At 42.9% G+C, this 129167-nt stretch overlaps 3 protein-coding genes and 1 long non-coding RNA gene across 4 annotated transcripts; 1 reads left to right on the top strand and 3 right to left on the bottom strand.

Moving 5' to 3' along the window:
* Positions 1-4496: 4496 nt before the first annotated feature.
* Positions 4497-8394, bottom strand: LOC115597130 (uncharacterized). The gene is made up of 3 exons (XR_003987027.1): positions 8096-8394; positions 6201-7700; positions 4497-5436 (listed from the first exon to the last, which is right to left on the bottom strand). It is a non-coding gene; the product is annotated as an uncharacterized LOC115597130 (long non-coding RNA).
* A 19330-nt stretch (positions 8395-27724) lies between these two features.
* Positions 27725-58612, top strand: LOC115573077 (rho guanine nucleotide exchange factor 26). The gene is made up of 15 exons (XM_030403702.1): positions 27725-27949; positions 28461-29995; positions 30715-30766; positions 30902-31044; positions 33108-33164; positions 33871-34031; positions 37400-37552; positions 37650-37779; positions 38346-38420; positions 38714-38803; positions 39583-39740; positions 46053-46262; positions 54035-54105; positions 55580-55684; positions 55989-58612. The coding sequence occupies exons 2-15, from the start codon at positions 28556-28558 to the stop codon at positions 56129-56131; spliced, it is 2988 nt and encodes a 995-aa protein (XP_030259562.1). The 5' UTR covers positions 27725-27949; positions 28461-28555; the 3' UTR covers positions 56132-58612.
* A 112-nt stretch (positions 58613-58724) lies between these two features.
* On the bottom strand, positions 58725-84711 carry dhx36 (DEAH (Asp-Glu-Ala-His) box polypeptide 36). The gene is made up of 26 exons (XM_030403580.1): positions 84113-84711; positions 83280-83437; positions 83055-83165; positions 82694-82925; positions 81995-82033; positions 81688-81858; positions 81474-81553; positions 77647-77721; positions 76241-76407; positions 76052-76133; positions 75811-75951; positions 73960-74065; positions 69550-69637; positions 68080-68135; positions 67898-67962; positions 67183-67326; positions 66639-66756; positions 65561-65659; positions 63606-63779; positions 63386-63472; positions 63212-63295; positions 62962-63061; positions 62200-62290; positions 60866-60986; positions 59361-59513; positions 58725-59281 (listed from the first exon to the last, which is right to left on the bottom strand). Exons 1-26 carry the CDS (start codon positions 84371-84373, stop codon positions 59054-59056), a joined length of 3231 nt encoding a protein of 1076 aa, XP_030259440.1. The 5' UTR covers positions 84374-84711; the 3' UTR covers positions 58725-59053.
* Positions 84712-93698: 8987 nt separating this feature from the next.
* LOC115594954 (probable G-protein coupled receptor 149) lies at positions 93699-112098 on the bottom strand. The gene is made up of 5 exons (XM_030439159.1): positions 110643-112098; positions 108131-108311; positions 107552-108042; positions 103008-103151; positions 93699-96231 (listed from the first exon to the last, which is right to left on the bottom strand). The coding sequence occupies exons 1-5, from the start codon at positions 111636-111638 to the stop codon at positions 95728-95730; spliced, it is 2316 nt and encodes a 771-aa protein (XP_030295019.1). The 5' UTR covers positions 111639-112098; the 3' UTR covers positions 93699-95727.
* Between the last annotated feature and the right edge of the window lie 17069 nt (positions 112099-129167).

The raw sequence follows: 129167 nt of genomic DNA, 5'->3' as shown, positions 1-129167 counted from the left end.
AAAAAGTCAGTCAATGAAAATCTTTTTCTTCTGACTAAAATTTCCTCCCCAAAACTACATAGTGCACCTTTAAAGACATCTTGGAGAAAGTTTGAAAGAAGTTATTAGTGGTGTAAAAATGTGATTTGTAGACTTTTTTATTACAATGTTATGAATGCATGGTGTCCTAACATGTTTATTTACCTTTGCGGAAACATATCCCAAATATGGTCCTGACAGGAAGTGTGCCCGGACTGATCAGTGTGTGGCACAGCTGACTGTTCGCTTAGTTTACCCTGTAAAATTACACAGGAGCCCCACCCAGAATGCCTGAGTATCTGTCTCACACACTGCTGCAGGAAGTGAGCGTGACAGTGCGGTAGTCAGAATGAAACACTCATATCTCTACAACCAAATCACTGTAAACACATGACCAGGTTATGACAACATGAGTCACACATGAATCTCTTCCATTTTCACTGAAACTGACGTGGTATTTTTGTGCTGACGAGGTACAATGTTTTCAATCGTACCTGTGCGTGCGCTTCCTCTTTGTTCTCACATGCAAGAACATAAGGGTTGTACATGAAACTGTCATTATGTGTTATCTTTAAGATGCAGTCGATGCCCTAGATGTGACCCTGCGCATTGAAATAATTTCTGGGAATTTTGGAGAGGCTAGGCTCTGAGGAAATTGCTCATATCCTGTGTGGAGCTGTGGAAGAGGAAGTCTCCTGTGACACTGGGAATCTCCAGCCTACTGACCCACATCACTGGGCTCTGGATCCTGCTGCACTCCTGTTACCAGCACTTCTGCTCTGCAGTGTTCAAGTACATAGTTTAGACGTTTGGAAACTTAAATTTGGGAGTCATGATTTTAATGCCAGTTTTTTGAGAACATGCCGCATTGTTATGTAGGTGCAATTATAGTTAAAGGGGCCCTCTGGAGCTTTCTTGTAAACAAACAGCTGTTATGTTTATATTCAGTGATGCTCTGCAAATCAATTTATTTGGATGCCTGAGGCCTATCAAATACAGTAAATGTGTTTCCTGCCTCATAAAACATTAACAAAGGCGTTTTAAAAAAATAGTTTGAAGTCTGCTCTTTTCTTCACTACCTTTTCCACATGCATCTGTACATATCTTGGTATTGCCACAAAGTTTTTTGCCTACTGGAATACCATGAAATTTTAAAGTATACCCCCGTGTACAACCATGTTGGTCGTTGTGTGGATGCTAGTAGAGCACAAGATGCAAACAGCTTATCAAAACGTTGCTCCAAAGTGCCAATCCGGGCCAAAATCTCAGCCATGTGTCTTTAAAGGCACAATGTGTAGAAACTGGTCAAAGGTACCCCCATACCGCCACAGTGTCCCCTAGCTGCTGGGCATAATTGCCATTAGCTAACTAGTTAGCACAGACAGCCGTGCAGCTATTAGTCTGTACTGGGAGCTTGGAGTGGTATTACATGTCAGGATGGGTTTGGGCTTGCTGGTTAGCATGCTACCTTCAGTAGATTTCTCTGCAACATACCTCATATACACTTTTTTGACACGGTGTCAAAACTGTTATTTGTTAGAAAATGTTTGACATTGAATCATTTATCCTGCATTCATACAAATAATTCAGGAGAAATATCTCAAATTACCTTTCTTTTGTTGTGTAATATATTAACATTTAAAACCAGAAACCATTGATATGTTGCTAGATTTAAAGGAGCTACAGGAGCTTTCAGTTTTTGTTGATTCTGGCTCCCCCTGTGGACAAAAGTAGTATGAGCACCAGTGATGTAAAGATCTTGACCTTTACCTGGTAAGCATCTGCATTTGTTTTGAAAGCGAGTAAAAGAAATACAAAAGACACTTTTAATACTGTTTTACTTTTTAAAACACAACTCTTTTTAATAGATTGAATAGTGATGAAGAAATATATGTCTGGCTGTGTAAGATTTACAACTATGATATGATCTTGGCGAAACAAAGTAACCTGTGTTTTAGTGCCGTACCACCAGACTACAGAACAGCTTCTGTTCTCAGGCTGTAAAACTTGTCAGTTCGTCCTCAGCTGTCTGCTGTAAAACATAGATTTAATTTGATGACTTTCCAACTATGCTGGAATCCAACCGGAGGATGGTTGTTAAAAACAGCTATCGTAACTATATAGAAATAGCCAATCTTATTGCCAACAGTCGTGTTTGCTTATGTAGATGGGATACATGCACCAGTATTAAATTAGGACTTTTTTTATAACATTTGAATTGGCTGATGGTAGCTTTGCAGTCACGTCTCCAACGGTTTGCTGGAACGTTTGTAGTTCTTTGCACTGAGTGGGAGAAGTGGTAGCTGTCAGAAGAATTCCTGATATCTCTGACTCAGAATTACAAGTCGTAGGCGGGCATGATGTGATTTTCCCACTTGGCTGCATGTAATAATGGTCTGAATGATATGATGTGATTGTGGCATAACTCTACAAAGTCAATTCAAGTCCCTCAGTGTCAAAATCTCAAGTCGGATTGATCACAAGAGTGGAGCGACGGCAGCGACTTGTGTGTTGTATCCAATTATAGAGCACTGTATTGGCCATTTTTCTCCAGTACTACAGATCACACTGTTGGTGGTGTGATCTAACTAAGCCAGTGCTTGCCTGTGAAAATTACATCCAATCCTACCCACTCTTTCTTTTTTTTTTTCTAAAGGTGTCAAAATTATATTTGCAGTCTGTTTGTGCTCATATGCAAATATCTCGCTGGGCTTCAGGCACAATAAGATAACTGAAAAGCATGTTAACAGATGGGAGCCGTACATAAATCCAGAGCTCACTGCTCCTTTCTGCCTTTGGCACAGTGTGCCGGGTTACAAACTAATTTGCTGATCAATGGGTGTGCTCAGATTCACTGTCTGGCTGCTGAGATTTCTGTGTGTCCTAATCCCACTGCCTGTGGGGTTTTACCAAGAGAAAACTCCACAAGGATAGATAAAATACACACCCCCTGGAGATCAATTTTTTATTATCACAAGCACTGAAATCAAAAGCGGAAGGTGGGAAAAAATCCACTGTTCTCTGAGAGGATTGCACCCTCAGTGGCTTCATGTGGAGTCTTGGATCGATGCAGCAGTTTTACTAAAAACGTTACCATGGGCAACACGTAGCCTTGAGTACAACTCCATTTCAACTACACAAAGTACAACGCATGGTACTATCCACCGTAATACTTGTCACATGTGCGATGTGATGTGAGACTGAATGGTGTCCAGTGTTGGTGATCGGTGCGCTGACAGGAAGGAAGGGTGTCTCCATCTAAGACTTCCTGTCCTGCTGTGTGACTCAGTGTCGGTCCTTGTGCTGCTCTTTTCCTTTTCCCCTTCACTCTTCTGTTCCTCCCTCCCTCAGGGCACACTCAAACTATCATTACTTTTCTCTGTCACTCACATTTTTCTTAATTTACTTCAGTGGCTTTTGTTGGACCATCTGTCCATGTTTTTTTTTTAAAGTCAACGTGTCATCCACTAGCTGCGCATTTCTTACATCTTACATCAACATTTTTAAAACAGTCCAGAAACGTTTTGATCATCAAGAGTTTGATGAGATTCAACCATTCTTATGTCTAAATATGAAGCAACTTCCAGCAGTGGATTAGCTTAGTTTATCACAAAGACTGGAAACAGCTAACTTGGCTTTGTCTGAATTTGTCTGCAGGAGTGTTTCTTGGCTGTGCGCATGATGACAGGAAGTCACTGTGCCCCGCCAAGAAATAATCCATGCCCCAAAAACCACAAATTACCTTTTTTCTTACAATTTGGTCTCTGTACAGATCAAACAATTAAGATAAAACATGTTAATTGGTGAGCTTTAGTTGTGTTACCCTTAGACAGAGCCAGGCTTGATATTTCCCTCTCTTTTTGGCCTTCATGCTAGGATAAGCTACTTAGCTCCTGCCATTCTTCTTCTGACTTCATATTTAGAGAAAAAACATAAGAGTGGTATCATTTTTCTGTTATCTATAATTCGTACTCGTAGTCACATTTGTAATTTCTGCCACTAGAATTACATTTTAACTCGCATTACCTTTAGTCCTTTAGTTGGCAAACTTCCTTTACCACTCTCTGACGTATCATTTGACGTTTAGGTTTGCAACCCTGCAGCAGCAGCGCCAGCAATAATGTCACAGCACACAGTTGCTTCGTCTTTTCACCAGTTAAATAGTTTTGATGTACAGTAACGCTGCAGCTATATGTCCAGTTTTCATTAGCAGTAAATAAATGCAGCTTGCAGCAGATAGTGAGTGTGGTTTGTGTAAACGCCTGGGGTACCAGGTAACACCGCTGTCACGAGCCCATTAGTTGGTGGGAAAATTGTGTCTAGCTATTATTTACCCCTAAGATGTACCGACAGATGACCAAATGAAACGCACCACCACCTTGTATAAGAATTAGTAAAATTGTGGATTGCTCGTGGTTCGAACATTGCTTTAAAGTTTTGGGATAATGCAAATACTCAACAAAATATGTAACAACTCGTTGTTTTTAGACATTTTAATGCAGAAATGTTACATGCAATATCTTTAATGGGACCCCATAAAACACCAAGCAAATCCAAAATGCAGTTTGGTTCCAAATCTGTTGTTAAAGTGTTACTGTTAATATCCTAATCGCCTCCCTCGATCCACTTTCAATTTGGAACCGCGAGTGAACTCTGATCACGATAACACTGATTGATATCCGAGATGTTTGTCACTGAGTGTGTTGCTTGACGGCTGTAATGAGATGCCATCCAATTAAGAATGTGTGTGGGACTAATCATCGCTGCACGTCTGTCCAAAACAATCTGAAACAAATCAATAAATAAGACGGAACAAATGAACTGCGAGAGAGGGAAAAGTGTCGGAGACAGACTGGAGCTGATAAAGGAGAGGAAACAAGGAAGGGGGGGATGTGAGGGGCGAGAGGAGGCCAACGCTGCGGGTCGCTCATTCAGGCTAATGCCATTAGTGTCACCGTGCAGGCGGATCATATGACACAGAGTCATTATTGCCCTTTATTTATTTACCCTGACACACGCACACACATAATTCCATCATGTCACACATCCTGTAGGGCTCCTCACACATGCCCCCTCCCCGTAGCCTTGAAGATGGCTATCCAAACACACACATGCACGTGTGCTCCCGCAAATTGCGGCTTTCCTTGAGTGTGTCACACATGAGAGCACATCTCCCAGCGCTCACATGTCTCCAGTCCTCCCCTGTCCTTGTTCCTGTCCCTTCTTCCTGTCTATGGATGGATCCAGGCCTCTGGGCCTCGCCTTCTCATGTCATCTCAGGGTACGTAAGCCTCCAGACCATATGGGCTCTGAGGGGCTTAGCGGACCTCCAGCCAGCCAACCCCCCTCAGAGGGCCTGCTGTTTGAGGTGAATTCAGGGGCATCTTGTCATCTTTTCAGCTGCTTCGGACTTCCTGTCTGGAGAATGAAACAAGAAGTCTGAGGGGTTGTTGTCATTCTGTTATCTCATTTTCTCCCTTCCCTTCCTTTTAGCCTTCCCCGCACGTCTGGTTTTATTTAAGCCCAAACGTTTTGCATAATTGTAAGCAAATATTCCAGATTCATTCCTCGCCACAGCAAAGCGTTTGCTCGTTGTGTAATTATTATTTGGTTTCTGATCTCAGCAATCCAGGATGGGCAGATGGCTCTCTAGCTTTCTCACCAATGACTCGCTGTCTCTCTCTCTCTTCTTCCTCTTCCTCTCCATCACATTTTTTTTCGTGTACACGTCCGTGTTCATGTGTGAGATTACGTGTCTTTGTGTCTGTGTTTGTGTGTGTGTGTTGTTTTAGGAATATCTACTCTGTTGACCATATGGTACAACACTGCCTGCTGGGCAAAGATAAATCCCGCATGCAAAGGCAGCGGAGGCACCAGTACACACACACACACACACACGCGCGCGTGCGCGCGTGCTCTACTCAATTAGCACAACCTCAGTATCATGTACTTGTATTGTCCATTGTAATTAGTCTGCACCTCCACGTCTGTTGTTGTATTACAGCGACAACCAACAGTCCTGTCTTGTGTTCATCTGTCAGTCTCTTTGCTCCCCTCGCCGTCTTCCCTCCTCCCCCTCCTCCTCCTCTCTGGCTGATTTGCTTTCTACCTGCCTGCCTATACTTGTCTACATCTCATGCTTGCCATCTTTCCCTCCGAATGCAACTTGCCCCCCGGCCTACCTGAGTCATCAGGCCTTTTCCTGAGCCATAACGCAGAAGTCGATTCACGCCTTCTTCCCACACGACCAGCTACCTATATGGAGGAATGTCTGTCTGCTGTGTTGGTGTCTCTCCTTTAAAGGGCCATACCGCAGGTTTGCATGCTGTAGCTCATTTACTCAGTGGCCCTGAGAGCTCTTCATGTTAAGAAAAAAGACTCAGTACAGAATCACTACGAGTAGCACAGACGGCAACGGAAACTGTTTCCATGGGGACACTAAACAGTGATGAACAAGGCTGGGACACACTTGGGCTGTGTCCGAAATCACCCACTAATTCCCTACTCCCTAGTCACTACATAGTGAATCCAACATAGTGTACTATAAAATGAGCTCATCGGCAGAAAGAGAAACGGACTTTCGGACACTACTCCGGCGCCGTTAATGACGTCACTACTGTCGCGCAGTTGAAACGTGAATTGAAAGGTGTCTCTCAGCCAAATTACGTTAAAAGACATTAAACATGTTATTTAAAATACAGTTGAAACAAGTAGGAAGACATCAAGAAACAAAACTTTAAAACAAGTTAAGAAATAGGAAAATAAGATCAAATATACCAGGTTTAAAAGAGACAGGACTACAAAATAAAAGTCACGATGCAGTTCAAAGCCTTGGAATTGCTTCAGTGAAAGGCAAAGAAAAAAGTCTTCAGCCTAGATTTAAAAGAGATGAGAGTTGGAGCGGACCTGGAGTCTTCTGGGAGTTTGTTCCCGATACGTGGCGCACAATAACTGATTGAAGAAAGGAGACATTTTCATAATACCAAAATGAGACATACATCCAAATAACTTCCTCCAAAATAAAGTGTCGGGCCCCTAAAACATGCCTCCTTTTATACAAGACAAACATTTCACTTTTTCTGGTTATGCAGGTTAACCACGCATTCTTAATATGTAAGATTACAGCTAACCACTTTGAAAACGACATGATAGTTTGGAGGTGCTGTATTTCTGCTTCACCATTTCTGGGGCAGTCATTGGTTTCCACCCCTTCAGTATGGTATGACAATAAATTAGCACGGTGGTCTTGAGACTCGCCTGATTCATGTAATGGATCACAAATCAGGTCTGCATTGATTATTGTCAGTCAAGTTACAAAATCATTATGTGGTAATGTGCTCCAGTTTAAGCAGCGGTCCCCTAGGGGTCCTTGCGGATGTTCCAGGGTGTCCCAATCAAAAAGGGGGGATAACTAATTTTTGACTATAATCCTACCCGTCAGTAACACAATGTTTGGTCATTTGGGGTCGTGGGTTTCATACACTTTCAGTTACAAAACATCTAAAAGGAAAATTCAGACCAGAAGTGTGACACCTAGGACAAAATCTTAGGGGGTCTGTTTTTACAACATGGGCTAAGGTTGCTAACAGAGTGCAATGTGGCAGTGAACATGAGCAGCTGGACGATCCGGATGTGCGGGTTCAAGAATCTCGCAATTCCTGTCGCCCCTCGACTCAGCACATCTGGAAAGACAGTCAGACAGGTTGTAAACAAACACCCAGGTTAGCCACTCTTATTTGTTGTAGAGAAAGAAAACCAGAGGGTGATATATAAAATACATTAATATAACCAAAAGTGTTTGCAGACTAAATATTTACTCTCACAGATGACACGTCTAAGGCAAGTTTTCGGTCTGCTAATTGATTTTCATCCGGAAATTAACGGAAACGCGTAATCCAGAAATTGAAAACACATCATGCGTTTTGTTAAGCAGCGAGCAAATTTGTTGTGTAAGAAGCTCAAACTTGCAGAAACGCTGCGATAATCACTCAACCGCTTCAATGTTTGCAGGTTCCTGTCTGTGTGGCGGTTTGCCTGTGTGTGTGTGTGTGTGTGTGTTTGTGTGTGTGTTTTATACCTGCGTAGACTTGCAGCTGAGCCAGACTGCACAAAAAAAAAGGGAAGGTCACTGAAATCAAAGTACTCCAAAGCTCCCACGCTTCTCCTCTAGTCAGCCTTTCTCTCCTGGATTAGACACATCACATAAAAACTAGTTACCTCGCCGGCTCTGAACACCGGGGGTAAACAATGAAACATGGTGTTTTTCTTTGGAAATGTGGGGAGAGACAGATTGTAAAACCCCTGTGGCACAAATCCTCCACCCCCAACGCGTCTTGTGCCACAATGTCTGGTAACTGTCGAGCGCGGTAGCATGGATGAGGGCACAGCTGGAGGAGGGAATGGGAAGAGACGCACAAAGAGAGGGGTGGAGAGGGAGACGGGCTGGTTAACTGGGACTGTTCTCTGACGCTTTTTGAGCCGGTCGAAAAGGGGGATACAGGCGGAGATGAAGTGAGAGGCAGACACACGCAGAGGGGAGGTTAGGGATAAAGAGACGGGCTCTGGAACAAAAGCGACAGCGTTTTATATGAAACTAAAATTTCAGAGGTAGCCTACTAGCTTAGTCGCCATGACAACAACACACTTAAACCAGCATTTAATTGGTGCTGTCTGCACTTGTCTGTTGCATCTCCATCCACTCCCTCTGTGTACAGTGTGTAATTACACTGTGATTTGTGGGTATCATGAACCAGCACAAACCCGCCCACTATATGGTATATATTATTGAGTTTAGCTTGTAATCTAATACTGTAATATGCGTCTTCTTAGGCTTGATTTTTTTTCTTTTTTTTATTTATCACAGATGATGATAGAAAATAATTAAATATTTCTTCAGGAGCTGAAGGATTTAGGAGTGCGACAGAAGGCGAGAGATTTTTTATTCTCGGTGGATGAGTCAGTTGATGATAGGTGATATATTTCAGCCGCAGTCTTCTTCTAAGTAAAGACACTCAGGTTCTGTGTAAGACTAGGGAGGGTATGTTTACCCTGACTTGTACCTGCATGTATGAGAGAATGAGTGTCTTGTGTTTACCTCACTTCATATTTAACTGCTGCTATTACTGGACATGACGCACTATCTGCCCATCTTCCAGCACATTTAGAGGTATACTGCGTAGTTTCGAAGAAGAAGTGGAGTTTTGATATTTACAATATGATGAGGAATAAAAATGAATAATCCAAACTTAGAAATATTGATTTTGTCCATAACTGAATAAACAGGAGGAATGAAAATGAGGTCGCGGAACACTGTTTGAAGCTAGACAGATGGCAGGGTCCGCCACATAAAAACAAAGTAAAACAGTATAACATTTTGTTGTCCTTTAAGTTCAGTTTATTCATCAGTTTGTTCAGTCATGAAAACAAAGACAGTTTGTTTATTTAATCTGTTCAGGCATAGCAAAACCAGTAAATGAAGATTTACTTTTCTGAATAAAAGGTCTCTCCCCAAAATGACATAGTTCACCTTTAACTGTTCTGTTCGGATGTTTGGCCCTGCAGGCACCTCTTTCTCTCTCTGCTCTCACATACATAAAACTTGCATATACTAGTGTAAAAAGCTATTAAGATCCAAGCTATCAGCAAACGTTTCAATGTAGTTTTTCAGGTTGTTACTTGCTCGTCAATTCGGCTCCAGGCTTGTGCGCAAAATGCTAAAAAGAAGAGGGTGTTTTTGGTTCGTGAGTCTCATCTTCAGCCTCTGTCCTGTCAGTGTCAGTATTTGGTGTAATCAACAGCATGCACTATCCAAATCATTTGGGAGAAGCGAGGAGGCGAATTTAAAAGCAAGACGAGGCGATGGTTCTGTGGTCGCAAAACGACAATTTACTGTTTCTCAAGGTGCAGAGCTCTGAATGTGTCTCTCAGGCTCCCCACGGGTTATTTGTCTATTTTCAGAGAACTGTAGGCGGTAAAGAGCAAGTATTCAAGCCAGGACACGATGGAGATGTAAGAATGTAACAGCTGCAGTGACAGAGAAGTACACGCATGGGGAGAGCACAATACGCAGTTTGAGTGAATTTAGAGTGTAAAGGTAGTCTCTGTGTAAAAATATACAAACAGCAAGCAATGTTGAAGGCTGTTCTTCTATCTTACAGTTAAAAAGAAGACACATCTGTAAGCCTGTGTAAGTTTGGTTTTTTAATCACCTTGATGTGTCAGTGACCTTTTTTACTCTCAGGGGATCTGCTTATAAAAATGATTTAAATTTTCACTTTGTGTCATTTGCACAGAGTTTTCGACTGGACCATTTGTGTTAATTCGTCCCAAACAGCCAGTGTATTGATGGCGTGTTAGCTGTTAGCCAAACTTACCCTAACCCAGTGCTGGAGAAAGGTTTGGCTGCCCCAAGCCTGGAGAAAAACAGTGCCAGATTTTGAGCCCAATTTTTCGTAGTAGCCTAACCATGTAATTACAACGTCACGTGGTGCACTGAGGTCAAAAAAACACTTTTCCCCATAAGCTTAAATTGTGAAAGATGCATGGGTTGCACCAATTATCATTTTGCTATTGGGTGGAAAAACGCTCTGGCTTTGTATTTCTTTAAAACAATCACAATTGAGGATACAGCAACAAAATAGTGAAAAATAGTGTCAGGCTAACTTGTTTGGATTTGTACTGCTAGCAACCTGATCGGGTTAGGGTAACTTGCCATGGTTAAGGTAGCTTGCCAGGATTAGGGTAACTTGCCAGGGTTAAGGTAGCTTGCCAGGGTTACGGTAAATTGCCAGGGTTAGGGTAACTTTTCAGCATGTAGGTTGCAAGTTCGGAGGTTGTTGTTGATGTTGACGGGGATGTAGCACGGCTGATGGCAGACTCAAAACCACAACCTATATAAGAGGCTAGTAGTAGTTAGTTAGTAGTAGCTGTTAACTAGCTTGCAGACTTGCAATAAAATTCCTGTTATTTTACTGATCTCCTTTTGTCGGTATGCTTTTGAAGCAAAGACATAAATCTCCAGGATGGATGCAAACACCCTCCCCACAGGTTACAACACCTAACAGGCACTGAGCCCTCTTGGGGCTTTAACTGACGTCAAACAGAGGTAAAATCACATTTGTTCAGGCAAGGCTGTAGAATGTGAAATAAATCTTTATGGTTTATTATATTCATTTAATTATTTTGTCCAAATGCGTAGGCCCAGGGGCAACTTTAAAATATATTCTGCATATTGGGTTTTAATGAGGTCAGAGGAAAACAGCAAAAAGAAACAGGGTTGATTTTGCAGTTAGTATCACAGTTTTACACATGCAACTCTGGGGTCTGTGGAATCCCAAACAACAGGGAAGTAAAGTCAACAAAAGACAGGAGTTAATAGAAAAATTAGGAGAAAGTAGCAACCATTTATCACAAACATACAGTAGGTGTTTTGATGTAAAAACACCCAGACTCAGCTGTGCATTCCTGTGAAGTGAATTCATTCCCCATGCCTCCTGGGGCACACACACCAACACAATTACTCACACACACATTCTCTCTCTCTCTCTCTCTCCCTCTCTCTCCCACACACACTCGCTCATACACTGCAAAGTATTGTGGCTGTGTCTGAGCCTGCAGTTGATAAGATAGTGTTGGGTTGCACAGCTTGCAGGCAGATACTATTGTGACCGTTGACAGGAAACTGAAACAGGGTGGGATGGTGCGGCTCCAGATCTACATGCCTGTTTGTGTCCGTGTGTGTGTGCGCTGCTTGTTTGAACGTTTGCCCTCTCCCCTCCTGTCAAACGCCGGCCAAACGGTTTTCCTCCAAATTCACTGTTTTGCCTTCAATGAATGCTCCTTCTCACTTGTGGACTGAGTGGCCTCTTGTGCTCCGTGTGAATGAGTGTCTCTGCCCCCAAAAAAAAGAGTGTAAAGAGAGAGGAGCCATACTGTAGGTCAGTCTGCATTCTGCCATTTGGCCACCAGACGGGACAGTGGGGCGACTGTACTAGCTGGCACTATTGTACTCTGCTGAATGAAGGCCCTGTCGCAGACCCACAGACACACTGACCCAGCTCTGTTTTCTGTCCAAGTCACTGGGTTCAAGTGCTATGTTGTGTATTATTAATGGTAAAGGCACCCGGTTTTCACATGCTTGTAAAATGGAAGAACTCGCTTGTGAAAACAAAAACTTAACACCCTCTATTATGTGGGAAATATTTCAGAAAGTGTTTCACTGTTGTTCAGTTATTGTCGAAACGGTTTCAGAGGTGTTGATACAACTTAATGTTCATTTTGGAGGCTGTTTTTCGTGGTGCTGTTGAAATGCATTATGTTATACTATAATTAGTCTCAATAATATAAATGGGTCAGCTAGGAGTAGGCCAGATTGTGAAGGTAGCTCCAATAGGGGGCAGTATAACATGACAACTGCTGCTTTTCGCTTTTGTAGCGAGCTACTGTTAGCTAATTAGCTCAAAGAGGGAGTCACCATGTAGGATGGGGCCCAGCTAAGACATGAGAGTGAACACGCCTGGACACTGAACTGGGACTGGAACTGAACCGACTGTGGTCAGTTTAACAATAGGGAACTCAGTATGGAGGTGATTTACAGTGGTATTTTGTTATTTAGATATGAATCAGTAAAGCATGACATCAATACACTTCACTCACTGGTGGAGGGATTGATAAGAACATTTATACACCACCCTTAAAGGTATACGTCCATTTAACATGAAGCTTCAGCCTGTAGCCAGTTAGCTTAGCTTAGCTTAGCACAAAGACTAGAGATGGGGAAACAGCCAGCCTGGCTCTGTCCAAAGGTATAAAAATTCACATACCAGCACCTCGAAAGCTGTGCATACCCTGTTCGATTTTAGAAATGTTGTTTGTTAATTCCAACTCATACTGTATGGGTAAATCGTTTGTGATGTAAAGCCAAAGCTCACAATTACTGTACTCACACTGTACGGTCCGATCGTCAAGCTACGACCTGTGAGCTCACACTGTACATGTATAAACGCCCCGTCGCCCCTTGCGGACCATCCTGGCTATTGACAATTGACAATTACAAAAATGATTGTTTCCCATTTGTTCTAGTGCATTGGGATGCAGCAGTGTTGAATACTGCAGAGAAGGAACATCAGAATCTGTCATTATGTTGTCCTTCTTATAGGGGGCATGCAGTCAGAAAAAGCAAATGTTGTATGTTGCTCAAGAGGGGCTGGACAAATTGTTTTGCATCGCTACAGGAGGTTTCTCAGAAAACCGCTTGTATAGTAAGCCTACATGATGTCAGTGTGTTAGAAGGACTGAGGGAAAAGCTGTGGGAAATATCCGCACAGGATAAAAGATCAGGTGTTGCTCCAAATGTCCCATTGAATAGCCCCTGAATTTATTGCAAAACATCAGACCGCATTTATTACGACTCCCAGTTATACAGAGAAAATGAGTCTCACCTATGACTCACTAACCAAATTCAGACAAACCAAGTGGGAGACATCATATCTGGTGTGTGTGTCGAACAACTGTAAGCTTCCAAGGCTTTCTCTTCAAGTGCAAACCTGAAAACACTGAGCACTGACTATACTAAATCCATTCCTACCTGCATTCCAGGCAATATGCAGCCCTTCGACCTGTTTTACATGCGGCTTTCTAATTCAGTTTCAGGTGTGAAGGGGTGACGCGGTGAAGTGCTCCATTAGTCTGTGGGGGTCACTGTCAAACAGCTCGTCTGGGAGAGGAGGCTCTCTTCCACCGTGTGCCGTCCTCGCAGAGAGGCAGATAAAGGAGAGGTTAGCCGAGTGTGGAGAGATGAGTCACAGTGTGTAGGTGCAGGAAAAATAGATTGGAGTTCTCTGGACCCTCAGGCTTTTTATTGTATCTAGTATTACGAAAGAGTGAAAGACAGATACAAAAATAAAGATGAGAAAGACTGTTGCTCAGAGCAACGCTGCAGCTCAAAGCCACATCTATCTATCTATCTATCTATCTATCTATCTATCTATCTATCTATCTGTCTATCTATCTATCTATCTATCTATCTATCTAGACGACATAGTTGTTTATTGCTTCCCTCCGTCTGTCTCCCTCCTGCTGTGAGGGGGTGTAAAGTGTCAGTCAGCAGAGCTTTTACATTGCGCCGAGATGAAGAGCAGGCATCTGCATTATGGCAGCGCTCATGATATGACTGACGTGAAATACATCTTGATGTCAGTTATATAAATAAATCGAGGTTATGTTGCTGCCAGACAAATAATGGTTGTATCAAAGGGCCACTCAACCAAGTTTACACGTCAAAGTCCATCTGCAAGACGCGAGTACTACACAGGGGGTTCTGCTGAGGCTGGAAGACCGACTGTGCTGACATCACCGAGGAATACATATCTCTAGGCTTGGAGGTTTTTCTGTGTTTGTTTGGTCCAACCTTATTCCCAGAATTCCAACGTTTTTTCTCTGAATTCTGTCTTTTTTCAGAGAATTTGTACTTTAATATCAAAATTCTGAGAATAAAGTCCAATTTAGATTAAATCAAAGACTTGAATTAAAGACTTCAAACTCTCAAAATCTTAATTTTTTGCCTCAGAATTCGGATTCTGATTTAAACCAGAAAGTCGTAATTTTGAGAAAAAACTGTTACGCAATTGAGCTGTATTAGTGACTAAGAAATCAGGATGTTTTGGCTTTTGCTGCATCAATAATAAAAAAAAAAAATCATTTAAATGAGCTTTAACAATTTAGTGTTGCACTTCTGTAAATCTCAGTCTGGGATCTACTGAATTTTACTACACAATAACATCTTTCATTGCCTGTTAAATGCTGAAATCTTTCAAATGTCATGCCCCCAGTTAATAACACTGGTTTTCTGTCAAATATTCTAAGTCTCAAGTCTCATTGGAGATAACCCTGATGACATCTCTCTGATTACTTTCTCAGGCTTGACAAACTCCTCCAGAGCCACAGAGGACATCATGCAGCTGTTTTCACAAGCCCAGTACTGGTAGAAAAAAAACTGCTCTTTTGCTTTACAGCAACACATATCAGGGAGGGTTTTGTATTCCTACCTTTTGTTTGGAAACGAATAGTAGAAGAGTCAAGTTAGCATGTAAGGTGATAGTGACCTTGGCAGAACAAACCAAGAGGAAAACACTATTATAAGGAAATAATGCAAGGGAAATTGCAAGCATCTGTGCTCGTAGCGTGTCCTGTTTACAAAGAGATTACTTGATGCAGTGCAAAAAACCCTATAGCAAAATCACCTCTTGTTTGCTATAGTTTAGTCTTGCATAGCCTGAGGGTGAACCAGTTCTGGCTTGTTTGTATTTCCTAAACCAATTGCAGTTGTCTTGGGTGCCGCAAAGCCTAGGGTGCAGCGATGGTGCCCTTGCAAAAGAGTCTCAGGGAAAACTTATGAGAAACCCAGACAAAAAGGTAGCAACTGCTAGCTTGCCCACATTCATTCTGTTAGCGACCAGGTTAGGGTATCTAGCGACTGGGATTCTGAAAATGGTAACACGCAGATGAAAGAAGACGAGGAGAACGGCTAACAAAATAGTCGGCCAGTGTGGCGAGCTTACAGTCCACATCCGGTGAGTCAGAATATCTATAATTCATAATTTTTTCAATTCCACCATTTTCATTTTTATGCACAAATTTGCCATGTACATTTTATGGACTATACAATGGAACATACAATATATATGTACGGTGAAAAGGTCGATGACTTCAAACACATCTTTCTGGTCCACACAAAAACTGTCATTGTGATTTCTGCCTCTCATGGACTCAAAACACTGTTGATAGCGCCCTTTAAAATGTCTATTTTATAACATGTGTGAAAGTAAATTTAAAGCCATTTTCAGGGGCTCATATTCACATATAGAGCAAATTCCTCTTTCTCTGAGAGGCAAAAAGGGAGTGTTTGAGAGTCCTCCGAGGGCAGAAATATCTCACAGCTTTGCCAGTGTGACACTGAATCCACCAATGATGGTGCAAAAAATGGCCGGAAAAACCCAATTGTGTTTATTTTGTAGGAAATAGCGAATGAGCGAACAAGGGAGGGATTTCAGGCAAAGCTCCACTTTGACCGTGAAGCTGCAAAAACCAAAAATCGCTTCCTTTGGTCTACCGCTTTAATGGCTAAGACATGAGCTCACTTCTTTCACGGATGAGCTCATGCTGCAGTGTCTTTGCTCATTCATGGCCAAGATTGCTTCTTTACCTGAACCTCACTGTGCTGACTTCGAATTTCAACCAATCGCCCTCACTGATATCCCTCGATCGCGTTAGTCACGCTGCGGCACAGGGCGCAAGCTCGCCAGTGATGTCAGTCTGTATACCCCGATGATATCACTGTGTTTGTTGGGGGGGCAAGCCGTCTTCAATCATTTATTGTTCATGTGTTCAGCACCCTGCAGACTTTGATTATGTGACAATGACTTCATACCACTGCCTCGGTCTCAGAGCGTGCTGCTGGGTCAATACATCCCGCGGGGTATTTCCAGAAAATCACGTTTGGAGAAGGATAGAGCACATTTCTGCCACGCCGCTTTCATAATGTGTCACAAGTGCTGGGAAGCGTCGACGCAGTGGTGAGTGTCATGTCTCTCCTCCAGCTGTTGTACCGAGTGCTTTTTTCTTTCCTGTAACAAGGTCTATGTGACAAAACATGTGTGTGCTTTTGCAACTTTGACCCATGAAAACGTAGACCCCTCATAAAAATGATGGAGTTTTATAATGACATCAACTTCAGTGTAAAGAAAGAGAGAAAGCTTCCAGGTCTGAGGAATACAAGCCAGCCGAGTGGAGCACGACGTGAACAGATGAGGGAGAAAAAGGGATGCTGCCAGATTTGTCAGCGTCAGACGTGGCATGTTAGGCAGAACTGTCATTCAGCGGTATTCCGGGCCGCTCAGGAACACTGGATCCACGGCAAGCCGAGGGAGTGTGGGAGGGAAGGCTGACAAGGAACGGAGAGGAGGGATCTATTCAGAGAGCCTCAAAGTGTTGCGGCTGAGTGACAGGACAGTGAGGTATGTGAGATGGCTGTATATTTAAGTGATTTAGCAGGACAGTAGTGTTGAACGCGTTGTGTGCTCATGTCAGGCAGATGAGAGTTGTCAAACTGGATGATTTTCTTTTTTTTGCCTCTCGACGTGAATGCGTGTGGAAGGAATGAAAAGAACAGGTTTTGCCTGTCTCTCAAAATACACTCACAGCTCTTTCAACTGCACCCAGCGTGAATTCAGATTGGTGTAGCGGGATCAGACTTTGCAAGACATCGATAGACTGTCCAGTTTGTTTTCAAGTGCCCCCTTTCCTCTCAGAACAGATTTAAAAGGGGTAGCGGATGAAGTCTTCCCCTTTGAGATGGGACAACCCTTCAACATCCTCCTGCGCCATTGGTTGTCATCAATGGTGCGTGAACAGATACAACAGGATTTCCAACATGACATCTTCAGCTGTACTGTGACAGTCCTGATATTACCCTAATGCCATTTGCCATTTTATCTGATGGAGATAGAGAAGTATGAATGCTCATGATTCAATTGATTCAATGTCTGGAGTCATCAATTTTAAAAGAAGGACTCAAAGATGCTTCATGACCTGGCCATTAGCAATGCATTATAGACTAACATTGCCTTCTCTGTGCTCCTCCCCTGCCGGTCTGCACTGATATTAGCGGAGCGGGTACCAAGTGCAGCAACTTCGCTGCTGGACTTACGTTAAATCTTGGGCGCCATATGACATCAAAAGGGGGGAATGCAACTTTGAAATACGTCAAAATGTGGAACTGTTATGCACAAATCAGCGATAACAATATTGTGCCAGCGAGCTAGCTTGTTAGCTACCGATACAACAGCAAAGTAGTAGTGATTGTTTTATACTTTTAAGACAGAAAAGGATTAAATGAATACATCAAAACAAAGTTCTGCCTTCTGTTTTTATTTCAAACTTTGTTGTTCGAATCTGCACAGGGTGTTTGATCTAGAATCACCTGACCTGATGCTCTACGTGGTGCAAGTGCCTGACTTCCTTCCTGGCTCGATCTGCTCCGCAAAGCCTGACATGGCTTCTATCCACTTCCATCAAAAAAACAGACTCTGCGTGAATTCTCCACGGAGGCTTCTGAAACACACCGTGGCACGTCTGGCAAAACCACGAACAATGTCTAGAACCGCTACGTTGGAAAGCGACGCTGACGTGCCCTTTTGAATCTCGGTGTAACAATTCGCCTGACTCCTCTATCGCAACGAGAATTGGGATGGAGGGGTTTGGCTCCTTTGTAGGGGCAAGTAAGTGTATTGGGACAGGGCCTTTGACTAGCAAGCCTGTCACCAAGCAAAAGAGACAGACAGGAGGAAAAAAAAGAAATGTGGAAAAGGGAGAAAACATGCTATGGAGATGGCTGAGGAAACTGGGCTGGAAGAGGACTGAAATAGCCTTTGGCGCAGTATGACTAAGACTTTAATTGCAGAGGGACAGAGATGTGGCCCTCTATGGTGTGTTTGTGTGTGCGTGTGTGTGTGTGTGTTTGCTTGAGTGCAATATGTAGCTGTTTCCTTGTTTATCTTCAATACAATACTGCTCATCATGCAATTGAGAGAAAATCAGTTTTATAATTGTGTCTCCCCTGATTTACCTGTCAGCTGGTTTTGAGCTTGTGTGTTTGTGCGCGCGTGTGTGTGTGGCGTCTGTTTGCACTATGTGAGAAAACCAAACGATTTCTTTTTCCTCTTCAGGTAAATTGCTGTTTGTCGACCTCCCTTGTAAACACACTAACACAATCCCTATACACTACACCTACATTCCTGCTTCCTCCGTCTCTTTTCACACTTTGTCTTCCACAAATAATGAAAAAAAAAATGTCCGACATGATTAGCACCACAAAAGCGTCTCCTTCCTCACATGTCAACCGCTGTCCTTTTTTCCTTTGCCTCTGTTCCTGCATGAGACTCTCTCTCTGCCACCAGATGACTCAAACTGACGCTGCAGGGCAAATAGTGAGTATGTTGTTGCATTGTGTGTGTGTGTGTGTGTGTGTGTGTGTGTGTGTGTGTGTGTGTAAAGACAGGGAGGTGCTAGCGTTGGGACTTGTGTCTTGGCTGGAGCAAATCCCAAAGGTAAGCAATTATCCCTAATTGCAACCAACATCATGCTAATGGGTCTCAGTTGTTGCGGCTATTTGCCTAAGATGCAATAATGAATCATCATGGAAACTCCACTGACCGAACATCGCAGAGATGCCGGGATTCATCAGTTAATCCATTTTCATGCCGAAACCAATAAAAGAATATTCAGTTTGCACTTCGGGTGAAGCTCAATATTACGTTCAGTCCCTCCAGCGGTGTGAGGGGAAACTACAGTCGGAAAGTGAAGTCGGGTTGTCACACACACACACACATTCACGGTTTCTTTCCCATAGTCACACACTCACTCCACAATTATCAAGGAGGAAGTGATGCTATCGCCTCTTCCTGTTGCCGTTGGACTTTGTTGATCCCCCTGGTTTGTGAATGTGGAGTATGTATGTGTGTGTGCTAATGTGTTTATATGTGAATGTCTCTGAATGACTTTTGAATGAAGTTCTCTTTGTTGTCCTCATTGAGAAGAATATGAGGATATGAGGCGACTTTACACCTCTATTTGTTTTAGTTTCCTCTTTGAACCCACAAATAGATAAAACTTAGAATGTATAACTTTATCTAACCATGAAAGACAACAATACTGTAAAGGAATCTCCTGGTCATAAAAGCAATACCAAATTTAGTATAATTGTATAAAACTAAAACGAATATTTGATTCCTGAAGTCTTCATCTTGCGCTATCATCGAGTCAACATTTCAATTTGTACATTTTTGTTAATTTATGACCAAATACATGCGAATCTAACATCATTCCCATCAACCTCAGCTACATTCACTGCTAATTAGACAATGTTAGCATGCTAACAAGCTAAACTATGATGGTGAACATGGTAAACATTCCACTGCTTAGCATTACACAGTTAGCATTGTCATCCTAAGAATGTCTTTCTTTTTCTAAATGTATTTACTAAGAATGTTTATTTACGTAAGAATCCAAGTTAAAGGTCGAGTGTGAAGGATTCTGGGGAATTTAGGGGCATAATTTGAATATAATATTGCTAATTATGCTTTCATTAATGTCACCTGAATCTAAGAAAATGTGTTTTCATTAGCTTAAAATTAGCTTTTTGTATGTCTACAGAGGGAATGGATCTTTCTACAGTAGCCCAGAGTGGAAAAAAAACTAATTCAGGCTCTTTAGCATTTTTTGCAACCAGCATAAGGAGTAGTCATACACACTGGATCTTTAGGTAAGTCTGATAATAGCAACATCTGTGCTTTTATCAGAGTAGAACATTTAAAAAAAAAAAAATGTCATTGTTCAAAAATTTGAGTCAGCTGTTTTTGGGGTGTAGGTACTGATCTTCATGCGCGCCTCTTGAGTTATTGAGATACTGTTTTTGGAGTCCACAGAGTCCCATTATCACATTTACTGTCAAAACCCCGCTGTACTCCAGATTGCAACATAATAAGCTCCGCAGGGGCTTGTAGTGATACCACCCTCAGATTCATAATTCATCCATTCATAAAATACAGTAAATGGGCTGTGCTTGCTTTGTTTCTATGTCGTACAGCTGAGGAGCAAATGTGAGGTTTCTTCTGTTGCTCACGGGAGCAGAGCCGATCACTGGGTACAGTTTATTGACTTCAGAGGCGGTTAAATAAACCGTTAGACCCAGTGAAGCTGCAGCATTGATCCGTGTGTGAACTAAATGCATAACAACTTGTTTGTCTTCATGTGTTTAATTATTTATAGAGCAGATGGGCTAAAACATACAAAATATTGTAAGTATTAATAATTGATCAAACATGTATTTGGGATTGAAACAGACAGTGTGACTGTAATATACAGGCTTTATGGAGATGGCTCAATCTGAAGGGGAGAAATGACACCTGTGAAACATCACATAGTGTAAATTCAAGCGTTTGTGTCTCTCACCACAGTCTGTCTTTTTTTGCTCTCTGAATGTGCCCTCTACTGGTTATAATTGTCACTGTTATCAGTTAGTTGGGTAATACCATAATTTCTAAACAATCCTGCTAAACTATCAGGACATCTGAACCGGAAAAAAAGGCTTACCATGACAGGGGTTGCGAGAATAATGCACCTTGAACTTCTGCTGTCAGGAAGCTAAAACCCCTCCGGTGCTGTAACCAAGACACAAAACATCACACATCACCTCCAGCTCTGATCTGATGCCCATTAGTGCGTGCCTCAATGCCACATCTACCGCCACACGAAGTGACATCATCATCCTGGGGCAAACAGCCAATGAGAACCCACAGGGGGAGTCAATCACGGGTCATCACAATAACGTCGGCCAATCGGCACGAGCCGAAAGGCCCAGTAACCATGGTGATTAGCCTGGGTTCAAATATGTGGAAGTGTGGCAGATGCCCCCCTGCGTTGGCTCCATATGCACTTGTGTGCATAGATTGGGCCCCGCTGCATTAATCCTACACTGTCCGGGGGTACATGCATGAAGGGGCATGGAGCCGTCATCAACATGGGACACCGAGGTGAACTCACTCACACCGCCGCACATGCACTGCAGAGCTGTTGTCCCACTTTTTTCCCCCCAACATATGGCTCATGCATTCACAATGAGATCCATACATGTATATCCGACGTGGAGCTTCTCCTGCAGCCCCTGCGTTGTGTTTTTCCTGTTTGCTACGCACTCCTTTTTTTTTTTTCAGCCGTCGTAACTCAGAGCGATGGTAATTACAGTCGTTAGCTCTCCTCTGTATTGTTCTCCGAGAGGATGGATGAGGAGACGTGTGGGTGGCGAGAGAAGGGTGAGGGGAGGGGAGGGAGAGGGAGGTGAGGAGGGGTGCAAGGACAGCGAGCAAACAGCACAGCTGAGTAGGAGAAGTACAATGGGCTGTGAGTCAGAGGGAAAAAAAAAAGAGAGAGGAGAGAGGAGCGAGAGAAAGAGATAGGTATGCTGAGAAAAGGTCAGTGTATGGAGGTCTCTTTTCAAAAAAAATAAAAAAATAAAAAATGCCAGAGGATTGAGAGAGCCGAGGGATGCTGCACTCATGTTATCTCTCTGTTTTATGGATTTGATGTTCATATCTGGTGAGGCAGGACTGGAACAGGTGACTCATGATGCAAAGAGGAGGATAAGGCGAAGGGGCTGCTCACCCCCTTAAATGACATACAACTGTGAGCTTCTCTGCCTGAGTTTGACAGGCAGTTGAGGTTTTGATGCAACGTCTGCTCCAACTAAAACCGTTGACACCCCCTGGCTCTCCAGCCTCCCCTCGTCGTAGCCATCGCCGCGATGAGGAATCACTTCACCCCTTGCATTCCTGAATCCCGAGACTACACACACGGTTGTTATCCCCATTGTGTGAGTGGATTGACTGAATTATATGCTACGCCACTTTGCGCACCCACCAGCTAAACAGACGCCACAGTCATCCGGACTATTCATAAACGCAACTCGGGGTATGTAACTGTGCGAGATAGTCATGTTCTCATTCTCCCAAATGCTTGAGATGTCCAACTCGGAGATATCGGCCACCAGTCCAGTACAGTTGAGATGAATGGGATTTCATTTGTAGCGGTCACAGCACTGGAAAATAACTTTTAAAGGGTAACTCCACCAATTCTAAACAGTACAGAGTGTTTATGTGAAAAGATAAAAGTACTGTATGAAGTCTTTTGTGGCTCCAGAGGAAGCTGCATGCAATCTGATAAATGATCTCCAGTGATGTCACTCAGTGGCTAAGCTGCATTGTGGGTAACGTAGGCGACAGGTTTTGAGGAAGGAAGAATACTGCCCGGAGTAAAACAGCTGATTTCTCTGGTTCTGCTGTACGGCCGACACCTATCCATAGTACAATAAAATGGATGCAAAACTCAAATGAAATGAAATGTACTAGAACAATCCTGCAATTCTTTGTTTTGAAACAGGTCAAGTCAATTTTATTTACAGGTAAATCCCAAAATCACAGGTCCCATTGCCAAAGGTGTCTCTTCTTTCTGGCTTAAACTTTTAAAAGCCACCTGTTGTAAATTAGCACCTTGCTATAAACACTCAATGTAGTTCATCTAGGACTGCACTAAACTACACTAAACCATCGATTCCACTGAGGGAAATAAACCTGTTTACCAGGGCAAAAAAAATGTGCGGAAATAAAACAGAATATACAGGTAACAATGTATACAAGAAATAAATAAGAAATACTGTATAAGGTGAAGAACCGAGGAATAGGGTGTTGACTGAGAGCCACCCGACCTCCTCTCAGGCGACCTGGAGGAGGACAGGCCGCACACAAAACAACTATCTTAACAAACCCTGATATCTAAAATAAGCTTTGAGCACGTCACACCCGCAGCACAGTGCTGTAGAGATGTCTTTCAAGTGAGGTCTGACACAGTTTAATGCAAATGCACACAAAACACCCGTGAACACTTTGGGTTAAACCCTCCGCAGGTTAAGCTGCTTAAATACAAAAGAATGGAGACCAAGGCAGTATAATCCTTGGCACTTGATTTAACAAGATATTCTTTTTCTTCCTGAAATGTACCCTATATTTAAGCTATGATCCATGAAAAAAAGCATATTGCGTGTATTTTTCTATCAATTGTATCGTCTTTTTTGGATTGTTTACAGCGAGGATCTGGATGAGAATCTGCTGCTTTTTGACAAGAAACACATTTCCCAACTGCTCAGACCTTTTCTTAGCGTTCTCTTTAGGATGAACCTAATGAACTTAGCGACTGTTATCAGCCCAGCAGAGCCGGCTTAAAGAGGAAGCCAGTCTGCGGGGAACGCTTGACTGCATTTTCATTTAGGATCTATTCATGGAGGGTCAGCGGGGTAGCTGGTTCATACCTGCAGCAGACGGCTGGGATGACTCATTTAAAGAATAAGTGAGACAACTTAGATGTGTAGACTAGATACCTTTGTGTGACTCAAGTTTGTTTTTGAGCTAGCAGGAGGGATGCTTCACTACGGTGTCATTTTCCGCTTCTTTATCATTGTCTTTTTTTCTTCAGAAACATAACTCGACTGGAAAAACTGGTTCATCCTCCTTAAGCACTGTGGGTTTAACTCTGTTTGTGCAAATCTGCCTTCAGAGCAGTTTGTGTCTTTCAGCAAAAGGCTGCTACAACTCAAATCCAATCCATGACTGCGTAGAAGAAGATGCCACCTCTGCTACCTTTTTTTATGAGAAGTCTATTTTTTTATTTCACGATGATGGGCTGCGAACTCCAGCAAAACACAAAACCTGCATCATTTTCAGAGCAATCTGATATTTTCCAGTTGACATTAACGGCTTTCTCTAGCATCCTCTCTTTTGCGGTCGTATTAATCACGTCAGTTTTTGTGTTCCCTCCAAAGTTGTCCTGTTACTTTCTTACTTTTCGTCAACCTTACTTTGGTGCTTCAAATTGTTTTGAGGCCAGACTTCAGACAAACAAAAGCCTGCACAGACAGACAGACAGACAGACAAAGATAATGGCTTATCAGTCTTTGATGTGTGAAAGAAGAAAGGCAGACCGCTGGACAAACGAAATGTAGAAGAAGGATGCCCGCTCTGTGGCTGGGACTTTTATTTTTACTTTAATGATCTAGTTGAGAAGATACCAATTATTGCCCTTTAGAATTTATCACATTGTCCATTGTTTCTACTCCAATGATTCACAAAGACACAGGTACAATAAAGATCCAGGGTCAGGACGTGGTGGAGGCGGATGTTCGCTGGCTCAGGGGGCTCACATTTTTGGCCATCCAGTCGGAGGTAAGTGTCTTGTCTGATGGAGGAGGAAGTATCTTTTTTTTTATTTCAGCCAAACAACACAAGGAAACGTATAGCTCCTTTAAACAATACAACAGGATAGGCTGCTGCACTTCCTCTATAGAGCATAATGAGGATCGCCGCACAACACCAGGATTCACGTGAGGTCTGCATGACGAATACCAGAAGGAAAATTATGGTTGTGGTGATGGATGATTGTAATTATGTTATTTTGAATATTCCTGACAAATGCATTGGTAGCGTAATGTTTCTAGTGATTATGTTCATGTTGCTGTGGATTTATGGGAGTTATTTGGCAGTGTTGCAGATCATAAAGACCAAAGAGGAAGAAGGAGGTGTTTACAGTGAGTGTATATGTGTTTTTTTTTTCAGAATTCAAAGAATAAAGCAATGATGACACACATGATATAATGTGTTCCTGGCCTGTTTTTTTTTTCTTCTTTTATTTTAAGTTTCCCTCCACTATAATTCTAAAACAATTTCCACATTGATCAGCTGACTGCTATGTGACGATATACAGTGTCGGAATGTAAACCAAGTTCATTTACTCAAGTACTCTACTAAGCTAATAATTTGAGATACTTGTACTTTAGTTGAGTATTTACATTTTATACATACCTCCACCTATGTTGTTGTCTGTACGTCGCTTCACATCCTTTCTGTCCAGTAAAAAAAAGTGTTTCCAAATTTTGTGATTTTGAATTTGATTGTTTTATTATATATTCATGTGTATTGTGTCTGTGTGTCTAACTGTCTCACTTCTCAAGTCAAATAAACTATTCAACAAACCCTCCTGGATTAGCAGGAACATGTATTGTCACAAAGCAGGGCGAATACTGAGCTAATGAAAAGTTGACTTTGTAAAGATATGTGGCTCTCACAGGAGAGAGACGCAACAATCACATGATGATCTTATAGAATATGATGCGTTGAATTTTAAAAGTTGACTTTACTTCAAGTGATTTTACTGAGATGACTCAGATTTTAGATAATACAGGTTTTGATTGCAAGACTTTTACTTGTCATGGAGTCTTTTCACTTTGTTATTGGTTTAAGTACTTTTGCACCACCGTAAATAACAGTTATTTTGTCAGACCTCTACCCATCGTATCACTTCAAAACCATGTCTGCCTGATGTTTGCTTAGAAAACTTGCTATTGTACCGGATGATTCACAGATGGTTCTAGAAATAGTGAGGATGTTCCTTGGTCCGTCATCAAACTGCAGTCGTAGAGGGCAAAGCTTGTGATCAGTGATACATTTACATACAAGACTAAATGAGATGAGATAAATGATTGGTTATTCTGTGACACATCTGAATCTTTATTTTGCTTTTTGTGAATATTTCTTGTCCCCAAAAATGATGAGACACATTTCAATTGACTTTTTATTCCATACCCATGCACATGCATACAGTATGCACCCATATCCCTATAGCCCTAACTACTTTTGAGTAGTGCGTTACTTTGTAGAGTGATGTGAGTGGTGCTGATTGGTAAACATTACAATTGCGCCCCTTAGCGGTCAAATATGTGAAATACTGGCGCACAAGAGCCAGGAGGTGGGGCACAACAAACACAACAGTGGGACAGGTTATTATTCCCAGTGAGCAGTTCTACCAGTTCTACCCTTAATAAAACTTGGCATCTTCTCAGGAGCTCGCGTGTGAGTGATTATTCTGTGTTGTGATTCAGAGATTGCGTGGATTTAATGAGAAAATAATTTTGTGACACATTATTTCGCAATCTCCAATTTCCAGCGAAGCCACAGCCTCGTGTTGCACAATGACAGAGTTTACTGGAGCCGAAATGGAAACTATAAATCCTTCCAGATCATCTAATTGCTGCATAGTTTTTGGAAGCATATGCAAGTGACAAAGCAGAACAAACATGTGAAACAAAAGGGGGATATGGTATGGAAGCTATGTGTGAGGAGCTTAAGGGATCAGACAGCAAGGGGGGTTATTATAAAGACTGACTAGACACACCATAGCACCTTGTTGACAGATTCTCTTTTTGTTATTTAGGGTCCAAGAAAGAGCTCTGATTACCTGCTTCGGCGATCACTCCCACCAATACACATCTCACTTATAAGTGGGCTACTTGTGCTAAAGGTGCTGCAGGAGCACTCAAACAGAGGCTATAACATGTGCCGAATTTAAAAGAAGGCCAAAATAGTTGAGAATCTGTCAGAAACACAGCTTCATAAAGTCCTTAAAGTTCATCTTGACTAAACAACTCTGAAAATTAAACGATTTTCCAAGGGAGTCTGGGGAATCTTCCTAACCTCTTCATCTCCTTGCTGTTGTTGACTGTGGTTGATGCAGCTGCTTTGACCTGTAGTATGTTGGTGTTCCAAGTTATTGTTTATAAACGATTACGTGTTATCCTGGGGAATTTAAAGCGAATACAAAAACACGTGACATTCGCACATTTTACTCTGACATCTCTGCCCCTCCCGCCTCCCAGCTTTGGTGCATTTTTGTGTTTTTTTAATCACTATTTCTCAGTGGTGTGTAGACCTGTTGCAATTACACTACAAAACACAAGATGGCGCTCGAAAGTAATGGGTCAATCCAGCAACTCTATATCAATGTTGTGTTTGTGCACTAAAACTTACTCAACTTTAAAAAAAACGGACTTCCTGTGGGAGCGACATGACATGGAATGGTAATTTAGGATTTACGATTAAGTAATCACTGACATAAATTTTTTTTAAATCTAATTTTCCAACTTTATCAAACACAAATAGAAACCTAACATGCGTCCATCCACTCTGATAACATGGCAGTAAATACAGAAGTATCACAGGAGGTGAGTTTCTGTGAGCTTCCTCCTCCTCCTCCTCCTCCTCCTCCCCTCATAGAAACTCCTCAGCTCGCTCCGCCGCGCTTCAGACGCGCTCACCGCCGCACTTCCACATACTTCACAGTCAATTACTCTGCGGCTCAAACTTTGGTTTCTAAAAACTTCGTCTCGATCTCGATATCATGCTGGATTAATCCCATTACTCCCTCCTAAAAAAAAGGATTGTTTCACGACAAGCGCAGGTACAATGACCGCATTCTGCAGCAGAGCGACTGATTAGAGGTAAGTTGGACCCAAAAGTTTGATCACATTTTAGACTGAGAAACTTTTTTGTTTTTTCTTCCACAACTGAATCAGAAACTCTGTTTTATTTCATTCCTTTTGCTGGTTTTGCTGCCTGTTTGTGTTGTGTTGTGATGTGTAGAGTCGATGATAGAGTAACAACGGAGATAAAAACAAACTTTGGTCTCTGGGCTCTCTGTTGCTGAGCACCATTGTCTCCCCTGTTGGGATATTACAGTGGTTGCTCACAGCTAACAATATCTTGCCAGCTTTGTCTTTGTAATAAGGCCATCTCACCTCAGTGAACACACACAAAAGACGCACCACTTGTTCCCTGCTGGCTTGGCTCCTGTTTTGTGCGAATCATCAACTTTTTTCACTCGTGTGCTTCTCAGATTTAGCTGCCAGTATCTGCACTGAGTCCCTGTTAATGAGTAAACTGTGGGAATTTGGACACTGCTCTGAGCCCTTCAGCACTGATTGGTATTCCTCTCTTCTGTTTACCCTTCAGGGGTGAGATAAGTCTTCTGCAGGGCTCCAGTGTTTGCACTGTGACCTGTAGGCTCGGGACACAGATAGCGAAGAGGATACAGATACATCAGCGCCATGGATTTTGGTAACGACGTGGATCTCTCCAATAAAAACATCACACCGTTGTGGAGACGGCGCACAGACAAATGTAAAAAAACCCAGGACTTGCACACAGCCAAACAGCGACCCGTCAGTTATCACACGAATGGGGTCATGACGACGGACTTCCCTGCGGAGGACGACAAGTCTTCCTTCACCTTGAGCCAACCTGCTGAGAGGCTGGTGGTCACACCCCCGTCCTGGGGTAAGAACACTGTGGTGCTGAAGCATGTTTTGCACAAGCCCTCCAAGAAATCCAGAGTTGTTCGAAGCATCAGCATCGGGCAGTTCTCCAGCGGACTCTTCTCACTGTCCAGATTTAGATCTGAAGAGAGCAGATCCGCCTCTCTGGACAATAGAGTGTATAATGGAAACTGTGACAGGGAGAAAACCAGTAATGGAGAGACAGTGTGGACTGAGAAGAGTCTCCAGGACCAGCAGAAACGCATGTCCAGTCCGTTTGGTCTGAACTCGCAGAAAGACCAGATAGCGTTTGGGATGAGTTCACCGTCGTCCGAGGCTATTAACCGATCCTCTCCTGTCCTGCCTCCACGCACTCCCAACAACAACAACTATAACCACCATGAACTGTCCTTCCATTCATCCGCCTCCAGCCCCTCTCCTCCAGCCTGCCGTACCCCCACCCCATCACACAGCTCCACCTCCAGCATCCCCTCCCTCTCTTCCCTCACCTCCTCAGACCCCCCGACCCCACGCTCTCCGTCGCCAGGGGACAGAGCACAGGCGCTCCTCAGACAGTCCTCATCCTCGCCTGCCTCCTCACAGGACACCGGCCATGCCTCTTCTTCCTCTTCCCTCTCCTCCGCCTCCCCTTTACTTTCCCCAGCGGTCTCACCTCCTCCCTCCATCGTCCTCAGCACCAACAGCCCCGCCGCCCTGAAGATGGGCACCCAGCAGCTCATCCCTAAGGGTCTAGCCTGCGATGTTCGGCAGAACAAGGCGCCTGCCTCTGTGCCACAAGGCCAAGGAATGACAGGGCTGCTGGGGGTCGATCATTCCAAGAGAGCGTTGAAAGCGCTCAGCATGGTGGAAACTGGGACCTACTTTTCTACAGGAGGGGGCCTCAGTGAAGGGGCGGATGGGGATAATGAGGTCCCGGGGACACTAAGAAGAGGCCTGAGGAGTACGTCCTATAGGAGGGCTGTTGTGAGTGGAGATGAGGAGGGCCCAGCGATTGATCCAAAGGCCCTTCGGTTGCCCCAGCCTGTCCTCAAAGTGCTAGGTGGGGATACTCCAGACTCACCAGTCAGCCTAGCAAGTCAGGGCAGCACAAGCCCCCCGAGCCCTGGGACACCAAAACTTGCGAGCCCTGGGACACCCACATCAGGGAGCCCAAGGATTTCAAAGCCTACTAGCCCTGGCACAGAAAAGCTGATCAGCACTGGGAAAATCAAGGTGGGTAACTTGTTTGTCCTCAAAAGATAGAGGTGAGTTCAAAGGCAATCATCAGGCGACTAAAACCAGTGCTCCTTAAAACGAGGGTTGTAATCCGAATATGTTTTCTTTAGATTAAAAACCATCCAGTCTGGACTTTTAACTTCGATGTTTGAGGTCTGAATCTTGCTCTTTTGTACATTATGGGGTGAACTTCCTGTTGGACAAACACTATTCAGCAAGCTTTAGAGAAATGAATGCTAAAATAAATACACCTCAAAGCCTGCAAAGCCTGTTGCTCTGACTCTGCGTTCTAATTTTCTTCCTTTGCCGTGGCAGATTGAGATTTCTCGACTCAGTTAATCACAATCCCTCTGATGGGTTTATATTTGATTGTGCACAAAGATTTCTTTGACTTTTCCAGTATGGGGGGGGGGGGGGGGATTGTAAAATTACAACACAGGCTAGGTATTGTGGAACAAACTTAGCAGCACAGCAGATCGGACGGGGCCATACAAGGACACAATAAATGTGCTTGTTGGGAGTCATGACGTAATGCGACACCATGCTCTCACACACACACACTTATACACACAGTGGCTCTGTAATTAGACAGGGGTCAATGAAGGAGGTCACAGACGGGTCATGGACAGGTGACAAAGGTGCATTTAATTTAAAGTTGGTGTGTGCCACTCAGAGTTTGTCCAAGTCGTTACATTTGTGTTGTGTCTCTGTTTCAGAGTCCGGATAAGAGGAACGTTTTGACCCCTCAGCGGACGTTTGACAGTGAAGGTGAGAAACCAACCCCAAATCTGACCCATCTGTTCTGTTTTCACCACACTTCGCCCTTCATTTTACTCTACATCTGTTCTTTGTGGCTCTCTGTCTCTCTCAAATAAAACTTTTCTTTCTGCCCTCCTGTTCCAGAGGAGGAGCTGTACCAGAACTACCAGGAGAAGGCCTTGCATAATGACTCGGATGAGGACGCCGATTCCAGAGAACCCAAACCAGATAACGGCATCGTGGTGCAGTACAGACCCATTCGCACCTCCTGGAGCCAGCTCAGCGTGGTCAGACATAGATCTTACATCTCTCTCACCCTCTCTACATACTGTATACACTCAGTGCTGTGCCTGTGCAGTCTTGGAATGCGAGTGCTCCGAAGAATGCTGTCATATCCAGTTTGGCCCCGGTCCTTACCCATCCTCCCACTATTTCTACCCCTCGCTCTGTTTATCAGGGAGCATGGGAGCATTTCTGCTAAGAACCCGGGTGGGCAGGGAGGAAGACAGTCAGGCAGACCCACAGGAAGTCTTGGAAGCACTGCTGGGACGAGTGCCAGCGCGTTGGCAAACTCCACGCACTCGTCAGACTGCAAATATGCTTAAAATGTTGCCTCAACGGAGAAGTGCGGTGGCTGTGCATTGCATAATATAGTTAGGGATCGGAATGGAGGGATAGAGGAGTACATAGGGAAGAGAATGAGCTAATTTAGTTTCCTACTCAGGCATTCCCATCTGTTTGTTTACTAGTTGAGAGGGGAATGTGTGGGAGCGAAAAACAGGCGAGGGCACAGATAGAGACAATTAGCACTGAAATTGCTGTGCAGACAATGATACACACACAGACTCTAATAAAGTGAAATTGGATTCAAAGTAAGTAGAGAACATTGAGTATGTTTCCTCGGGTCGTTTCGTAACCGGGCTGATTTCGGACAATTACCATGCTGCCTCTCTCAAAAGTCGCCTCCTCTTCCATCGCAGCTGCCTTACAGCTGTGGATCTGCGAGCGTGAATGTGTTTGGCCAGATGTAACCCGGCAGGATCCTTCCTTAACTTTCAGATCTTATCAGAAGTGCCCGCATGAGACTGGTGTGATGGGGAAATTAGCAAGTTCAAATTAGAGTCAAGAACCGGATAGACAAGTCGTCTTGTCATTCCAAGAAGTCCTCTCACGTCAGCCGAGCTCCTCCCTTCCCTTACCGTCACTGTGGCACCTCTTCTCATGAAAGGTTCGATGACATGTCACGGCCCAAATTTCCGATTTCCAGGAATCCCCACCTGCACTTTGAGGAGGTGGGGATGTCCTGGAGCTACCTCCTCCAGTTTTTGTCACTTTCGTTTTATTTCAAGAGAGGAAACATGGATTCAAGTTTCAAACAAACCTCTCTACTGAATAATGATAGCTACCTGATTATGCGGTTACACCCAGCGAAACTGCAGAAAGGGATAAAGTTCAGTTGGCATGAGCACACTGAAACCTCACAGCTTTACATAGAGAGCTGGTTTTTTTAACATCTGGCAGCAGGGAAAGTAAGAGCGAGAGAAATAATAAAGCAGATGTCGTGTGAAAGTAATAGAAAGAACCACAAGAGATGTTTGGTCTGCTGCAGCTTTGTTTGCTCTCAGTGTTTGTTGAGGGCAGAGAGAAGGAAGGCTCCTCCAGGAGCAGTATCACTTCCTTGTGCCCTCACAACAAAACAGGATGAGAAGCTAGTGGAAGTAAGGAAAGCTTGGCCTCTCAGGGTGTCTGTGATCTAGTGGAGTATGATATGAATGTGCCCAGTGTCATATCGGTTTGGTGAAACACGAGATGGAGGCATGTTATTTTTATTCAACCTTACCCTCAAGCTTAACAAAGCCACAGGCTTATTAATTCAGTAGTACTCCACACCCAGTCCATTCCAGATTGCTTTGTTTCGATCGTATTCAAATAGCTTTGGACCGAATCTCACCAGCCACATACCAACACGCACTACACTTTACTCTTAACCGCTTACCTTTCGGCCAAATTACACTGAGCTGCCCCATTTTAACTTGAACGTTTTGTGGATGCAACAGATGTCCTGTTTCTACATTCCCTCTGTGCCCTTGAAGGTCTTTCTTTTTCCATTTTCTACAAACAGCCTCATTGGCTTTCTATTCAGTGTGGTATGCGAAGTGCTTCTTTCTTTGTCTGTGAGGACAACAGTCGCTCACAAACACATAAACATGCTTTAATGCAAAGGGCCCCGACATAAAAAAGAAAAACTCAAAGTAGACCAGCTAGACAAAGTGTGACTTTGTGTGTGTTTCTGAAATCTTTTCATGATTTTTTTTAAAATCTGTTTTTCTTTCTTCATGATGTGTTTTAGGTGAAGAAAAGTGGGCTGTCCGAGCAGATGAGTCAGGAGGAACGCAAAAGACAAGAGGTGGGAATCACTTCACACTTTGTTCGGTTCAGTGTTAGGGTGCAACTAACTGGTATCTTTGATTTCATTATGTATCATTTATTGATCATTTAGTCTAATGTCAAACAACTGTGAAAATATCCCTGAGCCAAAGTGATGGATTTAAACAGCTTCTTTCATCCAACCAGCAGTCTGAAACCTAAAATCTCTTGATTTACTATCAGAAGTCACAAATCAAAGCATAAAATCTCAAGCTTTTAAAAAAGATGCTTGAAAAGTGTCTGAAAGGATTAATCAGCTAATAAAATAGTTAACTAATGTTTTTTTTGTTTTTTTTATCAACTAATCGTCAAAGCTCTACTCCTGATGAAATGATCCCGTTTTAGGTTACATGCATGCTATGTTAAGAGTTACGAAGCACTGTGGGAGTATTTGCTGTCCATTACTGGTCTAGACCAATAAAAAAGCCATTAAAGGAGTACAGCTGGGAACATGCATCATGGATTGTTATATCTTTAATGCCTATACAATGTAAAGGGGAGGAGAAGGACAGATGTTCCAATAAATCTACCTGAATTTGTGTCACATAAGATTAAGATTGATACAGATAGGTGCACTGTATTGTTTTTAAACGCACAAATGTCTGTAATAAACTGAATAATGTGGAACAAGTGAGTTGTCCCCTCTTGTGAGTGTTTCTCTGTTCCTCTCTCTTGCCCTTCTTTAGGCCATTTTTGAGGTGATCTCGTCGGAGCACTCTTATCTACACAGTCTGGAGGTCCTGATCCGCATGTTCAAGGACTCCCCCGAGCTCAGCGAGGCCATGACCAAGACCGAACACCACCACCTCTTCTCCAACATCAGAGACGTCTGCGAGGCCAGCAAAAAGTAAGTGTGCGGCCGCGTTAGGAGATTATTATCAGATGTATATTGTTGCGTTTTCGACTAAGTGTCGTTTTTTTTTACACGGTGGTTGGTATATTTAGCCTGCTCGTACACGTTCCAGTAGTCTATCAGAGTTTGCGGTTTGTTGTTTTGGCTAATGAGTTGCATAATGTTCCCATTTAGGAGCACTTAACGGTCGCTAGACAGCACTCATTCCATATGAGGTGTGTCTGTAAACACTGTTTACTGTATGGTGAATCCGTTCTTTGATGTTCTAGAGATTGTGGTTCGCCGGCACTGAGCTGTTCTCTGTGTGAATGTGAGGTCACGTGCTGGCAGACAGAGAACGGAGCCTGGGGAGGGGGTGAGGGGGGCAAATTGGGTGAAAGAACAAAAGAACAATTTAGCATAATTACACTTGAATTACCAACATGTGCTTTCGGTTGTTGCTCGAGAGCGAGAGAGAGAGCCCAAACACAGACTGGATGTGTCGGTTATTTGCCTTGTTTTTATAGGTGAGCGTAAGAGAAAATACAATGGCTGAAATGTTCTGTTATGAGCCCTCTGAGATTAGCCGTCCATCGTGATTTAGAGCGCATGTTGTGCGGACTGTTAAGTCTCATTCATGGCCAGGTAACCGTGAATTTTCCCATAAACGGATGGAAGCACTCAAGCATGAGACGCCGTGAAAGTTGATACTGACGACAACTGCACCGCCTCAGCAATTACTGTGCTGCACCAGGCTCCATTATTCCTCTAAATGATTGACAGAAGAATTTTGGACGCCATGGGTATTTTATTAGGTTTATGTGTTGTGATGCTTTTGACTTCGGTATCATTTCTCATGTTTTCTTATGATTAGTATTCAGTGTGATCGTGGCATCAAGTGTAAATATCCTCGGGTCAATCTTCATTATGATAACGGCATCAGATGCCGGTCTGAGACTCTTCACCGTGGCTATCCTTCTGTAAAGTTATTTCTGCGGTGATGTCAGTTTACAAGCCTGCTATAGGCAATAAAGACTCCACAATTAGTCCAAAGTTTACAGTGTTTTTACACAAGTTTACTGAGGCTACTCTGCCAACGAGTTGTTACTGAGCTTTAAAGTTCCCATATTCTGCTCATTGTTAGGTTTGTGCTTTTATTTTGAGCGTCTACTGGAAAATGTTCACATGCTTCGATGTTTTTCTCTCCCTGTCCGTTTGCTGCAGAACCTCTATTCACAACGCTGTGTTTTAGTGCCCGTCTTTTTAAAGGGGGAATTCCGGAGAAAGCTTGGTCTGCTGTGATTGGTCAGCTCTCACAAGTCTGAGTTGGCACCTCCCATCTTGTTTTGGCATCATCTCTGCTGGTGTTTTTTGCAGCGATGGCCGTGCTGGGAGCATGGCCTGAGGGCGGCGACTGTATAGTTGTGACATCATAACGTTACGGAAGTCCTGACGGTTCATTTACAGGCACAATTTCTGAATATGGACTGTGTGCATTTCTCCATGGAACATGAGTTATTTTCACAGCATTTATACACCTAGACCTGATTTCCAAGGCAAACTCACTTGGGAGCTATTAGAAACTGTGTGTGTATCACACTGTAAACCTCCGCTAGAACCAATGCAGTGTAACATATTGATGTCCAATCAGATTACAGTGATGTTGAACAGCTAAGTCACATGCAACGAGCAGTCTGGAAAATATCTCTGGGCTCCAACTTTCAAGTGTCACCCTTCAACCACGGACTTGCTCGAAGCTGTGTAAATAAATCTAAGGGTGAATTGAGGTTAAGCTAGCCTTAATCTCTCTGTTGCCTCGGCTGTAAATTTACTCAGCTGAAAAATGTAAGTGGCCTACTGAGTTGTATTTTATTTTGGTGTGTGTGTGTGCATACGTGCAGAGCATTCACTGCCTCCCCTGTGCAACTGTTCGTGACATTTGCTCAAGGATTCCTAGTCGGGATCGCAACCGCCTCCTCGCACAGTGAACCGTTTCCTCTCAGCATACAGCACATGCTCATTGGACTTATCTCAGATATCAGAAAGGAAAAACAGGCTTCTACAAGTATCGCCTCTCACGGACAGTACTTGTACATTTATTTTCGGTTCATTCCCCTTTCGCGTGATATAGCGGTATCTGTAAGTTCCTCAAGAGTTCCTTCCTGCGTTGAGACGTGCTGCAGCCCATCTCACGCCTCTCTCTCATTCCAACACACAGGCCACACACAATAAGGCTATCCTCTAACCTCCCCCACCTAAACACTGCTCTGGGGTGGGGGGGACGCTGAGACGCTGGGACAAGCAAAGGATTGGCCTGTAGCATTGGTTACAAGATGTTTTACTCAGGACAGACAGTCTTTAGTCTCTCAAAGCGAATAGCAGAAACGTCCCTCTACCCGAGGGCTCCTGTGCAGTCTGCGTGTGAAAGTTTAAATACAGGTGTTACTGACTGTATTTCACTCGCAGCCTCGGGATATGACATGCTTCATTCTTTACCACAACACATTTTATAATGCAGCAACATACTGGAATACGGAGGCAAAATGTGGAAGCAAAGCCGTTAGAACTCTTTCAGTTTCATTTATCTGGTGGTTATCAGTCTTACTTTGGCCATTCCCCTTGTTTTTGTCACTCTGATTTAAACTCCACTGTCTTGACCTTTTCCCTCATGACTACATGCTGTTAGTGCGGTCAGCGAGTTTTGCCCCCGGGAGGGAGTGCAGCGTGAACTTGAGCAGCCTTGACCTGCTGCAGCCATGAATACACCTTCAGGACACGGGCCAGAGATCAGGACAGCATGTGTTTGTTTTCTGTCATCCTGTGTGCTCACGCCCTTATAAGAAAAAGGCTAAAGTTCAAAGAGTACGAGGTCAGGCATGGTCGCAAGAAGTCATTGTTTCCCATAGATAGTCACAACACAGTGTGTGTGGAGTAGGCAGGGATGGGCAGGGGGACCAGAGGTGCTTTTGCAGATGAGCTCAAACTCGGTCCAACCGGTCAAGGCCAGCGTCCTGTGTCTGTGCAACAGCTTCCTGTTTGTCACCTTGGATCGCCCATGCTGAAACACTTGTTCTCTTAAAGCAAGCCATGTGGCGTGCCATTAAAGCAGCCATCTGTTGATGCTCAGGAAGAGGAAAAGCCTTTTGTGTTATAGTTAATGGTAGGCTATGTCTATTTTAAGAGGCGGGGAGTTCCTCTTTTGTGATCTTCCAGCGGGTTTAGACGTAAGGTGTTCGGGCTGCTTCCTGCTTTCCTGACTTTAGATCTGTCACTGTCCCCCATATTTGCGGGATGAGTCATAATTTGACGTGTATGACTCGAGCTGTTGCCATGTTCGGTATGAATCCCTGACGTGCTAAACCCCTTCTTTATCCCGTATTTAGGTTCTTTAAGGAGCTGGAGGAAAGGCTCCAACAGAACATAGTGATCGATGACATCAGCGACATCGTTTGCAGGCACGCTCAGTCTAACTTCGATCCCTACGTCACTTACTGCTCCAACGAGGTCTACCAGCAGAGGACCCTGCAGAGGCTGGTGTGAGTGACCGAGAAGAAACACACACAAAGATATTGTATGTTTGTTTCAGGCTTTCCTCCCTGAACACCCTGAATCTCCCTCCACCCTCCCTTGCAGGTCCAAGAATCCAGCTTTCAAGGAGGTGCTGACCAGGATAGAGGGCCACCCAGACTGCAGGAACCTCCCCATGATCTCCTTCCTCATCCTGCCCATGCAGAGGATCACCCGCCTGCCCCTGCTCATGGATGTGAGTGCGTTATTGAGGCTGCACAGTAGCACGAGCTCTGGAATTACATTACTTTCCCTCTGTTACGCAACAGTTTGTTTGTCCGTGCTGCCCTGACTCATCCTACATGGGCTGTGCTCTAACCTCAGAGCTGTTTGTACGACCTTTCATCAATCCTCGATTATCTCAACTGATTTAGCTCCTCTGTCTCCCTTCAAGTGTTTTTTTTTTTTTTTTTTTTTTTCATATCCCTCTTCGGTTTCATGCTTCCCTCGGCTCCACATTACTCTCCCTCTCTTCCTCTCCCTTGCTCTACTTTCATCCTCCTCTCTCCCGTCTTCTGTCAGTGTCTCCCCGGGGACGCTGGGGTTTACGCTTGTACACTCAGAGGCTTCTGGATCCTGAGAAAGTTTGGTTTCAGATCACTTCTTCCCACAGCTTTCTAAAAGCATCAATATTTTATCTCGCTTCCGAGCGTACATGGGGCCCAGTAAATTGTTCTGGGGTTTCGCACGCGAATGTGTTTTCATGTGGGATATTTGCACTATATGTTACTGATTATCGCCATGACTCCCTTTTTGTTGCAGACAATCTGTCAGAAGACACCCAAAGACTCGGCACAATATGAAGACTGTAAGAGGGCTTTGCAAGGAGTCAGCAAGGTGTGTGCGTTGAGGGAGTCGACCAGGATTGACTCACACTCTGGATTAGATGTTTTCCTAAATTTCACTGTCATGCATATACTATACATGTTATGTCTTAGAAGTCTTGCCTCAGACACAGGAGGCTGGGAGTTAATCACTTCCTATTTAAAGCTGTATTCAGTCATCCGAGCATGCAGGTGTTAGAGAATGAATTGATGCACGGTGAAAACTAAAAAAGGCATCTGTACATTGTGATTAACAGACACCATGTGTGTGCTTGTGTGTGTGCTTGTGTGTTTGTGTGTGAGCAGGTGGTCAGAAAATGTAACGAAGGAGCTCGCACAATGGAGCGAACGGAGATGATGTACACCATCAACTCTCAGCTGGAGTTCAAGATCAAGGTAAGGACACGGTCAGATTGTTCCCCGCTAACATTATGCAATTTTGGGAAATGTGTTTCTTTGCTTCCTTGCTGAGAGCTGAATGAGAAGATTGATGACGCTCTCATGGTTAGCTTAGCTAGCTTATAAGACTGGAAACAGTGAAACACAGTTGGCCTGCCTCTGATGGCCAACACAGAGTCCTTCCTCACTAGTTAAAGGTGTCCTGTGGAGTTGTTGACCTCCAGTAGTTCTATGAAGCAGGTTTTATTTGTGAGTAAATCCCTTTCCAGCCAATCACCATTGCTGTCTAGTTAACCACATCACTCTGTTAGGTTGTCTACAAAACCCTTTAATCAATGAGATCATGTGATTCCAATTCATCAGATGATCCATTGTACGTCATCTAACTCTCTCTTTTTAAACATGTGTTTCTTATGTAAGACATTACATTACAGTCACGCACTGACATGTACACACATGCAGACACGGCAGTGCAAAGTACACCAATCCACTCACTTATCGAGCAGCTCTACACATAATGGACACAAGGCTTGGCAGGCTCAAGTGTGCCTAAGTACTGTGGGAAATAACTGTTGGCACATTTGGGATCCACAGATGTCCCGCGAACATATTCTCAGTCTACAGAGCCAGCTGTTCACACACACACACACACATACACACACGTTGTGATTTAGCATTTCCTGGCAGCACCCACATAACAGACTTTCTGAAATACTTTATTCGGTTAGATTTACTGTCTCACATCATCTTTCTGATCTTATCTTCCTTCCATCCAGCCTTTCCCGCTCGTCTCCTCCTCCAGGTGGATGGTGAAGAGGGGAGAGCTGACCGCCTTCGTAGAGGACAACGGCATCTTCCTCCGGAGGACGTCGCGGCAGCAGAAAGTGTACTTCTTCCTCTTCAACGACGTCTTCATCGTCACCAGGAAGAAGAGGTGAGAGTGGTGTTTTCGACGTTGTTGCCTGCTGCAGATTCTGTGTGTTTGGTTGAGCTGGTGTTTGGTGGTGGGTGGCCTTGGCGTGCAGGCTTTGCTCATAACTCACCTGTTCCAGCACGTCGAGGGTGAAAGTGTAACCAAGATCCCTCACAGTGACAACAGTGAATGTTTAAACCGAATATGACCATAAACCTGAGTGCAGGGTGTGTTAGATTATCTTCTCCAGCCTCGTGTTTTAACTTGCCCTGCGAAGTGATCCTGTTCTGTGAGATCCATGCTGGAATACATAGAACGATTTGAAATACTGGAAAAACAACAGCCTTACTGTGACGGTGTGAAGTCATTATTGGCACAGTGGAAATTATCAGGGACTGACTCCCCCCCCCCCCTCACTTCATGGGCGTGTTAACTAAGCTGAACAGGTGCAGTTACCTGAACCTGCTGCGACTTGGCATCATAAACCGGAGCCTGTTTTCCTGAAAGTTGCCGAGGTCTCAACATGTCCCGGCGGTGCCATGAATCATCTGGAGCTTGCAGACCTGCTTATTGTCAGACTGGTTGCGAGTCCGCCTGTTTCCCCTCCTCTGTTTCCTCTAGTTTTAGGCAGAAAAACTCGCGAAGCGAGCCATAAAGAGGACTTCCTTGAAATGATGTGGTTTTCATTTGTCTAGCGTGGGTGTCTGTCTGTTTATGCCAAAAAAATCCCTTCCCGTCCATCTCGCTCTGTGCGCCTGGAAGTGATTTTACCGTTACTCGCTCTGACTCCAGAATCCAAGGAATCATAAAAAAAAAAAAAAAGGAGAAACATACCATTTGATATTTTTCTGGGAATCTGATCCGGGACAGCAGACTCCAGCAGGGCCTGGTGTCGGGGCCCGTGTGTTGGAAGAGGGATTTGGGAAAGGGTGTGCGCCTTTGAATGGGGAGAAGCTGTTATAATATTGGTTTGTGCTGTGGCGAGCGCTGGAGCCCTGCTGTGGCACGTTACTCCACTGCACTCCATCTGCAGTAATCAAAACAAAAACACACCAGGAGTACGCAAGGCTAGCCGGGCAGCGCCAGGTCACCAACCCTCCCAGACGTAATGGTATAATAGCTCTTTCCCCAGTGTGGTGTGTCTGTGTGTGTGTGTGGGGGGGGGATAGCTTACAAGCAGCTAACTGCACTTAGTTGCCAAATGCAATAACACTGTGTGCTTGAATCATTCTTCTTCCCTCATTTTTCATGAGCTTAAATTTCTAGGAACACCAGTAGAAAGGGTGGAAGGGTCAGAGTCACAGCACTTACACGGTGGAAAGAAAACATACCTGTGACCTGAGGATGTTTTTTAGTTTTAAAAGGCCAATATTTCTTACTGTTCAGGAGAAGGGGAGTGCAAACTTGTCATCCCGCATTAGTTTGATTGGGGATCCCAAAAGGTTAGTCTGCAAGTCTGTGGCGGCAGTTCAAAAGCATGTGGCTGTAAATAAATCTAGTATTGTGTCTGTGTATCACATCTAATCTCTTTCAAATCTCTTATCAAGTTTGTCTGTAGCAGGGATTTTCCAAATCAATGTTTCGTTTTGACTTTCAATTTTAAAAATAACTGTCTGTGCTGACGGCTTTCTATTGTTAGACTTTTATGCCCTGACTGAGTTCAACCAAAATGCCAGCCATCAGTGTTTCAACAATAATAAAAAAAGTGCAGTTTGTTACAAGTTTCACTTTCTCAAACCTGTCCAGAGTGAACCCTCTTCTCAAGTAGGAGGATATTTGGCAATGCTATCAGTGTTCTAGGCTACCAGTAAGCTAGATGTGTCCTCTGAAGTGTTTTTTTTTTAAATTCTATTGTCAGAAATGATTTAACGTCGAAAGTGTGACACCCCTAAGGATCTTTGTCAATTCAAAGTTTTTTTTATTTGATGGGGGCTGATACACAAACATCTGATAAATGGGGTTCATTTTCCTTAAAACAGCCAGTGCCCCAGCAAACCTAGCTAACAGGCAACCGCTTTGATAACAGATTAATCATTGAAAGGTACAAGAGTTTTATTTAAAAACAAACAAACAAATATTATCAACAGAATGTCAAAAAGTAACAGTTTTGGCATCATATCAAATACATCGTTGTGCTATGTTGAAGAGATATCTACCGAAGTTAGCATGCTAACAGGCTAGCCCCAGGCCTGGAAAAACTATCCTCTCCCAGTGATCCAAAACTCCTGTGCTACAGTAATGGTGTCAACACCAACACGTCCATGGTATGCTGGCTAGCTGTACGGCTCACTGAGCTAACAAGCTAAGTGGATAAAACGAATACAGTTTGCAGCAGTTAGCGGTTGCTCTGCTCCTGTCTACTGGGATGAATTCGGGTTAGCTAATTCTTTCATATTGAGCTTTTTGGTACATTTTTAAGGACAAATGGCAAATATTGATCCAGTTTCTCCAATGTGAGGATTTACAGCTGTTCTGTTTTTCTGTTGCTTTAAATCAAATACTGTAGTTTTTTTTGGGGGGACTTTAGGAAACATTTTAAACAATTTTCTGATATCTAATGGACCAAATAATCAGTCGTTTACTTGAGAATATAATTATGACTCAAGAGAAAACAGAGAATCAAAGTTCTTCTTCAGTAGTGTTTTGTACAGTGGCCTCTAGAAAAGGAGAGAAGATTGAAGTGTCAATAAACAAATCTTTTCTTTTTTTTTTAATAACTGAACTGGATTTAATGGAACTGGTTATTAGAAACCAAGCCCATGTCAGACTGGGCTATTGTCACACAGCGGGGGAAAGTGTTGATCTTCTGCTCTCTGGCTCACAGGAACACTTACGTAAGGCTGAGTCCACACCAGCTGGCTCCGCTCTCATCTTCCCCCATTTTTTCCTGTGTGATGTTGGGCATCCTCTAAACATTTGGTATTGTTGAGCTTCAGATTTCCATCTCTCTCTCTCTCTCTCTCTCTCTCTCTCTCTCTCTCTCTCTCTCTCTCTCTCTCTCTCTCTCTTCACTTGTTTTTCTACTCTCTGTTCTTTTCCTTTCTTTCAGGTAGTCACGACCTCTCTCTATGTGTGCGTGCAACTCTATAATCCCAACACTTTCTGTTTTACTTTTTTTTCTTCCCCTCCCCCTGTTTGTTTGACTTTGCCATAGTCTCAATACTCCAGAACACCAGAACATCATGCTCTTACTTTGTAAGTGTGTGTGTGTGTGTGTGTGTGTGCGCGCATGTTTGTCTTCATGCTTGACTTACCAAGTCTTATCTCCAAAATCTCTCTGAGGATTTGCGGTAGATCAGATTGTGTGTTGAAGAACTGGTTGTACACGGGTTAGGTGGAAGCTGTCACAGTTGTGATGACGTGTGGTAGATGTGCTATCTCTACCGGCGGAGACATCCTCATTCCTGCGAGGTTGTGTGTGTGTTTGTGGAAGACGCTCATGAGACTGTATTTCTTTTTGTCATAGTGTTTCGTTTTTGAGCCTTTATCTTGCACAGTTCGACCGAGTGTATCTCAGCTATCACTCAGCTTCCTTCCACTATTTTGCAATAATCTCAACACTGTATACCTGCCCCCCTCCCTCCCCCGCTCACATGAGAAAACTAACCCAACAAACACGCAGATTCCCCGCCCGTCCCATTTCCCGCTGTCACGTAAATGGCATTCCAGGCATTTTACCTGTAGAGCTGTGAGGAGCCGAGATGAGGATGACTAAATTCCAGCCTCCTTAAAAAAGATTATATGCCTGGGTTAAGAGTTTATTCAGGTGTTAAAGACAAAATAACATTATATGCATCTCACCAAATTTGTAGATAAATTGATCAGTCATAATATTTTCAGGTGTTTCTAATAGATTAAGGGGATCTTAAGGTGTATAAACCCACTATAAATTGAACAGTAATTTTTTTTAACCATCTGTTAATTTCACCTTCGATGCTGCTGTTGGTCTTGTCGTCATTTAAACTAATTTCCTGTTCGTTTTTGCAGTTAGCAACCCCCTCCCCTCCTCTCTATCTCACAACATGAACGATCAGTGGTAATTGCCAAGAGACGCCTGCAAACACGAGGATCCTGTTCTCCTAGGACAGGCCAAGCTAACTGACTCCTTGCATCACAGCTAGTCACAGCTAGCACTCGTATTTTCCAAAATGTCACTCTTTTCTATTCCAGCTCGTCATCAGGCTGACGCACAGAGAACAGCTTTCGGTTGGCGTTAGCTCCAACTTTAGCGCAAATACTCTTCTATTTTGCATTTTCTATGTCTGTCCTCATTATTAACCCCCCCCCCCCCCCCCGCTTTTATCTGACTTTCTTCTCTCTGTACTCTCTTCTCTTCCAAGAGGTCTAAGTGGCTGTTGCCAACATGTTTCAGCTTGATTGATTGGTGGACAATAGAGGCTGATGGGTAACAGTTGAACCTTGTTGAGAGCCTCCCAGCCATGACCGGGGATTCTCCTGTGAGTCATGACCCGAGTCCACGTGTGTGGAAATGAAAGAGTGAGGCGGTCGGACATGGACAGATGCACTGTCACTACTGTTTGTTGAACTGCAACCTTTGTCCCGTGAACACTAATGGACATGCTGGCTTACAAGAAGCTGGTTCCTGTCCAGCAGCTTCTCAGCTTGGCTCGGCCTCAGGCTGATAAAACACATGTGGGCCGGGCTTAAGCTCCTGTTCTTCAGAGCACGATCTCCTGGTTCTGTGCTGCATTTGAGGTACCATGTTTCACAATCAGCTCCAGATGTTTCTAACTGGGGTCACACTCAGGTAAAGGGTACTCATGGGAAATGTAGGCACGCCGCACGCTAGAGAAACCAGTGAGCAGCTAATTCAGTGTAATGACATGCAGAGAGATGAATGTGTGGACCTCTGACGGGCATTCTGATGTGACAGCTGATTTATTAATCCAGGTGAATTTGATTAACTGCACCGTGTTCAGCCTCTCGGGGGCTGAACTGCTGAGCGGTAATGAAACCAGATCTCCACTGAAAACAATGAGCTTAGATTGAATGTGTCAGAGGAGGAGGGTCGATGGTGTTGTGGGAACACAATCATCAAATATGATGTAATTCAAATGTGACGTTGCATTTCTTCTGATTATTAACAAGATACGTGTTTATATTTGTTTAATTTATGAATCCAAATCAATTAGCCAAGGAGAAAATAATGATCTGTATGTAATCATTTAAACATTTTCATCTACTATAATACTGTAAACACAGGAATGCACATGGCTGAATTTGGGGCTGAAGGGCACATCACACAACACACACACACACACACATACACAAAACATGGTTCCTGTGGTCGTCTGTTGGAAACCCCATTGTTGAAAAACCCCAGTCCCCATGATCGGGGTTTTCAACAGGCGACCACAGGAAGAATTTGGGAACAGAGAAGCGCAAATAAGTCATTAAAAAAAAAAAAAATTCACAATGAGGAAAAACCGTACTCATGTTTGTCTAAATGTTTGTTAGAAAATGAGTCCACATTTATGTTTCGCCAAAAGTGAATCTAAATAGCGGGATATGTAAAGCAATTCAAGTCAACCCGGTCAGAGTATTATCTTGAAATAACATTTTTGTTTTTTGTCTTTTTGTGGCTGTGACAGTTCCAAGAAAAATGTTTTTAGGTGACTTCATTTGAATGTCAAACTCACTTTCTATCATTTTCCCACTGAAGCAATGTGTGTGTGTGTGTGTGTGTGTTTTTTTTACGCATACAGGGATTTTATCTTTTTATCTTAATTCATATCTGAATCCTCTTGCAGTTTATTAAATTAAAGGACACATTCTGCTCATTTTCGGGTTCATAATTTTATTTTGGGTTACTGATAGAACAGGTTTACATGCTTTAATGCTCAAAAAACACATGATCTGTCTGGAATGCTCCTGTCTCTTTAAGGCTCCTCCTCCCGAAAACCCAGTGTCCTCTGATTGGTCAGCTCACACACGCCTGACCCAGAGCAGCTAACATGAACAGAGCAGCTGTGCTAAATCAATCCTTCAAACTGTTGGGCAATAATTTGCAAATGTGTGACGTAGTGTGATGTCACAAAGTCACGGGATTTAAGGCGGCGGGAGTTCTGACGAGGGGTTTCAGGAGCAGTGTTTTCTGTGGGAGAGAGGAGCTTCTATTGACCTTTTTGACTTCCAAGGTCTTTTACCAGCAGAACATACAGTATATAAAACAGTGGAGGGAAGGGAAAAAACAAGAAGGATAACAACACTGATCCAGTGCAAATCTGATACTTAGCTTGGAAAACATTAGTTAAACATAAGATTGTGATTTCCTACATGTGAACTCACGTTGAATCTTTCTGCCTCTTCCAGCGAGGAGAGCTACACTGTGATCGACTACGCTCTCAGGGACCAGATCTGGGTGGGCCCCTGCCAGCCAGAGGATCTCAACCTGTCGCCGGTCAGAAGCACCGCCAGCATGCTGAGCTCACGGCAAGCTGGCGCCAACCATCTTTTCCGTCTGCGTTTCCGTAGCAACCACTCCGGCGAGAAGGTGCCCATGATCCTGGGGACGGAGTTGCTGTGAGTGCACTGTTTTTGTTGGTGTTGTAACCTTTGTCCCTCCTAATTATTGTGCTGTTTTTTTTGTTTCACTTGCGTTTCTGTTACAGATTTACAAGATCGTGATGGTGAATCATGCTTTTCCAGTGACGCAATGTAAACCCCTGACATTTACAGATGTGTCTTAGTAGGTCAGGGTGGACGTAAGGGTTTGATATTTTGGTTTAAAATCAAGAAAGCTGAGAGAGTCTCAATTCACTATCGTTTTTTTTTCCTCTATAAAAAAATGGCTCAGTTGATTTTCTTCTCTCTGAAACAACCTCCCTTATCTCCCCTTTTTGTGCTCTAAAATGCTTTTTTAACTCGGGGGTAAGAAAATCCCATCAGCCCTCTCTCTTGAGCTCTTATTTCTCAGCCTCGCTTTTCGACCATTACAGCTCACAGGGATATTCTGTTACATCTAGTCTCGAGACAAAGCCTGATCCTTCCTGCTTGTTGTTCGCGTGACCTAGGAACCAAAGTTTATTAGCCCGTCATACAGTCACACCGTCTGCAGTCGCACTCTAACGCAGACCGGCTGCACTACATAATTGTTTTGTTGACTGAGCGTCTATTCTGAGCAGAGCCGCTCTCTTTTGTTTAGAGTCTGCTGGTTGTAGCCGAAATGTTTTGCATGTGCAGCGCAAGTGATTACTCACACATCTGACTTGGAAATGGAAGTTTTCGAGGTTCCTTGGAAAATGTCCTGCCCATAGCCGTGCTGGTGATGTTCAGAGCAAAACCCCTCCTCTGATTGGCTGTCTCTGTACAGTAAAAGCGAGGTTGTTTAGGTAGATTATGTAACCCGCGCTAACAAAAGGGGAGCCGTCGTATATCGGGGCTTCATACAGCGTATATTTGTTCTAGTCAGCAGGGAGGATTCGCAGTCCGTGTACACAAACGCGCACACACTCGGTTTCACTGTAATTATTTGCTGTGGTTCCCGGCTTTGTTAAGGAGTGTTTTCATGTGCACAGGGCCCGTTCCTCCTCATTCCTGTGAGGTTAGAGAGCCTCCCTCTGTATTCTCATTATAGAAGGTGTGGTTTTTCAGCTCCACTGTACAAAAAAATGCCTTTTTTAAATGCTTATTTCAAAGACGTTTTTTTCTGCCAAATGTTCCACAAGTGCACGATGTTATTCTGCGGCTGCGGGTGTAAAGACTATCATCCAGGAGAGTTAAAATTTTACTATGGTTTTAAAATTGTAAATTGTTTTTAAGGCAGGCTGTAATAAAGGCCATAAAACAACAGCTCAGGAGACAGTGCAGGTGCATATGTGGTGGCAGCTGAACTGAAACATGTGGAGACAGTAGTCAGAAGCATTTCTATAAGGTAAGAAAAATATTGTGATGTTCGTATAATATTGTGATTATCTTGATTATCAAGATTTGTAGACCGGGGCATCTCTGCAGCACTTCACTGTAATGCCGTTACGTTAATTACCTTTATCAAAAAATGACAGCCTCCCTGATCTGGATATTAAGCTTGGCCATATTTGACAATTTTAGTAACATTTTGATACATTCTGAAGCCCTAAATAAAACGCTGATGCCGATTTCCTACTTCAGCCCTTCCACCACCTGCTGCTGCGTCTTCTTGTGACCCCTCGTGAAGTCATTGTTTCATCTGAATCACTTTTCAGAGGCTTAAATGCGTGAAATGATCTAGAATTGTATTATTTTATTTTAAGTAACTTCTCTCGTAAACCCTTTGACGCACGTCTCCCCCTTTCATTCCCCGCCAGCATGAGAACAGAGTTCCGCTCCTGTTCGCACACTTTAATTTTAAACTGCCCGATAAATCGATTCAAAACCTGAAAAGTTTGTTTGCAACTGGAACCAAAAAAAATAGCAACCGTGATGACATCAGCGTGCGTGGTATATTCTACAGAAGGAAAGGGGGTGGAGAAGGCCAGTCGTCTTCCGCATGCTACTCTTCTTTTCTGTTTGATCATTAGTAGTTGATTCATGTTTTTTTTATATATATGATAAAAAAGAAATATCTGTGAAAAATAGAACAAACATTTGCAGGTAATCAGTGCAGTTCCAGAGCTGCAGAGACTGATCGACTTAACAATTTCACGTCAACTATTAAATTAAGCGCCGACTTTCTGATAACCTAATAATCATCTCAAGTCATTTCTAAAGAAAATATGTCCAAACGCTCTGATTTCAGCTTTTCAGAAGTGAGTGTTTCATTGTTTCTGCACTCCTCTCTGACAGCTAACTGAATATATTGGGGTTGTGGAAAAAACAAGACATCTGAGGACGTCATCTTGGACTATTTTTTGACAATTGATGGACCAAACAACAAAATGATCAACAATTTAATTGATAATGAAAATAATCGTATCGCATCTGGAACACAACTGGTTTAAAAACAGGAGCCGCTCCGTGTGGTCCTCCGAGGGGAACCACTGAGCCTCAGTACATCTCCACTGCCTTCTGCTGCTGAAAGTTAAAGCCCGTTTTATTGCTGTGTGGCAGTGGGTAGCGCTGATATTAGCCCCTGTGCTGTTACTAAGAGAAACACTGACAAAAGCGACCGCAGTAATAATGTTAAGTGTGACTGTGTGGGAGGGAATCTTGGTGATGTGACTTAAATACGATGCCCGCTGAGCTTTATACACCGTCCATGTATACATGAGGCGGTCTCCTCGACTAAGTGCCGCTGTGTCTAGTGTGTGTTGCTGTGGAAAGCCCCCAGACTCCCTCTTTTGATAGCTGGCGTTTGGGGGCCTCGGCTTAGTTGTAATGGTGTGTGTGTGTGTGTGTGTGTGTGTGTGTGTGTCTGTGTGTGTCGCTCTCACTGTAGCCCTGAATGAGCCGAGGACAGGAGACCCTGGCACAGCTCTCCATTGTTTAACCTGTTGCCTAGCAGCGGCTCATTGTTGAGTGGGCTGTTTCCCACGACTGTCCCCCTCCTCCTCCCCCCCCGCCTGTTATTTTCACTCTGCCCGACTCGTCTTCGGTCCCGTGTCTCATCTTTTAGACAGCAGCCAGCGTCTGCTCTTTGTTGCTGATGACCAGAGAATAACTTCCTCTTCCTGCGGCCATTCATCCCAATTCGGTGATCTAAGCCAACATGACACATGGAAGTGGTGTTACATTAGTCAGCCTATTTTGGTCTTCTATCAGATTTTAAATGAAGTCGGGAGGACAGTAATGAGTATTCAGGCTTAGAGAACGCTGTCGGAGTGGAGAGTTAGGGCTGGAACTGATGGTTATCTCCTTTTATTGATTAAACAACTTTTCCGATTATTTGTTAAATCTATCAAATGTCAGAAAATAGACAAATAAATGCACAGTTCCTACAGCACAGGGTGATCCAAATTGCTTGTTTTGATAGTCTGGCAAGGCTGCAACTATCTCTTATTTTCATTGTTGAATACATGATGCCGATTCTTTTTACATTAAGGGATTGTGCCGTCAATACAATGGCCGACAATGATGAAAAATCATTTTTCTCCAGTTTTCAGAGCTGTAGGTGTTAAAAGCGTTTGTTGTTGTTCGGCCAACGCAAACCCAAATGGATTAGAAAATGGATTAGTAAGTAATGTAGTCTCTGTTGACAAGTTTTTTTCAACTGATCTACTAATCACTTAAAAATCATCACAGCGCCAGCGTTAAAAAATATTCAGTTTGATGATGGGAAGTGTGAAAGCAGCAAAAATTGATTTCTGCTTTGCTCAATTACTCACACGGGTTGCTTAAGAAATATATTAGTTGGTTATTTTGGTTATTTTAAACCTTTTAAACTGAGTGTGAAGAAATAACTGTTGTGACATTATAGATATTAGAATTATTTGATATATCTGTTCCCGTCCAACACTCCCATGCTGGCAGTGTGAACACCAACACCCTCCTGGTGCTCTGAGCCCTCAGTCTGAACCGCTAGCTGCATGGTCAATCGGGCTAACTAGCTAACAGCAGCTACCGTTGGCAGCAGTTAGCTGTTAGTCTGGTGATGTGCTGCCCCGTTTGTTTTGAATTCGACAGGTGGCCAGTTCTTACATATTGCACCTTTTTTAAAAATGTGCATTTGACTGACTTTATAAGTTAGTTAAGTAAAGCTAATCAACTGTGCTCTGTACCCACACTGTGTTTCACTCCTCACTGAGTGGTTAGCAAAGCGCAGGGAGGACACTGCTGATTGGGCGGAACAGGACGGTCAGCTGATTTCTCCTCGCTGTCACAGTTCAAAAGGGAAAAAGCATAAAAGCTGCTCCGTACCAGATAATATCTGTTAATGAGTGTGGGAGCAGGTACAGTGTGTCCGACAGGAAAGGATACCACGAAGCCGGCAGATGTTTTGCATACACTTGCCTTTACTGCTCACTCCACCACTGAATTTAAGTGCAGCTAAACTCAGACTCCGATGTGAAATTCCACACATTCTGGCTGAAGGCGGGTCTGTGTTGTTGTTTTGTGGAAATGAAAAACTGTAGAATTTGACTCTTTTTTTTTTTTTTTTTGTCACGTTGGTCAGCGTGGGCGTTTTTGTTTCTGCTTTCATTTTTCATTTGTTCTCCACCTGCTCAGCCTTTAAGCCGATGCTTTGCCCGTTTGTTTTTTTTGCGTCGCTGTGTGCGGTCTTAAGCAGAATACATACAACAGATCAATCTCTAACCACAGCGGTTACATAATACACCAGGAATTCAGACAAGGCAGCTGGATCGGAGATGGCACAAGGACGTCTCTGTGGCTCGTCTGTTGACGGTCTCTCTGGCAATCGTTTGTGATTCTCTTCTTTTTTTTTCTTCTTCTGTCTGTGTCTTGTCTCTTTTTGTTTGGTTGTGTTCATGCCAGCGAGCCTTCCCCATGACCCTGATGTCGTGTCCTGTCCAGAGTCGGTGAATAGTGCTTTCTCTATTAGTGGAACAGAGCAGCTACAGAAGTCTGCAGCAGATATGCAGCTATAACACAAAGCAGCGCCGGTTATGTAACAACCCCCGGCCCGGAGGAGGGAGTCTGTGCTTCTTGCTGCAGACTTTGGCATTGTTTCTGATTTCATTTCTGTGATTGTTTTTGACTTTCTTCGCTAAGTCTGCTTTCATTTACACGATAACGAGAAGCTGATGGCAACCGTTCCGTCTGCCGGGGGGGAAGTTTCCCTCGGCTGGGCAGCTCCGGGCGGTAGAGACTTCGTGTTTGTCGTCGGATGAGTAATAATTGTACCCGAATGCCGTTCTGACCCGCGGTTAAGTGGAAACAAGGGAGGGACTTGGTCGAGAGTAAACAAGTTGATAGGAGAGAACAGAAAGGGGGTGAGGAGATGAAAAACAGAAGTCTGCTGCTGATTTGAAGTTGGCAGAGGAGGGGAAGGTTGGAAAGGGGGCCTGTCGTCGTTCTTTATCTAGCTGTGTGAAAGAGGTTCCGCGGTGCAGCAGCCAGGCATCTCCGCTTTTTAGAGGTGGAACAAAAAAAAAACCTCTGACAATAGATTTTATGATTCCCTGGCATTTTCATGCACATTGGGGTGAATGGTTAAAAAGCTAGAGGGAGCTTTACCACCATGAATAGACGGATCCTGCATGGGCCTGTAGCCATCCGGAGGGGAAGAGGGCCAACACCTGCTGTTGCATATGCAGCATGCAAACAAACTCTCACAGGCTGTTTTTTTTTTTTTTTTACCTGAACCTCTCTCGGTATGTGCCACACATTCCACAGACGACCATTATAAGTGCCTCTCAAACACATGTTGGTCGCCTGTTTTGCTGGATATATATATTGACTACGTGTAGCTCTGATAAAGTATTTCAGCTGTTTTGAGCTCGATAAAGCGACCCGTCACGATGGCGTGGTCGCGTATGTGCACATGTACAGTATCTGACCGGCAGGCATGTGTGTCCAGCTGTCAGAAAGCGGCGACCAGCAGCTGCCCTTCCCACGGAGCGGCTCGGACGTCAGAAGAAGCTCACTTATCTCTTGTATGTGTGTGTGTTCCCGTGGGATGTCCAGTCTGTTGGTTACCAGCCTGTCGGCCTGTAAAGCAGGCAGGAGAGACTGGAGAGGTCCCTGTGGCAGATGGATCCCAAATGTATCAGTGGCTGTCACCGTTTGGTGCAAAAAAATTATATGGTGTGTGTTTCAGGAATGTAATTGGCAGCTGGTATGCCTCCTCCATTTATGCCTTCACCACTTTCTTCTGTTGAATGCTTTCCCCTTCATGGACTATTGAAAGCTTAATAATTACATGAATATTTGCTGCGCCTAGTCATCAGTGACTAACATTGACGTGATGGCAGGAATGTCTTTCTTTTTCAGCCATGCTAGCAACGCGGTCGACTGGATGGCGGTGTCGCGGGTCCACGACTTTGGTCCAGATTGAAATATCTCTTTTATTTTTTTCTTGTCAGATTTCGTACAGTAGGGCTAACTAACGATTGAATTATTGATTAATTTGTCGACATCAACATCTGCACGTTAGCCTTATTTTACAGCCTCATAGAGCTGCAATAGCTCCGAAAAGGAGCAGAAAGGTATGGAATAAGTGTCATTCTGGAAGCCAGAATGAAAGTTGAGTCAGCGCGAGAGCAGGAAAGAAATCAAATCAAACACCGACTATGAATGGGAAAAAAATTGATGAATTGACGTCAATTTTGCCGATCCGTGAGTGATTTATTCCGGCCTGGACTATGAGCCCAATAAATGGTTAAAATGTCAGTGGTGTTGCTAAAAATACTGCAAGGTACCAGCAGAGGTGATTGACCTGATAGCTGTCAATTGAGACTATAAAAACATGTGGTTCAACTCCAAAGGTCCCACTTTATCAGCCATAATACTGATGACCTCTAAGCTACTGATCCTGATCCACAGTAATGGTTGTAAAGATTTTTGGTGATTTCACACAGTCCCAATCAGTTGTTGAGGGATGACGTGAGCTTGTGGTTTTACAGCCTGTGTGTCCTGAAAAAGGATGGAAACAGCATGTGTACGACGGGAACACAACAACCAGCTCTGACTCATGGGACTTGCCAATTCGAGGTCCTTTTGAGGTCCTTGTGAAGAGCGTCCACACAAATGCCCGGCTCAGTCCGTGATTGTCCATGCACGTTGTACCCATCTGCATGATGAGGGGCCGGCGCTGCTGAGTCACAGAGGGCCTCAGTGTAACCCCCCCCCCCCCCCCCCCCCCCCCGGTTAATTTCCTGAACACCCCCCCCCCCCCCTTTATCTCTCCCACTCCGGCTCTTTCTAAATCCTCTCCTTCCATCAGCAGGGGATGAGAACAGGTGATATCAGAGGTAGAGTTTCTTGGAATCTGACCTGTGTGACTCCACCCACAGTTTTTTTTTTCCCATGAAATGCGAGAAAGAAACAGCAAAGGCAGGTCTGTCCCCTCCTGAGAATTGGCCTTTGTGCTTGTTCTCTCCCACTGAACACTCACCTCTGTTCTCTCATTGACGGGGGACAGAGAGGAGGGAGGCAGGGGAGGGGGAGGCAAAACTTGCTGGGAGACCAAATAATCCATTTGCCTCGACAGCCTGTTAGATTGTGTGCAGGCAAGCCAGATCTGATGTTAGTCGGTTTAAATGAATCCTGACGGTCTGTTGTAGCTGAGTGTGGCAGAGCGTGAACCACATCTGTAACACAAAATCACAGCAATTAACCTACTTTAACCACGGTTTAGGAGGGGAGCAACACCAACATCACTGTTGAGTTTTAGGAGCTGTGACGTTGGTGAAACGTTCCATTGTTTTCATGTTGATCACATTAATAAGCTGCTTGTCTGCTGTTATGTGTGCCTTTAGGAATGAGCGTGCTCGATGGATCACCGCTTTGGGCCGGAATGTCAACAACAAGAAGTGTCAGGATAGAGCAAGTAAGTTCCCACACACACACGACCTCTACAGTCTGGCCTATTGTGCCACCGTGTGGTTGTTTGTGGAAACTGTTTTTCCCAAATTTTGTTCTCTTGTTCAAAACAATTCTAGTGATGTAGACAGTACCCAAAGTTATTCTTGAGTAAAAGCAAAGTTACTGTGTTAAAGTCCTCCATATTAATATTTGTCTTGAGTAAGCATCTTAAAGTATCTGATGTAAAATGAACATAAGTATCAAAAGTGCATTTAAAATATATATTTCCATGTATGTAATACTTTACATTATGGGTCGACTGGTTATCAGATCTGATATTCAACATTTTTCTGGTGTAAACATTGCGGCAATTCACAGCAATTTGCATTACTGCGAATAGATTTACAATTTAGACTTGCAAAAGTACAGGCAAGTAACATGTCATTTAAAAGTAAACCAGTGCAGTTGGATCAAATGATTGATTGAAGTAAGATTAAAGAATACGGTCAATTCTCCTATATTTAGATGCACAGTGAAAATAAAATCAATTAAAAAAACACATTTAAAGGGCAACTCCACCAATTTTACATATTAAAGTGTGTCTACAGGTCTCGAGGAGTAAAATCTGCACATGTTCAAAAACAGTTGTAAAAAGCCCAACAAGAGAAAGCTGCATGTAATTTGATTTCTTTTACTGATGTTACTCAGTGGCTACGTTGCATTGTGGGTAATGTAGGCACCAGGTTTTTAAAAGTAATCCACTGGTCTAGCATTGCAGTCCTAAAACAGTGTTGGACTCATCGTGGACAGTTTGAAAACAGATGATGAAAATGGACACAGCACAACAAGAGATAGCCTTTCTTTCAAAACCTGGCGCCCACATTACCCACAAAGCAACTTGGTGGCAACGTAGGGTTTCAGATTGCCACAAAAGGCTTTTTACTACTCTTACTACATGGGTATGTAATAGTACTCAGCAAGACATGTAAACATCTTTAATTTGTGAAACTAGTGGAGTTACCCTTTAATAAGGCATTAGGTTTAAGCCATTACTGGTTAAAGTAGGCAGTGCAACATCGGAACGTTTTTAGTTTTGAATTCAGACGTGGTCAGAGTTGGGACACATGTGATGTAAACAGGGAGGATATTCAGAGTCTGAGTTGCATGAAAAAAAAATGCTGCGCCGCCATGTCTTTGGGCAACCAGTAGTCCGGTCCCAGATGAGCCAAGGGTTCTACGAGGTTCATATGGCACAAGCATGTCAGAGATGTCTTTCAGCTCAGAGCCATTTGTAGACAAGAAGCAACATCTTCTAAGTCAGTTCTGTTTATTTGAAGTCATCAAATAAATGCAGTGGAGACAAACTTACAATACTTGCCTCCAAATACAAAATAGAAATACTTTGAACTACTTGATTCAATCATGGGCTGGTTTACATGTTTTCAAATAAAGCCGGTGTAACTTTGAAGTGATTAATGTGACCTGTGCTTGTGTTTCAGACGTCATGCAGGTGGAGGTAATCAGAACTTACACAGCCAAGCAGCCTGACGAGTTGTCCCTGCAGGTGGCTGATGTGGTGCTCGTCTCGCAGGCTGTAGAAGACGGTACGTCAGCTCTCGGTGCCTCCGCTTCCTTTTTTCACTCACCTTCTTTAGTATTCCTCTCGTTCCCCGGCCTCCTGCTTTAACCGCATCCTTTCATCATGCACTTTTATACACCCTCGCTTTCAATGCCAACCTCACGTATAATAGACTTCATGGATATGCTTTTAAAATCTACACAAATGCTAAAGGTCATTTCCCTTTTCGGTGACCATGGCAACTGGCTTTCATATTAAAGAACAGAGGGAATGGTAAGCACAACGCATTCCTCATTTATTCACGTATTCATACGGTCTTGTCCTCTTAGGCTGGTACGAAGGCGAGCGGCTGCGCGACGGAGAGAGGGGATGGTTCCTCGCCGAGTGTGCGGAACAGATCACGTGCCAGGCCACCATCGAGCGCAACATGCAGAGGATGGACCGCCTGCAGGGGTTGGAGACTAATGTATGAGCGGGACCACAGAGGGCTTTTTCTCAGCTGTTAAAGAGACACTTTGACACCGCAGCGACCCGGACAATTGAGTTCAGTAACAGCATCAGTGACCTGCCCTCCAGGGACCACGTGAGGGCCAGTATGGGAGCTTTCGCGGCTGCTGGACTCTGGATAAAACAAGATGAAGACTTTTTTTCTGCTCAGTGTCCAGTAAATATCAGGCGCGCTTGCCTGAGTTTCAAAGCAAAGACCATGCAGAACAAACACAGCGAAAGAACAGAGATTTCCTTAATCACCGATCTGTCCCTGCGTGGGCGGGATGGCTCGGCAGTGGAATCTGTCACATTCATTAATTCCCTGGATGGTTAGAAAACTTCACAGCCAGCGCCAGAGTCACTGCTTTCAACACCCTGCTTAGATATCAACTGTTGGTGTGAAACTTTGTGCATTTCTGTTAATTTTTTCCAAACATATTTTTTTGAGTGTACAATGTAATAAGTGAGACTACAGCGCCGCTATAGCAGGTGAAGTAGACCAAATAGTGTGAAAATGACCGCAGCCTGATGTGTGCTGTTGTTTAGCTATGAAGATGCTGATTGTGAAAACTTTAATAAGAGGGGTTGGATTGGCAGCCTCTTTACAGTGTGTGTTTTAAAGGGTAAGTTCATCATTTTTAAGGTTTTGGGGAGTAATACTGGTGTCCGAAAAAAAGAAAAAGTAGTATAAAGCCTTTCGTGGCTCTAAAGTAAGATGTAATCTGATCAGTTCATCCAGTTCATCAGTCATGTTTTAACTGACAATCAGAGATGGGCAAATGACATATTCTTGCTTGTCGAATATAACAAAACACATTAGACTGAGATGAGAATGTTTGAAAGACATTCTATACAAACTTCTATTACATACATTGGACATTTTAGCCTCCATGTTGTTTTGATCTTGCTGTGCCAGATGCTGATGGGGGGCACCACGATGAAAATGAAGCAACTGTTTTTGTTTCATTTAGTCTATCATTCAAGTAAGTTGGTGTTTACTCAATTTTTTAACTTTATTTTAAACTACTAATGTAGTGTACTCTGACTCTGCATCAAACACAGTTATGTCAGTGGTTAAGACTTTTATTTTTCATACATTTTAATAGTCAAGGGGTAATTGATCATTAAGGCAGCAACATTTGCTCCCCTTAATCTGATTAATTGCCTCTGGTGACAACACTTAGTAGCCACGTTGCATTGTGGGTAATGTAGGCACCAGTTTTGAATGGCTATCCACTGGTCCAGCATTGCTCTCCTATAGCACTGTTACTCATTATGCAGTTTAAAAAAAAAAAAATATTAAAACAATTATTCCATGCATACTTCTTCCTTTTTTGAAACCTAGCGCCTACATTAACCACAATGCAACTTAAAGCCACTGAGTGCCATCACTGCAAGAAATGTATTTAGATTACATGCAGCTTCCTCTTGAGCCACTAAAGGCTTTATACTACTTTTTTATTCCACATATGTAGGAGTACTCCCCCATTAATGTGTGAAATTGGTGGACATACCCTTTAATGTAGGAACTGAAACCATAACAATGATATTTGCAAAATATAGAATGGGGCGGAGCCGAAACAGAAAAATGAGAGCTACTTTGTCCTCAGCCCTTGGCACTTTGTGTAAATAGAATCAAACTTAATTAATTGGGTAATAAAAAATATTACATTCACCTGGGAGACATAATCCCATATGTCATCATGAGCTGAGCAGAAGGGCCAAGTGTCTGTTCTCCACCTTGCCGTTTGTCATCAGTTAATGTCAGCGCTGTGAATCAGGCTCTGCATTTGTGTCACAAGCGCCATTTTTCTCTCCATCCACTCAATGATTTGGACAGCCTGAAATATCACACACACTTGATGCCAACCAGAGGTGTATATATAAATACCCCACCCTCAGGATTTATATCAGTGATGCTACAGAGGCAAGCTGAAATTAATTTGTGTGCGCTGCTGATGGGGAGACCAGAAGGGAAGAGCAGCCCTGCTTTTAATGTGATTGTCCACTGTGAGTCATCTTCTCAGTGTTGCCATGCCCGGCCAAAGGAAATAAATGGCTTGGTCAGAGTGTGGTGATAACACAATCTATCAAGCCCACTGCTCTGGCCTCGGTCCAAATGATGACCACGACCGGTGAGCTGCAGGAGGCGTGGTATAACAGCGGCAGGCAAAGGAGGACAGAAGGAGTATCTGGACTCTCCAAGCTTTGCATTTGCACTCAGGGAAAATTCACACATCTAAGCATGAACTCACCTTTATTCCAATCACTTCCTGTACTTGTAACTATTGTAAATCTTCTGTGTACATGTACATATGTAAAACAGCCTGAATTGTACCTTGTATGTTTTCCAAAATACAGATTTATATTGCAGAAACTTTGCATATTAAGTCAAACTTTATATATTTTAATCAGCCACTCTAAATAAAAACTGAATTGCTTGGTGCTTGCCATGTATTGTCAATGCTCAAGATGTCATCTCTTCTTCCTGAGGACCACTGCTAATGAAAATTTAACTTTTATTCCTCCAGTAGCATTTCAAATCTCAGTCTCAGCAAGGCAGACGAAGCAAAGCGTTTGGTGATTCATCCTTTCTTTATTGCGCAGTTCATTAAGTGACATTTCTCAAAAACAAGCACAACCAGAAATGTACAAACTAAACAATGAACAGAACAGCTACTCGTTGTTTTTGAACATGGATTGGTCCTTGCAAAATAATGACCGCAAAAAATAATTACGGGAGTCATTCAAGTGCGTTACTCTTCCCAGTGCTCTGGGTTTGCACCCAGGGAGCACTAAGATTTCCATCATGAAGGAGGCCAGCTGCTTGTCATAAATAATCCCAACTAACCTCCATGTCCAAGGATGCACTCAGTCATTTCCCAGGCCCAACACATGGCTGCTTCTAATCCTCATCGTCATCATCGTCGTCATTGAAATGAATGTGTTGTCCTCTTGGGGCCCACGCTCGGTCATAGCCCCGATTGCCGCCTGCAGGCTTCTCCTGGGTGGTGATGAGGTCTACGATGGCTGTGATGACGGCGCAGTCTTTGGACTGCCGGTTTTGCCAGTCCACGGGAGCGGGGTTGCGAATCTTCTCCTCTAGCAGAGAGTCCAGCTCTTTCTTCAAACTCTGTCGAAAAAGACAAAAAAGGGTGGTCAGCAAAATGGCCCGCCTTGACTAGAGTACTGTTGATGTTTCCTTAGCTTACCTTGACAAGGTGAGCGATGCGAGCCGGGGATCTGAAGACGATCCACTGGTCGACGGCAACGGTCTCCTGTTCCCCGTCTTTCTGGATTGTGATGTCTCCTCCAAAGAACAGCAGAGAGAACGGGGACACCTCGGTGCAGTCGTACAGGAAGATCTGAGGACACACAGGGATGTCAATAACGCACGCCGGCGGAAGGATTACAACTAACACCCTAACAGGCTTGGTGACAGGGAGCGGCATCATTATGACACACCGCGCCCAACAGCTACTCTGTGGTGTGGGCTGAAAGTGTCCCATTAGCGAAGAGAGTTTGAAATGTGTTTCAGTGCCTGTAGTGTGAGGAGAAATGTCATCATGCCCTGACTGTGAATCTCCTCAATGTGTCACACTGTTTCCCATCCATTTACCTACCAGTGCTACACTGACAGCTGCTTATGTAAAGTAGTTTGCCTACTGATATCCACAATGAGAAATAGCAAGAAAGACTGTATGCACGTGCTCACATCAACTGCGTACGTCTGAGGTCAAAAGCCACAGAGACTACACAAGCAGCAGACTGCGGCCAACAAAAGCTATTTCAGCTTTGAAGGTAACAGGCGCAAGTGTGCGGTAGAGAAAGGTGGAGACAAGAGAAATAAAAAAGCAAGGAGACAGCAGGGACTACTGCTTTTGCCCCATGAATGTGTAATGTAATGGACCTCCAGGGGCAAGTGCGTCAGAAGAGATAAAGTTTAACGTCATCCCTCACTTTCTTTTTGTTTTATTTCTTCTATTTTTTCTCCGTCCCCGGACTTCTCCCTCCGTCTCTCTCTCTCGGTAAACAAATGACCTTGACGATCTCATGTTCTCAGAATACCTTTCTGTATCACGGACTAAACTGCATAGCACTGTGCGCAAAAACCACTTAAGGGCTACAAAGAAGAAAAAAACATTTAATGGCGGGAATAATGACGGAGAAATCCAGCAAAACACTTTTCTTCATAACGACGAAGGCAGCAAAGTGAGAGACAACGGCACGGCGGCAATCAGAGACGACATGAAAGGTGTTTTTCTGCAGGATGGCGACATTCACAGAGAGACAGCGTGGAAAGAACAAAGACCGATGGAAGGGAGGGAGAGGAAACGGGAGAGAGAGAAAAAAGGTAGGGAGGCGAGAGACAGAGTGAGAGAGAGAGAGAGAGAGAGAGAGAGAGAGAGAGAGAGAGAGAGAGAGAGAGGGCGGCAGTCACGGAGCCGCATTGACCGTTTTGCAACCCCCTCCCCAACCACCAACCACCTCTTACATTGTGTCTGGAAGCTTTGAAGCACGAGAGCCTTTGAGAGGGAGTTGAAAGGCAGTGTTTTAATCAAATATTCATTCAGTGTAAAGCTGGCGCGGCACAACGGCCAACCTTTAACCACCGGTCTCTCTCTCTCTCTTTCTACACTAGTATACAAAATCAAATAAAGAAAATACAACAAACACACTCCTCCACACTCACTCAAACGACGTCAGCCCTACTTACACTGCTCGTTCTCATCTTGAGGTGGTAGATGAGCCACGTGTAGTTGAACTCGCTCTCTTCAGCATTGACCGACTTTGGGTGGATGTTCACCTTCCCATCAGCCTGGGTGTACACCTTTGCCCTGAGAAAAGATAAATAGTTAGTAAAGTAAGTAAGACTTTAGGTTACAGGGTCAAAAGATGCCGCACAAACATTACAATCAAAAACAATCAAATAGACGAAGGGGAGGATCTTGAACTGGATCCTGAATTTAACAAGGAGCCAGTGAAGTGACATCAAAACTGGGGCGACATGAGAGAAAGTGAGTAGTGTTGCTTCATAGTGTTGGACTAATAGTAATCTGGTAATGGCATCTTGGCTGAAAAGGGAACAAAGAGCATTACAGTAGTCTGAGTGGGAGGTCACAAAGGCATGGATAACACTTCAAAGCTGTATGGAGATACTGTGGTCAAAGTTATGCAACTTTCACATCTACCCACTACTTGTGTGTGTTTGTATGCACCAGCTATTGCCCAGGTAGTATGATAATTTATCATCACCGGAATACAGTTTATCAAAATGAATCACAAAGTAGTTCTGGAAACAACCCATCAGGTGCTTTTGGCTTGTCAACCCATGCATAAAGAATGCTTCCTGCCATTTTGGCACGTAGGGTACCAAAGAGATCTTATGATGCAGTTGGCAAATCCGCTCTGAACATGAAAGTAACACCGTGTTCCACGCTCCTGCACATCAGCCAGACAAAACCGACTGCTTGACTGCGGGGAGGCAAGCTGCTTGTACCAGACAACAGTTGGATTTTGCAGCAAAACAAACGAAAACTGTTTCACGGAGCGATGCTTTCACCAAATACTGCAGCGTTGTGCAGCAGACATGTGAAAAACTTACAACTGGCTCACCATCAAAGCTGTCGAGAATTACCTATGCAGAGGAAATGACCATGGAAATTCCACTGTGCATCTGGGTCTAAAGCTGTCAGCGAGACAGACAAACAGAAGTGACAGCCCTACTGTGAGAGTGTGTGTCTGTCTTTTGCACACAGGTCACAGCCGCTGCCCGAGGGCGGCTTTATGATGACTGCATTGATCCTCAGCTGTGAAAGCTCCTCTGTTTTTCACGATTTTCCTAACACGATCCGTGCACAGCCTCAGGTAATTGTTCCTGGACCCTTAGAGAACTCTTACCTAAGAGGACTGACAAGGTATTGCAGCATGAAGGCCATTTTTTTTCTATCTTAAGATCAATAAAAATGATTGTGTGCTTCTCCATCTTGTGCTGTGCGGCCCTTTTCCTTCATGTCTCTGTTCATCTCCCTCTCTGATGGGCAGACTCACCCAGGCCTCTTTTTGCTGTGAGATGGTCTGATCATGGCCACCTTTGGGTACAGACCGGCTACGATCACAGCCTTGATTAACTTCTCGTTGTCTGGGGAAGAAAGTGAGGAAGGAACAAATGAGCACGGCTACATTTACATATCGAATTTAATCTTCTACTACTGCTCCACAGCCTGCCTTTAAGCCTTTAAACTGCAAAAACTCAAAATCTTACAGAGTATCTTTGTTTAAATTATATTCAAAATATCTCGATAACTCTCTCTCATTTAACACAAGACAAAGTCATCTAACAAGTAACCAAAAAGTCAGTGAAATACAGGACCTAGCCCTAGCACTGTTCAGATAGTACATCTTGAATATCTTGTTAAATTAAAGTTTTGCAAACATCTGGTTTGATTTTCATTTTTTATTTAGTTTTCATGGATGAAATACACTTTTTTTGATATGTCATTTGGTTTTTAAGCTGCTGTGTCATTACAGACTTGATTCAAGAAGATAAATCTGTTTTTAATTGGAAAACCTTGAGGTCAAGGGCCATTGCCCAACTCATACATAAGAAAAAAATAGCACACTGCATTCATACTCATATTTGTATTACAGGGAGTGATGTGTAATGATGTCTGTATGGAATGTACTTGAATCAAAGAGGAAAACATTAATGGTATGAAGCAAAAAGCTTTAGTAGTTGGTTATCAAGATTTATTTTATCTTAATGAACATTTTCTGACGGCTCATCGCAGCCCAAACACTCTTCTGATTTACCTGAGTTGACGTTAGAATTTGGGTCTTTGGGGTCCTTGCTGCTGACGAAGCCTGTGTTCATTAAATGCTCAGTAAACTGGCCCTTCATGTTGTGCAGCATCTGAATGACAAAAGAACAAATTACTTCTAAACTGCCTGCATGTCCTTATCTGCCCAGACCTGAAAACGTATTCACAGAGGACCTGTGATTTTATTTTCAAAGCACTTCAGTGAAGAGCTCAGCACAGCGCTCACAATCAACCCGCCTCACCTGGAGCGTATTGGCAGACAGGAAGTTGTCCCAGCAGTACTCCCGCTCATACCTGGCACCACGCTGTTTCGCTTCCTCCCAACCCTGGCCAATCAATGGAAGATAAATTAAGAAAGGATCGATTCATACAGCACACAGAGATGAAAGAAAACTGACAGATGTGGGCTCTTGTACCTTGAAGGCATTGACAATAGTGAGGTGGTCACTCTTGGAGTTTCTGGACAGGACCTTTCTCCTCATGTCTGCCATCTTCTCTTTACCCTGAAAGAGACACCTTTTTACAAACATTTCTTAAAGAGAGACTCTGCAGTGAAGATAGAGTGCGGCAACATGTTGAAGTGTGCATGTGTCGCTGCAGACTTAAGCTTTCATGTCAGTGGACTGAGTGCCCTACCAGGGGTATGAAGAAAGGGTCTTTGAAGCTGAGTGAAGCGGCGATGGTGAGTGCGGGGTCGAGGCAGCCCAACAGAGCCCCGAACAGGATGAGTTTCCCGATGTGAGGCTCCACGGGGAGACGAGCCAAGTGGAAACCCAGAGCTGTCAGGTTCTCTGAATGGTCCAGGGCGTTCTAACACACAACATGTACACACACTTAATCATCTGAGCTCCAAACAGGCTGTTCTTTTGTTTATCTTTACATATCCACAAAATACTACTGTAAATGAACTGTGTGGGGTGTTTTTTGAGTGTTCCAATAGAGTTAGACTCCATATGTCTCCTTCTTGGTTTACCAGATGGTCATATTCAAAATACAAAACATTATTCTATCTATTGACTTCTGTGGCGAGGAAAAAATATTTGTGCCGTTTTTGGATCATGAGTTGGACTAAGTTGTTCCAGCAAAAAGTGGCACAATCTTATAATGGAGTGTATGCCAAATGAATAAGTCCTAATACATGCTTCACTCTGAGTGTCCTCAGTTGGACACTATCTATAACATTTGGGACCAGTACTTGCAACATATTAGAACTGTGCTGTTATGTTCCATTTCACAAAGTTTTCCTAAACTGACCCCTGTCTCTGTACCTCCTCAACAGCAAAGCCAGTTTTCCTGCAACATTGCAATGTGTTTAAATATTTATTTGATTTAGCCTTTTTCCATTAAAGAGGATGGAGAGGGTTGGAGCTGGTTAAAAAGCCCGCCATTCTTTTTTCTTTTCTTGCTCTTGCATACTCAATCTGACATGTCCAAGCCATTTAATTCTGTGTTGTATATGAAAGAATGTTATAAATATATTCGAATTGATATATTCACATTAAGGGGAACATATTTCCCCAGATTTCAAGGCTCCTGGCTTCATTAAAGTGCAAGTTGAATGCCTTTATATGCATGAGAACTGGTTAATAAACACTCATGACACTCATGCCTTTAATCACCCTGACACATTAATAAAGTTTCATTTTGTTTTCAGGCGAGTTATAATTACCGTCAGGTCAAACACGGTTTCTGCCAATGATTTTCCCTGTCTTCATCTTGTTAGCATGACACATTGTTCATGTTCTTAATCCTTAAATCACCACTAGAAGATAAGCTTCAAAACATCACCTTTACAACTAGAGATCCTGCAGATAATGTTTTCAGAAAGAAGACCTTGAAACCACAAGCTCAGGTTATGAGCTCTGTGGGTCTCTCTTCCTAAGATACTACTGTTTCACAACTGGCTGGTCTACTCTTGTTGCTGGCACAACTGATAGATGTAGTAATTTAAAGATACAATATGAAAATGATTTTGTTTATATCATTAAAAAATTAACATTAAAAGAATAAGAATGAGCAGTGTTAACATCATGTGAAAGTCATCTTTGTATTGTGTTGCAGAGATATGTACTGAAGTTAGCGTGCTAACCAGCTGGTCTCCACCAATCCTGTTACATATGACAACTCTGAGATCCCAGTCTTGACTGCTAGCTACATGGCTAACTAGGTAACAGATGCTACAATTAGCAGCAATTAGCGGCTACTGCCTCCTACTTTTTGGAGTTACCTTCGACAGATGGTCAATTCTTACATATTGCACCTTTAAAGCTGAAACAATTAGTCAATAGCCAGAAAATGAATATTCAACTATTTTGATAATCACTTAGCCAACAGTCATCTTTCAGGCACAGATACCTACAATGCAAAATTCCAGCTTCTTAGCTGTGACTGATGATTTTGGACTGCTGATTGTATAAATGAGATATCTGAAAACATTCTGTTTCATTTTAACAAATTGCAATGAGCATTTCATACCATTTTCTGACCTTTTGTAGAGCAAACAATAACCCTAACCCTGAAATGAACTGTTGCTACTGGTTTCTTCTTAACATATCATTAAAATGATCTAAATGCTCTTTACTATTTCTTACCAGGTCTGTCAGGTTCTTGATTGCCAGGTTGACGCCCTTTTCAGTGGGAGCGTCCAAGGCTTTCTCCAGGAATCGAGCTATAGACCCGAGCTTCAATATCTAGGAAGCACACATCACATTTATCAGCAAAATGATGTCTTGTCATTTGTGACAAATACTGAATTGTGGGCAAACCCTCTTCTTGTTTACTCATATTGCTGTTTACAAGCTGTCTGTGAAAAACAACCAACACCGTGCAGAGTTAACCACATTAACATTCTTCTCCAAGTAGCTGGGCGTGGCACACAATTAATGTGATGATAAAAGATGAGACTTAAATATCCACATTCTCTAAATGTGTTCACCTGCACATCAAAATGAAATTTCTAAATGCACCAAACATCTCTCTGTGACAAAGTAAGGAAGCATTTCTCTGTCTGACTAACAGGGTGGTGTTGGAGTGTTTGTGCATTAGCAGAGTGTGTTGAGGGCTAGCATGTTGACAGTGTTTCTCTCTCTTTAAGGACAGGCTGATGCATTAGTCCGCCTCTCGCCCACTAGCTTCACAAAAACCATATTACACACACATACTCAACTACGTCCAACTGAACCCGTGGAAGACACACTCAATCAAATCCAATAAAGCCACCGGTGTGAGCAATCACCGCAAATACTAGATCCGAGTGAACTCTGGCTTAATGTTCCATTAGCATTGGTTGAAATACGTCTGAGTGGAGTTTGAGGATTTATAAAGAGAATGTGGGAAAAGGGGAGGGAAAATATAGTAAGCAACCAAAGAAGAAATAGAATGACGCTCAGAAGAGGAGCGATTATGATGTCGGCAAAAAGAGAGAACAAGAGCTGGAGAGCACGGGGGCATGAGTCAGCCCTCTGTGTTCATCCCTCTTTCTCATTAGGCAGGAGAAGCTGTAACTCAACCCCAAAGACCTAAAGCAGAAGCACTGTCCTGATCCTCCCCTCCTCCTGCACTCACAGAACTCATTCACAGCAATCCAGTCCTCATCTCAGCTAGCAACCAAACATCTATTTGTCTCTCTCTCCGTCAGTCTGTCTCCCTCTCTATCCGCACACACACAACCTTGATCTGCAGGCACAGCTCCTCCAGCGGCGTCCTCATGATTTCCGGTAATTGATAGGCATCCAGCAGGCTGGCCCTGAGACCGTTGTACAGATGATAGCACTTCCCTGGACACACTCTGGACATATGCGCAGAAACAGAGAGGAAGCAAAAAAAGGTTATGTGTTTCATCAGTGCTGTGACGGGTGCTTAATCTAAAATCAATGGGACGAAACTGCACTCAGTAAGCAGCTCCTGCTAATTGGGCCTTGCTCCACTTTGATGCCAGAGCTTGAGGTCACGGACCGGAGACAACATGGGAGTTGCTGCACACGCCTTTCTCAGCGTTAACAGATGCAAGGGCAGGAAGGCGAAGAAGGGGAAGACTGACAGAAAGCTGAGATGGCGAGAAGCAGGAAAATATAATCCTCCCAGATTAGCATCACACACCCAGAGGCGGAAATATACAGCCTGCCCTCATTATCAGAAATATCAAGAAATACCCTGGCGCCCAGACAAACACACACACACACACACACACACACACACACACACACACACACACCTGCCGGCACGTCCTTTTCGTTGTTTGGCGTTGGCCAGGCTAACCCACTCTGCCGTCATAGTGCTGATGTTGTTGGTGGTGTCGAAGTTGGTCTCCTTAATCTTGCCTCCGTCTATCACATAAACGACGTCATCTATGGTGATGCTGGGAGGACGAGAGGGGAGAGAGAAAAAAGAAGAGGGAGAAAAGAGGGAAAGATATGAAAAAAGGGGCTTGAATAAAGACCAAATCAAAAGGGAAAAAAAGGCACTTCAAAGCAGTCTGTCAAGAACGCCTGGCTAAGACTCACACACACGCAATCATTCAGAAGTAAAAATAAAATTTTGCCCTTCAGTAGGTTTAGAGTCTATATTTAGTGGAGTGATGTGAGGGGAGTGCTGGCAGCTTCTTAATTTACTTGGTTTGCGTGTGTGTGTGTGTGAGATGCATTAACAAATTGCCTGTCAGAGTCTCAGTCTGTTACATCGGAGCAAATGTGACAGTGTTCACAATCAATCCTAGAAATGTATGCTAATGAGCATCAAATTGGCTGTTTGTATCAATGACTGGGACCGGCTGCATAGCACTTATACACAAAAACACTTGATGTGTGTCATCATTTTTCTTTTCTCTTTTTTTTTACAATCTTACTAGAAACAACCAACAACACATTTTCAAAAGGGAGTAAAACTGCAAAGGCTGGACAACCCAAACAAGTACACACAATTACAAATACCTGGTCTCGGCTATATTGGTAGCAATCACAATCTTTCTAACTCCAGGAGGAGGCCTTTTGAACACCTGAGATGAGTGAGAGGGAAAGATTAGATTGGTCTTTTCTGATATTGGAAAGGGAATAAAGACACACACAGACACAGCCAGAGGGACGGACAGAGAGAGGAACAGAAGAAAGCTGACCTGCGTCTGATTAACGGTCGGCATGAGGGAGTGCAAAGGGATGATAACGAACCGGTCTGAAACATAACAGGACACAAAAGAGAAACTCAAACAAAGCACCATTTGCAAACACAAGAGACTACTGCGAGCGCTCGAGGCATGTGATTATGTCTAAAAAATATAACCTTAAATATCCTTGTGAATTTATTTATTAAATGTATTATTCATCTTGTTATTTTGTTATAAGCAGGAATACCGACCTCACTCTGACACAGTATTTCATTAACACTAGAAGTGACCTCAAACCAAACAGTTCAGTTTTAGGAAATCCGATAGATCCCCCCCAGTCATGTTTTATGGCTGTATAAAAACACTCTGCTAGAATAATAATTTCAGTTTGATATGATTTTCCACTGAAGCATCTGGAAAAACCCTGAATCTATAAATATGTGAATACTGTTCATTTTAATAGTTCAACTTCTAAATAAAAGATGTCTGTACTTTAAGTCAATTCTCAGTGTTTGTGCACTGAGGGTTTATTAGTGCTCACATCACAGTTCCAGGCCTATAAAATATCTAGTAAATAATTGTTGCGTTTTTCAGTATTTTCTTGATGAACTCATTGATATGTCTTTAAAATGTCCCACACGGGTGAAATTATCTGTTGCAGATATCTAAAACTTGATGATGTCCATCTGGTTTTTGTAGTTCATGTAGATCAACTACAGCCCAGATTACAAAAAAGTTGGGACGCTGTGTTAAGCATGCATAAAATCAGAACCTGATCATTTGCAAACAAACTGTGTTTACTGACAACGGTTGTACAAACTGTTCCTGAGCTCCTCATCTCCTCTATACCATCATGTGTTTCACAAAGTGGTGAAGCTCGTCACATCCTTGCTTTGTGAATGACTGAGCCTTTCGAGGATGACCAAATCATGACACTATCACCTGTAACCAATGAACCTGTTTACTTGTGGAATGTTCCAAATGGGTGTATTTGGATTATTCCACAACTTTTGGAGTGTCTTGTTGCTCATGTTCCAAGTAGTTTGCTGGCATCAAATTCAGAATGGACAGACATTAACAAAAATCAATAAAGTTTATGAGGTAAAACTGTGGTATTGCCTTTTGCTCGAAAGTTCAGAAACCACCAACAACCAGAATGAAGTACCAGGCCAATACATCGGTGACGTACTGCAAGTTGTAGCATGCGTGTTTCATTTTTGGCTCAGAGTCTGTTTTTAAAAAAGGAAACAGCAAACCGGCCAGCTAGTAACAAACAACATTATATCACAGCTAAACAATATATTAAAATATGTTGTTGGAAACCTTTTGGGCAAGAAATAGACAATGAACAGGATTGTGGGTCATATTTGATCAGTACAGAAACAAAATGGATGACAGATGAGACATTTCACATCATGTCGTATTTTTGACAACAGAAAAAATGAAAAAATGAAGCTGCATGTCACTGTCAAGTGTGTTTACCTGATCGGAACATCTGCTGAGCCATGAGCAGGTCATTGAGAGTGCTGATGTTGTCCCAGCCAGGCAGGAAGACCAAGATTGCTCCTTCCTGTCAGACAAAGACATGACACAACACTTAGCAGCTGAGAGACACAAACACACTAAAAAACAAACTGCCAAGGGAGATAAACAGCCATTAGCCGAAGGAGCCTCGGCAACAACCGAGCCAAGTGGACGGGGCGCCTGTGTCCTCGGAGGAGCCGAGGCAGACAGACAGAGAGGACTTGCCCTGAGCATCCAACCTCCCCATCCAGCCACACAATAGGCACTGACACTGCCTGCCAACATCATTATGACAACAACAGCTCAGCCCTGAAGGACAGCCTCTGCTGCACATTAACACGAAGAAAGTCTCAAATTTCACAAAACAAGCGAAAAACAAAACCAATTAGTCACCTGGAAAATATAGAGACACACGAGTGCAAGCTGAGAAAACATCAGCAGGATAACAGGTGATGGTGACTAATGGATCTGGAGGTATTCCAGTGAGAGCAAAACAGCCGTCTGAAAGCAACTGTGAATGAGTGACCACTTAACTTACAGTACAGGAGGTGTCAGCCACTCAGGCGTACAAACAATATCACACAATGCTAAAATAAGATAAAGAAGCCATTAATGATTAATGAGGAGCGACTGTTATTGTAGCAGCAAGGAACAAGATACAGGGAGTCATGCAGCGAATTTCACTGAACTGCAAGACAGAATATTTTAAAGATTTACTGGGAACGACAGATGCTTGCAGTCAAGCCAAAGTTTTTTACAGCACAATATCAGAAATTATGCCTCAGAGGGCTTTGGTAGAATAAAAAGAGCAACATTATCAACACACACACAAACATATTAAAGACAGAAGCTGTCACTAGTAGCAGCATTGGTAAAATCTACAATGTACAGAAGAGAGACATATATTCATTACGTGCAAAATAGGCTATGTAACCATGCAAACAGACTGTGTAAAAGTTGGACACCTGAATTATTTAGGGCCTAAGAAAGGCTGAGGGATCATGTAAGAATATGTGTCTGGACTTTAATTTTGAAAGAGTCGAATGAAAGCTAGTTTCTTGAATTTGGGTAGGAAGACACAACGAGGAGAAATCAAGAACAGATTTACAAATGTTAATTATTAAGGGTTTGGTACTATTTGAAGATTTTCACTCACCGATTTCACACATCGGCAGCCTATCAGGACCATTGTAGAAATAAATGATTAAATAACTAAATTAAATTATATTTTGTATAAAAGCTGGGAATTGGCAAAAAAACTCAGAAATTGCAATCTAAATTTTGATTGTGTATTTTTTTTTGCTGTTGTTTTCGTTCTTTCTTTTTGTTTTATTTTCTTTATGAGGTGTATGTATGTCAGTTGGTTGGTTTGTAGTTGTCATTTTGTTCGGTCTTTATAATGAACACTAAAAATAATAAGGTACAGATTGTTTTTTTAATAAAAAAAAAAAGCCAAACTACTCAGTGTATCAGTGTTCAATGTGTTTTGTCTTAACATAAACTGCCATTCAATAACAGCTATGTTTTCTCGTTTACTGATTAAGGGACAGAAATCTCTGATAAAAGGATTTTGATGCCAAATTTGGCAGTTGCTCAACACCCACTACTGGAAACACATTTCAGTCAGCACTCAAAAAGTAGTGAGGATTGACGCCCAACTCTATACTCACATAGTCAAAAGTTAGAAACAAAAGAAACAGGATGTCTTCAAAGGTGTTAAGTAGTGTGTGACTAATCCTTGACACAAATATGAAGGCTGCAATTTCCAACATACGCCTGCCGATCAGATTGTGCGAAGCAGACCAGAGCGGCATTATGCACCATGCTGAAATGGTCAGAGATAATTAAGCTTGGATATCAAAGAAAGAAGAAGGAATTTAAGAAACTCTAAACTTAAAAAACCTGAGCAAAATCCAACTTTTACTGTGTGCTAGGATCAATGGGGAAAGGTTTCTGGAAAATGCTATTTCACCACATCAAAGACATATGTACAAAAATATTCTCAGGATAATATCAAGCTTGTATAAAATAAAAAGGACTGCAAGCTATTCATTTCCTGAGAGGGAAGGGAGATAAAGAACAGACATAAGAAGTAGCTTCAGGGCTCTGAGCACCCCTGCCTTTTAATTAAAGCTAATTATTATTACCAGTACCCAACCACCGGCACCCACATGGGACTGTATGTGTGTTAATATCTCTGCATATGTGTCTGTGTGTGTGTGTGTGTGTGTGTGTGTGAAAGAGGAGGAGGAGGAGGAGTGAGATGAAGGCAATGTGCCACTTTACAACCTGTCGGAAACGCATGTTCACACGCATGCGGCCCAGAAAAAGCCTCTGATTAATTCAAACTACAAATAAACTACCATCATACTGAGCTCTCTAATGTTGGACTACTATTTAGTAGGCGCACACACATGCACACACATACACATATGCGCACACACACAGTTGCACCCAGCAGGCGTTCATTAATGACTGCATGTCAACCCCCTAGGTGTTTAATCACAGACCCCTGCGACATAATTAACCAATCATCACAGTCGAAGGCCTGGCAGACGGCCCGTATCCTCGGCTCAGAACGCCGTCATGGCAAATCAGCAAGTACCCCTCTCGGCCGTATAACAATGCCACGGTGAATCAGCTGGTCGACTGGCTCAGGGTGGCCGTGACTGATAGAGATACGGCTTCATGAGGGAAGGGATAATTATTCTGTCTATCTGTGTTAGTCACTCCTCATTCTGGGCCTGTCTCTTTCTTCAGTTCCTCTCTCATAAATGTTCTTTACAAACAGCCACAAAATAGTATGTGAAATAGTTCCACTTCACTTGCAGAAGTGGGTGCGTCCATTTTTTTCATCCTTAAATTCTATCCTTCTGTTTTTCTCAAGTTGTCTTCAGCTTCCATTATTCTCTTTTTAATAGTGACAATAGGTTACACTGAACAGTATTGATTGTGATATTCTTTTCCACTGTGCAGCTCTGTTTCACACATGTTTGCACTGGTCTATGTGACTCTGTGAAAAGAAAATGTTGGAAAAACACAAGAAATACGCTGCAAATACAAATTTGAAAGTCACTGAAATAGTGAATACATTGCAAAATATTTGCTCTGCCGTCATTTCATGTGCACTAACATCACCTGATATGGGAACAGTTCAGTTATGTGTCACTGGATTTATTGAAAAAGTAAAATATTCACACAAAAGAGAATTTTGATCTTACTTTAGTGAACATTCTAATTTAAATCACCAAAATTGAGCACTGAAACAAAGGAAATATAAACGAGGAAATGTAACAAGAACTGGATTGAGAAAAAAGGAAATAGATGCGTGTTGGGAGAGCATCTGTTCGATCACTCATTAGCACAGATCGGCTGCCAGGATCTGTGTTATTTCCTCTGATCTAATATATTGCTCTGCGTTTGGAAGATGGCCCTCCTGTTCCTTCCATCTGCTCTACCTAAGAGTCTAATATACTTCTCTCCTTTCTACTTCTGTGTAAACTATCAACTTTATCAGATCTGATACCATCTTCCGCATGGACCACTGCTCTGTCGGGAGATATAAAAGTCCAACGATGTAAATCTTAAAGTATCCAAGAAAAGTTTTCGTCAAACAAGCACTCAGGGCTTATAGACTACTCATGTTCCCTGGAATCCCATTCATTTTTTAGTTTATTTCTGCAGAGACAGCTCACATTATTAAAAATATCTGCAGAAGAGTTAGCAAGCAGCTAATTCTAGGTGCTGTATCATTGGCAACTGGACTTGTTTCAGTTTCTTGAAGACGTTTTACCTCTCATCCAAGAGGCCCCTTCAGTACCAACTAACTAGCAGGGAGTTTGCAGGCTTTTAAACTCTGTGTGGGAGTAAGGCAGCAAGTGGCCCTAACGACTCTGTAAGGACACTCCCACACATAGTTTAAAAGCCTGCAACTCCCCTCCAGTTAGAGGAAGCCTCTTGGAGAGGTGAAACATCTTCAAGAAACTGAGACAAGTCCAGTTGCCTATGACACAGGTCTTAGAATTACACACAAATGTATGACCGAGAACCCTTTATCAACAGCAAGCAGCTATCTCAAATCTATTGTCTCCAGGCAGGTGGGTGGAAAAAAAGGACAGAACAATAAATACAATCCATAAAACAGCATAAAACAGAACAATAAATATAATCATTGGAGGTGATACTTTTGGGCTGATATTTAGCCTAATCTGAAAGATGGTTTTAAACACTGCAAAGCTTCTTGAGTCACTAATGTTTTTGGGTGCGGGTAATTTCATGGCTGAGGATTAGAAATCTAATTTCAGACACAAAAATTGTTGCCACTTGCAGACAGCTACCCTGACACCAGACACACAAAGCTGAACCCACCTCGTCATTGAGCACAATATGGCGAATCAGCGCCAGGATCAGCTCTAGGTCAATCTTGTCATCATTGTCCAACATCTCCACTGCTTCAATGGTGCTGTCAGAGTATCTGTAAAACATGGGACACAGAAGAATACATAAATAATGACTAATCCATTTTCTATGCTTTAACATGGAAAGTATCCAAGTATTACATTAATTGTTGCTTTGGTTGTCACACCCGGGTTATGGCTGCAGGTATCTATTTATACAAAGACGACAAACAGTTTTGACTCACACTTGATAAATGCTGAGAGAGTCTTAATTGTATTGTTAATTCTGACATCAGCTGTCATCACCATATTTTTTCCTCAAATGAGGAAACTTTCTCGCTTTTATACTGGGTTTGAACCTTTGCAAATTACTTGCTCAGATACATGAAAGATTCCAAATATGGAAGCTCTCTCAGTGCCGTTAATGTGAGAGTGAATGGTCATTAATGAGCTCATCAGAGTTGTGAGAATGGCGCCTCATCGATGTCTGTGTGGTGTTAAACAACACAAGTATTGTTATGGCCCTGGAGTTGTTCACCAAAACAATTGGGAACTTATTCCAGAGAGTGACAAAAAAAGATATTCACACGCTGCATTCCAGCCAGGATTCAACACAAAACATAATTCTGTGTTTTTTGTGGATTTATTTTGGTTTGAAGCTTAAGCTTATGTAATCTTTCAGGTATAATATTACCCAGCCAGTGTTGAGCACATTTGGTTACATGCTGGGTTGAACGTATCAAACTATCAGAATTCTGTCAGAATGACCATTTCTTTTTCATAGAATATTTTAGTATGTTTTCAAATAAATGGAAAGATAGCAAAACATTATAGCCCCATTATTAAAATGCACAAATGACAGTGCATACAGCCCCTAGAACTACAGTCTTTTTATACAAAATTCCCTTGTTTTGCTACTTGGCCTCTACTGCAGCTCAGTGAGGAAAATATTCACAAAATTACTGTTAATTTAGAAGATAATCATTTTAACAGTTTAACTGAGACTGATGTTGAAACGTCAGTATGAACAGGATGAATGAACACAGGCAGAAACCCTGTTTCAATCTTCATAAAGCCATGGAATGCTAAATAGCCCCTAACCTTACATTTGCCACTTGAGCCTGAATAACACCTGGGCATCAAGGACCCACAGTACTTGCACAGAGTGTAGGAAGGCAGTGTAGGAAGTGATCTATAATTCTGCCTGGAGCTCTCTGCTCATCGACCGCTGTAGCGATGTCATAACACAATCAGGGCGCCGTTTGTGGTCCAGCACTTGAATACACTTTCTACAGACATAATGTTGACATTCTCTTACAGCAATAAGATGTGATAAAGTGAAGACAAATGTTTTCTGACTGTTGCTGAGAAGAGGACGACATCTTAAGTGAAATGTTAAGGTAGTTGCCGGAAGGAAAAGTGCAAAGTGGCAGTTACAGTGTTTAAATAGGCCACTTTACGTAAACGCAGTTCTATTTTTTGAAAAGAAGCAAAAAAGCTACAACATTGCCGTTTTTCATACTTTTGGGGAGACAGCAGCCACTATGGCGAAGCTTCAACACTTCAATGCAGATGTATAAATCAGCGTTAACTTGACAAATCTCTCTTAGGGTCAAGTTTTCCGAAAAGCACTCAGTCGGCTTTGTATTCAGCTTTAACCACTCGAGTGTCAACTTGAGGTTCAAATTCACAAAGAGAAGCAAGTTTTTTTTTCTAAACTGTGAATGTCACACAGCCAAATCCTCCCACTTCAGCAACACATCTATCAACCTGGCAGCTGCTCTGCCAATTTATCTACCCTTCTGTGTTCTCACTAACTCACCTGCCCTGCAGCGTGCGAGCATAACAAGGCCAGCTCTCCTTGTATTCAGTCTCTTTCTCCTCCTTCTCAGATCTGGCATTGCGTCCATGCCAAAAGTTTCTCTTCCATGTGGGGCGACGGTCCTTATTCTGGGGTCGATACCTGGCAAACACAAGCCAAACAGTTTACATAAGACCCTAATAAAAGGGTTGTAGTGGTACCATTTGTCTTTTTTTAATTTGTGTCTGTGCATGTGTTTTACCTGGTCATCTCCACAATGTCCTCAAGTAGGAACTCTTCCACTGGGAATGTCAAACCAGGGATGTGGATCATTGGACAGTTGCCTGAAGGAGTGTGACACAGGGAAAGGGTTAGATAAGAAGAAGAAACCAATTAAATTGCAAGATTAGTGTGGAAGAAGGTTGAGTGTGTTATTTGGTGGTTTGCATACCAAAATATCTGGAAAATTTCTCTGCGTTGAGCGTGGCACTCATGAGGACGACCTTGAGGTCATCGCGGGTGCTAAGCAGGTCCTTCACGATGATAAGCAAAACATCAGACTGCAGGTTTCTCTCGTGGATCTCGTCCAACACCAGGTGACTGACACTGGACAATAATCTGACACACAACAAAAACAAACAAGAAAACAGGGTTTTTAATGGTTTACGTGTACAGCTGTATGTCCTCACTTGAAGTATAATAAAGATCATGTTCTTAGTTTTTTTTATCAAAGTGTTTTTATTTTTTATATTTTGCTGCATAATTCTTGAACCATGACACTCTGATGCACATATCTTTACTTTTTTGGTTCAAATCTGAGCATTATATATTAGAAGCCACACCCATTTGCAGCTAATAAACATTTTTTCCTTAATAAATGGAAAAAATATATAATAAGTCTTTGGATACCAACAGCAGTTTATATAGACAGATTCCAAAAAAGTTGGGATAACGTGTAAAACACAATGATATAACAGAATATGATCATTTGCTAACCCTTTGGACATATTCTTAATTGAGAACATAAAAGACAATATATTCAGGGGCAACAAAAGACTGGGAAAGTTGTGAAATGCTCAACATTCCGCGGGTAAACAGGTTCACTGGTAGCAGGTGTTAGTCATGCTCTTTTATTAAAGTCATGATTGTATTAAGGATTTCACTACACAGGCTCAGGAACACTTGATTGCATTGTGTTTTTATTTACATTTCAAAACTTTTTTGGAATGAGGGTTGCACTTATCAGTACAGCAGTAGCCAGTGATTACGAGTCAGCAGCATCTGAAAGGGTTAATGCGTCACTAAAGTGATGGCTTGAATCCAATAGTCACACCATGACTGGCAAGTGTAAACACAGCTGAGGTCCACGCCGAATGCCAGCTTGTGAGCCAGCTGCTGTGTCAATCTACCTGAATTCTAAAAAAGTTGCAGCACTTTATCAGACTGCTGTAGTCCTGAAATGACTCTAACAAGAATCATGTCAATTGTGAAGGAAGCATGAAGCAAGACGACAAGAAATGCTGGCACCCTCACTAAGTCTCTGTGTTTCCTCTGAAGACACTCAGAATGCAAGGATGAGCAGGCAGGGATGAGTCAACAAAAGCCCTGTGTGCGTGCGTGTGTGTGTGCGCATGTGTGTGTCTTCATTTCTCTGCGTGTCAGAATGGGGACCCATACTAATGCTTCTCCCACAGACAGTAGAGTCTACCACAAATCATTGGGGATAAAACAGAGTGACACAGAATGGAGAAAGGACAGCTGAAACAGACAAAAACAGACAAAAAGCCAAGCTGGGAGAGGATGTGATGAGGATGAGGATGAGGAAGCAGTGACAGATGTAGGTGGTTGAGTACTCACGGGTCTGAGCGAAGCCACTGAAGAATAATGCCTGTTGTACAGTACAGGACCGAACCTTGTCTCCGTGGTAACCGGCTGAGAAATGGGAGGAGAAGGGAAAGAAAAAAAGACTTTACATTTCCAAAATGACACAGATTAAGACCAGTACAGTAATAGACAAAGTCATTTTCCTACATCTGTGTCTGCAACTGTAGAAGACTATATTTCGTTTTCTTCAGTTTGTTGTTTAAAGATTATGCAAAGCAACTATATCTTGATGCTCAGCATGAACACAGAAGTGCTTGTTGCTATGTTGCTATCAAAAGTTGTTGTTACAGAAAAAGCTATTTAATATCAAATGTAACTGGCTGTAATAGGAACTTGTGTTAACACTATTTTCATACCAGACTAAGCATAAGCATTATTCAATAATGAAAGGTTTCTTCATTGATATCAACCATGAAATAATTTCTCATTTATTTCGATCCCAAACAAAGCTGACACCTGCCGCAACAAAAGCTTTAATGCTTCACTGATGTGTAAAAACACATCAAAGCATCAACACACCAATGCAAATAATCACAAAACCAAAGCAGTGAAACAAAAAAACAACACTGGGACTAATAAAACCTTACTTGGGCTGTAACTCCAGCTTGTTTTGAAATTAGATAAAAAATGTTTTTTTTAAAATGCTCTGTGGAGGTGAGCGTGGTCGAGGCACGGCTGTGGGCTCAGGAGAGCAGCGCCAGGCGAGTGATTGACAGAGCTGCCACCCGGTTAGTAATCACTGTCTCCCTTTATATGCAGTAGCGTGCTCGACCTCAGATGGAGGAGGCAGGGGAGATGCACGAGCCACGATCTGTCCCTGGAGTGCATTACGTTGTCATACAGGTTTGAGCTCAATAAAAGAGGCTTATACCCAGAACTGTGTGCGTGTTGATTACCGAGATAACTCACGGCTACATGCTCATTAAATTTTTCCCAAACGTAATACGTCTTCCAAATTCTTCCTTGTCAAACCAAGAGTCCCAAATCCAAAGATTCTTCACTTACTGTCATAAATGACAAAAAAGGGTGCACATCTTAATATTTACAAACCTGGATTTTTTTTTTTTAATCTATTAGCAAAATAGTTGGCAATTTATTTTCTTTCAACTAATCTAATTCAAATTCTTATCAAAATGTTACAATTTTAGACAGAAACGATTATTGTTAAACTGTAAAAAATCCAAGTGTTTGATAACCACATCTCAGGGATCCCTGCAAAAAATGTGTGTATATTGGTCTATATATTGATATTGGAATGTTTCCTCCGCAATATCTTTATTTTGGCATCAGCTTTGGCTGCATTATACAGATAACTTGCTGGGATCCAGGTGCCATGGCTAGATTAACCTGCTGGTGGGCCTCAGGGCTAATAGGTGCTACTGGACCTCTATGGATCTCCCAGTCCTCACTCTCTGTGCAGTATGTCTAGTTTATCTATGCTGCAATACGTCCTGGAGACAGGTTTGCTTTGTAGTTACTCGATTAAATCACAAATTAGTTTAGTGAAATGCTAAATGTAAGCACAAACTTCCAATTACAGTCGATTCAGGGACCCTCTTCCACACACAACCTCAAGGTCCCACAATAAAGCAGCACCAACCTTAATGGCCCTATTAAGGCTATTGGTGCATATTTACAAACAACTTTTGAATTAAATCAGAATTAAACAGAACGCATTGAGCTTTGAGGGCCCTGGAACAGCTCCTTGCTTTGTCTGTTTGCTACTGCAGTTCACTTTATTTTCAAGTCAATAATGAGATAAATATCTAGATTGCGACTGCGTCTCTCAGATCTCTGGCTGTGTTACCTCCTAAAAGATGACTGTTTATTTTGAAATCTCATAGCTGAGAAAGATTAGGAATCACACTTACTTTATTAACCCTAGACAGCTTCTTACATTATGGGACATTTATTCATACAGTGTCTTTCTGCAGAGACTGAGTCACGAGGACTACCACAGTGCCTCCCTGCAGATGGAACTGAAGTTTCTAAAGTAAAAGATGGAATGTGTTTTTGGCCAATTTGTATTCAGTTTTCAAAGAAGCTGATGACCAACTGAGAGACAAAAGAAAAGTAAAGACAAGAAGAGTGTACTTTTTTTTATATCAGTTGCTATGTGGGGGTGAATCAACAGAAGTTAGACAAAGTTTTAAGAACTAATGCTGCATATATACCAACTGAGAGACACCTGTGGTCTCTCTCAGTGGGCAGTGACAGCAAAGCAGCGAGCATAAAAACATGCCTTTCTAAACTGTCAAGACTTATTCAAGGTCTTTGTTACAAAGAACTACTTTGTTTTTCTTCTTTATTCATTGTTTTAAGGAGAGCTATGAATCACAGTGACGGTAACTTTGTAAAACTACAGGGGGAAAAAAAAGTATTAAATGATTTAAAAATGGTCTTAAATTCACAGTCTGTCACCTCTTTTATGTCCCATTCTTTGACATTCAGTAATCATTTTTTCTCCATCTGTTCGCTTCTCATTCCTCGTATCAGTCTCACTTCATATCACACCTGAGCTGCCTCTATCCTCCCGTCTTTCTGCACCCATCTAATCCTCTCTCATACTCCATAGTCTATTGTATGTAATTCACTTTAGATTGCTGCACCCTCTCATGCCGTTCAAGTACCTTTCCCATCCAGCAATCTTCATATATTCTGCCCCTCAAAAAAACTTGACACCTGTAGTCTTCATCCATGCCATGTATTTCCATTATCCATCTTAATTCAGCCCATACGTCAAGAAACACATTTGTGATACGTGGATCAAGCAAAAGCAGTTCATGTGAAATCTCATGTGCATAGATACCACAAAACAAGTCACATTTAGAGGTACATCTGCTTCATTCTAAAGGCTGTGAATCAAACATTATCCTCAGTAAAGATAACTGCACCAAGGAAATCTTTAGTCAAACCCACAAAGGCTCAAAATCACAAGTAAACATCAAGATGAAAGTCAGAATTCTGCAACAAAATCCTTCTACACCAAGGCAATTTAAAGTTAAGGCAATAAAAAGACACACATAAATGGATGTGCAGTTGCAGCGCAGTGGAAGATTTGAATAAATGTTCCCACGTTTGACTTAAAAAAAATAAAGTCCTGATGTAAAGATCTGAGAGTTGGAGCACATCTCAGGTTTTCTGGTTTAGTTTTGACTTGGGGGGGGGGACAGTAAGCAGACCAGCCCAAGAAAAATCTGAGATGTCTCTACGGTTCATAATGGGGCAGCAGATCAGAAATTGTATTTTCTCCCCTAAACCGTTCAGTGCTTCATAAACCAGCAGTCGTATTTCAAAATCAATGTTGTGATTCTCTCCCTCAGGACTGTAGCAGCAGCGCTCTGACTCAGCTGCAGCTGTCTGATCAACTTTTAAGAGACACCTGTAAAGACAGCATTACAGCAGTCGAGCCTGCTGAAGATAAATACATGGACACGTTTTTCTAAATCCTGCTGGGACACAAGTACTTTACTCTCAACTCATGACTACACCAACATTTCTGGCCTGGTTTGTGGTCCGTAACATGATTGACTTGAGGCAAGTACGGACTTTTTCATTATTCTATGGGTCAAAATATGTTTTGTTGCATCTTTCTTTACTGGAAGACATTTTGGCACATCCAATCACTGATTTAAATGCACTTACTCAGTAATTATCTGCGACCATAGTAAGCTGGTGATATACTTCTAGAAACTCATCACTGGCCATTTCTTTTGGTTCCCTAATTACTAGACCAATTGCTATTTTAGCACCAATGTGCTTGCATTTTACACAATATATGTCTGAAGAGACTTCCTTACCTCTGCAGGCGGATTTGATAACCACAAGAGTTTCCATTCCCTACACTCTCTGCCCTCTCCGCTGCTACACGCTCTGCTACCTGTGGGGAAAAATATTAAGAAAACATCAGCATTGTGACAAAAATACTCATCAGATGTACATGACGAATGCAGGATAACAAACAAACAATGCCTAATCATATCAAAGCGACATGCAATCCAAAAGAGTACATACTGAGATGGCACTGATGCGGCGAGGCTGCGTGCAGACCACACGACACATCGAGCCGACGCCTCGATTGATGTAGTCATCTAAGATGAATTGGGTGACCTGAGTGGTCTTTCCACACCCTGTTTCACCACTCACCACCAAGACACGGTTCGAGTTGATCAACTCTACCAGCTCCTGAGGACGTAGAGATGGAAGCAGGTGAGACAAAGTGGAATTATGAGATGAGAAGGATGGTAATAAGATTTCAAATTTGAAAAGGGAGAAAGTCTGCCTCGTGAAGCTCTATGAGTGCATGAAATCAAAAACGTACCTCTTTTTTCCCGTAGGATGGTAGCTTTTCCCTGAATTTCTGAGGACAAATTATGAGCAAAGAGCAGATGATCCATCTTTACAACTTGAATGTGTTTACATACTAAAACAACTCATATTTAATTCTTTAAATGGTTTGGCAATATTTCAGTAATTCCTCTCCATTCACTGAATGGAATAATATGACATTACAATACTGTGATGCTGTGAGTCATCTGTTCTGTAAATCAATGTTTAAAATATTCAACACTATATATAAATGGAATACTGTGAAAATATCCCTGTGATTACAGAGATGTTAATTCACCATATGGCTCAGGTTTAGTCTGTGTTAGGGTCTTGTACTAGACTGTCTAGAGCTATAAACATAAACATCTGTTGACCTGTAAATCTCAGAGAAGCCAACATAGCAACAGATTCTTACAAACCAACTGGCATGTGTTATTTATTATTGCAACACAGATGCTCTGCATCATCTACAATTGTCCCTCTGTTGTCGTGTAAATCATACTCCACTGTTGCGGACAGAAATCAACATGCAAAAGGATGGACATCAAAATCGCAATAAAAGTCTTGCACAGTTGACGCTGTACAGGCACATGGTAAAATCCTTTAATTCAAAATAATTCATCGTTAGATCAATGCAAGCAATAGGCTTAACTTTTATCGCTGTATACAAAAAACTGATCATTATACTCACGAGCATCTCTTTGTACTTTGAATCTGATTTCTTGCTCTGCAGATCTCTCTGTAAGCGCTCGTCCAGTGAACTGTCTCTGCGTACTTCCTGAAATAAAAACTCCAGATCCTTGTCTTTCTTTCTAAGTTCCTCTTTGTCCTCCTGCTGCTGCTGCTGCTGCTGTTCTTCTTCGTCATCATCACCATCCCACTGGTCTGGAGTCTCATCTTTAACGACTGCCTGCGTGAAATAACTAAACAAAAACATTTAAGTGTGTAAAACTCCACAGTATACAAAGTAGATCACCAGACAATATTGGTTGAGTTGTGACTGAGGCATGAAGCACCATCAAATATCAAACTTATTTTGTTTCTCAAGTTACCGTTGTGATTTTTGAGTTGCTTTCTGGCCCACACCAATTTCTTCCTCCTCTTCTTCATTTTTGATCTCGATCTTTATTTTCTCCTCTTCTGGCTCATCCCCATCAAAGTAACTGCACAAAAAGGTCATAAACATGTAAATTGGAGTACTGACACTCCAGAAAATTTTATTTTATTTAGCTTTCCCATTTTCATTATTGTAAGCTATAAATTCCAGCTGTTCTTACCAATGACCACCGCTATTTGCAGCTGCCCGCCAGTTGCCAGACGTAGTGGCTCTTGTATCCCAGCCGCCTCTTGCTGGACCAGGCTGTTCATTCTGGACTGAGTTAAGCAGCTTGGTGATGTGCTGCTCTCTGGCCTCGTCCATCTGGACCACCGCCCGCTGCACACAGACAAGGGAAGAGGAAAGGTCCTTGCATTTAGCCTAACCAGATGTGATAATATGGCTTGGTTTGAAGAAATCGTTTCCTATGTTGTACTTCGTACTACAAATGTTTTCCCACTGAAAAAAATCCCACTTATATCCCTCTGAAACTATGAAATCCATATAACAGTAACACGAAATGCTTCTGATATTTAATTTTTTTTATTTGTGTAACAGCTGGATGATTACTTGTCCTTATAGCACTTTATAACATCTGTGCTATATAAATTACGTTTATTCGCTTAAGGGATAAAAAATAATTCTGCTGCTCACCGATACAAAATCCAGTAAACGAAATAAACAGCTGTAGTTTTTTCCAGTGGTAATTTGTTGTGGTCATGGGCTACTTAATCTGAAACTACAAGTTTAATGAATCAAAAACGAACATTCGGGTAAGGTTTGCCTTTTTCCTCATTGCCTCGCTCATGTGTGCAAGATTTTGCCCACAGAGCAGCATGCATCATATCAGCCTGTGCCCCACACTTCACAGTTGACGCTTTAGTTCAGAAGTATTAACTATTTACGTATAACGTTATGTCTCTCACATCTGTGTTGAAGGTCCTGATCTGTGTTTCTCATACACTGACACTATGCAAGCGACCATGGACAAGAACAACCAAACTCGGTCCATACCGATCTCCGGTCAGCCTGTTTCCTCCTCACGGCTCCATATCTTGCGTACCACAGACCAATCTCCCGGCCCTTCAGGTGTGGAGGAGGACGGTCCCGTTGTCCACCTCCACCGCCACCTCCTCTATCTTGGTCAAAGTCGGAACTGTGTCCCCTCGAGCCTCCTCCACCTCCTCTGTCCCATCTCTCCCTGCTTCCATCTCTGTTGCCTCGACCTCCTCTTCTGCCTCTTCTCCCACCTCCACCGCCATATCCATAACTCATACCGCCGTCGGGAAAAAGCGGTAGTTGCACCAAATGCTAAACCTCTGTCAGGATAACTGTTAACCGTTAAAAACGGTTCCTTCTAACGTTAACGTTAGCTACTCGCTAACGCTAATGTTGCTCAGCTAGCTGTTGGATGGATTTGTGGACCAGAAACTGACGTTATAAATATGAAGCTACACCCACGAAGCTACTGGCCGTTCATTTATTGAAAACTACATGTACCCCTTAGATTTCGGTACAATAATTAGCTCATAAAACAACAGCAAGCAGGCGCTGCTGTCAAATTGCAGCAGTTTGTGTGCATTTGTCGATTCCATCCGGCATGTCGCACAGTAGTGACGTCAGAATTTTCGGAATCTTGATATTGTCGCAGCGCTCTGTGATTGGTTGTACCCCCTCTCAGTCTATCCTACACACGCCACACACCAACAGCACAATACTCAATTTGAACTGGGGAAATATTTACAATCTTTCATATAAATATCTCCTTACACTGAATTCTCGTTATGTTGGGAATATTTACCATTACATACTGAATAATATATTATCAATTTGTTGATCATTTTAGGAAAGTACCATATCCAAAAAGCCAAATTTAGCCACTCAAAAACTCTCTTCATAGCTTTTAAAAAGAAATATTGAAACTATGCCTAATAAAAAAAAAATCTGCAAAGACTTTTTATTTTTCATGTATTAGTGACTCTGTTTGTTTAGCTTTTATTAATAACGAAAGAAACAAAAAACCTCTGACGTTATTTACCATCAAATGATGAATTCATGCAGTTTACTTATGTACAATTACTGTATGAATCCCATACTGTGAAAAGACTCCACTACTGTAAGCTAGTATGTAAGTATCAACAGCAAAATGTACTTTCAAAAAAAGTACAAAAGTAAGCAGTAAATTCACAGCCACAAAGCTCAGATTTTCATGCAATTTACACATGCATGTGTCTCGTTCAGAGTTTGTTGGATTGACAACCCAAAAAGGGCGAAGATGACAGAAAATGGAATATGATTTTTTTTGTTCTGGATTTTCTGCTAAAAATCTTCTATGAATATTTTGCAGTGTGTCCACCAGGAACCTCTTCTGCATTTTGACCTTGTTCCTTGTGAGTGTTTGTTGGGTTCCTGTGGGGATCCTACTGACATCATCTCTCAGATAGAATGCCTTTACTCTTTTTTTGAAGTCATAATTGAACCTGCTGGTCTTATTTCTTTCAAAATGAAGACTCTCATTATGTTTGAAATGCGTATTCGAAAATCCAAGAGACTCACTGGCAAATTTTGCAAAAATTTCGCAATCAGCTGTCTTTCCCTATCCGTGGTGGCATGTTAGTATTCATTACTGATGTCTTGAATTAGTGATTGGTGGTAAAGCAATGTCTTTTTGATTTAGGGGTTAACAGGGCAATTTGCAGTTAGTTGATTTACCTTTGACTGTGGTGAATCAGATTGTTTCCTTAAACGCTGGCACCTTTTTGTGTATTTTTCCTTCTGTTTTCTTTCTTTTTCGACTTTTTCCTTAAATTCTTCTATTTGACTCTCGAGCTTGTTTCTTTCTTTTCTGTTCCTCTTCCATGCCATCAGACGTTGCCTACAAAAGAAAAAAATGAAGTTGATTTGGGTCTGGAAAATTGGGCCTTTTCCCCCTCCTCCCCTCCCTCTTTCTAAGATCAAATTTTGTAATTCTGTCATTTTCTAACACTATTAACTGCCCATTTGCCCTTACCTTGAAGATCCTGGCTGTGGAGACTGCTCTGGGTGATCTCCCTGATCTGGACTGTGTGGAGGAGTGCGCAAGTTCTTGAGCGCTACTCTCCTCTCCTTGCTCCTTTTATAAGCTGCTCTCCACATTTTTCGTTTCTGCTGCTGTTCTCTTTCACTTAGGTCCTTAATTGCTTTCTTTTTCCCTTTCTCTACATTCTTTCTCCATCTCTCACGTTCACTCTGCAGGTATTTCTCCCTTCTTTCTGGATCAATTTTAAGGCATGCCCGATACTTCCTCTGCCTTTCTGCTGCTGTTGTTGGTGCCATCTTTCTCACAGCATAAACATGGAACATAGATTACATTCAGCATGCATGTGGTAAAAGAATGTTTATCAAATATAATAATAATTCATTTAGATAATTGGATAATTTAACAACCGAACTCTTAAAATCACAACCCTGTCACAATCTCACAACCCCGTTACAATCAAACACGTAACGGGGTTGAGTGTGACAGGGTTGTGATTTTTGCACAAAATGGCCACCGCTGTCCATAGTGAATACCAAAGAGAGAGCACATGGCATGCATGAGATTCAGAATTAGCATGTAAACTTTTTTCATAAGTTATAGCTTCTCTCTTTTTTTCATGTGAAGGTGTTGAGTCATTGAGTTTGACGACCACAATATCACAAGATATATGACCAAAATAAAGTAAAAGAGGGGAGCCACTTGCCTGTCTTTGGTGTCCTGATGTCCAAAAGACTTGAGTGATGTCAATTCCTGGTGTACATGCTCATATGGATCATACCATTGTTTTTATGGGGAGAGAATCATTTGTGTAACAGGGTTGAGGGGTTACTCAGGTACAGAACTAAATAATGTGATTTTAATGAATAATTATCAATTAATTTTGAAAAAAAATATCACCAACAAATAAGCACAGATAGATGTTTAGGTTTATATCAAAATGTATGGACTTTTTTTTAATAGTTTTATTTGGTATATTCTAAGTATACTTTCATTGAAGGCCATGAGGGACATGAGAAAATAGGTGGTGTCAACAAAAAAAACAATACAATTTCTCATAAAAAGATAAAATTGTATTCATGTTGTACACTGTATTAAAGGAGACATTTCAATGTATATGCAAAGTTGTTAAAATATAGATTTTTGTGACCCAGTAGATAAAATACACCTAAAGAGGAGACGGGGACTCAAAATGCACCATTTTCATGGAGAATGGTCCCTGCCAGAGTTTTATTATTATATATGATGTAACGATTGAACAAATCTTGCTTCAGCCTTGACGACAGACAAGGTAATACAGTAAAATCATTAGATCTGCTAAGATTAGTGGCAAATGTTAATCATATATTCCATTTCCCTCAAAAGAACTGATCTCCATCGGAAAAGAGCGAACACTTTTCTCCTTAATTTAAAGGTCTGTCATTGATTACTGATGATCAAAGATATCATTCAGTGGGTTGTTCCCCCCAAAACAGTATGGTCATACGTGAAGTATATTGTTTTATGGAATCTTTATTCTTTATGCAGGACAGATCTTATAAACAATAAAGTGTTTCTCTCAAAACATTATTTACTGGAATATATTTTTTTCAAGTGACTTCCTGTCTTTGGTGTGATTAAAAATGATTTTCATTGGACATTTTAATTAGTTCTTGGTGTACCCAATTTATTGCACACAATTTTTAGAATGTATTTTCTCTTCATTATTATATATATAATATACAAAATATACCAAAAACTTCATATATATATATATATACATATATATATATATATATATATATATTTATCAACCTGCTCTGGTTCATTCTGTATGCCAAAAAGAACAAAATAAAGGACAAAATGTAAGGAACCTCTAGCTATTCATTTCTCAGACCCTCACATTCTCGTTTACCCTCATGACTTCAGCCTGCTTGTGAGCAAAGCCAGTATTAAGCCGTTGAGTCCATCTTGAGTCCCTGAAGAAGCGAGAACCGGGCAAAAAAACAACATCTTCAAGCTGTAATGTATGCACGGACAGAAACAGTCCATGCTGTCAGTTAAACTGCTGTAACCGACTCATCCTGCTCCCAGCTCGGCATAACATCAGGGAATGACCTGTTGTCTGGACCTTAAAGGTTACAGCCAAGTGAAAAAGATCTGCCATGACTGCTACAGATGGATTCACCTTAAGGGCTCTGGCTCTGCTGTATTGTGGGCGTTGTGGAGAATATCATCTTTCATTCAAAGCGTTGACCTCAGATGTATGAAACGTCTGTGAGCTTTTCAATTCAATGCTGTTTTATTCTATTCCCAAAAATATGATCTACTCTAGTAAAGTTTAATAAACAAACGCAATCTATCAACCCTCTGACTGAAAATACACTGGATTAATAACATTAACAATTAGTGAAACAAGTCCTCTCTCTGTCGTAACCTTGTCACTGCATGATTTAGTTTCACCCGAGGCTGAATGTTTTAACAAATCATGTTTGAAAAAGCAACATGGCAACACTGTGAAACACAATTAGGCAACAGACTGTTTTCAATCAATATCTACTTCTGCTTTGCTCATATTTCCTCAATTATGTGGCGCTCTGCTATTACGCTGCTTTCTCATTTCTGCTCTTCACCCTCCAATGATCCTGTTTGTTTTTTGAGTGTTCACACTTGGAGCAAATATGTGTGTACTCAGTGTTCTCCTGTTTTGAATTAGCTGGATTATCGAATGAGCAAGGGATGTGTTTGCCCCCCCCCCCCCTCCATCTTCCAAAATAAAAGCATTACAAAACGCCAAATTAGTGCCATGAAGCAGCGAGAGAAAAGAAAGAGGCATGAAAGGTGTGAGAGAGTCATTCATGGGGTTTTGTGCACGATGCTCATGAGAGGCTGCCGAGTAGATCGCCGCCCTCGGGCTCTGTGTCGCTGTCATGAAATATCATGCTTCACCACTTTTAGATGAACTTCTTCCCCTCGCATGCTCCTGTTCTGTCATCATCAATGATACATTGGAGGACATGATACGTTTCATTTCATAAACTGTAAAATGAACATTGGTCTACGACGATTTGTAATCAAGGAAATCCAAGCTGTCCACAACCACACAGATACAGAGGGAAAATCTACGTCTTGATGAAATGTGTGAAAGATAAGCTTGGTCTATTTGAAATCTCTGATTCAGTCCTTGTGTTGAGGAATTTGGTTTCATCAGATTAAATCAATTTCTGGCTCTGTTTTTCAAAAAACTTCAATGATGAGCTTTGACAGGAATGTATTCATTCGTGTCTTCGAGCGGGGCTCAGCTTGAAAAAGAAATTAACTGTGATCAGCTAAACCTTGTTTGTTTGAATTAGCAGTGCCCCACAGGCTTTCGCCTCAGCTGCCAATACATTTACTCATCATTATTTTGAAATGAGGGCTATCAATATCTCGGCAGGCGGCTCTGCAGGGAACAGGTGAGGGACTGAAAATAAGCTGGAGTCCGAGAAACAAGGGGAAGAAATGTATGCAGAATACAAACCTAGAATGAAGCTGAGAGATGGGGGGAAAGGGAGGAAGCCTTTTCAGTAGTGGAAGCTTGTGAAAACAAAAGGATATGAGGGGAAAAAGGACAGTTTCGTATGCTCTGAGCCCCCCTCCCCCTGCTCTTTGCTCTCAGCACTGTACCGTGACTCTTCTGCACACCTTGTTTTTGTACCCTCAGGGTTACCTGTGATGCATACTAATGATCTCTGACCCTAATGAATCATTTAAGCAAGATGAAAAACCTCTGCTGAAAACATAATGTTTTAACATGATTGTGTTTTCTCCTCTTCAGGCTCACAGTATCAATAATGCATGCCGCATCCATTGATGGTTGCATGTGTCGAACCGGAGGTCTCAAGTGGTGCCACTGATGCTGTTTCGTGTTGCAGGCTCACATGCACCTTATTGCTTCAGCATAATCAAAATTTGCGAGTGGGAGGCAAAAGTCCTTGGACCAGAGCAAGAAGATAAAACAGTAGGGATAGCTACGTTTAGTTTTTGCTGCTCTTTTAACCATTTTCTCCTGCACTCAGGGCTCTCTCTGCCTCCATTTGCCTTCCACAGCAGACAACATCTGAATGCATATGCATTTACTGCATATGCACAAAGATCAAATTTAAAGAATCATTTGCTGGAGGTAGAATTTGTGGAATATGGCCAGAATTTGAAGGTAGCTCCAAAAAGGTAAGTGACAGCACCAGAGTAACCGTCAACTGCTGCTCTTTGCAGCCATCTTTGGTTGTAGCTAGCTAATTAACTCATAGAGTTCTCACAGGCGATGGCATCCAGCTCAACAAAGGATAAAGTACAGAGGCGATTGACAGCGATATTTCTTGGCATTCTGTCTATATACTACCGTAACAGCTGGCGTATACAGTATCTGCTAGATGAAACTATGGGGGCTATTAGACAATCACCCCTCTCTGGCACAAAGTGGCACTAGGAGACCGGATGGGCTGTGGCTAGCTGGTTAGCATGCTTACTTCAGTGGACATCTCTGCAACACAGAAGATAGAGGTATTTGACATGACATCAGCCCTGTTGTTTCCTCACTCTCTGTTGATAATGTTTGTTTTTGTTTTTGTTTTACTTCTGATTTTATCCAGGGGCACAGATGGGATTTTTGAACTAGGGGGGGACCAAGTTGTCAGCAAATGATTTCAACTCAATAAGTTATTTTTGTGTAATTTGGAATTTAACCAGTGCTCAAGTAGTTACTTTCGTAATAGCCTATGGGCCAACGGTTTGCACTAAAAAGCCATTGGAGAATTCTTATTTGAAATCATGGATCTACAACAATGAACATTGTTAAACAAAAGCCTACCTGATCAACACTAGCCATACATGATGAAACTGTTACTTGTCTGGAATGCCAATCACCCACCAAAACGTCATCCCTTATGCAAAATATGTTTTATTTAAACATTTGTAATGAACTCAGAAGTGTAAACAACAACATATTTACATAAATAAAAATAAGTATGTATACTGTAAATGAAATTCACATTTGAAATGACAGAAGTAGTACTATTAGGAATTCCCTATAGTGCAGCCAAACAAATGTACTGTCTAGTAGCAGACTCAACAAAGGACCCAAAAACATCTCTATTCCTTTTATTACCCTGAACATACTGCTGGACAATTTCTTGTCCGTCCAGTCTGTCAAGCCTCTCTTGGTGAACATGGCACACAGCAATGCCATTGAGTGTTTTGAGTCATGGTTGATCGCAACCATGTTTTTAATCTGCGTAACCCACTAAAACTGCACTCTGCCTCAGAAGATGATATGGGCACCACCATCAGCAATCTCACTAGTGTCTCTACCTGATTAAACAGGCCGAAGACTTCAGGCGGCATTTGTTTCAAAGCATGCACAGCATCTGCAGTTGTGTTGACCTTGTACTTGTTTTTAAACATGGCCAGCTGGACTCTCTTCCTCTTTCAGTTCAGGATATTTGCGAACCACTGCATCATTTGTAATGGGAGTCAGGAGTGAGTTTTACAGTTCTTTTAATGTTTGAATGCCTGGTTGCGTAAGCCTCTCAGTAATGTGTGCATCTACTGTGTCTTGGACACGGTAGAACTCTACTCTGTAAAAATCCACAGTGGATCCAGATGTGTATGCAGGAGCCTGCCCAGAATATCTTTTAGGGGGCCTATGTGTGCAGGGTAGAACAATGGGCTCTAGAGAAAGATTGCCACACCTGTCCTCTGCCTCCTTAAAGACTTCCTCAAAGTGTTCTGTGTTTCTTTTGGATTTCAAGCTGTCTTGCACCAAGGAGAATGCAGAGACCATGCCCTCCATTGTCTGAGTCTTTTTCTGGATAGATGTGTTTAGAACGTCTAGTTCACTGATCACATCTAAAGCAAGCAGAAGTCCCAGTACAACATTATCCTATTGCCGTCGAACACATAAGCCCTCTGCTCTGCTTGCAGACTCAGAGTGATTTGCAGCCCTCTCATCTAGTGCACTTACTACCATGCCATATTGGCTGAGAACAGCACGGATAGCAGGTGAGCGTACAGTCCACCTTGTGGGACATAAAGGCCTGATGGGCAGGGCTGGCCCTTTCCCTTCAGCTGCAACAATGGCTTTAAACTTGTATTTCACCTTACCTATTCTACTATTGTTGTAAATGTTGTAAATGCTGTAAATGTTCTTTTATCTATATTTGTCTATATTTCATAATTGTCAAACAAAGAGCTATCTGTGTTTCGTTGTTTTCTTCGGAACAAACTGACAATAGAAAATCTATTCTATCTATTCTATTCTACCAGACTGCCCAAAAAATGTGCCAAGGTCATGTATCCAGTCAAGTGCATATCGCACAGCACAAGATGCTGAGCAAGCTTGTTGTGTAACTAAATTGACACGGTGCGCTCCACAGTGTATATATGTGTTAGTGGCTGTGCTTGCTGAATAACAGCCTGTGCACCTGAGTACTTTTCCGCCATATTCGAAGCTCCATCATATGCCGATATTAGCAAATTCAGTCTCAACAGAATGTCCAAAATGATCCGGGCAAGGTTTTCACCTGTTGTAGAAGTTGCTTCATACAACCCCATGAAGTCTTTGTGCACCAGCAAATCAGTGTCATCATAACGTAGGCACATCGCCTCCTGCCAACACCAGAGACATCCCTTGTCCCATCCATAATAATGGAATTCTGCAACACTGGCAAGGGCCGGATCTTATCTGCAATTTTGCTGATAATTGATGAACTCATCAAATGTATCCGCTCATTTTGACTGGGTCTATGCTCTTGTCAACAGGCAGCAGGCGTAGGATAGCCTACTTACATTGTTTGATTTAAAAAAAAAACGCTCTGATTGTTTTTTATTTCTTCATTTTGTTTCTTCATTAAATTGAAATCACCCGCTCTGTCATAGTAGACAATGGTCTGATCACCGCAACAGGCGCAGGAGCAGCTGCCAGTTCTCTTTAGGACCCTGGGGAGTGAGAGATGTGCCTTATGCTGTGTTCAATTTACACTGAAAGTCGGAACTTGGAGCTCGGAACAACGTAACCCCAAAGTTGAGTGCTCCCAGCGCTTCCCAGCCTTACAAACGTACAACAAAACATGTAACTACTGTTTACGTAAGTAGCAGATAGCATGAATTTTATGTCGGGCTGGTGAGACTAATCCGACTTTCCGAGTTTGAGATCCGATTTCACGGGGGGTTCTTATTAAAATTCTGACTTGGAGCTCGGAAATTCCAACATTCATGTACAACTGGAACGCACCATTAGTTGTGGCACACAAACGCAGCACTGTCAATGCGCACTGCAATTGGTGCCATCTGCGCGCATGGATAAGACCAGAACAAAAGAGAAATATATCGTACAGATGTTGTGGATTAGTCAGATTACTGTCATCCTAGGGGCACAACAAGCAATGATGGTTGCTAACTATCTAGGCCAGTCTCTTTAAGTAGCTCATTATTGTGCTTCATTTGCTTTTATTCTGTGACACAGAATCCCGTTTGAGTGGTTTGTGTGTTACTCAATCAGTCCAGATGGTTGATGTGAAGGAGCAAACATGCAAACACTTGTCTAGCTAATGTGCAATTCCCATTTTCTCACAAACGAGGCAAATGACAGTTTATTGATCACATATTGACCAGAAGCAGAACGCTATTTCCGTTTGAAAGTGAGAACAAGCAGATGATCAAATCACTTCCACTCTGTTAAGCTGCAGAGATGAAGCTGTGCCCAGCTGAAAAAAATAAATAAATAAAAGAAAACCTTTGGCACCATTTAACAGCTGAAATGCTTGACATTGACTGCAACTTTACATTCATTATGATTCATATGCCTGTACATTATTTTTCTTTTACATCTTCTGTGCCCAGGAGCACTCGGAATAGAAATGCATCACAATCCTGTTGGAGGCAATTTTCTGGTATGAATCTTTAATGACAACATTCTTCAGGGGGGATGGAACATGTCGCAGCTAATGAAGTGGGCTCGCTGAAGGACAATTCAAAAGCCTGCAAATGAAGTCCACAAAGTGCCTATGTGATGTCAGAGAAACAGCTGACATAGAAAAAGACGCCATCATGAAACAAACTTGAAGGGGCGCTATGTCATTTTGGTGAAGAAGTTCAAACTCAGAATTGTAATATTTACAATATTAATGAGGTAATAATACAAACTCAGATTTGACTCATATTTATTTTTCTCCATAAATGAATAAACAAGCTGTTCTCAGAGGAAAATAAGGTCCAGAACACTGTTTGAAGCTAGAAAGGTGGCAGGGTCAGCCACATATAAACAAAGTAAAACAGTAACTAACTGCGTAATGTGTAATCAGCTTATTCTGTTATGAAAAAAAAGACGAGGAAGATTTTAATTCCTGATTGAATTTCTTCGCCCGAACACACATAGTGCACCTTTAAATAAATACATATTCTAAAGTTACTCTGAAATACACATTTTTTTACAATGTTACTGCATTTGCTTACACACACACACACGTACATGTAAATGTGCATATAAGGATATTATCTGTGAAAGTGAATAAAGACGCATCAGATTGCAGTCCATGTACTGTAACACAATACTATCTATGTAGATTTTATTCCAGTTGAATTTATGCAAGTGTTCGTGAGAGGCCTGGTGGCTCGCTGATTGGACCGGCAGTGAACTGAGCAGGCAGTAGAAGATGATCCCCCCCAAAGTGGCTCTGGGATATACATTCATATGCTGCCTATTGTTGTTTAGTAAAATATGCACACTGTCACTCTTTTAAATTGCACTGAGTGTGCACGAGGCAGAAGATTGCTCTGCATAAGTGTCCCCTCGACTTCTCCCCTCGATCGCTCGCCTCTTCTGTCCTCCTCCTCTCCACCTGTTTGAGATTTTAAGCACGGACAGCGCTCTCTCTCTTTCTCTCACTTGATAGTAGGACTCGTGTGATACATGGTGGACGTAGGGGCTGTGCGCAAAAGGGAAAAACACGCTGTAATTAAAAGTAATATATGCTTTTCTTATGAGGGGGAAACAAGTGAATACATTGAGCTGGCTGACGTCATTACTCTCACACCCTCATCCTTATGGGTATGGCTACGTCTCATTTTTTCTCACACGAAAAAATGCACAACAACACACACTGGGATGAGTCAGACACACGGGTCAGGTGACCCTTCCACTCGCAGCTGAGTCACCGGTGACGTCAACGCTGGAAGAGCAGCTTCACATCAGACCCCTCCTCTTCGACATCTGAGTGAATTTCTCTCTCGTCGTGTCTATTTTATGATGACAGGCTGCCATATGGTGAAAGTCTCGCAAGGAATACAGATGCTCTGCTAGAATATTGTTTCTCTCCCCTATCCCCCCCTTCCTCTCTCTCTCTGCTATCCCTCTTCGTTTACAGACCAATCTATCTCTGTGTACTCCGCAGACAGGTGACGCTATCTGGCGAGGAAGTACACGAGTCTATAATAACAGTCTCCAGCTAAGTCTCTATTTGGGTCACCTGTCAGTTGTGTTAGAGCGGTGATCATAAAGAAAGTAAATGTGGAATGATTTGGAAATTTGTCTTTCATCCTTTTTCTCTCAGAGGTGTGATCTGAAACCCCTCCTGAGAGCGCTTTGTTGTTGTGCGTGTCACTCTTCCCTCTCCCCGGCTTGCTTTCTGTAGGCCTCATTGAGCAGCTGTATCTCCTCACGATAGCCCGAGCTCTCCTGCGTCTGCCGCCGGCTGTTCTGCCTGTGAGCCTCCACAGTGTCAGGTATAGTGATATTGATGGTCTCCGTCTCTGGGTTGCCTCCGCTAGGGATGAGCAGGGAGTAGGAGGCCGTCTCGCCCAGGTCACAGGACACGAAGCGGTTCTCTCTCCGAGAGTAGCGCAGCGACGGCGAGCGGGCGTGCGTGGAGGACTGGCTGATGTTGGAGATGATGGAGACGCTGTCCATGGCCTCCTCGTTGTCGCAGATCTCCAGAACCTCCAGGTGGATCTTGACGTTGGTGTCCGCCACACCAGACATCCCCATTCCGATCTCCATGCCCATTCCCACGCTGCTGACGTTCACGTCTCCGGCCTGGCCCCCTGATGCTGGGTCGTCTGCGCTTGGCTCGTGGCCGACTGATTTGGAGCGATACACTTCAACCTTTGAAGCAGAGGGAGATTTAGTTAGTTATCCATCAACAATATGGTGTCAAAATGTCAGTCAACTTAGGTAAATTCTTCTCTAAAAACCTAATAATGCTGAATTTTTCCTTTCCTTGAGTGTTTTAAATATATTCGTGTGCATGTAAAGGATCTTGAAAGTAAAAATCACCAAAGTCCACACCAACAGAAGCTCCTGTCTCCCACAGAAAACACTGCACCTGAAATGCCTCTTCAGTACTCTTTGTGACACCACACTACATTGCCATGTCACACATGTGCATAATGTACGCCTACATAAATTGGGACGTATGATTTGATTTAGCACAGCTGCTCTGTTGTTGTTAGCGGTGCTGGCTCAGGCGTGTGTGAGCTGACCAATCAGAGCAGATCAGGGTATTCGGGGGGTGGGGGGGGGGGGGGGGGGGGGGGGGGGGGCTTAAAAAGACAGGAGCTAAAACAGAGCATTTTGTCTCACTTTGACTGAAATTTTGTATTAATTAATTTCTTAATTTTCATTCACTGAGTGCCTTTCTAGTTTTCATTATCAATTAATCTGCTGATGATTTCCATGATTAATCAATTTATTGTTTAGCATAAACGTCAAAGTAACATTTTCACAGAGCCCACACGGGCGTCTTCAAATCGCTTCTTCTGTCCAATCAGCGGTCCAAACAGCAAAGACTCATTATTTACTATCATTAATGACAAAGAAAAGCAGGTGATCCTTACATTTATTGAAGCTTAATTGGCGAAGTTTCAGGAGCAGGACCACACCTCAACAGCGCCAACTTCCGCATTTCTATAAATAACCACCTGACCCTCTCATCTGCTTCGCTCTCGTATTCTGCGCTCTCGCACCCCGAAACGAGATCACGCGACATCGCCTCGCCCGAGCACATCCAAACTTTTGTTCGAGCAACATCAGGCTCTACTCACCTCATCATGGACTTCGTATCACTATTCCCGTCGGACAATCTTTCAGACGAGATGAGGATCACCATTCATCTGAAGCCGACTACTCTCCCGTCACCTCCGTACCCGAGGACCCGATTCCAGTGGCCCAACAGCCGGCTAGGACGCGAGCGGGTCCGAAGAGCACCAACTTCGTCTCATCCATGGTTCGTCTCCCGCCTGGTTCATCTCTCCTCAACATCCAAGATTATCATAGTTCGCCCGACGACTCTCCCGTGTCTCCCAGCCCACCTCCTTCTGCAGCAAAGAGAGGACGAGGAATTTCCGGAACAGAAAGTCACCGTCGCTGCAGTTCGCCACAGTTCGCCGACTCCTTCACCTCCAAGAAGCGAAGCCTCCCGCCATCGTTCCGCCAACACCGGCCGAACAACTCGCCGGTCACAACGTCTCCACGCTCCGGTGAGTTCCCCCGACCGGCTTTCATCTTCTACAGTCACCGATTTGGACAGTAGCCGCTCCCCAGAAAACTTTAAACGACAAATGAATTCTGTTTAACCGAATGGACTATAAAGCCAAACTTTCTCCACACGCATGTGTGCTTCTTCCGTCAACACCAGCTCTCTTCCGGGTGACGTCATCACGCGCACGCAACACACCGCGACGTCGACGCTCCTGTTAAAAGGGACAGTACAGTAAAGTGGGGACAGAGATCCTCAGCCAGATCAAATGACTCTAGAGTTTCTGCTACCACCTCTCGTCATCACTCCACTCCAAAGGGAGTGCCCAGATGGATTTCAGGACCCTCCAATCCCCATCAGGATTTTCATCATCGACACTAGCAACCTACAACATCTAGGGCAACGTCATGGTGCCCACTGCCATCCAGTTCTAGCCACCACAACAGCCAATCTTCGAAAAATAAATAAATAAACTCATGGCTGTTCGTTCCGTTAACACCAGATCGCTTCCAGGCGACGTCATCACGCACAGCCCTACAGGCAGTGACGTCTACGCTCTTGTTAAAGGGACAGTACAATCAAATGACAAAGCCCAAAGAAAACACAGAACAGCAGCAAAAGCAGAGACAGAGATCCTCTGCCAGATCAAACAACTCCAGAGTTTCCGCCACCACTTCTCGCATCACTACACTCCAGAGGGAGCGCCCAGATAGATTCCAGGACCCTCCAACTTCTATCAGGATTATCATCATTAGCTACAGCAACCTACAACCTCAAGGGCAAACGCCACAGTGCCCACCGCCATCCAGTTCCGGCCATCACCGCAGCTAAACTTTGCGGAGGCTCCTGGCACAGGGATGCCAGTGCCCCCTACAGCCCACTGCTAACAACCACAGCAGCCTGTTTCAGCGGAGGCTCTTGGCACCGGGATGCCAGCGCCCTCTGCTTCCTGTGTCCAGCAACCACAGCAGCTCGCTTCAACCGGGGCTCCTGGCACCGAGATGCCAGCGCCCCCTGCTTCCTGTTTCCAGCAACCACAGCAGCTCGCTTCAACCAGGGCTCCTGGCACCGAGATGCCAGCGCCCTCTGCTTCCTGTGTCCAGCAACCACAGCAGCTCGCTTCAACTGGGGCCCCTGGCACTGAGACGCCAGTGCCCTCTGCTTCCTGTTTCCAGCAACCACAGCAGCTCGCTTCAACCGGGGCTCCGGTCTGTATATAAAAATTACTGTCAATTCTTGCACTACATCATGTAAATATGTACTTCGATGCTATTTTCTCCCCCTTTTTAATTATAGTGTCTATTCTATTGTCTATTTTGCTATTGCGCTGTTCTCGTAATATTCTGCCGCGACAACAAATTTCCCCGTCTGCGGGACATTAAAGGATTCTGATTCAGATTTTGACCCTGGCACCGAGATGCCAGCGCCCTCTGCTCCTGTTTCGAGCAACCACAGCAGCTCGCTTCAACCGGGGCTCCTGGCACCGAGATGCCAGCGCCGTCTGCTTCCTGTTTCCAGCAACCACAGCAGCTCGCTTCAACCGTTCCAGTCTGTATATTAAAAAATTACTGTCCATTCTTGCACTACATCATGTAAATATGTATATACGTTGATTCGATTCGATTTTCTTCCCCTTTTTAATTATAGTGTCTATTATATTATCTATTTTGCTATTGCTCTATTCTCGTAATATTCTGCTGCTGCGAGACACAAATTCCCCCGTCTGCGGGACATTTAAGGATTCTGATTCTGATTCTGATCCTGGCACCGAGATGCCAGAGCCCTCTGCTTCCTGTTTCCAGCAACCACAGCAGCTCGCTTCAACCGGGGCTCCTGGCACCGAGATGCCAGCGCCCCCCTGCTTCCCGTTTCAAGCAACCACAGCAGCTTGATCAACCGGGGCTCCCAGCACCGAGATGTCAGCACCCCCTGCTTCCCGTTTCAAGCAACCACAGCTGCTCGCTTCAACCGGGGCTCCTGGCACCGAGATGCCAGCGCCCTCTGGCGCCTATTTCCAGCAACCACAGCAGATTGCTTCAACCCGGGCTCCTGGCACCGGGATGCCAGCGCCCTCTGCTTCCTGTTTCTATCAACAACAGCACCTCGCTTCAACCAAGTCTCCTGGCACCAAGATGCCAGTGCCCTCTGCCGCCTAATTCCAGCAACCACAGCACCTCGCTTCAACCGGGGCTCCTGGCACCGGGTGCCAGCACCCTATGCCAGGGATGCAGGGAGCTTCCATCTCCCAGCTCCATCAGTCCCAGCAGCTCATGTCGGCTGGGGTCGTCAGCACCCGTTCTTCCCCCTCAACAGGCAACCACTAATTTCACTTTATACACAGCTACCCACACTGGGCCGCACAAAAAAACCAAACGAGAGCTTCAGCCTTCTCTCGCCTGTTGTCGGCAGCTCCACCAGCACCCATACCTCCAGAACAGATGTCATCTACCCCTTCTGTCATCTTCCCGTAATCAACGGCGTATATAAGAAAGGCAGGTCCGTCATGCACCAAGGAGGTTGTTCGATTTGCAACGGCTTCAACAGTACCGGATGCACCGTGTCCCAGTGCCGCTTCCTCCACGTTTACTCCTTTTGCAGCGGGGGCCACGCCCACCCCGAATGCCTGTACAACCTACCTCGCCAAAGCTAGTTTCTCATAAAGGACTTGAAGAAGGTCTTCACCCCGGACTCCACACAATCATCTATCTCTTTTGAAATCAATAATCTTCAGTCGACCATAACCGAGCCAGATTCAGTTGACCGCACGCTCGCTAAGGAAGTTAAGGAAGGTCCAGGAACAGACCAGTGCTCTTAAAGTCCTCCCTATTCACCCCGACTTCTGCCGTTTCTTCAGCATCCATTGGCGTGGTATATATTACTTCACCGTTAGGCTCACCTTTGGTCGCAAAGCAGCCTAAACTCTTCGACACCCCACCTGAAGCCCTCAGCTGGATCCAGTCTAACAATTTCCCCCCACCACATCGCCACCCGCTTCCGGCCTGATTACCCTGACTTCTGTCTTCTCCAACCTCGGGGTCCCATCGTCGCAGAGAAAACAGAGGGCCCCTCCACATCCCTTGAGTTTCTCGGAATCATTCTTGACACTAACAAGTTTTAGACTTCATTCCCGGTCGGAAAGCTCAGCCGAACCTTCTTCTGCGCCCAGCGCCGCACCAAACGTCAGCTTCTGTCCCTTCCGTCCCATCACTCTTGACCTCCATCTCCCTGGATAGCTCGAGCCTTGCTGAAATCTGTCCGTGACTCAACCCTATCACCAATTGGAACGGAATCACTTTCTTTTACGATGACCAACCAACTAACCCACATGACATCCATCTGTACAGCGATGCTGCTCCTTAGGCCGGTTTTGGGGGTTTCTACAAAGGAAGATGGCTTGTGGCAGAATCGCCCCCGAAGCTCGCTAATGAATGCCAGAAGTTCAGAAGCTTGGCACCTCACGCAGATACCTTCCCTACGCCAGTTGGGCGTCGACATTCAACTCGTAAATCCTGCGCTTATACCCCTGATAAGCGACTACCAGAGCTCCACCATCAACAGCCTATCACCCTCGACCCTCTCTTCCTACTGGACAGCTTGGAAAGCTTCCATTACTTTCACGACCAATACAACACAACCTTTCCGTCATTCGATCTCATCACCACGACTTCTTTCAGTACTTACGCCCATTCCTCATGACAAATCACGCACCACCAAGCTTACCTTAGCGGTATCAGCTTCTTTCTAAGACAATAACCGGCTGTTCGTTAACAGTTCGTTAAGCCCTCGCCGTCTTCCTCTTAATGCCAACTCGCCGTTAATCTGCCTCCACACAATCCGTTCCGGGTACGGCACTCCTCAAGTCGCCCCAAACCCTGGAAGCCATGTTCTTGCTTGCCTTTTGGCTTCCTCAGATGCTCCGAATTCACCTCCTCAACCATTCACTTCAACTCAAGCCTTCATGCTTGCATTTCTGACTTGTCTCGCTTTTCAGACGACACTATGGTGTTCCACTTAAAGCAAACCAAAACCAATCAATTTGGTCCGCCTACACCCGTCTTCTTCTTCAAGGTCCAATCACCACTGAATCCCTTCGAAACCCTCGCAAATTTCTTGCAATTCCGTATATCTCACAACAACGACAGATCCTCTTTTCATCTCCGAATCCAGCCAAGTGGCTACTCGATTCTGGTTCCACCATCACTTTCGCCGGGTGCTCTCATTGTCTGGTATTTTGCCCGACAACTACTCTGGGCACTCCTTCAGAATCGGAGCTGCCACTTCAGCCTCCCGTAATGGCTTCCCAGAACACTTCATACATCTCATAGGCCGCTGGTCCTCCCAAACGTACCACCGTTACATCTGTTCAGATCTCAAAGATCTCAGATCCGCTCAATATCTTCTCAAGTAATTGGAGGTTTTTGGGGGTCCGTCGCTGCCCGGGAGCGGCGGCGGATTCTCTGCAAGAATCCCCACAACGCACTCGAAGAACTCAAAAGAACCAAGATCTTCGACACTTCGTTTTCCTTTGTCACTAATAAATCCTTAAACGCATGTCGTTGATGGTGTGGTCCTTGCTAGTGAATTGAAGCTTAATTGGCGAAGTTTCAGGAGCAGGACCACACCTCAACAGCGCCAACTTCCGCATTTCTATAAATAACCACCTGACCCTCTCATCTGCTTCGCTCTCGTATTCTGCACCCCTCCCCCCCACCCCATTTCTCTCTGTCTGTTTCTTCTTTCTCTCCTCTCCTTCGTAGGTCCATGAGGGGGTCCGTCGCTGCCCGGGAGCGGCGGCGGATTCTCTGCAAGAATCCCCACAACGCACTCGAAGAACTCAAAAGAACCAAGATCTTCGACACTTCGTTTTCCTTTGTCACTAATAAATCCTTAAACGCATGTCGTTGATGGTGTGGTCCTTGCTAGTGAAAGAGGCTGGAGCCAGCAGATGTAATTGCTGCAGCTCTACACCTCAGGGCTCATATTTTTTGCTGACAGTTAAATGAGAAGATGTATATGACTTTCATATCTGCGTGTCAAAACGAAATAAGAGCCAGGAGGAGATTAGCTTATTTTAGCAGAAAGACTGGAAGCAGGGGGGGAAACAGCTTGATTCTATCCAAAGCTCAATAATCCACCTACCAGCATCTCTAAATCTCACTAATTAACAGTTTATATTTCAGTTCTTTAATCCATATGCAGACTGAAACATGAAAGCAACAAGTTTCTTTCTGTACTCTTGACCCAGACTAGTTTTTTTCCTCCTACTTCAAGGTTTTTTAAAGCCAAGCCACTATCTCCTGACACTAGCTTTGAAATGTGAAAAGTTTCCTTTCTTAAGTTGTCTAAAATGAATAGGAATTGAACCGCAAAGACATAAGAGGAGACTGCTCTGAGGGGCTTTTACCTTCTTTGCGTTGTTGGGGGAGATTTTGAGTCCATCACTGCTGACTTCATAGGTGGAGAGCGAGAGGGTCTTCCCCGTGGGTGCCTGCAGAGATACGGTGCCCTGAAAGGCGCACAGGGGGATTGACAGACCACCTGATGACCTCTGCATTGAATAAAATGATAGGAAAGAGCAGAAACAAATAAGAGAATGCCGTTACAAGCGTTAGCGAAATCCATCTCATCTGCTCGTCTTGTTATTGACAAGACGTTCAAAGCCTACAAGGCCCACTTGCATATCGCTGCCTTTCCTCAAACTAATTGAACTTCGATTGTGTCCATGATGTCAGTGGCAGGGAGATGAATGTGTTGACCGACCACTTCCATCCCGAGGTAATGAGGCTTACATGCAAGAGCCCTGTCAACAGCACTCTGCTGTTCAAATGAGATGTCAGGCATGATCTGTATGCTATTTTGCCCTTATTTGGTCTGAATAATATAATTTCATCACTCCTGTGGTTCACGTTTCTCAGTCATATTTTTAAATCACTTCAGAGATTAATTCAGCACACAGTATATCAAAGTGAGCCTCTGTCAACATGACGTGTTGGAGAAGATGCATATTGCTGGCAGGGGGAAGGAGAAGCGTCCTGCCTGTGGCGTAACACTGTGGGGAGATTGTGGCAGGTCTCATTAAGCCTTCTAAATTATTTAGATTAGTTCGATGTAATGATCTGATTGTGACTAAGACGCACAATAGAAACAATAGAGGATGTCAATCTCTTGTCCTCCCTGACTCTGTCTGTTTTCTTCTCATTGTCTTTGCATCACTATGAATAAAGGGAGATGCAGAGGAAGGGAGGGAGAGCATCATGTTGAGCTGAAAACACACTGACAAGTAATTCAAATAATGCTCTGAACCCATCAGTGTGGGAAGTACAGTGATGGACGTGTGTGTGTGTACTATACTCACACAACTTACTTGCTTTACGTACAGTGTTGCACTTCTATGAATTATTTTGATTTCCAGTATATACACATGAAACCACATCAACATTTCCACCATGCTTTGCTTTTACAGTATTGCTCCAGCGGCATGGCTGTATAAATGGTAATGTCTACGAACTGGAAGCATCTCAACAATGTTTGAATGAACTGCCATGAAATTTTGTCCAGATATTCTTGTTTCTCAGAGGACACATCCTATTTGGTTATCAAATAAGTTCATGGCTCAGTTAGCTGTGGAGCCAGCTGCCCTATATTTGTCTGGACCAGGAACTCAGATTGCAGGGGTGGTAACCACGGATGATGGGGCCAAACTCAACAACAGGGTTGAACACCAGCTGGGACTGCACACAGCCTCTGAGGCCAATTGAGGCTAGTTTGATAACAGGGGCTACAGTACAGAGGTAATTTACAGCAGCTCTGACCAAGACTATAGCGGACTTTCGCCTCTTGGCAGTACAATGGGTTTTATGAAAGAGGATGGCCTAGGGCTATCTTATTAGCATGCTTACATAAGTAGACATCTCCGCAACACAATACATGCATGTATAACATCAACACAGTTGTTTATTCACACTCTGTTAATAATGTCAGTTCTTAAAAAAAAACCCACACAATTCTGACCATATCCTACAAATTGCTCCTTTAAACCATCATAACTGCTTAACAATATTTTCAGCTCACTAGATTTAGAATCATAGATTCCAGACGACTTACTAAAGCTGATTTTTTTCATCAAGATGCATTCATTATTTCCTTAGAGAGTGGACAAACACCCTATCTCATGTTAAAGACAATGAGAATACATTTTTTGATCCGTCCCTTTATCCAGATCCATCCTAAAAGTTGATTAGGTCTTTTTGGGGCTGACACCCATCCTGTTCCCTAGTTTTTGAGTAATCCTGCTGACAAACCAACAAACAAAGACAACTCCTTGGTGGAGGTAACTAATAACATTCCCATCAGCCTCATCATCACCTTTTTTTTTTTGCTCAGTCCTAATTGTCAAATGTTAGCATGCTAACATGCTAAACAAAGAATGAACACGGTAAAAGTAACAACTGCAACACATCAGCATATGAGTATTGTCATTGTGAGCATTTTAGAAGCTACATTTAGCATTCAGTTTAACGCACCGCTTTGCAATGTCACAGATTTTTGTACCTATTCTAACAACTGAATTAGAGTGTTGTTTGAATACACTACATATTTTCATAAAGGCAACAGTGCTTTCAGGTTTCTGTTGTCGATTCTTCCAGATACAGGGATGTTTGCAGTTCTTTGATTCTGATTGTGTTTTTTTTTTCCTAATCCATTCAAAATCAATAGTTTTTTTTTCTTTCACTGCCTTGTAGCTTTAATTATAAGAACACCAGTTACTTTCAGTTTTGGGTGTGTTCTCTCAAGGGTTAACATCTGAATGCACATTAGCACTCCGTTTCCCCTCTGGGAGCAGGCTTTGTGAATGTGCCCCCAAGCTCTGTGCTTGCTAACAGAGAGTATAAAGTCACAGGGAGGGTAAAGATGTCTTTAAGCTCTAATTCCACCTCTCCCTGCGGAGGCTGAAGGCCAGCGGGGCTGACACTAAGGAGGACAGACGCTGTGTAATGACATCTAGCTGCTAACGAGGAACAAAACACGACCAGGAAATGCTATAAATCACAAATTATGTCGGGTGGGCTTTTGGGTGTTGTTTGGTATGTAGGAGTTTGTGAGCAAAATTTGATCTTAATGTCTGGCTGTGTTTGCAAAAGTGAGAAAGTTGCTGGATTTGATAGGAAGTGCGTGACTGCACATATATACTCTTTATTGTACTTGTTTATACTGACCCCAATCAATGATTAAAACCCACGGGAGGGAGCACAATATACAGAGTTTGCCAAGAAGAAACTGAGAAGTAGGGCACACACACACACACACACACACACACACACACATACACACACAAACCCAAACACACAAGCCAGCAGTGAGCATCTCAGACTTATACATGATGCAAAGTGAGTGCCAAAGCAAAGCTGTAGATGCATGCTCCATGGATTTTCCACCCTCTGGTGATTTTCAACCAAAACATTTCAGACTTATAAGTAGAGCAGAGACAGACACAAAGTGCTCGCGAGCACATGTATGCGCTCATGCTTCCGCATCTGTTCATGTCTCAGACAGTTAAGCGAGTTTAAAACAAGCTCACAGTGTTTTCCCCTGTAAAAAAGTCACATCTCTGGTGCTGTCAGTTTCAAAGATAGCGCCTGTGGCTGCTCTGCTGAAGCTCCTCGCTCATCTGTGTCTGGCATCTCTAAGGCCAGGATAAATTAACCATTAAGCCTTCACCGTTTTGTCCTTGTTTAACAATTCAATTGGGTCTTGAAAGACACAGAGAGAATTAAACTTCTGGTATTACAAGAGCACGGGATGTCAGATGCAAAGAAGAGAAAATGGATTAAAAATGGATTAGAGGATAGTGGTTCGTGTGTCTGAAGCAAACTGTCTCGAGCTGGATTGTTTACACTTCGCACTCTTTGAATTTGCATCAACTGCACTGAGGAACTATTGACCGACTGAGCGAATAATATATTTATGAGCACAACTTTGGGTCTTGGGAGACAGACAACACTCCACAACACTGTACTCATAGAAAAACAGCAATTGTTTGATGGAACTTGGTCTAAAAACTGTTTAATTTTTCATTTTACAACAAATCCCAGCTCGGCAAAAAACACGTAAAAAGGAGCTAACCTTCATAAACCTCATCGCTACTGATCTTGAAACCGTAAAAAAAAAAAAAACTACCTTTAAATCCCCCAAGACCACCAGACTGAATCAATGAATGGAGCTGAGTCTGAAGTGCTGCTGCTCTGATTTTCAAGGGTGTGGAGCAGCTTCGAATGAATGAATATTTGGTTTTGAAAGACAGCCTGACATTTGTTACTCGAGCGCTCCGCTGCTGATAGTAGCTTGATCAGTCGCTCTGTTGATCAGAACCCATTGAGGCTCAGAATAAATAAAGATACGGAGAGGGAAGACAGGCGAGGATAGAGGCTAAGAGAGAGGACGCTAAGAGTTTAACCACTTTATCCGAATCACACACACACAGCTCCCAGTCTGTCGCCTTGATTATAAAAGAGGCATATTCGCAGATGCGTAAAGAAAAGCCACAGTGACACGGACCGACAAACAGAAAGTCTGACGGCAAAAAAAAACACACAAACGTGCACGCTCTCCTCTCCAGCCCGCATCCCAATCCCTCATCTGGGGGATTTGGTCTCTGTACAGGTGCACTGCAATAAGACAGCAGTTAATTTCCTTTCGAAACACAATGTAAACACAGAAAGGGAGATTGAAAATCCATCCATTTTATGGCCCTGAGACGCCAAACACTCCTAAATGATTGTCTCTAGAGTACATCGCCATATGTTGCATGCGAGCGTAGCAGGTGTTTGACTAGTTTAGGGAAGAAAGAGAGTGAGATTGTGGAAAATCAATTAACGGCAGCCATAAACCACACAGTGATGGATGCAAGCGACTTAATTTGATGATAATAAAGCGCCTGCTCTGGTGTACCTGTCTGGGCGTCCTCTCTGATTTACTCCTGCACCACTCCCAGTCTGTCAGCTCGATTTTCCGGCACTCCTTGTGCGACAGCCTCCTCTCCGTCCCCTCGAACACAGACGAGGCGTCCGTGAGGTTGTGATCCTGAGAGGGCAGCGAGGGGACACAGCTGAAGTCCCCATCATCTCCGTTGTTCTCGTGAGGGAGTGAGGGACACTCAGCCAGCCCCTCTCCTCCGCCGGCGACAGCCTCCAACAGAAGGTCTGCGTGAGAGGAGCTGTCCACAGGGCAGGTGGTGCTGAAATCAAAATCAGGGCCCAAGGTGGGGAGCCCACCACTTTCTAATGCATCAAGGCGGGTATTTGGGAAGTCACAGTTAAAGAGGCTGTGATAGGCCGGCTTCTCGAGGTGTGGATTGCTGTAGGACATGGTGGCATGTGACAGCTTGTACACTCCATAGCCTTGTTGGAAGGAAAGGTTGAACTCAAATCTTCTCTTCATCGCTGTGGGAAGAAAAAAGAATGACTTTAGTGCAACAGCTTGCCAGCAAAGAAACAAAGGCAGCTCATTCAGGGGGTTTGTTATGTTTACCTGAGGCTTCCTGCGCTGGATCCCGCTTGCAGTTAATGAAGCAGCCACACGGCATGTGGATCCAGCGCTCAGACAGCACAAACAACGGCGTGACCACAGGGGCAAGCAGAGTGAGGAAGAAGCTCAGGGTCTCCAGGGATGAGCTGCGTGCATTGAGCGCATGGCGCACCAGTACCAAAGTCTGTGAATGAAGGGGAAGGGGGAATTAATTCACTGAAGAGTCAGTGATTTAATATGCATGAGGAAGTGGGGGCAGGGACACACATGAATGGAACAAAATTACAAAGATCTCTCAACCGTACTGGGCTTTTTTTTTTTTTGCTTTTCTTTTTCGTTTGTTTTCTTCAAATACGTCACAGCTGTTTGAGACAGTCACACTATTGTGTTATGTATGGGGGTGCTGAATTGAAAACAAATGCATGATTTTTCTATTGCTTATTAGAAAATTGAAAGCGTGCTTTTATGACTCAGCCACTGTGGCCCAGCAACAGGTTTGAGCATTGTGCTAATACTGACCTCAGTGGCTACCCTGAAAATGTTTTTGTTCTTGAATTTTGACATTTTCTCTTTTAATCATATCCAGTGCTTCTGCTCAGCATGGAATGCCAGCTCCGTTTGCCTATCATTGTCAGCTGGCTGCACAGCATTTATCACCTATTATTCTTTTTTTTTTTTCTATTCTTCGAGTGAGAACAAATGTTGCAACAGCGGCAGGACTCGCTCGTGTGGCAATCACTTACAGTATTCAACCCCGTGAATGGTGCCCTTTAAGTGGTGACTAAAACCCGCCAACTTCTGTTCCTAAGGCCTTCAGGGAACGTTAATTTAACAGGACACTGACTGCTTGTTTTTTTTTTTTAAATATCACTGTTAAACCAATTTAATGAGACTCAATGTCTAAATGGTTTCGAACCTTGACAGATAACAGACCATCTGTGAATTGAATCCAGCCTGTAAAATAATGTTTTCTTAGCCTGCCTCAGAGGACAGTCAGGGTTTTTTTTAATGTCACTCCAACAAAAAAAGGAAGAATAGTTTGTCTTTCTCTTCACCACAGGAAAGTATTTTAAGAGAATCACCCACTTCTATTCAGACTTAAGATCCCACAACTTGTTACTGTTGCCATGTACAGCTTACAGCTCAGGACTGGTGGTGGCATTCAAGGGGCAATATGTAGTTTTGGAGAGGAAATTTAAATATCTACAATAGTAATGCCTTTGTAATATAATACATAATCACCAAAAGTGAATAAACAAGCTGTTCTCAAAGGAAAATAAGGTCCAGAACACTGTTTAAAGCTAGAGAGGTGGCAGGGTCCGCCACAAATAAACAAAGTAAACAGTATGAAACTGTGTCGACCTTTAAGGTCAGTTTGTTTATTCAGTCGTGAAAACAAAGACAGTCTGTTTATTTAGTTTGTTTAGGTATTAAAAAAACAGTCAATAACAAAACTACATGATGTACCTTTAAAATGTTTGCTACATTTCAGTTTCTAGTCTGCCATTAAGCACTTTTTGGTGCTTGTTTGACATCTTTTTTTTTTTTAAGACACCTACAGCATAACGCCAGACAACTCTCTCCTTTAGGATTATCTATAGTTGGATGACCAGAAACGACCTAGTTCTGTTTATCTCACTTAATCTTAATCTTTAATCCTATTTCTCTTGGAAAGAGCTGAGAAGTCGTTCCAGTATAATGAGAAAGAGAGTTTCTTTTGTTCGAATTCCCTGGAAACGTGGAATCATTCCAACTTCATAACAATAATATTAAAACAAAACTGACACTAAAAGGGCTCTATGTAACAATTTAGAATCAAAATCAGATTGAGTTTTTTGCCAAATAAGTTCACATGTGAGGAATTTACTGTTGTCGGTGTTGTCAGTACATGCAAAACACAAAAAGACATGATAAAAACATAAAATAGAGTTTGGCAGATTTTGTAGTAGTCAGAGGTTTGTCCTGGATTGTGCAAGGTAGAAGTAGATACTGATTGCAATGTCAAAAATAAGAGACTGGTCACTAACACCTACATTAAGGTAATGTAATGTAACATATACGTTGTCACTTTGCTGGAGATAGGTGAGTGGGTTGTAAGGTGAAGAGAAAAAAACGAGACCTTTGCCATTTCTCATTCTCCATCATCATCAACAAGCATGTTGATGATTTGTTGAAGCTGTTTAAAGCTGCAGGGTGGTGGGTTTCCCAAGGATGCCACTTCACACACCTTCTCCAGTGCCTCTCTCTGCTCATAGTGAGCAGCAGAACTGAGGTCTGTTAAGAAATGGAGTCCACTGACATTATCTACGACTGGCTTCCAGCATAAAACAGAAGTTCCGCAGAGCTCCTTTAAAAGCTGGGAATAATGAAAACTGGTAGATGTCCATTGACAGTAAAATCATTTCAAGCCTATTAGATGAAGTGGTTTGGCAGGGGGGGGGGCGTTCTAAAAGTTATCATGCTGTGTCTTTTGGCTCCAAGTGCTGTGGAATTGGATTTTTATTACACTACTCACCATCAGTGGCATCCATAAAATCACTCGGACCACCGCCAGGATCAGGGAGAAGCGCTTCTGCGCGAACACCACCGGTGTGTCCTCCACGGCGGCTGTCCTCTGCCCGTTGACGGACACCGGAGACACACAGCTGCCCTCTTTGTCCCTGAGCCCAGTTCCGCATGAACTCGGGCTCAGCTCGTTGTAGGCGCCCAAACTTTTGTTCAGGCTGTCCCGGGAGAAGGACTGGAGGTCACAGAGGGGAGCGGACACACTCAGCCCCCTCGCCATCTCCAGATAGCTGGGGTACAGTAAACTCCTCTGGGGCTCTCTGGAGCACAGCAGCTGGTAGGTGAGGGGGATGAAGAAGACTAACAAGCCGCAGAAACACAGGGAGTATAAAATGAAGAGCAGCAGGATGTAAAAGCTGTCGCTCTCGGGGAAACACCCGAGAGAAGCCGGCGTAAAGCTGCCCCATCCGCACAGAGGCAGCGCGCTGACGGCCAGGCTGAACGCCCACACAGCGGCGATGGCCCACATCACCCTGAGGGGCCGGCGGACAGACTGGAGCACTCCAAACCTCTTGGTGACATAAAAAGTGTAGGCTGCTATCAGGCAAGCCTTCATATTGCTGGAGACGCCCTGGAACACGTACAGAAGTCCCGATAAAGTGCACAGGCTGCCCGTGCCTCCACCTTCACCTCCACCTCCAGCTCCATCTCCGTCCGTCTCCCACTGGAGGAGCATGAACAAGGAGAGGGGCACCACACTGAGCAGGTCGTCCACCGACATGGAAGCCACGATGAGACACAGGGAGGTTTTCCTCCTCGCCCGGAGGAGAGAGAGCAGCGAGTACACCCCTCCGACGAGGGTGGCAGCGGCGATGGTTACGCACAAGCCGAAAAGCAGTAGGCGGATTTGCCTCTCCACCCCCGCCGGGTCTGTCTTCTTCTCGTAGGTGGCCGTGGGAAGGTAGCTCTGGTTAGGCGCCGGAGAGCTGAGGTGCGTGGTGGACATTTTTCAGTGGATTAACTTCTCCGTCTCTGTTTTGGCACTTTTAATTGGTCAAATCGGATTCATTAGGCTGTAAAGTTTAGCGCGCGGGAACAACATAACGCAGCATCTCCAAAAAGCAAGCAAGCAAACAAACAAACAAAACAAACAAAAAATAAAAAATAATCTCAGACTGTGCTGATGATGAGAGAGAGACAGGGCAGCGTCCTCCTCCGATCCAAACGGGAACGCACGCGTAACCACAGTGTTCTTGGATGTGGAGCCTCCCGGTGCCGTGCTCGCAGGCGCTTGTGTTCACCGCTCAAACCGCGCAGCCTGGGCACCTCCTGGCTCCAGCTGCCGATTTACGCGCTGTCGTCATCACCGTTTCCTCTCACGGTATCATTCTGGGGCTGGGCCAAACGCAGCCTGGTCCGACGCGTCCGAGGCTCATCTTTCATTTGTGTCTCAGCTCGACCCTCTTCCTCAGGTCACACCAAATACTAACACCACCCCACCCCCACCCCACCCCCACATCACATCTGTCCCCCTCTCTCCTTCTGAGTGCAGGGACATTTGATATGGAGTATACATTTGACCACAACTGTTAGATTTATGTTATTTGTTCTTGCCCAGGGACTACAGATGAAATTTAGCGAGGAGCTAATTCTGGTACGGCTGAGAGCCGTGCATTGTCCCTGTTAAATAAACTAAATAAAATAAAAAAAGAATACGGATCCGGATCCACATGTAGATTTGTGTTGGTGTGTAGTCCCATTACTTTGAGGCTAATCCCATTTGGGAACCCAAATTACCATCAACACAGACGACACTGTGTCCGTGCCAGACAATTTCCGCATGTATGTTTTCGATTGTGAAACCTTTTCTGGCCCAATGGAGTCAGGAAATTTCAGGGAAATGAAAATTAAATAATGGTTTGAGTGGTGTGTTGTGACCAGAGTGAGGTCAGTTTGCTTTAATTGCATGGAATACAAATCTTTGTATTTGGTCCTGTATACTGTCAAAGTGGTGGAAAGACTTCTAAACATCTGTCCTCAAGTGAAGGATGCTTTTTCATTTTTTCCTTTCCCTCAGTGTTTAATATATTTTGGTACATGTAAAAGAATCAATATGTAGAAAATTGGCCAACTGTTGAATTCAAAGTCAGACCAAAAGGGAGCAGCACATCACCAGAATAACAGCTCACTGCTGCTACCTTAGCTCAATTAGCCATACAGCTAGCAGTCATGAATGGGAGCATGGGATCCAGTATTTTTTACGCCGCTAGTACATGAGCCGTTGGCCGGGACAGGACAGAGCTAGCTGGCTAGCATGCTAACCTCAGTAGCTATCTTTGCAAAACGATATAAACATAGACTTCATAATAATAATAATAATAATAATAATAATAATAATTTTGTTGATAATTGATTCTTCTTTTTTTTTTAACCAAAATTCATCAAAAGTCAAGTCAACAGAAGCTCCTCTCTCCCACAGTAAACACGGCTCCTGAAATGCCTCGTCAATAGAGCTGCCTTTAATTCTGTGACTTTGTGATGTCACACTATGTCGTTCAGGCGTATGTCAGCTGACCAATCGGAGCAGACTGGGTATTCAGGAGGGGAGGGGGAGGCTTCAAGAGACAGGAGCTAAAGCAGAGCGTTTCAGACAGAGGGGGGAATACAGTTAACATTGGCCTGTTTGTGAACAGATAGACATGTTGGCTACAAAAATGCAGATGAAAGGAGATATGAATAGATATGAATTCAAATCATGATTTAAAAGTGGCTGAGTAGAGTGCACGGTGTAATGCATACTTAAGGACGAGTAAAAATGTAGACTTGAGAAAATACTGAAAAAGGTCAAACATGATTTAATAACAGTGATTTGAGTAGATGCAATAACAATACAATCAGATGGGAGAAGCCCTCACGAGGCAAGAGGGCAAAGGGCATGCTCAAGGCAACGATGTACTTTAAAGAAGGTTGTCCTTGTTTGACTCATCCCAATAGACACCGTGTTCCAGGAAAACACATCCTTGCTGTTCGTCACCAGAGGCATGTTTAATGATTGTTTAATGAATGATTAAGTCTTGATTAAAGCAGCAGGTTGATGGGGCAACATTTGCAGATGGAACCAACTAGACTAAAACCCCAATTAAACAGCATGACTCTTAGTCTGTGTGTGTATGTGTGTGTGTGTCAGTGTGTCACTTATCTGTGTGTAAAGCCAACACGCCAGTGTGGAGCTGGCCTTGTCTCATCCTTCCCAGTGGTGTGCAAGGATTTTTAGGCTGAAGGACTTCTCAGTTTGTTCAGACGGTTCATGGGTGTTCATTTATCCTCTTGGTGGTCCATAGATAGGCATAGCGCTGCGAGTGAGGAGCTCTGTTTATCACTGGTGATAGATTTTTGGACCCGTGCCCTTTATGCAAATGCACACATGGTTCTGCATGATGACAGCCCCTGGTTTATTTATTAAAACCTCCACCCTTCATGTTCTCAATCAAAGGCCATCACCATACGGCATCTGCGGATGCTCCGCCCTCAAGCCTTGTGCAACATGTATTGATGTGCATGTGAAACATGACTGTTAGTGCATCTGACTTCAGGTCTCACAATTGAATTAGAGTTTGGAGCTAAGTGACTTAGAGCCAGTCTAATGACTAGACTCTCTCCGGGGCCATGAGGACACAGAGAGGAACATGAGAGGACAGAGCACAATACACAGAGGTGCGCGCGCGCGCGCACATACACACACACACACACACACAGACACATACACAGATACACCAGCTGAGCTCAGCGTCACACATCAAGGTGACCTACTTTGTGTGTGTGTGTGTGTGTTTGAGCGTGCCACGTGCTATAGTTTGTTCATGTGTGCATGCAAGGAGGCACAAGGTGAGGCTGCAGCCCTGCAAAGGTTGTCATATACGAGTGCATTGGCGAGGCATGGAGTGAGTGTAATGAAACTGTTGGTAAAATATGAACCTTCTGTCAAAACACATCGCATCATCTATTCATGGTGGAAAGCCTGAAGATAAATTTTATATCAAGGTGGTTAGATGAAGAGATGGAAAAGGATGAGACACAAAATCACTGACAGAGGATAAAAAACTTGTTTTTAGAATGAATGAAGAATTTAAAGTCCTCAGTGGAGATGTGTACTGTCAAATCAAAACACACACATCTTATTATTTAATGATAAAATCACCTAAAATCATTGTCATTATTTCACCTTCATGCCAACGGGAAGTGTTGTGATGTTTCAAAGTCCACAAAACATTTCTGGAGCCTCACAGCAAAACAACATTGTAGCATTCTCCTGAACAACTTAAGTAGATGTGGACTTGTTTTAAAACAAAAAAGAACAACTGAAAAAAAAAATGAAAAATGGCATAATCCATCTTTTCAGAAATGTGGAGATCCCAAATTGACATGACAAGATGCAATTTACACCCTACTTTCACTGTAGCTGTTAAAGGGGTAGTTTTTTTTTTTTTAAGTGGGGTCATATAAAGTACATATCTATAGTAAGTCTGTTCCCTACCGTACTTGCCGATCAGCGCAGCCTCAGTTTGGAGAAGCATAGAGCCGCTCCAGTCCAGTCGCTCAGCTTTGTACTGCAGTGAACGGAGTCCAGATGCAAAGCGAATTTTAACCAACTAAAACAAGGCCCACCTAAAAAATCTATATCAGTTCAAGTGTACGTTGTATAGAGAAAATTCCCCCCGCTTTACATCGCCGTCAGTCCGCCCTTTCTTTTGGCACTACATATTCTCAACCGTAGCACCTCCGTATCCCTACGCAGTTGCGCTAATGCGTAGGGATATGGAGGTTCTACTGTTGAGAAAAAGTAGGTTCTTTCGCTTTGCATCTGGACTCCGTTCACTGCAGTACAAAGCAGAGCGTCTGGGCTGGAGCGACTCTCTGCTTCTCCAAAATTAGGCTGCGCTGATCGGCAATTACGGTAGGGAACAGACCGACTATAGATATGTATGTTATATGACCCTGCTTCAAAAAACCCGAACTATCCCTTTAAGCTAAAAGCATTAGCGCAAACTCCGTCGGAAGTGGATGCACAACCTTGACAACGTGTCGAGGGTGTCAATAATGTATTTTTTAAAAATCAATCAGTGAGCTTTTGGTGACATGGATTATGCCCAACGAGCTGTATGGAACCATTTATGGGGTTTCTCTGGTTGTTTTTTTGATGCTCAACAAGTCCCAATCTTCTTCACTTGTTTAGGAAAAAGCTGCAACACTGTTTTGCTGTGATGCTCCAGAAATGTTTTGTGAACTAAGAAACTCCACCTGACTTTCCATCGGCATGAGGGTGAGGAGATAATGACTGCATTTAAATTTTTTTGGGGGGAACCTTTCCTTTAAGACAAATTAGCTGTGGCTGCTATAGTTAGCCATAGCTGTATTTCCAGACATGAATCACATGCCAACAGCAGAATCACAAACAGAAGCACTGCAGCACAACACTTGATGTTCTAGCTGTAATATCCACATTCTAGGACACTCTTAGAATTAAAAGGGCTATCTAGAACCACATAAGGTCCTTTTGCCTGTTTTTGGTTCTTAGTAGAACCTTTATAGAGGTTCTACCATGAACCATTTTAGGTTTCTCTCATTTCATCTTAAAAGGGCCATAATAACCCATATAACCACTGAGGTGGTTTCACTGAGTACCCCTCTATATTCCAGGGGTTTCTTGTAGAACCCATATTTTAATTCACGAAATACCCACACACACATTTTAGTAAGTCAAACTTTATTTAAAAATCTTTGAGAAAGGATGGATAGGAAGGGAAGACAATCTGAGGATAAGCCAACGGGAGAGGCTGCGCTAAAATGTAGATGGTTCTATTTTTTTAATTTTTTAATTTAACCTTTATTTAACCAGGAAAACCACTCATTGAGATTAAAAATCTCTTTTACAAGAGTGTCCTGGCCAAGACAGGCAGCAGCATATTCATACATACACACAAACAGATGGTTCTAAATGTAGCCCTCATTCTAACGAAGAACCCTTGAATAACCCTTTGTGTAAATTAAAATATAAAAGTACTAAGCAAATAGTTCTGGGTAGAACCTCAGTGATGTCGGAAGATCCCTTTCGGAAAATTGGTAGAAATTTGATTTCATTTCTCTGTCTGCTGATACATGACGCTCCACCGACGCAATCCTATTTGGAAAACATAATTTTCCGTTCCTTTTAGATTTTCGGGGTTCCTTTGTGGAGGGTTATGGAAAATTAAATGTGTGAGGTGAGGCCTGTTATGATGACTGATGGTGTTTGCGTATTTAAGGTGTTTGCTGAAAACCTGACATTTTCATTACAGCGTCTACTTTCATTGCCTTGCCCTAGTTCAATAAGCATTTAATGGACTCTAGCAAAGCCAAGCGAAATTACATTCACGCTAATGAAGCGAGAGTTTGATTTGAGAACAACAGCCATCGTCTAATAAATCATTCATCTGCAATATTGGCTTGGAAATGAAAATGAAACCAGGGGGATAATGCTACAAAGTAAAACCTCATTGAGTCTCTGTTGCGGTTCATCTGGACCATGAAATGGAAGCAGCTAATCAATGATAGATGACTGTAATATGCTGTGTACGTACATTAATATCATACTGTGTTGTACATATACTCCTACTGTATATCTGAGTACAAGTAAACACACACTGTCATTACTCTGTTGCTTACTGACCTCTGGTGGTGCTTCCTAAATCCAGCACGGCACACTTTCTAACTTGAAATTGTTGAACTGCTGGAGTAGCCAACCGCTCCTCCACACACACACACCCCATCAAACACTAATCCATCCACACCTGCTGCACGCACACACTCACAAAAACACACACACACACAGGATGTACACACAAAGTCTAAGTGCATCATTATCCTAAGCCACATCAAATATTAATGAAGCAGCACTTGACACAGAGACTCAGAGACAGAAACAGAATGGAAGATTGTATTTGCATAAAAGAGAGACGTAGAACTGAATGAGGAAAGGTGGAGGAACGGTTAGTGCCATGAATTCATAATGACTCAGCTCTCAACTCTCCGCTGAGGTGCAGCGGAAATACAAACAACACATTTTAGGGGGTGTTTAATTGCTGTTTTCACAATTAGAGTGCTAAAATGTAACATTGAATCAAATGCCTCTTTGAGAGAAAAGAGTCTCTCGTGTTCCCTGAAATCACAGAAAATCAAACGGTTAATGGTCAAGTCTCATCGATCTTCTGCTTTCATCGTAAGATTTTCATCTGATAAACCTGCACACTACCAGGCCAGAACCGAACTCTGCCGGGTTAAGGTTGACTGTCAAGAGCGAGGCATGCTTTCTTTGGTGGTGGAGACCATAACAGAGTTAAAAAGGAGAAAAAATATAGGACTTGAACTGATAATGAATGCTTATGTGCCTCTGAGTCTGCTGGATGTGAAAGTAAGGAGCTGTTTGAAAATGAAACAGCCTTCACAATTTCACAACTTCAGTCTGTAAGCCATGGTTTTGGTGCCTATATAGATGTTTTCTGGCCTCATGTGGTCAAACGCTGATTAATGCAGCTTGAACAAGCTATACTCTGTCATGGACATGTACTGTATTGCATATTGTATTACATATTCGGTCTCTTGAATGATTGTTCGTTCAGTTTATTCAGTCGTGAAAACAGAGCAAGTTTATTTAGTTTATATTTAGTTTGTTCAGGCTTAAAGAAATCAGTCAATGAAGATCTTTCTACATACCGTCCACATAGTGCACCTTTCGGAATAAAACATTCAGTTTGAAGCAAAGTCTTACAGTCTGTCTATAACCTTATTTGTTAAGGTCACCCTGAGTCATTATGTTTAGCCTATACATCTACATCTTCCACTTAATATGCAGCAAGAGTTTTATGAAAGTGAAAATGTGGAATAAATGGAGTTTTTTAATTTGACCTTGATTCTGAACTAGCATTTGATTTTTTTTTTACATAAATTAAACTGGATTTAAAATATATATATATATTTTCTAAAATATCATTATAATGGTATTCTTTGCTTTTTTAGAGAGACAGTAGAGAAAAAGGCAATAAATGCAAGTAGACAAGACAAATCTGGGGGTAGTCAGGTATGCATGTTAACCAGCTGAACCACCAGGACACCCCTCGTGTTACAGCATCTGAATTTCAAAGTCACAACATATTTCAATTTCTAAAATTTAGACAAAAATGACAACATTTAATAACATGGACATACACCCAAATTCTGAATACATAAATACAAATTCAGAGCACACAATTCTAAATCCTTTGGCTGAGCATTTGGATGTGAAAAATGATGTGCGCAGGTGTGTGCTTCCAGAAAATGTGCACCTGGGTTCAGGCACCTGCAGGGTTAGCAACTGATGCTGTCTGTGTAAGTGTGTGTGTTCATGTGTGACTAAACACACACATCTTTGAGAACATCGAAAGCTGTCATGTATATTTCATGAGGCAGTGTGTTTGAAGGCACCTACCTTTGAGCATCTTTCCATTATTTCCCGATGTGTTCGATGTATAATATAAACTAGAATTGCCATCTTGCAGCTGGGAGCTTCCACCAACCAGTCAAGTTCACATCCATCTCTGCTCAGAATCCTTTTATATGTGTCGTGAAGACTTTGTAGGAATTTTAATTGAATGCATTGCGTGCATTCTTTGCTAAAATGGAGGTTGGACTGCTGGAGAGCTGACTACAAGGCCACACATTCTGAAAGGTAACACAGCACAGACAAACTCTCAAATAACCACAGTTTCAAGGTGGGAACCCAAGATTAGTGTCACCAATTCAGTATGTTGGCCAAACATGAAATATAGCCACAACCTCCCTTGACTGTGATTTGACCTTTGACCCTTTGGCTACAAAATGTCATCACTTCATGTTTTTATCCCATCAAACATTTGTGCTGTTTTTTTTTTTTTTCCTTTAGCATTATTAGCATATTAATTCCTGAACATCACCCTTGTCCCTTGAAGTCTAAACAGTTTTTGCCAAATTCGAAGAATTCATGAGATATCACGTTCACAAGAATAGGATGGACGGACAGCCAGGAAACATAATGCCTCATGTCACAGCTCTTACCTGCGCGGAGGCATTAAAACAGCGGGAGCAGAAAAGGGTAACAAAATGATGCTGAGTGTACTGATTTGTTTCTCTGTGGGTTTATGTGTAAATGTGCCATTCCAAGCTGAGTTTATGGTCAACACCTTTTGCCTTCCACTCACAATGTGTGTCCTCTGAGGGCAATTAAAGAAGGTCACATCCTCATCAGTGAAGAAAAACTGCATCCCTCTTGGCGACACTGATTTTGAGGCCAGACGAGTGGAGGAATATCCAACAGGAACGGCACCCACGGAAATGATAATCCTGCGCCTACCTCCTACAAACGCTTTTATGCAAATTCACCTGTGGTGAAGTTATAACAGGTAACACTTCACAAGTAAGGAACAACATCTCGCTGAGTTTTTCAAAGTTTTTCAGAGAGATTTAGTTTGGTGCGGAGTTAAGCCGATTTGCATTGCAAACGCCGGCGCCTCATCATCGAGCAACTGTCATGCAGCTGCTGGAAATGGAGCTGGAAATGTTTCCGGCACAGAAAAGTGACAAAGAAAAACTGATTCACTGAGTTGAGAAACGTAATAGATGCAGATTTATTTATTATGTAACACCACATGTTAGGGCATCTTCTGGAGGAATGATGCTTCCCTCTAATAGAGTTAAGGGAGACTTTAAGAGTCTGTGAAGAAGCATGTTATAAGTTGCGCCCTATTGGGAGTTTGCCTCATTTAATAAAATGGTGTTTCTGTTCTGTGTGTGAGTGACAGAAAAATGGTTCTATGTGGATCGCCCTTTAGGATACGAATGCTTTTGTGTGTAGCAGTGGTCCATGCTGTATACTCCAGAGTCCACCAAGGCGAACGAGTCCCTTATAAATCAAAATTATTTAATCCAATATCAAATAAAAAAGCAAGATCTAGAACTTTATTTGTATCTGCATTACATTTTACTCACTGACAGATTTTTTTTTTTGCATTATTGCCCGAGAAACTAAATAAGAATGCTGAAAAGCCATGTTTAACAATGTGGGAGAAATGCCTGGATTCGCACTTTTATCCTGATCTGGGGGACCACAATTTAATCGGGTCTCTTCTGGGCAGAGACCCATCCTCTATCCAATACTTTCGGAAATCAGTTCAGTAGTTTTTGTGTTATCCTGCTGAGAAACCAACCAACCAACAAATGGACGAAGGCAAAAACATAACCTCCTTGGCGGAAGTAATGGTGAACAAATAATCAATCCGTACAATCTGTAGAGGAGGTACACAGAGCACACAGCAGAATCCCACACAGAGCCTCAGATTAAACCCAGAACCTGCTTGCTGTGAGGCAAGAGTGCTAACAAGTGAGCCACTGTAGTGTCCTTAAAGGTTCATCTCCTCACAGCTTTCAGAGACATCGAAGGCTCATTAGGAATGGTTTTCTGACTATTGTTTTTTTCTGACTGATGTCTCTTTTAAGATCACACATAGTTTCTGATTTGTCCAGCAGATGGACCTGTTGCACTGTGGCAAAGCTGGACCGTCAGACCGGACTCAGCACATGTTCTGGATAATGGATCACTCCAGAGGACGCAGGTGTCCACAATATTGCCTTAAGCTGGTGTAAACTGAACAAATCCGGAGCCAGACGACACCGTGTTTGTCTTCTAAAAATCTCATCTGCTGCAGGTTTTGCATCCCTGTTGGTGTTCAATGGTTACGCTGTCCTGACTGCGTGGCTTCAGGTGGGCCAGAAATCGTCGAGGACTGTGAAGAAATGTGACAAATCAGGCCTCTGTGCTCACTTTTTACCTTCTCTCTCCGTGACCTCCAAACCTCCATCCACACAGCAGCCTGCGCCACACTAATCAGCATAATGAATTCCTCCAGCATGCTTGCCTTAATGGGATCAATTACTTGCAGGAGAAGAAAAAAAAAAAAAAAAAAAGAATCAGGCAAGAAAACAACCAGCCCAGCGTATTTTACCTTGGAAAATTACGACAAAACCTCAAGCATAAGCAGAGAAACTTGTGATTAAAGAAAAAACAAAAACTATAATTTTCTTTCTTTCTTATTAGAGTGAGATACGGCGCTAAGTGGCAGAAGAGAGAGGAGATAAAAGGAGAGCACAATAAGGAGGTGATGTGACGAAACCATCTGTTTCTGTGTGTGTGTGTGCGGGCGCTGAGTTTTTGGTTCCGTCTCCCGGCCCGTGTGCATGATGTGTGTATGTTTCTGCATTAATGAGCAGACTAGAGATTTTCATTAAGGGCCCATTAGTGCTTCTTTTTTATTCCCTCCGGGGGTCCCATCTCACTACTGCAACATCTCATTCATTCCACTGATGCAATAAACATCGCGAGGCAGACAGAGAGTGGCAGCATGCATGGCTCACTGTCACATGAAGTAAGTAAGCTGCGACACGTCTGCCACCACTTTTTGACAATAAACGGCCTCAGCTGAACTCGGCCATCAAATGAGGCTACCGGGAACAGACATCGGCTCGAAATGAGGCAGGGAGGCAAAGTGGTGAGAGGTAAATTATGAAATATGATTGCTCATTAAATAAACATTTGTGCATCAGTCATGTAAAGTTAAAAGCGTCACGTCGCAAGTTTTTCCACTAAAGGATCATATGGGATCAGGCCGTGGTCGTTGTTTCTTGACTGACATCTGTGCATGAGCTTTGGCTATCATTCCAAACGCCGCTGACAAGCATGGCTGAACAAACTTTTTAAAAAAACCCAAAGAAAACCTTTCAAGCAGGGCGTGCTATCAAACTCGAGCGCTCTTCAAAAACACTGCGGAAGTGCAGCAACTCCCCAGCAAGTCGACTGGCAGCAGATTTTATCTCGGGGAAGTGTGTTTTCAATCTTGGTCTTTCCAATCCAGCGCTCGTCTCAGTCAGAGTTGAGTTAGAAAAATTTGGCGGGCGTAGAAAATCCTCCCTCTGAACATCACAAAAAATAACAAGCGTGTTTCACCACAGGGGTTTACAGCTTCTAGTGGATGCTGCTGTGCTTTCATTACACAACATTAGAGGGCAGTGGCTTTACATAAAGCACCAAAGCCACTTCCACATCAAGCAGAACCCTTTAAAATCCATCTGAGAGTGGGGTGGGGGAGATCTCAGTAGTTAGTGTTAACAAGTCTCTCTGTGAGGCCTGCCGTGTGTTTCACCTTCATGCTGCCTTGACCCTATTTGCTGCATAATTTCCACTGCTCATCATATCCTCCTTCTCTGCTCAAACTTTGTGAAAGAAGGAAAATACAAATAGCAGCAGTCCCCCGGTGCTTTCAGAGTGAAAAAGGAAAGATGGACAATGTCGGAGTCTGTGCTGACTGTTCAAAGTCAAATAGAGTAAAACATTTCCTGTCAGAGAATTTAGGACAGAGGGGGGGTGAAGACGATTGAGGGGGAGGAAACGGAGTGTGCAAACCTAAATAGAGGTGCAGGAATGTCAGCGGTGGTCGACAGATCCTGTTGCCGTGTTAAGACAAATATTGCTAGAAACAGTACGATGTCCGCTCATGGAAAACTGAGCACCGCACGAAAAGGCGACCACGTGAGTCGATGCCGTCGCTCACAAGGACGTTTGTCACAAAGTACGGCAGTTGCTCATGCCGCTAAAATGCCACAAAATTAATTCAAAGAACCCCGGTGTCCTGGGAATCCGTCTAGACATGCCCTACGTTATGATCAGAGGCTGCTTTCAGTTGAATCCGTCTTCAGTATCAGGATTAGGATGATTCCCACTGCTGCTTCTGCATTGTTATGCGCCCACATTATGCCTTGCCCAGATTCCTGCTGAAACATGCGGCATGATGACAGCACAAATGCGAAAGGTACAAAAGAATCGAATCTGTGTTGAAATCAATCCATCGCTTCCATAAACGGAACATCCTGTGTATGTTGTGTGAAGTGGCGGCTTAAACCGAACATCTTTTAAGTTCTGCAGCTCAATAGATTTTTCACACTTTTCGGTTTATTCTAAAATCATTGATACTTGAAAAGGCAAGAACTGTAATGTAGCCTATAAGCTGTTCTGTTTAAACCAGTTTTTGTTTGTCAGCTTTCTTTTATCCCCTCAGAGGGAAGGCAGAAAAAAAGAGGTTTCTTTCAAGGAAAAGTAATCACCAGAGAGCATCACTGAATTGGAAAGGTGGAAATTTATAATGACTCAGGAGGCCACATTGGCCCTTTAACAATGCCCATGTATACAGTAACTGCAAAGTTAGGTTCCACTTTATGTTTGCGCCAGTTTAACGGATATTATACGTAACACTTCTGCATTGAATTGAATATTTTGTTTTGTCATGTGCCTAGATCATCCCAAATGTTTCCAATAATGATCAAACCCATAGAAACAACAAGTTCACTGAAGTAAGGGTGCATTTCATTTTGCCACTTTTCGCTCGGACTTCTTGGATTGAGTCAGAGTGAAGAAGGAAGTTGGAAAATGAGATGTAACATCGTCTCATCCATAAACTTTTGTGCCTGAGTCACTGAGCAATGGTGGTTGTGTAATGGTGTGTGCACCACAGTGAAGCAAACTTTCCCTCACATCGCTGTCACAAGTTTGATCTTTTTTTTTTTTCACTTGCGTCACTCAAGAGAGTGTTTCTAAAACCCAGATTACCTTACTGCACATGAGCTGTAAACTAGGATATGTCTGTGAATTCAGGTCGACCTCTCTCTGCAATTGTACTCACCACTTTATCAACCTACTCACCACTTTATCAACCTGACTGCAGTAGTAATCCTTGGAAGTCACCTTCCAAGGATTACTACTGCAGTCAGGTTGATAAACAGATGTGAAGATACATTCGCTTTTTAATCCCAAAAGTTAAAAAACTTTATAGGTTGGGTTGTGCATTAAGAGGCGGCATCAGCAAGTTAGTGCAGAATCCGATGTGGCTCTGGGTGTTTTTTCCTCCAGTGGGCCTGGCTCTGCACACATCCATCCATCCATCCATCCATTTTCTTCCGCTTATCCGGGGCTCTGCACACAACTCAACCCAATTGTGATTGTTAACACAATTGTGTTAAAGTGCAAATATAAACTGTTATAAGAACAAATTTTGGGAGGCCAGGTTGTGAAAAAGTCTTTTGATAATGAAGCTATTGTACATGCTTCAAACATTGTTAATTAATGAATTCCACTCCAGATACTCTGTAGCTCCTCTCTAGGAAGTCGTCGGTCACATCAACTCCTAAACTCAGACCCCACTAATTTTAGAAGAATTTAACCCATCTATTTATTTACTCATTCATTTATTTATGATGTACACATGTGCCTCTTAAATTGTTTTCTGACTGACTGAATGAATGATCGTTGTAATGACTTTATTTTTTTTTATGTTTGATGTCTGGAAAGCTACAACTAAATTGCCCATTTGGGATAAATAAAGTGGTCTGAACTGAACTGAACTGAACATCAGTCAATGGGGTGTTTTCAAGGTTTGCCAAGTCTGTTCTTAAAACTGATCTATAAAGTATTATTAAATGATCAATTAACCACTGATGAATCTATTCGTCAACACTTTATAAATATATATGACATAGGTGCCATAACAAAAAGTGACTCTGCTACTTTTCAACACAAGCAGTTTCATCTTGGAGTCAATTATTTCAGTTTTTCTGTGTGTAGTCTACCCCTCTTTTCTCCACTATTTGTAGAGCAGACACTGAGACAAAACACACACACACACACACACACACCAACCTTTATCATGTCATTTGTGTGCTAAGACAAATTGTGCAGTAGTAGGACAGAGTATAGTTGGTTTATCAGCCTTTGAGAGCCAGGCGCAAAGCTGAAAGGGGGTAAGAGACAAAAACACTTGAGAGAGAAAGCATGCGAGGTGGCCATGACAGATGAGAGCTATCAGCTATGTTCTGGCTCAAGATCAGACCGTTTTAGAACGGCGTACAAATACATGAGCACAACATAACACAAGAAGAGCCCCCCCCCCCCCCCCCCCCCCCCCCCCCACACACACACCAACAAAAATAAAATGCTAATATGTCAAATAATGCATTTTGCATTTTGTTTACAAAGTGTCCTTTGGGAAACAATTAAGAGTGAGACAGCTGTTCAAAAGGTCTCAGGCACCACCACAAGTATGGCAGGGCCAGAGTCAGGGCAAGTTCTTCACAGTCTTGTCCCTGTTACAGTGTGGAACCCAAAGACCAGAGAACAAAACATGCTGTACTGGAGTGGGAAAAAACAAGTAGACCTCAGTCCAGGACAAATTATAACTCTCAGTCTGAGATCAAAGAAATCAACTTGACCCGATTGACCTCCAGCTGTGCGTAGCATGTGATAGTCTTTAGAGGGAAAGAGGATTGTGTGTGAGTAACTGTGGATGTGTGTGTGTCTGTGTGAGAGTGAGAGTGAGAAACAGACTGAACAGGGACACACACTGTCAACGACGTGAAGCACCTGCCTCATCCAATATCATTAAACTACAGAGTGGCAATTTCAGAGCTGCACTTTTGGACCAATTGTAAATATACTGTGACATCCAACATTGGTTTATGGACTACCGTTTTGACTACTTGATTCGCCATCTTGGGATTTTCGGGAGCCAGAAGTGACTCTATTTGGATGAGCAGTGGAGCATACGAATCACTTATCATGATTGATAGTTGCCATGGTAGTGACTTATCATTTATCAATTACAGTTGCCATTATACTGTAAATAAAAATATACATGCTGTATTGAAGAAGACCTCAAACTTGTATTGGGACCATAAACTCATTGGGGAACCGTTTTACAGAGGCAACAAATCAAGTGAGAAGCAGCGTGATTTTCTCGTAATCTTACATTTGATCTGACTTCTTTTTGGTGGCCATTACAAATGAAGATTAATGACATTTGGCTTCACTTTTCAGAAAACAAAGGCTCTGTCCATATTTAATACAGTCAATGTTTTGGACCAGTTTCAGACAGCGTATCCACATGTGTGTAACTGGTTTGGCAAAAACAACTCCTCCTGCGCTACAAAGCTGAGCATTTTGAAATTCTACATAAAGTGGCTTTAAAGTTTTTGCCACTTAGGTGCGTCAGAGCAAAACGGAGGTATTATCACCTAATAAAGCTGTTATACATAAAGTGCTAGTAAACAGTTGCCTATTTACACACTCATCACTCTACTGCTTGGTGCTGTTCGGGGGTGTACAGTTGGTTTGGCTTTTTCAGTGAAAACAGCTGCTGTTAATCAGCCTGATGAGAGTACTTGGGATGGACCAAAAGACTAATCGTTGTGGACCTAAAAAAGTAAACGAAAGATGTTAAATGTTGTGCGGCTCATATCTTTATCTATCTGTGTTCATTACTGCAGATAACCCGTTTCATATTAAGCATAATCATTTGATTCACGGTTCATGTAAAAACATTCTTTAGAGCAAACGGTAATATTTTGGCTAGGTGGATATGCATGACATGACAACATCTCGGCACCTGAATGAATTCATGAACTGACCTGATAAGATGATGGGAGAATGCAAAGGGGAGGACCGCCAGGGGACACATAATGAAAGTGGATGTTTGTCACAGCACAATGAGCATGATAACAGCAAAAGTTTTTTACTTAAAGTAGAATTACAGATATTCTAATTATCTGATCTATGTGGGAGGTTCAGGCTTTCTACCATAAGTCACCTGTCATTCTTTTCCACATCAGCAGATTCCTATACACAACAACTCACGATGGCATAACAAGTGCATGCAAATGAAGAGGATAATAACTGATGAAAGGAAATGTCTCTTCAATTGTGATTTGTTCACGACAGCCACTTAACCGATAATCATAAAAGGAATGACGCAGGTGAACATGCGGGACACTGAAGCAAAGAGAGAAAAGAAATGAGTCGTATCCCACTTGTGTATTTCAAGTGAAATTGGAAAAACCTTGAAAATGTCATCATAAAAACAATCTTGGCACAAATAATGTGCCTCTGAAAAAATGGTTTATATTAAGATATATGTAAGTGCGTTTGTGTTTGTGGAAATGCTTTTCGTACGATGTGGGGACATAAGCTACAGAGTCACAATATGGGGACACACCTCCCATGTGGGGACAAAAAGCTTGTCTCCACAAGATAAACCGTTAAATATAGTCATTCAAGCTTGTTTTCTAGTTATGGTAATGTCTCAGATTAGATGTATAGTGATTATGATTGAGGTTGTCTAAATACTCGGAAAAATTAAAGTAAATCAATATAGTCCTCCCAAAGGACAAAAACATTTGTGCAAGTGTATATAAAAATAACTTTAAATCATGCAGATTGTGACTGTTTCCCATGTGTACAATTAGCTCATGTTTTATCACAAGTTCTATTTCATACTGAGTCACATGCATAGTGACTATCAAGAGCAGTAATACCAGAATTCTGTTTTTAGACACACGGAAAATGTTATTTTGGACCATCCAGTTAATCATAGATAACAAAAGCAATAAAAAAAAACTCCCCAACTCCCAAAAAAAAAAGACTGTCTGTGTCAGCCTGGAAATATTGGCTAAGCTGGCAGTTTTAACCATTTTCTCCTCCTTATCTCTCTGTCCGTCTTTTCTGTTCCTCTTCGTGCCACCTCATGACCGGCACAAACCTCCCTCTGAAAGCCCCTCTCTCTGAGTGACAGCACTGAGCTTATTAATGTGTGTGCAGCATATCCGAGGCCTTGCCTGTGTGGGTGTGTTTGTGTGGCTCTGTAGTTGAGTGCAGGACTGTGAGTTTGTGTATGTGTGTGTTTATGTGCACTGACAGCAGACTTTGAGCATAACTGGACAGCCCGTCTGTTGCTGATAGGAGAGTCACTCCCCTGACACTTCGTGGAGGGGGGGGGGTCGCTGATACAACAACCTATCTGAGTGACCTTGATACAGCCAAAGTACCTTCAACTGTCTGACAATTATACATCAGCTGAATTTACTGTTAAAAAAGAAATATGTTTCAAACTTGCCAGTCTGTGTGATTCACCAGCATATGTGGAACACATGCACGACTACTTATTAGTCACAGTGTTTTGCTTCCATGCAATGCCACCTTTCTGGAACACATTATTCATGTCTCAGAAGGTGGTTGTCAACAGTTCCTCTTAATTGACAAAAAAACCCCACAATGTTGTCATTCAAAACTCTCATAATGAGTGTGAAGAAAGAAGCAAGTGTGGAAATGTACTCTTAAGAAATGCCTTCCCGCCAAGGTGCAAATAAAACCACATCTTTCAAGTTAGATGGGCACGATTTTTGCATCTGATCGTAGTGACGCAACATGCATGTTACTACTTGATGCACACGCAATCTGTGAAATGCTGTTTGGCGCTGGTTGGTTTCAAGAGTAAAGCAGAGTGCGTGTGAGTCCGTGTCTCTGTTGGGCACACATGCAGCTATTTTTGTTTAATACCTGTGTCACCCCGGGCACAGCGCAATTAAAATCCAATACTCTCCAGGACTCCATAACACG

The sequence above is a fragment of the Sparus aurata genome, chromosome 2, assembly GCF_900880675.1.
Source record: "Sparus aurata chromosome 2, fSpaAur1.1, whole genome shotgun sequence".
Taxonomy (NCBI): domain Eukaryota; kingdom Metazoa; phylum Chordata; class Actinopteri; order Spariformes; family Sparidae; genus Sparus; species Sparus aurata.
Note: the sequence above shows the minus strand (reverse complement) of the source record. Positions and strands in the feature narration are given on the sequence as shown.

Coding starts and splice junctions, on each gene's coding strand:
- LOC115573077 (XM_030403702.1), top strand. CDS start 28,556: ATGGATTTTGGTAACGACGTGGATCTCTCCAATAAAAACATCACACCG. Junction 33,165..33,870: donor AGGAACGCAAAAGACAAGAG/GTGGGAATCACT, acceptor GCCCTTCTTTAG/GCCATTTTTGAGGTGATCTC. Junction 38,421..38,713: donor CTTTGCAAGGAGTCAGCAAG/GTGTGTGCGTTG, acceptor GTGTGTGAGCAG/GTGGTCAGAAAATGTAACGA.
- dhx36 (XM_030403580.1), bottom strand. CDS start 84,373: ATGAGTTATGGATATGGCGGTGGAGGTGGGAGAAGAGGCAGAAGAGGA. Junction 66,757..67,182: donor CGAAAAGGACGTGCCGGCAG/GTGTGTGTGTGT, acceptor GCATATGTCCAG/AGTGTGTCCAGGGAAGTGCT. Junction 63,296..63,385: donor CTATTGTCAATGCCTTCAAG/GTACAAGAGCCC, acceptor TTGATTGGCCAG/GGTTGGGAGGAAGCGAAACA.
- LOC115594954 (XM_030439159.1), bottom strand. CDS start 111,638: ATGTCCACCACGCACCTCAGCTCTCCGGCGCCTAACCAGAGCTACCTT. Junction 108,043..108,130: donor TCCAGCGCAGGAAGCCTCAG/GTAAACATAACA, acceptor TTCTTCCCACAG/CGATGAAGAGAAGATTTGAG. Junction 103,152..107,551: donor CAGAGAGGACGCCCAGACAG/GTACACCAGAGC, acceptor TATTCAATGCAG/AGGTCATCAGGTGGTCTGTC.